Raw genomic sequence first — 115,147 nt, forward strand, 5'->3', positions numbered from 1 at the left:
ATGCATGTGTCGGTCAGACACAGTAGTACATAGGGGTCTCTCTCTTACACTAATTAAGTAATCAAATAATTGACCATCTATTTGTTAACTACATTGTAAAAGATGGATAATTGGTACAGAGGAAGAGGAAAATGATAGAGAGCAACCAGAGAGATTGTATTGATGGAATTCAAAGAATGTATTCAATTGAACTTAATGAAAATAATAGTTATACAATCCCTTATATAGCCATATATCCCTATTACAATAATACCCTTCTAACTATACTAACAAACTCCACTACTGAAATAGTGTCACGTGGCATTTCTGTTATTACTAAACATTTCTGTTATTACTATTTGGTTTGAAAACTGACATAATTTATATCTGATTATAAACAAGTATATGTCTATATATATGTACATATATTGTGTGTACATAATTCATTACTAATGACAAGCACAGAAACCGCCCCTTAGAGTGATGGCCTTTCACATGTATGAAATACAAAATCAGGAAGAGTGTAAGCTGGGCTGAGATGGGCCACCGCTGCTGCGGCAAACAGAAGGTGAAGAGAGGTCTATGGTCGCCTGAAGAAGATGAGAAGCTTAGCAAACACATTACCACCCATGGTCATGACAGCTGGAGTTCTGTCCCAAAACATGCAGGTATACATATACTTGATTAATTACATTTTTCAAGTTCATGAATTTGTGAGTGAGAAAGTTTCATTTTTAGCTCGGGGTCATGGCAGGCTTGCAGAGGTGTGGCAAGAGTTGCAGGTTGAGATGGATAAACTATTTGAGACCCGAACTCAAGAGGGGATCCTTTACTCCTGAAGAAGAACAGACTATCATTGATGTTCACAGAATTTTGGGCAACAAGTGAGGATTTAATTAACCTTTTTTTTTTTAATTTTTTGTCAAACAATACTTCGTTTCTTTAAAAATGTTAGATAAGAGTCACTTAGTACTATGGTCTAGTAGTATTTCTCTTCAATTGTAAGTGAGAAGTCTTAGGTTAGATTTTCGCCAAAAGGCGAATTTGAACCACATTATTACTAGCCCACCCCCCCCACAAATAATATTGTTAGATAAGAGTCACTTAGTACTACGGTCTAGTAGTATTCCTCTTCAATTGTAAGTGAAAAGTCGTAGGTTAGATTCTCGCCAAAAGACGAATTTGAACCACATTATTACTAGCTCACCCCCCCAACAGATAATATTATTAAACAAAAAATGTAAGATAAGAGGCCGTCGATTATGATCAGTAGTTGAATTACATCAATTATTATGCTCAGTTGTTAATTAATTAGTAGTAGCACCACCACACCATTAATTTCAACTCATATAGTCACTACTAGAAATTTTGACTTTACCGATAAAATGAATTTGTCGGCAAAAGTCAAAATTTGTCGGTAAAGACTCTTTCACGACGAAAAAATTTGTCGGCCATTTTGTCACGCAAAGCATGTCGTGCAAGACTCTAGCCGACAAAATTCAACATTTCGTCGGCTATGAAGTGGTTATTTCCCGACAAAACATATTTTGCCGGCATTCTTAAACCCCAACAAAAAATTCTGTCGGAAAAGGATTTTTAAGCCTACAAAATGCACCGTTTTGCCAACAAGATATGTTCGTCGGAAAAGATATTTTGTCGGCACTGCCTTACTCTATCGACAAAATTAGCTTTGTCGGGAAAGAATTTTAATTCATTAAAAAAAAAAAGCTTGAAAACACACAAAATAATTTCTAATAATGCTGCTTTGATTAGTAATATGTATATGTACAATGGTTATACAAAGTATTATATTATACAATAATCCTATTCTACTCCCATTCCTCAATTATCGGTTTAGCAGTAGCTTCGCAATAATATCCTACAAAAATAATACAAAATCGTAATTATTATGTATGACAACATAAGAAAGAGCATCCTTAAAACCGAAACAATCAAATTGTAGCTAGGAATCTTTCTATAAGTAATAACATTATGGAGCTGCACTGATTCACACAACATCATGAAAAAGATACATTCAATTGAAGATACTTTAACATAACAATCTGTTAGAAAATGGGGATGGGCTGCAATTAACACCATAGTTACACTAAACAATGAAAACTTAACCAATTTGTCAACAAGAAAGCATGTAATCCCGTAATCAAGCATATAGTCAGACTTGAATTTCACTTGCATCTTGGATGATAAAGCATGTACTCATGTAATCAAGCACATAGTAAAAGACATTTCAAACCTTGCAATCAACATCTCAGACCACCTGCCATTTGAGAGGTACTCTTTAATCCCTTAATAAGATGCAAATAAAAATGAATGAAAGAAGGTACAATAAGTTACGCAATAATAATTAAAAGATATTCAACTCTGGGATTAATTAGTAGCCCTCAAGAATACAAAGAAAATCCTCAAACATAAAAAATTTCTCACAACTTGATCAAATTGTATTAATGACGACAATTGTAACTTATTGGGGAATCAAAATTGCTTACACAATGCTCCTTGCTCATGTCTAGGATAGACATAATCAAACTATTCGTCCATGTACTTGGAATAAACACAAGGCAGAGAAAGCAAAACATACAATATATTCCTAGCACAATCAAACTTACCTGTACAAAGCTCCTTGCTCAGTGTGTTGTGCACAATAGGGGGACAAAATATACAATATATTCTTGTCATCAGCTGAATGGGAGAGTAACACAAGTTAGGAACCGATGAGAAAACATAACAGAGGGATAATTTATACGATATACTTGAGATAAAATTCACCATCACCAGCCTCATAAGCAAGTGCAACTACATTAACTTCAATCAGGCGCACCTGGAATAAAAATAACAAGACTAATTTAATAGTATTATTATTATAATTTCGATGAAGAGAAGACTAAGTTAATATAGACTTGCACATGTTACCACATCTACATATGAGTTGTGTAACAACTACATATGTTGGATTATTCAAAAGATTTGCAAACAACATGGAGTTTAGAATGGTTTAGAGAGATCCTGGCAAATAGCTAACATTGTACATGTTACCTGTCAATTTGAAGAAGGCATCACTTGCATAAACTAAAGGCATGTCTGGTAAGTGCAGATCAGTTCTGCAAGGCAACACAACCATATCAAAGCAAACAAAAAGTACAATCATCAGTAAGATTGTAAGAGATAAAATTAAGGCTGAACTGAGAAGGCCTACCCCTGATAAGCTGGATCTCTTCCCACAAACTAATATGGCCATTAACTCCGGACAAGATGTTATTAACTGCAGTTGCAGCTCTCGTCTTCTCTACATCACTTGCCTTGCAACATTCTTCAATGTCGGATCCTGCATGTTACATAGTAAACTAAGACTCAACCACAACAAAATTTTGGTCACAATCAAAACCAGAAACCACGATCAACATAGCTAGAACACCAAAAAGAATGTAATTTAATATTAACATCACAACCAATCATAGATAACAGGAAGCCACAATTGAAAAAGTTATATATTACAACATTACTTGGAACAAAAGAATTGAGATGTGGCATTACACGAATCTTTACTATCAGCATCATCTAGTGCAGATTCCAAAACCTTCGCCCTGTTCCTCAATCCCTTCCACAAAACATTCGCCCCTCTGTGTTCGGTCGAGTCACAAATAACATGTGGGGATTAGGAAGTGGATCAGCAATCAAAATTAATAATCCAAATTGTCGTATACACCAAGCCCTGCAACTTAAAAGGTTAAATTAAATTTTCCAACTTAAAACCCTATATTAAATTCTACAAATTGAACTGGCAGACATAGAATTAGAGAGGAGAATGAAGATAATCACTTGCAGAGATCACTGACCTTCGAGTTCTTGGCAGCTTTGATGGTTTTTTTTTTTATCCACCCTAATAAACATAACACACAATAGGCTCGCAACCTAATACAAATTCAAGCCCACAAATTCCATTTCAATTTTGACAAAACAAATCGAAAAAGAAAATTGAAAACCTTAAGAGAATTACAGAGACAACTGATGGGTTTATGCACCAGAACTAGAATTGAAGATGACAATTAGAAGGGAAAGAAAAAAAAAACCTTTTCGAGGGCTTTGAATTTGACGTCGGTTTCGATCTCCAGCGGAAGGAGGCAGTCGGTCGGTATGTGTATTTGCAGCGACCAGGGAGAGGGAGAGGGAGAAGGAGTGGGACGGAGAGACAACATCTTCGTGCTTGACTAAAGCGCTTAATTCTTTTCTTTCTTTTTTTCTAACTCCGCGCTTCTATTTTGAAACCGCGCTTCCAATTTGAAATCGCGCTTTTATTCCGCGCCTCATTTTTGGTTAATAGTTTTACCCTCAGCCGAGGAAATATTTTTTGTTGCCCCGAAATCGTCGTCTAGTATTCTAAGATAGCAGGGAAGGACAATTTACCCGTCAAAATTAAACTAGTCGGGACATTGCATTTATGCCGACAAAATGATGGTCGGTTAACATTCGAATTTTCTCAGCTAAAATTAATGCTATAAATTGGTTTTGGCTTGAATATTTAGTCGACAAATTAAAATTTTAGTCGGTAGAGGACTCTTGTGCCGATAAAATTTTACTCTGTCGGCTTAGAATTTGTCGGCAAAATAAGATTTTCTAGTAGTGAGTGTGAATTAAATGTGTTCTCTCTAACATTACTCTATTTCTTCATATGCCAAAAAGGCGAAAGAAAAGGTGGATTCATCGCAATTTGATGTTGTTTGGTTTGGTTGTCACAGATGAGCTCAGATTGCCAAGCATCTCCCCGGAAGAACAGACAATGAGGTGAAGAATTTCTGGAATTCATGAATTAAGAAAAAGCTCATGTAACAAGGTTTGGACCCAAAAACCCATAACTTGCTTCCTAATTCTCATCATCAGAGATCAGCTTCTAACAAGGTTGCAAGCAGTAGCCAATCACCACTACTGCAATTACATAGTCAACAGCAACCCATTCAAGTGCCTTTCACAGAAATAAATGCATCACCTATTAATGTGACATTACGTACTGATCAATATCATGATCTTGATCAAAACCCTAGTAATGCTTCTTGGACTAAAGTTGAGGATCCTACCTTCAATGACATCACCAGGTTACCTCATCAACCATCCACTGATCACAGCACACTGATCAATAATATTCCCTCTTCATGGTCGTCTTCCTCGGTGAACCTATCAGTGTTTGGTCTCTTGGAAAATTGTAACATCTGGCTTTCTGGTGCTGATCCCTTTGAAGCACCAAGAATACTATTGGGAGAGCAGTCAAAGGGAGAAGCAGTTCTACAGCAAGAAAATGAGACGCTCTTGGATCAGATGGAAATTAAGCGTATTGAGGATATGGATCATGCTTCAATATTTGAAAGTTCTAGTATTGATTTTAGCTTTGTCGAGTCTACACTTAAGTCGTGTGAAGAAATATCGCAGGATCTGAACTCTATGTGTAATTTTGCATGGAGATATTAGACTTGTTTTGCGTGCATACTTTATTGAACTTTTCTCTGTTGAGATTTAAGCTGCATACTAGCTTAATATCGAACTGCAGATGACAATCCTGCAGAAAGAAGTGAAGAGAATACTGAAATCGAAGAGATGAAGAACTTGCTATGTTTAGCAAGTAGCCGTTAGGTTCAAATGTGCAACGGCTAATTCCATTTTCTGTTTTTAGAATGCTTACAGCTGGTGTTCTTATCTTTTTAATTGTACTTTGCATTCCCATCTTCTTCCAAGTGGATGGATGATATCCTCCGATGACCATTAATGGCCGGAGAAGGTTTCTAGGTCCCTAGTGTGTAGGATCTGTTTTTGACCAGTTGTGAGTAATATAGTCCTTGTAATCTTTATGGTTTTTGATATGAAAAAGATACTGACTCTTGCTCTTCCTCTCTCTCTCTTGAAAGAAAAACTCAGTTTTTAGAAAAAGCTTCAACTTCTATCGAAGAATATCAACCAAAACACCATGCCTGATACCATTTCAAACATGGTATCAGAGCACTAGGTCTGATTCCAGAGAGGGGCGTAAAGCTGTGAGAGAGGTTCTTCTTGAAAAAAGGTCTCAGAAGGGATAAAGGTGGTTCCTTATTGGTTGATTCACTGATACTCACTAAGAAAATGGTGGGATCAGGTTCTTCCGGTGGAGATTTACGAACTCCACAGTTTGATGGTGCAAACTACGATTTTTGGGCTGTCAAGATGGAGACTATCCTCATAGCGCAGACCTATGGGATGTAGTAGAACTCGGAGTGCAACCGCAGCAGGTTTCCGTGGAGGAAGAAGCCTCTGGAGAGGAAGGAAGTGAGATTGAGCATGTTCCAGTGGAACCACCCACCATCTCCAGAGAAGACAGAATCAAAAACGCCAAGGCGTTGAGTATCATACAAGGAGCTATAACAGATGAGTTCTTTCCTCGTATCAGAAATGAGAATACTGCAAAATGGGCTTGGGACATTCCAAGAAGAGAGTTCAGAGGAGATAAAAAGGTAAGAGCTGTAAAACTTCAAGCAATTAGGGCTGATTTTGAGTATATGAGAATGACAGATAGTGAAAACCTAGATGACTATTTGGGTAGGTTTTTTGGAATTGTGAACAATTTGAAATCTCTTGGTGAAGATGTGACTGAACAAAGAATTGTGCAGAAACTATTGATGAGTCTAAGTAGGAGGTATAAATCCATTGTGTCCATTATTGAGGAAACTCGAGATCTGGATGCTATTAGAGTTGAAGAAGTCATTGCATCTGTCAAAGTATATGATAAAAGGGAAGACTTGCATGATGAAAGGGATAAATTGACAGGAACTGAGAGGGCTTTTAGTAGTCTCAGAATTGGAAATAATCAAGTCACTGGTACCTACAAGGGTTCACAAAGTAGGCCAAATCAAAAGTGGCAGGGACAAAACAAGAAAGGATCAAATTGGTCTCTAAGTGGGAACTGGAACAACAATTCTGGAGGAAATTGGAATAACAGATTCAATTCACAGAACAAGCAAGGAAGCAGTAGTCAAAGTTCTGTGAAACCACAGTGTCAAGTGTGTCAAAAATATCATTTTGGTGTGTGCAGATACAAAGGAAAACCCAAATGTGGAAAGTGCAATTGTTTTGGTCATATTGCAAAGGACTGTGATAGTCACAAGCAAGTTGCCCACTATGCAAGGGAAGAAGAAGTAACTACAGGAACCATGTTCTACGCTTGTCACTCATCAATTATGCAAGATAGAAGTGTGTGGTTTGTGGATAGTGCTTGCAGCAACCATATGACATCACAAGAGTCTGCTTTAATAAACCTTGACAGATCTGTGACCTGTAAAGTTAAAATGGGCACAGGTGATCTTGTACAAGCAACTGGAAAAGGCACTTTAGTGGTTGAAACTCAGCGTGGGAAAAGATATATAAATGAAGTGTTGCTGGTTCCAGGTTTGGATGAAAACTTACTGAGTGTAGGCCAAATGATAGAGCATGGTTACTATGTCCTATTTGGGGGTAATATGGCAGTAATCTTTGATGATAGCAGGCTTAACAATGTTGTAGCAAAAGTGATCATGGCAGGAAATCGATGTTTTCCTCTTTCACTAGAGTCTATAACCCCTGCAGCAAGAAAAGCATCTATGGTTGAAGATTCATGGTTATGGCATAGAAGGCTTGGACATCTGAACTTCACTAGCATGAAGAAGATGCAGCAGAAGGAAATGGTACTTGGACTACCTGTTTTGACAGAAATGAGAGATGTGTGTGAAGGTTGTGTGTCAGGCAAGCACCACAGAGAACCTTTTGACAAAGAAAAAACGTGGAGAGCAAGCTGTCCACTTGAATTGGTGCATACAGATTTGTGTGGACCTATGCAAAACGAATCCATTGGAGGGAATAGGTACTTCATCACATTCATTGATGATTTCTCAAGAATGTGTTGGGTATACTTTCTCAGAAACAAATCTGATACCTTCAATGTGTTCAAAAAATTCAAAGTTTTTGTTGAACTGCAAAATGGGTTCAGTTTGAAGAAGCTAAGAAGTGATAGAGGTGGTGAATACACCTCACATGAATTTATGGATTACTGTGCAAGCATGGGAATGGAGAGGCAACTGACAATTGCATATTCACCTCAGCAAAATGGAGTTGCTGAGAGAAGAAATATAACAGTTTGTGAAATGGCAAGATCCATGATGGCTGAGAAAGGAATCCCTGTGTCTTTCTGGGCAGAAGCTGTAAGTACAGCTGTGTACCTTCAAAATAGATGTTTTACAACATCTGTCCTAGATAAGACACCTTTTGAAGCATTCACAGGCAGGAAGCCTGGAATTAAGCACCTGAAGGTATTTGGGTGTATCTGCTATACTCATGTCTCATCACATCTGAGGCACAAATTTGATGAGAAATCCAGAAAAGGGGTTTTCATGGGATATGGAAGCTGTGAAAAGGGGTATAGAGTGTATGATCTGCAATCTAAGAAAATAGTACTCTCAAGAAGTGTAATTTTTAGTGAAAACCAGTCATGGAATTGGAAAAGTGATCAAGTAGAATCTATCTCAATACCTCTCAATCTTGAAGGAAATGACTCTACAGAAGAAGCTAGAGAGGAACAAACCGATGAAATCCAGTTTGACAATGTTGAAGGTTCTCATTCACACACTATTGTGGATGAGTTGGTTGAAGATAATGGTGGAAGTCACAGTCAAGGCTCCACACCTAGCTTCACCCCAGTAAAGTTGAGAACTCTGGAAGATATATATGCAAGGTGTCACATGTGCATTATAGAACCAGAGAACTATCAAGAAGCAGCAAGTGAAATAGCCTGGCAGGAGGCTATGAATGCAGAGTTGGAAATGATTGAAAAAACAATACCTGGGAGCTTGTTGATAGGCCTATAAATAAACCTGTTATAGGTGTGAAATGGGTGTTTAAAACTAAGCTAAATCTGGATGGAACAGTTCAAAAACACAAGGCCAGACTTGTGGCAAAAGGTTATGCACAGAAACCTGGGATAGACTACAATGAAACCTTTGCACCGGTGGCAATGTTAGATACAATTCGAACACTCATTGCTCTTGCAGCACAAAAGGGTTGGAAGTTGTTTCAGTTGGATGTTAAGTCAGCATTCCTAAATGGTGTGCTTGATGAAGAGGTGTATGTTGAGCAGCCTGAGGGTTTTGAGTTGGCAAATGCAGGTCACAAGGTCTATAAGTTAAGGAAGGCCTTATATGGACTTAAACAGGCACCTAGAGCCTGGTACAGTGAGATTGATGCATATCTCTCTTTGTGTAAGTTCAAAAGAAGCACAAGTGAAGCCACACTATATACAAGATCTGATGATGAAGGAGGGTTGATAATTGTGTCAATTTATGTTGATGACATTGTATATACTGGAAGTAGCGACAAGATGCTCAGTGAGTTCAAAAGGGAAATGATGGAGAGATATGAAATGTCTGATCTCGGCCTTCTACATCACTTCTTAGGTATGGGAATACTGCAAACTGATCAAGGTGTGTTTATACACCAAAGTAAGTATGCTAAGTCTTTACTTGTGAAATTTGGGCTCGAAGATTGCAAACCAGTTTCTATTCCTTTGCCCACTGGTGAAAAGCTAAAGAAAGTAGATGGGAGTGAATTAGCCGATGAAGGACTTTACAGAAAAATAGTGGGAAGTCTACTGTATTTAACAGCAACTAGACCTGATCTGATGTATGCTGCAAGTTTGTTATCAAGGTTTATGAATGGTCTGACTAAGAAGCATTTGGGAGTTGCAAGAAGAGTACTGAGATATGTGCAAGGGACCCTAAACTATGGCATTGAGTATGTGAAAGATAAGTCTGCAATCCTCATTGGATTCTGTGATGCAGATTGGGCAGGCAGTGAAGATGATAGCAGAAGCACCTCAGGTTATGCATTCAGCTTTGGCAGTGGGGCATTTTCTTGGGCTTCTGTGAAACAAAACACAGTTGCATTGTCAACTGCTGAAGCTGAGTATGTTTCAGCAGCTGAGGCAACTGCACAGTCAATTTGGTTGAGATTCGTTCTTGATGATTTTGGGGAAATGCAAACTGAGGCAACACCTTTATTTTGTGACAATATGTCAGCAATTTCTATGGTCAAAAATCCTGTATTTCATCAGAGAACTAGACACATAAACAGGCGGTATCATTTCATAAAGGAAGCTCTGCAAGAAGGGGTGATCAAGTTGCAGTTCTGCAGAAGTGAAGAACAACTTGCAGACATATTTACAAAAGCTTTGCCAAAAGATAGATTTAATCAGTTGAGATTGAGACTTGGAGTTAAGCCAGTAAGCAGCTTAGGAGAGGCTGTTGAGATTTAAGCTGCATACTAGCTTAATATCGAACTGCAAATGACAATCCTGCATAAAGAAGTGAAGAGAATACTGAAATCGAAGAGATGAAGAACTTGCTATGTTTAGCAAGTAGCTGTTAGGTTCAAATGTGCAACGGCTAGTTCCATTTTCTGTTTTTAGAATGCTTACAGCTGGTGTTCTTATCTTTTTAATTGTACTTTGCATTCCCATCTTCTTCCAAGTGGATGGATGATATCCTCCGATGACCATTAATGGCCGGAGAAGGTTTCTAGGTCCCTAGTGTGTAGGATCTGTTTTTGACCAGTTGTGAGTAATATAGTCCTTGTAATCTTTATGGTTTTTGATATGAAAAAGATACTGACTCTTGCTCTTCCTCTCTCTCTCTTGAAAGAAAAACTCAGTTTTTAGAAAAAGCTTCAACTTCTATCGAAGAATATCAACCAAAACACCATGCCTGATACCATTTCAAACATTCTCGCCAAAATTTCCAGATTTTACACGTTTTGAGGTATCTTGTGGCAAGGGAACCAACTTTTTGGCGACTCTTTGACCATTTCCCAGCGAAAACTTAACAGCAAGACAGCGAGAGTAACTGCCCAAAGCATATATTTCATGAGGAATTGGACCTTCAGTAGTTGTCTAATATTGTATCAGAACTACGGTTCTAAGAGAACCTGATTAGTTCAAATCCTCGACCATCATCATTGAGTTATTTCTCCAAGTCTCGTGGTTATCTGACTGGTTACTTAATTAAGTGCTATACTTTAAGTCTATAATCCATGTTTATATAGTAAACCATTTTCCAATGAGGGACACATACAATATATTTATTCCAATAATCATTTTCTTTCAAATAACACCGTCACAATATAATCTGCTTATCCATTTCCCTTCCCAAAATTGACCTAGCACGATTCAACACCAACATGCAAAAGGGGGGAGCCAATACAAGGAAAATTATAAACGAAAAAAAAAATGATTGTATGCCTTGGGAGTAATATAAAGTACTTCATTCTCTATTGTGAAGTACATTATATATAGCCTTATCATAATGATCTCATTTTCTGGCAATATAAATCCACCACTTCTGGTTATTTAGCCAATGGAACACTATATTTTATTTCTAGCTACCTTTGTGTCAATGAATTGAAGTATGAAAATATGAGTGTTAGTATGCAGTACTTAGTCTTGCATGGAGAGGGCCACAGAGTTGTCTTGAGATGAACATAAAGAGAAGATCTCTTCAAATGATCCATTCATGTAATCCTTGAACTTGTCGTACGACATGTACTTGTCGATGATTTCTGGCTTTGCTGTGTTTGTCTCTGCAGCTAAATTGATCTGCGGGAAGTCTTCAAGTTCTAAGGGTGGGTAAGGAAATTGATAGGTATTCAGTGAGCTCGCATTGGGCGGTATATATGTTTCCTGCATTATTTGGCAGACAATTACAATAAATTGGTATTAATCACATGAGTCTTAAACAAAGAAATCAAGATGCAAACTTAAACTCTGTTTTGGTTCATACACATGCACGCACACATTAACTAGACATGTATATGGAAAATAACATGACGAAGATTATTGTGAACAAATTATATACTGAATTTCATTGAAGCAATTACTGGAATTTTAATATATAAAATCATTTTTAAACAGTTTTTTTGTCTTTCAGAAAAGAGAAATAGGGAAGCGTTCAAATTGTTAGGGAGAGATGACTAAAACGAAAAGGCATTGGGGATAAAGAAAATGGAGAGGAGCACTAAGAGGAAAATTAGGAAGAAATATGTTTGAGTCAGTCAAAAGAAGTTATAGATGTTGATGAAGAAAGCCCATTTGAGTCAGTCTACTATAAAGATTTTTGAATGAAGCTTTAGCAAAAGGATATAACTCATTACTTGCAACTTTTGTTACTTTAAGATCAAAAGAAAACTCTAAGGCCTTGTTTTGTGGGCCACTTCCAACCAATCATAGGAGGTTTGTGCGTGTTTGAATGTGCCCATGATCATGGTTCATTTACGTAGCTTGATCTTAAAATTATATGTATGGGGTGTGAACATGAAGCCTTGGAGAGTATATGTAAAGCAGATTAGCTATATACAAAAGTAGAATATTTCCCAAAATGTGCCTTCGCAAAAGGAAGCAATGATATCATGAAGATTTAAAAAGACTTTAAAAGAGCATATTATTTTGTTATATATGTAGGGGTCTCTCTTACTAGACGGTCGCAAAACTATTAATTTGAATTATTAATCATGCAGTCATGTCTGTTTAAATATAATGTTTAAATTAATAGTTTGATAACATAACATATAGATTGTTATGTACCATTATCTATTATGAGTGCGTAAATGTATTGTCCTGAAGAAAATGAATTTGTAAATAGTACTTTGTACAAACCTGAAGTAGATCTGAGGAGCAGTGGACACCAAAAGAGTATAGATCAGCTGAACTGTTTGCTTCATCAGAAGCAAATGGAGCTTGTAAATCATCAGCTATGCCAGTTTCAGTAGGTGTGCCTTGAGTGAGATCTGAAGAAGAGGTGTCAGATAGAAATTTGGGATAATCATGGTTGGAATCATTCTCATCTTGATCAGTTTCAATCCCTCTTGAAGCTCCCTCATTAATGCCACTAGTGTCTTCCCCTAACAATTGTTCATTGGAGACCCATATTGAATCATTGTCTGCATTGTTAATCCCAATCGGCGTGTATTCTTTGTTACTCTTGGGCATTTGTATTGTTTTCTTGAACACTCGGCACAATGCGTAAGAATCCTGTGTAATTCAAAATAACCAACAAGTTAAACATGGCTGGCTAAACTTACATATATGCATATATGTAAGTGAAGAAAGTTGGAGTTCCACAAATCAACCAATAAGTTAAACATGGTATGCTAAAATTACATATATACATGTAAGTGAAGAAAGTTGGGGTTCCACCATAAAATCAATTGACAATATGGGGAGTAGTCCAAGCTCTTATAAGCCCTTGTAAGGTTTATTCTTTCACCGATGTGAAACTCTTTTATCTTCACATCCACACACTCCCCATCACGTGTGGTGAATTTTCAAGCCAAACACGCGGATAACATGCACGAACCTCACATGCACGCCTCCTCACGTGTGGCGAATTTTCAAGCTAAACACTTGGACAACACAAATTGGTTGACGTAGAGCATGTGTGGCCATTGGATTTCACACATAGACCAACCTACTCTAATACCATAAAGAAAGTTGAGGATCCACCATAAAAGTAATTGGCAATATGAATAGTAACTTAATTACTTATAAGCATAAGGTTCTTCCTTTCCTCGATATGTGATTCACTAGTAAGCATAACAAAGACTCTTCGGATCTCTTTCTCCGAAGCCTACAGATCAAGTGATTTGGACCCTTAAAATTTGATCCAACGACTAAAAACAGAGAAGTTAGCAAAAAAATTTAAAAGATATAATAATTTTTTGCCGTTATTTCAAATTTCAAGGACCCGGATCACTTGATTCATGGGATTTGGAGGAAGATATCCGAATATGATCTCTTTCTATAAATGAAAAGCAAGCACAGAAAGAAAAGGGGAAAATAGAGCAGAAATATGTGTGATGCTAAAGTCTAGAAAAAGATACTAGCAAGTACACCTAAAGTGTAGACTGAAGAGTCTTTAATCATCATGTTGATAAGCTAATTCCTTTTAAAGGACAAGAAAGAAATTAAAGAAAAAGTACAAAGAGTGACATTGAATTTTGCTTTTATTCGAGTCCATAGACATTACATATGTACGAATGATGGCGTAAATTGTGACCAGTATATAGATATAATGATATTATACAGGAAGATGTTCAGATTCAATTAATGTTTCTAGCTAACTGTTTTGTACACTAGTTAAAGTGCATACTGGGATGCGCTCTTTAATATATCAGTCAAGCACTGGATTCATATACTTAATTGGAAACCCTAATTACAATAATTCTTGTATGGTAGTTACGATAATGGTGTATAATTAACTTTCTTTAGATATCAGAAACTCTAATTTTTTTTTTTTTTTAAAGTCACCAAACCCTAATTATAAGGGTACAACTCTCTCTCTTGCGCGTCTTAAACACCAACAGTTGCACACTCTTTATGAAACAGTTTAAGTAAATTCTCTTCAGTGAATTCAAGCAGCTAGCCCTTATATTAAATCATTGTCATTAGATTTTCTAACTCCAAAAATGCTTATATTTACCAATTTTAAGCAAAAAGGAAAATGGAGGGAATTAGATGCATACTAAACCATACAACTAATGATCTACTACAAGTATATTGCGTACTTATATATACCTTTATAGATGATGACCCATTGCCACACACAGAATCGACCAGCCGGTACTCATGCATAACCCAGTTGGTTCTAATACCATGGGGGGCTCTACCTCTATAGTAAACCAATGTCTTCTTCATGCCGACAGCACGCCTCTGACTGTTCACCGCCCGGTCTTTCCCAGTCGCTTTCCAGTACCCAGCTCGAGTAGCCCTATTCGTTCTCGACCCGTTGGGGTACTTCCTATCCCTCGGGCTGTAGAAGTACCACTCCATGTCTTTGCTCGGAAGAAACGACTTATCTACAGTAAACAGAATATGTCAAACTTATGTACAGTAAGAGAAATTCTGTATTCCTATTGTAATGGATTAAAGAGTTAAGAGTGTGAATTTTAAAGTATTGGATTATTCTATATTTTTCTAAATGGTTGATAAAACCTCAACTTCTTTTATCATGTTTGCTTGAAATATTATTATTATACTAGAATTATATATTTACATGAGGCACAAAACAAAATCAAGTACATACCAGGTAAATCCCATGGCTCACATTTGTAGAGGTCGACCTCTGGGATAATTTCTAGCTCAATGGTGCGACCATTGATTTTTCGATCTAGATAGTAAGCAACAAGCTCTTCATCTGTTGGGTGGAATCTGAATCCAGGAGGAAGACTCATGGGTGCCATTGCAGTACTCTCTGAGAGTGTGAGAGAGATGAAGTTAAACACAGAGAGAGAGAGAGAGAGAGAGAGAGAGAGAGAGAGAGCGAGCGAGCAAAACTCTGGACTTGAACTAAACTGGCTTGCGCGACAATGGACTATATAGGCCACTGTTGGCATCAAAGCTACAGACATTTGCCCTTCGATTTCCAAAGTATTACTTATATTAATGTTGCCATGATTGATCAGATCCAAGAGAGAGTGGTTTTTTTGGTAGTTAAAGACTGGGAAGTGGGGTTGAAAAGAGAGGGAATATTAGGATGGTGATATTTGGATCTTGGCTTTTGAAGAGATTCTATGTAAGGTTTTGTGTGAAAACCCAGAGAGAGGGATAAGAAGCTTCCCTTCTTTTGTCTGCTCACAAACTAACAAAATACAGTGGCACTCTCAAAAGGCTGTCTGGGTCCACTAAACCGTCCATACCCTAAACACGCAATACCATGCCCTAATCCTCTATTTTAATAATCATTCTGCAATCGCAAACCCTATTATATACAGTACTCTATCTACTTTTATACATACAATATTTGATGTATTGTACTACCGAATACTTTAATCAACAACGTTCTCATTTTTCACAGCTTTTTTTTGGGTATTCTGCAATCCATTCTCATATTCTTTTCTTTGTATACCCAGGTATAGATTAGGTTTGCATTATGAACATTTTCTATTTTGTTAGGAAGACCAAATTTTAGATCATATTTTGTAAATTATATGATGTGGCAATTGATGATTAAGCTCATTTATTAATAATTTATATAAAAAAAATCTAACTATCAACTGTTACATCATGTGATCTATAAAAAATAATTTTAAATTTTGGTTTCTCTAACACCACCCTTGAGATTGTAGTAGCTGTTAGATAGTTGGATGACGTCTTCTGGAGACCATAAACGTAGGCCGTATGTAAGAGAAAAGGGGGAAGCTCCTCCTATTTTAAAACTGCTATTAATTATGACAAGCCTTTTATAGGTTTGTGCCATTCATGCTATGCAATCTTGTTTTAGAGATTTGTGGATAAAGCAATGCAATTAATATATTTGAATTACATGCAGTGAAGTTGATTGAATGAGGTCATCATGAAATCAATTCTCATCAACCACGGTTTCTGAATCAAAGAAACCACACTGAAGTTCATAAATAGCTTACTAGTTAAATTGCATGTACAAATTTGATTATAAAAATGCATTATGAATAACATGCTTATTACTTGAATAAAAAAAGAGTTCAATTTCACTCGTCAAGGATGAGGAGTGATTTCTGTTCAAAATACTTCTTGGTCGATTCACAAAATTTTTTGCTTATAATCGGAACTATTAATATTAAAAATTATTATGTAAAAATTATCTCTGCAAAAAATCAATAAAATATAAAATTGTTTAGTTATCAAATTGTATAAAAGAAAATGATAGAAATCTATAAAAGTATTACAAACTCAGCCGGCAATTCTAATACACATACAGAGCTTTCTAATGTTTTTCATTCTCATCATGCGGATTTGGTTTGCATCTTTGAACCTGTAGTTACTCTTGGTTCTATCTCTCTTGCTTTTTGGGATTCATTGGATTTATCTTTAACTGTTGTTAACCACAAGGGTGACTTTTTGCGTAATATGTGGATTGTACATTCTCCTACTTGTTGCTCTCATTATGTGATTTCTTCTACTACACAACATATTACTATTCAGACTTCTTTTGGTGGTGTTCTTTCTCATTTCACTATTGTCTATGCTGCCGACGTCGAAAATTATGGTGTGATTTTTTGGGTATTTGTTCTTATACTACTGTACCTTAGATGGCAATTGGCGACTTTAATGTTGTTCTTAGCGCTCATGAACAAGTGGGTGGTTGTTTGCCAGCTCGAACTTCTTATGTGGATTTATACAATATTGCTGGGTTTTATGAATTTACTCATATCGACACTGTTGGTGATTTTATACCTGGGGCTAAAGGTCGGGATGTTCATGCACTACTACAAAAGTGGTTTATTGTGTCGGTGGTTGGTGTCGGTTTTATATAATATAGTGGTGGATTAGACATTTCTAGCAGCCACTTTACATGGTGTCAGAATTACTGTCAGTTATAACCAACAAAAACTGTATATGTCGCTTATAACCGACATAGACTCTTAATGTTGCTTATAACCAACATAGTTTTTAATCTTTTTAAATGGTAGTGTCGTATAAAAAAAGAATTGTGTCGCTTTCAACCGACATAAAGTTAATGTCGGTTAAAAAGAAAATCGTGTCGTTTATACCCGACATTAATAATTATTTTTAAATATTTTAAAATTTCCTGTTGATTGTAGCCGGCAAGTTGGTGTTCTTTATATATCATTTCTCAATAATATCATAACCCTCTCTCATTTCTCTCAGCCTTCTCTGCCTTTAATATCAGAACCCTAGCTGCATCTCATTTCCCTATAATGGAGAACCCTAGCCGCACCTCATTACTCACTCTTCTCTGCAAAAATCCAAAATTAACGAGTCTGCCATGGAAATGTAGGCACATCTAAGCTCCAATCTTCCCACAAAGGTAAACATCGACCATACCATTGTTGAATATATGTCCATTTGATGATTTTTATACATAAATAAGACACAAACTAACACATGCTTGTTTGATTTGTGTATGAGTTTCTGGATCCACCGAAGAAATAATAGGAAAAGGCAGAATAACACTCCAACAACTCAGATCCGAAACAAAAAGGGTAAAAAATGTAACAACCCGTCCCTAAAATTACGGTTTTATAATTTTTTTTTAATATGTGATTTTATTATTTATTATTTATTATATTATTATTATTATTATTATAAACTTTGGTCCACTCACCCTTTTGTTTTGCATCCCTTTAAGGATTTAGATTCGAAGCACATGATCCCGGCGTCAGGGCATCTTTGCGTGGGTATTTTCAAGTCTTTACAGTGTAGGATCCACTCCTTTATTCATATATTTTATTGTAATTCTTCCATATATTCCTTGATTAGTTGTATGCTTGAAACATGTTCCACATCGACATATTTCTTTTTAATTATTTATTTTCTTCGTTTGCATGTTTAAAATGGCTTCGTCACCCTTGGGTGTCGGCCAATATGTGCCTACCCTGATATTTGGGGATATCGGGGTTGGGACGTGTCAAAAAATCTGTTGCTGATACATATACAGCGACTGCAAATACAACCCAAGAAAGATGCATAAGTCCAACAATCACGGTACTCGTCCCCAAACGTCTGATCTCAGCTAATCTACAAGAAAGGTAATAATCTTTTTTGGTTTCCCTTCACTGATGTGAGCTCGACATGCATTAAATCTATGAATGTGAACTCCTTATTTCTGGTTGTGAGCAGAACAATGGCTAATCTGGTTTCCGCAAGGGAAATGGCAAAGAGTGGCTTGGTTAAATCACAGTTCCAATCAAACAAAAGGTAAGAAAACTTGTTTGTACATGCTATAGGTTTGATCTTAAAAAATATGGTTATGTATCACGGCATGTCTCATATTTCTACCTTGTTTGTGTAGGACACTTGGACCTAGGGTATATCCGAGAAAAGGAAATGTTGAAGTTGTAGATCCAAAGGCAAACAAATTATCAGCTGACACATCTTCGGATATGAAAGGTATACACTCATCTATGCTGAGATTTTGCTAGATAGGCAACGTATGTGAATGGATATGGAATGCATGTATCATTTGAAGATACATGTGGACCATTTGGAACTTGACCTGCTCTAAGAACAAAAGAAAAATCCACCTTCAAACTAAATAAATGACATGTTTTTGTTTCTTTTTTTTCCGAGTGCATTAGTGATAGATTCACTGAAAACAGTCGTGTTTCCTCAATAACTCATGGAGCTGTTTACTTGTGGTAGGAATTTTTTTATTTTTTTATTATTAATAGTTTGTGGTGTAGCTTATGGGCGATAGTATAGTTGTTATTTTATTGATCGAATTGTTAGGTGGTGTCGGTTAGGGCCGACATCAAAAGTCTTTAATCCGACATTGCATGAGTTTATGTCGGATTTTTACCTATTAACCGACATAAATTATGTTTTCTTGTTGATTTTTGGACCGTTAGTTATAGGTAATTTTGTAGTAGTGATGGTCACATGGTGAGGCGCCTTGATCAATATCTATGTGTTGGCCTCACACTAGTTGTTCTTCTTTTCCAAAAGTAGCCTCTGATCATAATTGTCTTGTTTTTCGGCCTTGATTTTTTTACTTGGAGGCCTTCGTCCTTTCCTATTTCAATCCATGTGGACTTTGCATTCTGGTTTTATGGATGTGGTGGCTAGGTGTTAGTAGTCTACTATTACATATGGTTATCCCATTTTTGTTATGTTACAAAAACTTAAGGCTTAAATGTTGTCTTCGAGATTGGAATTATAATATTTTTTTGTGATTTTCTTCGAAATGCTTGCTAGGGAGAATCTGAGAATTATTCAAAATATTATTGCTTCCTATAGGCTTACTCAAGATAAGTTTGATGAAGAATTTGTAGCTAAGACAACTATTCTTAATTCTCTACGTGCGAAAGAATCTTTCTAGCGAGACCGAGCCCGAGTCAAATGGCTTACTAAGGGTGATTGTAATACTGCATTTTTCATGCTTATGCTCATGGTAGGTCTTCATCTTCGAGAATTGCTACTCTTTGGGATTGTGATAATGTGCTCTCTTCTTCGACTAATATTGTTGATTATGTGGCAAATTTTTATCAATCTTTATATTATTCCCCTTCAAGCCTTCTAGAACTGATGATGTTTATAGTGTAATTCCGCCTATGGTTAGTAAGGTAGAAACTCCAATCCTTTGTTCTTTATCTTCAGTTGGCGAAATTAATAGTGTAGTGTTTTCTATGGACAGTGTACTAAGACCAGATGGTTTTATCAGTCTTGTTAGGATATTGTTGGTTTGGATGTTATTGCTTTTGTTCACGACTTGTTTTAAGCGAGGTTGGTTATATCCCCATGGTAATTGTAACTTTGTGATGCTTATTCCGAAAGTTGAAGGGGTTGCCACTATTAGTCAATATCTTTCCATCACACTCGAGAAGTTTCCCTTAAAAAATAAAAAATCTATTTGTTATAGTTGATTTACTATACTACTTTAGTTTTAATTGAATTTTTACAGACATGATATATAAATAGTAATTTATAATATCAACTTCTTTTATCATAAACACAAAAGTGTTTTTAGGAGGAATTTCTCCTCCTCATTCTTTAAAGCCAAGCATTTTCCTAATAGAAAAAGAACATTCTTATTCAGTGAATAGTTATTCAATTTTTACATAAGTAATTTACAATAATAGTCAAGATTACAAATGTACATTGAGAATAACATTGTTATTTTTTTCTCAAGAGTTTTTACCAAAAAGTTTAGTTTTTACCAAAAAGTTTAGTTTTTACCAAAAAGTTTATTGTCCAATATTACATAATAATGATGAGGTCACAAAATTACGTTCTTACTACTGCAACAATGTTGATTGTTATGTCTTGGGCATTCTATTTATACTATTAACTTAGATTTAATGTGACAACATGATTGTGTGATAGCCTGTCCCGAAACATAATTTATTTTGTCCTCGTTAGTGTGGAATGACGATTTTACCCTAAGCGTTGCGTCGTAATTGAATAATTGGCTAAGGAAGGAAAGGTAGGGAGTTAAAAGAAGTGAACCAATCATTTTAGGTCCTAATTATTTGGACTCAATTAGAATGTAAGGAATTTAGATGGGGATCATTTGGACCACACACTCCCACGTTGACCTCTCTCTCTCTCCCTCTCGATTTTCTTCCCTTGTCCGTACAACCCGTACGGTCACCCTCTCAAACTACCTCATCACTCGTGGATCGAGTTAGATTAGATAATTTTTGGACTCCTTGCGAGCTCAGGAGTCTATCCATACCGTTGGTTGGATGTGAAGACCTCGAAAACCCTAGGAACTCGCGAGCTCCGGCAAAGTGCTCTGTAGCTTTGACGTGATCGCAAAGGTTTTACCCAGTTTAGGGACCTAAAAGGTATTTTTCTAACTTCTCTAGTACCTGGGAACCATTTTGGAGCAGTTTTGACATTAGAACACTTGGGTTCTTCGAGTTGCAGGTTTGGCCGATTTTTCAAAAAAATTTCCGACAAGTTTCCTTTGATTTTAGGACCTGTGAAAGGTAAGATCATGTTCTCATCGTTGAGAGCTTCACTTTGCTGAAAATTTAATGGAATTTGGTGTTGAATTGAAAGAGATATTGAAGTTTTTCAGTTTTCCAGTTTCCAGTAACACAGACGGCGACGGCGACGGAATTTGGTGACTCGCCGAAGAAGAAGATGAATATTCCTTCAAAGTTGACGGAATATTCTAACAGCGTCAGGTATATTTAACGGCATATTCTAGTATTTAACGGAATATTCCCTAACGCCGTTAGGGAATCAGTCAGTGTGCTAGGCACGTGCCTGCGTATGGGCCGCGCGTCTAGCTGTGCCTTGGCAGGCGCGTGAGTGGTTGAAATTTTTTTCTAAAAATATGAGGATGTTCCTGAGGTTGAGTAGGTTATGGTGGTATATTCAAATACCCCCAATTGAGCAATGTATGAGAAGTTATTACCTAGTTTTGATTATGTGCTTAAAAATAATGTTTAAATAATTGTTTCGCATATAGGTGAGACCTATCCTAAGGACGAGCACAGTCAAGTAAGGCTCGGGGTTACGACCCTTCCACATATCAGTGAGTGGGCTTTTGGGTTTCAGTATATATATATATATACACTTGGTATTTTTCCCAGAAAACTTAATTAAATGGTTTGATACTTTGAAATGCCATGTCAAATGCTCTCTATGTTTAATTGTGCATTATTATGGTTACATATATATTGTTGCTCAACGCTGTGGACGCTCAGGTAAGCTACATGTGAGTATATTGATGGTAGTGATGGTAATGAGTACATTACTGCTGAAATATATTTCAAGCTTATTATCCTGCACCCCAGTGTTAGTGCTCCGCCCGAGGACAGGGCCTAGCCTTCACGTGATCGTTCACCTCTCGTACCACACGCTCACCTTGGATCCAAGGCAAGTGTCAACCTGTCATACAGACCATTTTAGGTGGTTCCAACTCGTAGGTGACTTGCGATACTTCGCGCAGCCTTCACGTGACCGTAGCACTTGAGTGTACTTATTTACACCCAGCCTGTCATACAGACAACTTTAGGTGGTTCCGACTTGTGTGCAGAGAACTAGTTGATGAGTTATAGATCCAGCCGTACATGTCACGTTATGTGACTCCGGCTTGCATACTATTTCATATTCATTTACTTCACCTGGCTTGCTTATTTCTTACTGAGATTTGACATGGTATTTTCGGTGGATTTTCTATTTTGAATATGATTTTGGGGTATAATCGTATATGCTATTTTCTGGGAATTATACAGGTTTTACAGTGAGAGGTTACTATTTTTGATAGTGAAATGGTTTTGAAAAGCTTTGTTTTTGCCCACTCACATTTTCTGTTTTGCACCCCTCCAGGTTTTAGGTAAGAGTGCTCGTTGATGGCTCACGAGAAATTCACGGCAACTCTGACAGATTATCATAAATGTAGGACCGTCTTTGGTATTGTATAATTAGTAATTGTCCTGCTGGACTACACCTAGGATACCTACGCTCTAGTTATGTGTAGTCACACTTATTCTCGTCCTTCACCTTATCTTATTTAGTGCTCTAGTTGGTTTGGTTTTTATTTATTCGCATTTCATATAGTAATATTGCTTCCACACTCTGCACATGGCTACGTCACCCTCACGTGACGGCCAGCATGCCTCGATCTAGGTCGGGGTGTGTCCATTGCATTATAAAATCATGGTTAAATCAATATTATGGTATACCATTGATCCGAATCAACCAAAATTATCAACCTAATAAATAGGTTTAAACACATTTTTATGACCTTTTGTTTAACGATTTATTCACCAATTTAATCCATCCAATTCAGCTAATTTAGTCTACAAGTGTGTCTTTCGTAGCCAATGTATATCAATTGATGTTAAAGAATGCACATGAAGTCGATCGGAAAAACTAGAGATCGAATAGTGTAAAATACGTGGAACAAAAAGGACTAAGAAAATGGAAGTTCATTAGGTTTAAATCACACTTAACTGAAGAGAAATCGTATGTTAACTTGATCTAGATCACCGTGAATAAGAAATATCAAAGAGGACAAGATATAAAGTTGATAGATATACTTTAAATATAGTAGCTATATTCTCTTATAGGGACATCGTACGCTTTGCAGACAATTCTCGGTTGCCTTGAAGGACAAATAACAGAGCCTTCCCTAAAACTAAAGCTATGAACAATACATGTATTGGTACTTTTTGTATAACATACGATTGATGATGATGACGATGATCTACTTTTCCACGAAAGTGGATCGCAATGGATTGATTAATACAATATTTTAGCATGAAAATCAAATGGAAACATAAATATGCATTCAAATGGTATATGATTACGGCACAAATAATTTTATCCAAAGTATAATACTTGTCTAAAAATGGACCCCAATTCAATTCTGTCCATACGTACTTCGTACATGGCACTGGACAAATAAAAGTAGTAATGATATGAGTCGCAGCATCAAATGATACTTTTCAGTTTTGAAACATTTGCATTTCAACATGAACATACAAGTAATAATTAACAAAGAATTTGCTAAAAGAACACAAATTAAATCTCTCATAAACCTTGTTGTTGGAAATGGTTTAGAGGGACGATCGAGATCATCATCACTATAGCCTTTTGTTCCAAAAATACTATATTGCATTATTAAATCAAAACGTCACATGATAGTAAATTTAGTTTCATATAAATTGTTCTCTCTCATTCTCAAAATTAAGGATATGGGGGAGAAATAGGGGACAATGTTTTAATTTTATCAAAGAATGCCTCTGGAAGCGTCTCCAAAGTTGGAAAGGAAATCCTTGTCAAGGTGGTTGCTCAAGCAATCCCTCTCTACGCCATGAGTTGTTTTCTTTTACCTAAATATTTATGTGATGAACTTAATGGTCTTGTTGCACGGTTCTACATGCTTTCAACCTCGGGATGCTTGCCAAACAAGGTTGGAAGCTGTCAACTGAACCTGACTTCATTTTAGATGTTTTATTTGCAGATTGTAATTATGAGCAGTGACTGCTCCCTCTTTGTAATCTTTCCCTTATCAATATATCTCTCTGTCGCCTTTGATTAAAACTAAAAGGTATATCACAGTAATCTCAAGGAAAAATAAGTTGTTATGGTGCAAACATGACCACATAATTGAAGAACAAGTTATAGTACAAACAAGACCACATGATCACACTACAAATTGGATGAGATATTTAGTTTTTATAATTTTCTTTCATTTTCAGCTTTACAATGGATGAATTTGATGGGGCCATCGGATAATTCTGATCTTTTTTATTTTTCATCACAAAGGGAAAAGAACACTTTTAACATTCAACAGTTGATGACTTGATGAGGGACCCATGATCATCTGAACAAATCTACCTGGCACACCGTCACAGTCTTCTTTTTCTTTATAATGATTTTCCTTTTATTTTTCCTGCCATCCAAACTGCTTTTTCTTTACCAATTTGTGTTCTATATTGAACCTTTAGTCCCTTTCCTTAAAATATCATTTTCATTTGGGTAAAGACATACTAACATCTTTAATGATTACGATACAAATCTTTGACTGGTCTCTCTCTGTATAAGACTCTCATACAGATTAACTGAGTCGCGCATGATTAGAATCTTCACAAAGCAAGATTTACGAAGATGGATACTAAATTACTAGTCTAATTAGAATCCTTCTATCTACGCGGTAAAAGTTGAGGTTATGCTATAAAATTATTATGTAATATAAACAGTATATTAAGTACTTATAAGCACATGTAAGGTCTCTCATCTCAATAATATGAGATTCGTTCTCAACATGCCTCTTACATGTAAAGAATTTTCAAGCCTAACACATGAACAACGCAAATAGGTGACGTGGAGCACGTGTGGCTATTGAATTTTACACTGGAGACAACATGCTCTGATACCATGAACAAAGTTGGGATTCCATTATAAAACCAATTGACAATATGGGAATAACTCAATTACTTATAAGCACATGCAAAGTCTCAACATATGCAACCAAATTTTCTACATAAGTATTTGTACTACATTTGTGAATCAGATCTTTTACATGTACATATTAGAACTAACAATAGTACTATTTGGTTGTAGATTGCCCTGATGATTAGATCGAATCTTTCTCTAAGATTCATTGCGTCCCTGGTTCAAACCCTCCCATTTCCCCTACTATGTAAGCCATTGTGTGTTAGCTGGATGGTGGGTGCATGTGGAAAATATGTTAAGGTTACCAATCCATAACGCAACCTGTCATGAGGCATGTCCACATCCATACGGATATCCAATAATTCCATATCAATTACAATAGGAACGTGATTTTAATATTATGGTAGACATACATAGAGTATTAGTGGAGTGCGCGGGATCCCCTTTATAATATGATTATCCTATTTTCCGGGATGTGATTCAATAATCAAAACCATTCAGTTTTAAGATTTATTGTCAAGGATTATCCATTCAGTTTCAATTATCTGCAGATTTATTGAGCATCTAACGAACCGTGTTTTTCTGCTTAGATGACCAAACAGTTTTGAAAAAAAAAATTATATATATATATATATATATATATAAAGGGATTCCAAGAGTTGAAATGCAATATTGTACTCGCCTTAGAATTGATGTCTTAAACTCTCCCTCTATTTTGTATATATTCGACATGTTTTTAGCCATCAAAGTGATGAATGCTGTTCAAAGACCCTCAAGTGCAAAAGGATAAGGGAGTTTGATTGTAAGATACACCAGTTGATCAGAGACAGAAGTCGGCCATAGTATCCAACGATGTCAAAATTAATAACAGAAATGTTTAGTAATAATAGAAATGCCACATGGCATTATTTCAGTAGTGGAGTTTGTTACTATATAGTTAGAGGGATATTATTGTAATTAGATTATATGGCTATATAAGGGATTGTGTAGCTATCATTTCCTTAAGTTCATTTGTATACATTTTCTCTAATCAATCAATACAATCTCTCTTGTTTCTCTCTACCAATTCCTTCTCTTCTTCTGTAACAATTTCATCTTTTGCAATGTAGTTAACGAAAATTTTGGCTTTCGATGTAAGGCAAAATGTTAAACGCGATACATTTATTGACCCTATTCTTCACATAAATGTACAAAATATAGTCATATGAGAGATGTGATTATGTACTCATCAAACTAAGCTAGCTAGAATTAGGTCTGTGTTCAAAGCTTAAAGTGGCAGCTTTGGCTTCTTAGTACAACAGTAGTTCTATGGTTGAGAAGTGAACTTGTAGTCATGATGATTACAGAAAAACAGGCCTTTATATTTGTTTTTCTTTCTTTAAAGAGTTTTATGGCTTTTACAGCTCAACCACAACATCAAATGAGTTGTGCATAACCAATTGCATTTAGACAGAGATTAAGAGCGGGAGAGAGGGAGCTAGAGGATTTTAAGGTCTTTGCCGAAAGAATTACTTTTTGCAATCTTTACCAACCCAACCCTTCCCAATATTCATGCCTAAGATTAAGAGAACATACAGCAACCTTGAACGAGGAGCTTTTGATCATTTGCATAAAGAGATTCCAAACTCTTCTAGTCCCCCAATCCAATGATAAATCGCACTTGCTTCCAATAAAATAGAAAACCTTGATTCAAACTCTAACTCTCAGTCAATGTTAAATTTCTAAACCACGTTCCTAACATGTATTTTAGTCATTCAATATTAAACTCTCAGAGAGAGAGAGAGAGAGGTGAGTTTTAAATGGGGTTCTAAAGCCATGCAACCTTTCACACGATGATGATCTTATGCAAGGGTAAGAGATAAAGCAAAGCAAAGGAAAGCAAAGGGGGGATGGTGGTGGGGAAGTTGTGGGCGCTTTTGGAAGCCTGTAGAGAGAATAGAGAGAGAGAGAGAGAGAGAGGGCTGGCTTTGAACAATCACAAAAGATTCTCAAACATCGGCTCTATCGATCTCCGTTGATATCGATCATTTTAGTTTATGCAGAAAAGACAAATGTTTAATTAGATTCTTTTCCACCTACTCCACCAAGTCCGGGATCTAGACAGTTAAAATTTGATCCAACGGCTACAATTATTAAAACTTTTAAAGGAGCCCCTTGTAGCTTTTGAATCAAATTTCAACGACCCGAATCCCGGACTTGGTAGATTAAGTGGAAAGGGATCCTATCCCTTTCCTGAGATGTGGCTTTCATGTGGGATTTCTGGCCCTTCTGGAGGACTATGATGCCTCTTGTCCTAATGAGGGCATGTGTGTCATTTGGTAACAACACGAAAACAGCTTTATCAACGCCTCCTCCATCAACTTCATCAACTCTTCATTTGTATCATCAAGAGTATAGTTACACTGTTACACATATATGCAGATAATTAATTCTAACATATAACAAAAAATTTCACAAAATTAATTATTTTCAACATTTGTCACACTTACTAATAATTGATCCATCACTGCATTCTTCACATTCTCGAGCACATATTTCCAAGAACGCCAATCAGCAGTAGGACAATTATTCTGTATTGCTACACCAATCGCATGTGCAAACTCCACATATTGCCTCATATCATAGGGCCCAGAAGGCATGCTCTGCTTCTGGTTTTTATCCTCCATTCGAGCACGAACAGAATTGTAAACAATAAGGAGAGCAGAAGCGCATATTTATAGGAAGGTTAGGGACTTTGAGTGACGAAGCCTTTGTCGCGCAAACATCTGCACTAAATATAGTATTGATTCCTCTGATTCACATGCATTGAATGCTCTGACTCAAAAAACTAATTGTACTTTGCGCTACGAAGTCTTTGTCACGCAAGTGTTCGTGCACTGAATACTCTGACCCAAAAACTGAACGACCTTTGTGTGACGAAGCCTTTGTCGCCCAAGGTTTCTACAGGAAAAACTTCGTCGTGCATTTTTTTCCAGCCAACAAGAATTACCCGCCGCTTTCTTACTGACTTTACACGATGAGTATCTTTTTTCGTCGTGCAAACTGTATTGCGCGATAAAGGTGTACGTCACGCAAAGTAGCACCACTCTTGCGCGATGAAGCTGTTTTTTCATTGCACAAAACTCACTTGCGCGACGAATTTTGCTTTGTCACGCAAATAGTTTTTCCAACTAGTGACAGAGATTAAGAGCGGGAGGGAGGGAGCTAGAGGGTTTTAAGGTCTTTGCCGAAAGAATTACTTTTTGCAATCTTTACCAACCCAACCCTTCCCAATATTCATGCCTAAGATTAAGAGAACATACAGCAACCTTGGACGAGGAGCTTTTGATCATTTGCATAAAGAGATTCCAAACTCTTCTAGTCCCCCAATCCAATGATAAATCGCACTTGCTTCCAATATAATAGAAAACCTTGATTCAAGCTCTAACTCTCGGTCAATGTTAAATTTCTAAACCACGTTCCTAACATGTATTTTAGTCATTCAATATTAAACTCTCAGAGAGAGAGAGAGAGAGGTAAGTTTTAAATGGGGTTCTAAAGCCATGCAACCTTTCACACGATGATGATCTTATGCAAGGGTAAGAGATAAAGCAAAGCAAAGCAAAGGGAGGATGGTGGTGGGGAAGTTGTGGGAGCTTGTGGAAGACTGTAGAGAGAATGGAGAGAGAGAGAGAGGGCTGGCTTTGAACAATCACAAAAGATTCTCAAATATCGGCTATCGATCATTTTAGTTTGTGCAGAAAAGACAAATGTTTAATTAGATTCTTCTTTTTCCTTCCAGCAATGAGATGTGGCTTTCATGTGGGATTTCTGGCCCTTCTGGAGGACTATGATGCCTCCTGTCCTAATGAGGGCACGTGTGTCATTTGGTAACAGCATGAAAACATCTTTAGTGTTGTGACCATGCTTATCTAACAACTTGAAAGTTGGATCAACTCAATCTCAAACACAGAGACAAGCTTGTAGTGATTGGTTTTGCTAAAGAGTGACAACCACGTACAAGGTGTAAGACATTGATAAAATCACATGAAAGATAGTGCTTGAGATCGAAATTTGATTCCATGAAGTATGTTGGAGAACTTTTCTAATTGGCTCTCCCATAGAAATGTAGTTCCACATATAGTAAATGGTTGGATGGTGTTACATGCACAACATTTAAGGGTAGACATGGTTCAGATTGGTTCAGTTTTACTTCCACAACCACGGTCAAATCAATTGTATATAACATTTTGGTTGGATTTGGATTTGTACAAACAAAATCCCTAATAAAGCCAAACAAAATCAATGTTCATCGGTTTGGTTAGTCATTTGGACCTAAATGTAATAACTTTTTCTTTTGCATTTTTTCGATTTTGTTAGCCTGGTTACAATTCGGTTTACGGCAATTTAAGGGTGACAATAAGCTCGTGTTTAGGCTACTTTTTTCTAATAGAATAATATTATTTATGTCGTGGTTATGCGAGTTTGTACTATATAATTGTGCGAGTTTTGAGTCATGTTAAAAAGAAGACTCGTTGAACTACATATTTATGGAGTTTCGAATCATATTAACGCTTGGTGACCAAAATTGCCACCTGTATCGGTTACAAAAGCTCAAAATTATAACTAAACACATCATTAGGGTTTGATTCGTCTTTTGGGTCAATTGAATTTCTCTTTTGTCAAACCAAATCAGCCACTTAGTACTACGGTCTAGTGGTATTTCTCTTCACTTAGTGAGAGGTCTTAGGTTCGATTCTCACCAAAGGGGAATTTGAACCACATTATTGCAAGCTCATCCCCCTCTCCCATAGTTTAGATAATATCGTTTGTCAAAAAAAAATGAAAAGGGGTAGAAAACTTTGAGTTTTAATGATAAGGACAAAATAAAGAGCAAAGTGAATAGTATCAGAATTGATTTTTTAGTGTAAAAATGTGGTTTTTCGTTAAAGTGAACAGTACCGAGAGTTTTCGTTAAAATTTCCCTTAAAATACCAAACCAAACCAGATTTGCCACTACCCTAACAACCCACCTCAAACTAATGGGCCGTACAGGGTAGAGGTGTGACACCTCCAGTCCAACTAGGAGAGAAACGTATTAAGTCTTTAGTCCATGTAAAAAAGACACGTGTTAAGTCCAATGAAAGCCCAATTCAACCTGAACAGAAGGAAGAAGGAACCAAAAACCAGAGAAGGCAGAAGAGACGGAGCGACGAGCTGGAAGTCGAGAATGTCGATACTGTGGGAGAAGAGCGGGACATGGAGGTGGATAGTGAACAAGACCCGTGACTCGAAGCCCTTCTTCTTGGCCTTCGCCACCGTCTGCGGCGTCGTTCCGGGCGTTATTGGCTACTTCGTTATGCAGACGACCAACTCCGGAAACCAACAACTCGAGGCCGAGCTCCGCCGCAACGCCCGACCTGAATCCATGGTGCGATTCTGTTCAACCCAGTTGGTTTTCTGACATTATATTTGATTTTACGAAATGGGTTTTGCTTGTAATTACGCAAAGATTGTTAATTTATGGAGAATTAGACGAACCCCTTTTCGAATAGCGAAGAACTTAGGTGATCAAATTGATGATTAGATGATGTGGAAGTGACATTGATTTGTGTGGATTTTTTTGTTTGATGCAAATTCAAAGCTGCAATCTTGACTTGTTGGTGAAGTTGTAATATGTTCTATGAAGTGACCTGAAAAGTTATGATTTGTTGAAGTCTGTGTGTAAGCTTCCAACTTTAGATAGAGGAAATACATCCAGCTAAATGATTTTCACTCACTAGTATAGAACACATGTGTATATGTATGTGCCATAATGTCGACTTATTTGCGTCGTTTGATGGTATGGAACCAACTCAACCGAGTAATCACGCTTCTTCGATATGTATATAACGAGTTTGTTTTGCTAAGAATGTACATCACTGAACTAAATTTTTAAAGCCTTGCCTTTCCTACTTTATTGTTTACATTTTCATGTTTATATTCGTTGTAATCTTGAACGGATAATTGCTCATGTATAACTCCTCTAAGATGTCGTGGTTCCAACATTTACCTTTCCTGTGTGTTTATAATTCATCAGAAACAGTGAATAAATGAAATCAAATCTTGTTGAGGAACCATCACTTGTTCGTGTCTCACCCATTACATAGGCAGTTTAACTCATCCAGTACTGATCCCTGTCGGATCAGAAACAGTGATCAAATCTCATGTAACGTATCATCAAATTGTTGATATTAAGTTTTATAACTTATTGTCATTGAAAACTAAATTCCTTGTTTAGTTCAAATGGATTTCAATTTCGGGTTGTTTCTTGAAGCAGTTTCGTACTCTGAATCAACACAAATGCTGATAGTTTTTTGCTTGAAATTGTGAATCAGAGGATGGGGCAAGTGAATAAAGAAAGATTGGCAGAATTCCTTGGGGAGTTGCAGCGGAAAGAGAACACAAATGACCGCTATGTTGCTGCACTGAAAGGAGAGACATTGACTAGGAATCCATATGTGAGAATTCAACCAATTCCAAAGCCAAGCAACACCGAAGCTGAGAAGGAACAGAAGTAGATGGAGGTTCTGTTGTCAAGGGTATCTGTATGTTTCTTCAGAACAACTACATGGATGGGTTTTGGCGTTTTTTATGTTATGATTATGCAGAACTATGCGAGCTGTGTCTTATTTTTTTTATGAATATTTAAGTGCAGTAAGAACTCACTGAGAAAAAAGGCATGCAAGAACGGAATACGATAGTTTCTCATGTACATGTTGTTCTAGAGCATTTTCCAATATCTGGAATGCCACACTATCTAATATGAAGGTAGGAAGAAGTTCCTACCGATATATCAATCCTACGTTGATTGACATATAAATTTTCTACTGTCAAATTTGACATATTAGAAAAGGTTTCGATTAATTTTTTAATTATTTTATTGTGTTAGAAGAATTTGTGGGTTAGAAGATAAAATACATGTGGGTTTGAAGAAGAGAAAATCTGACATTACTACGTCAGCCATCAAATTGGACATTTATCTTTTGACATCTCAATTGGAGATGCTCTAAAGAGCCAAACAATGTCCAGAGTAGATTGATAGAAACTCTCACGGAACCTTAATTTTTGAACTAAATATTAGAATTGCTAATTTAGGGTTTGGGACTACAAAGCAATGAAGCAGAACTCATTCCCTTTTGCATTCCAATAACAATTTGTAAGCTTGTATTACCATGGACAGGTAGACTGCTGCAATGGTGGTATCTGGGTAAACTCCTGTACCTTCTATGATGATGCAGCTGTTGAAAGCCCAAATTAATGGGCTAGCTAGGCAATCAAAGATTTTAATTTCATGGGAGGAACCCTTCAGATTGTTGGGGTTTGTCATTGGTGGCAGAACATACAGAACACTTCATTGCAGAGACTCTTATCACTATACCTACTTGCTACGGCACTGTAGAAGCACCAGATCAATCAAAAAACTCCATGCCCAGATAATTACTGTTGTGAGCAAAACCCATTTGTTGTTGCAAAGCTAGTTGGCAAGTATGTTGAGTGCAGTGAATCAAGCATGGAAGCTGCACGGAAGGTGTTTGATAAATTGCTTGAGAGAGACGTTTTTGTGCGGAACATGGTTATTCAGGGTTATGCAAATGTGGGTCCTTTGGTTGAAGCCCTCAATATGTATGATAGAATTCGGTTCAGTGGTGTACCTGCAAACCGGTACACGTACCCTTTTATGCTCAAGGCTTGCGGTGCAATGAGAGATGGAAAACGAGGTCGGATTGTTCATGGACATGTCGTGAAATGTGGACTCGACTCGGATTTGTTTGTTGGGAATGCTCTTATTGCCTTGTATTCCAAGTGTGAGGAGATTGAGACATCTAGAAGAGTGTTCGATGAATTACCTGAGAAAGATTCTGTTAGTTGGAATTCCATGATTCCGGGGTACACGGCAAGTGGGAATCCTCGTGAAGCTCTCATGGTTTTTCGTTCCATGCTGCAAGATCATGCCACATGCTTGCCTGACCATGCCACTCTTGTTTGCATTCCTCCTGCTTGTTTTGAAGCATCGGCTATTGAAGTTGAACTTTGGATTCATTCTTACATTATATAGTCAAGTATGAAAGCCGATGCTGTTTTAGGCAGCGCTCTCATTACAACGTACGCAAATTGTGGTCGTGTAACCACTGCCAGAGTTATTTTTTATCAAATCAGCGAGAAAACTGTGATCCTGTGGAGTCCTGTGGAATGCGATTATCCGGTGTTATGGAATGCACGGGCATGTAGATGAGGCACTCCAAGTGTTTTCGCAGTTTGTAGAGTCTGGCTTACGCCCGGATGGTACTGTATTTTTGTGTTTATTGTCCACTTGTAGTCACTCAGGGATGATCACAAAAGGCTTGGAACTTTTCGAGAAAATAGGAGATTATGGAGTAACGAAAAGCTAGAAACACTACGCCTGTGTAGTTGACCTTCTGGGAAGAGCTGGGTTACTTGGTCGAGCTTATTAGAAGCATGCCCATGGAGGCAGGGAAAGATGAATATGGTGCCTTGCTTGGAGCCTGTAGAATACATAATAACATAGAACTCGCTGAAGAAGCTGCGGAAAAGTTGTTTGCTTTGGACCCCGAAAATGCTGGGAGGTACATTCTTCTAGCCATCATGTATGAAGATGTGCGCAGATGGGCGGATGCTGGTAGAGTGAGGAAGCTACTGAGAGACAACAACGTCAAGAAGTCAAGGTGGATTGTATCACACATTTGGAGCGGACGATGAATCTCACCGGCATACAGACCAGATTTTCAACACAATGCAGAGATTGGATACGATAATGGAAGAAGAAACAGTGACGGTTTAATGTGATTGTCGTGCCTCAATAGAGTTATACGATTTGAATTCGACAGTCACTGTTAGAGCAATTGTTTCTGGATTATTGACCTAATGCATGTTGTTCTACAAAGTTTACACTTTTCTTTTTCGTATTAACTTGATTTTTTTTGCATATTGAACGAATTAGAACTCCATCAAAGTTCTCGCTAATTGGCGAACGCTGACAGAAGAAGCACAACTCACCAGTTGTAGTGATTTTAAGCAACCAAACATCTTACAGATGATTAAAAGTAGAAGCAGCATTACACATTAGAGTTAGAAAGCAGGACTGTACAATCTGGCGCAATTCGATACCTGGGTGTCGCTGACAGAAGGCAGACAATCTCAAAAAGTTATATGCACAATCTGATATACACACGAATCCCTTTGTGCGGTTATCCAGTGAAAACCCTGAGACGGCTGCGAATTGGCTGGCGGCAAATTGGACAGTCGGACAATCTCGGTGCACAGTCTCTGCACGACTGCAATGAAATAATTGTTAATGGCAATTGGCATGCAAGACAGGAAAGAACAGAGAGAAAGGGTTCCGCTACTGCAGCTCACCATGTGTCCGCAACCAAAGGCAATGTCCTTTACATTAGTTAGGCAGACTGGACAGAGCTGCATTCAAATTGAAACGAAGAAAGTATATCAGTTATTTGAATTTGTAAGAAGCTCAAATACATTTCGCTTCGGTCATCTATATATAGCAATTGTAAAAATTACAAAAAAATAAAAAAAACTATACCATCTCGCTTCGTTCATCCCCTGCAGGTGCTGAAAGACCACTTGGTTCGCGAGTTGGTGCACGATGGGTGTAAGGAACTGGTGGAGGGCGTGGAACGATTCTCTTCTTTTTCCCTGTCGTACGTCTTTTTTCCAGGTACAATAAAACTTATATTAGTAAGCATACGCATGCTAGAGTCTAATCCAATCAAAATGATGTTTATGCTAACCATACCCAAGTATACCGAACTCAACAGCTGCCTTATACTGGATTGGGATTTCCATGAGGGCAGCCAGAGCAAATGCAGCTTCTTTCTCGGATGAAGTTGTGTGTTTAGACATAATTTCGGTGAAGTTAACGAACTATAAACGAAAATAAACTAGTTAGAGGATTAATGTCTGCTTAAAATCTCTCCATTGGCAATAAACTTAGTGCTATATAGCTTATCGTACCTGAAAATTATCAAATTCGCGTGAAGGGAGCTTGTCATCGAACTTCCTCATGTCTTCCCAAGGACCATCCCCGACTCCAACAAGAACAATCGAGAGCGGATAGAAACTGCTCACATAAGTTTTCGAAGTAAATCTTTTAGGTTCAACTCAATATTCCTGCTGTAATAATGCACTCAGTGCCTGGTAAATCGACACATTTAGCGCCTTTCGAGATTTGCTTAGGTTTAGCTATGACAACTGCATTGCATAGACATACTTAAAACAAAAGAAATGATAGTTGCAGGTTCTACCTTGCATCTGCAATTGATCTGATCGTCTTCTCCTCCTGTGGACTCAATTCATTGTCGCTAGTATCGATACTTCTAGTGACCTTTACAATTAAGAAACTCGTACTTAGTCGAGAGAGAGAGAGAGAGAGAGAGAGAGAGAGAGAGAGAGAGCATCAGATATTAAACCTGGCCATCTGCAATGATAACTAAAACATGGAATTGCCCTCCACTTTTCTCCACAATATCCATTGCAGCTTCAACTACAGGTCCATAAGATGTTGGCCCTTCAAACACAATATATGCCTATAAATCTCTGACTCAAGTGATAATCCAAACTATAATACATGAAAAACACAAGATATAAGATTACACCAACCCGAAAGATGCAAATTTGGAACTATTTTTTTGTAGCAGGCCAAGACTTCTTCGAAACCATGGCAGGGCGAATGATCATTGTGAAAGCTAAACACCTCTTGATCATGAGTGGTAGCTAAAAAGTGGGGAGGGAGGTAAAGTCAATCCAGCGATCAAAACACGAAACGAAACAAAAAAGGTCCAGAGCTTCAAACTTTGGAAGGATTAAGGCCCCTACCATCACCAAAGCCGAAACAAGGAATGAGGTTGTCTTCATCAAATGGAGATAAAGTTTTTCCAATTATGGAGATAGCTTTCTCGTATGGATTAGGTTCATCGCCAATGGCGTGCAGGCTCCGGTTTCTGAATGAAACTTTGCCTGCAGTAACAACAACAACAAATCATCGGCTCCAAAGATGTCCAAACACAAAATGCATGTAAGTCTATGTATACGAAACAGTAGTGCAGTTTTTATTTTCGTCCGCTAACCTGTCCACTCGTTGCTCTTGGTGAAGTCAATTCCGACGATGAGATTAGATGACTCTAAACCTTCTTTTCTCAAGGCATCTGTAACCTGAAAAAAGGAAGCAATTGATTTTCTGCAATGTTAAAGGAGATGTTCATATTTTTTTTTTCTTTCAAATTTCTATTCAGAGTTTCTGTGAGTTGTTCCAAAACATGTGAAGCGATGAGCCGAGTATCATCAGTTGTTACACATCATGCAACGAGACAGATAGACGCATCGTTGTGTATTAACTGGAGCTTCAACAAATTTACTCGATGATGATTGAGATTAATTGGGAAATGATTATATACCCTCATTTGGTTACTATTATCTAATTTTGTCTATTGATTCTCGTTTACTTATTCAATCAAAAAAATTTAGATACACAAGACTGTGCAGAGAAAGAAAATAAGTATGCAAAAATCACTTTCCGAAAAAACCCTCGCGTTTCACAACCTTACTTTAATCATCATACTTATAAGAATAAACAGTAGGGTTGTGGGACAAGAAAGTAAAAGCAAGTCCCACTCCCTTTGCTTGTAGTCTGTGTGCTGGCATTGCACATTGGATAATCTTCCACTATGCCCTTAAAAATACAGTAATGCTTTCAAAGAGACGCGTTGACACGTCACTAATGCAAAACCCTTTTTATATAGAGAAAGAAAGATGCGTGCAACATGCATGATTAATAATTGACAATCGTGATGGTTGCTTGGCCCATGATTAATAAAGAAACAGAAATTAACCATTCAGTAAGGGTACTTTTTTGCGCAGCACGCTCAAGTGGTGGCAATACTCATTATCTTGTTTATCATCGTTTGATCAATTTCAATTTTAAGATTTGTGCTTATTCACTATTCAAATCTCAAAATTTAAACTCATCTAATAATTATAAATAAGATGACGAGCATCACCAGAGTGCGGTGAGAAAAAAAAATCCCCTCAATAATGTATTTTTGTGATGGTTTCGAATTGGATATGACTAAAAAGCAGTTAAAAATACTATCCAAGTCAATACTAGGGAGGACTGAGACTAGACTAAAAGAGTGGATATCTATTTACAATTGTACGTGGTACTAATACATTGTGGTGTTATTAATTTACGTGTTCAATTAAATTGACGGGATGAAAGTTACGACCAATAATAAGTCATTTGCAGTAGGTCCTACTATTTGATAAGGAAACCATAAAAATAAATAAAATAAAAAAATTATTATTATTTTAGTAGAGCCCATGTTGTTACGTATGTTTAAAATAAGTGCGAATATTATATCAACACAAAAAAGGGAACACTTTAAGCTCATCCAATAACATATTCCAAGTCATGTTGAGATAAGAAACTTTCAATAATGCTATCATGTCTTTGAGATCATCGATTGGTTTGGATCTTAGTCATTTGAATTGCTCTAGATGGGTCCAAGCCAACCACCCTATAATGGTGTAGGCAATGGAGCTAATCAACTAGTTTTCAGTGTTTAGTGGTAATCCTACTCTCAATTTTAGTCTAAACCCTACTCTTAATATGTAGCGAATTATCATGAAAACTGTTCTGGAGCCAGCAAAGGCGGAACCAGGATTTTAGTCTAGAACGGATTCAAAAGTCTTAATCTGAAACACTTGATCTTACAAAAATCACTCTACCTTGTGATCAGCAATCGATCACCATCGCTTGGGTCTAGTATGGTGTCATCCTCATCATCCCCTTCCTTAAGCCTAAACCCAAGCCTCTCTAACTTTCTTCCTCTCTCCTACCACTAATCTCCAGACCTCAGTCCTCATCAAAGTTCACAACATATGAGCTACAACCTCAAATCGAGCCTAACAAACGAAATTAAAGTAAAAACATTGGAATGGGACTCCGAGCCTACGAAAATCATAACCATAACAATAAACTTTTCCGCATGAAAAAAAGTCAGGATGGGTCTGATACTTCATGGCTCCGCCTCTAACTTGAAATCAACTAATAAAAAAATGGTATATACTGAACTTGATTAGTTGGTTAAAGCAGTGTACATGTTTTGGTGCATTCTTATATCAAATTTGAATTTAATATAAAAGTAATATAGGATCAGATAATGATTCTCTTAACCTCGAGTCGTATATTTCAAAGTTTTGAGAAACAAACTGAGGAGAGAAATTATTGGTTAATTTTGACTAGAGATTTTTTTTTGTTTTTAAAGAGAGGGACAATAGGTGTCAAGTTACGGTTACCCACTCATTTTGGACTTGGAGAGTTGAGGTGGAATTTCATCTATTTACGGTCAAGCAGACTTAACAGCTCAGCTTGGAGCATCGAACTAAAGATCTCCCATGTGTTTTCTGTTTATTAAGAAGTCGAGTCCGCGCTCTTATTGCTGACCACTGTTTATTCAATTATTTGAAAATTTTCCGTTGAAAAGTGTATAGTAACCTTAGAATTTTGGACAACGCCAAAGGATAGTCCTAGGAGAAGACCCAAAAAAAAAAATCCAATCCAAAACAAAACCAAACCAAACCTATGATAACTAAAAGGAGATAAACAATCCTCCGATTAAAACAGAGATTCCCAAAGAGTTAAGAAATTCCCTAATTTTTATGTGAAATTAACGAAAATTTTTCATATGTTTTCTGCTTAATTTCAGACAAAATTGCAAAAATAATTAATTTGTTAGAGAGAGAAGAGAGAGAAACCTGTTGAAGGGATGTGAAGTTATCAGGGATATAAGCGTACTTCTGCTTCTGGGTAGAGAGCTGCTTCTCCGTACCACTCTGTGCTTTGCTAGGTCTCGTATCATTTATGTTCGGTTTCCCGAACATCCCGGGATCATACGACGGCGTTCTACCAGTGACACTGTGGTTTCTGCCGGCGTTGCCACCGGAGATACTTCTAGAAACCGCAGGGCTGTTCTGCTTGCTCTTGAAAAGTGACAAGAGGTTCCCCATGGCAACATCTACTCCTCCCTTGTTGTTCAACGCAAGGCCGGTAAATATGAGAGAAAACAGAGGACAAAAGAGAGAATTAAATAGGGTGGTGAGAGTGAAAAACTATGGACTCCGTCTGCTTTGGATTCAGAAGAAGAAAAGGAAGAAATGTCAGGGAAGTGAGGTTAGGAATATATGCTTTATTTTGTTGCCGCCTACGAACAAAGCAGAAGACTTTTAGAGGAGGAATAAAAGAGTTCTCTTCTTTTGTAAAAGAACGTTAGGTGACTGCCACACTGCATCGTGATGAAATTAAAATACATCATTTTCATGTATAAATTAATTTTGTAATGCAATACTGTATAATGAACAGTAGATATAGAAGAATATAAAAGAAAGTATGTATTAAAGAAATGAAGTTTTTAACAAGGAAAAAAAGAAGGTAGATAAAAAGATACACTATTCTCCATACCAGAAAATAAGTTGGATATTTTAAAAATTTGTACTTAATTAAGTTATGCATATGTAGAATTTTTTTTGAATATATATGTAACTCACTATAGGCTCGAAAAACAAATAAAAGATGTGTACGACGAGATGTCCAGCAACAAGAAGAAGGAAAATGATTGAATGAGAAACTCTCGAGACTCTTGAAAAATCTTTTTCATTTTTCGGTTATGTATGGAAAGATAGAAATAAAATGACTACAATTATATATATAGATTTTTTTTTTAATTCAAATTTGCACTTCACACATGTTTTTTTGTTTTTTCAGGAGTGTTCAGTGGGCTAAATAATTTAGCAACTATTACACTATTTGGCTTTTTACATATAAGGTGTCAAGCCTTTTGACACGACGATGTGATATTATTTCACTGTATAAATGTCATAGTTTGAAGATTTTTTGTATAAAATTTCTTTCGATTTGGAGATCATTAATCATTTGTATGAAATATAAAAATAAAAATAAAAACCAAATTGTCAGTTAATAATGAGAATATTGTTACCATAGTTGTTTATTTGTTCGATACATATGAATGATTAAATGATCTCAATATTAAATGAAATTTCTATAAATAATATTTATATGATGATAAAGAGCAACAATTTGAATTATGATATTTGGAAAATAAAATAGAGTTACATTGTAATAGAACAAGAAATAACTCTTTACTTACAAGAAGCGGAATAATTTACAATAATTTATAAATGATAGAACATATGAAACGAAGGAAAATTGAACCGTTACTAATACGCATGTTGTTTGCTTGGATGCTCCAACATCCATTTTGCCTTTTCATATTCTTATCCAAATACTTTTGGGAAATTCCAATTAGTGTCTCTTACAATATTCTCCTTCGTTGGTCATTTAAAAAAGCAATTGGATCCTCTCCCGAGCTCGGTGTATGAATCCTCCTGAGCAGCTCATCTGGACCGTTCAAATTTGATCCAACGACTCTAAACAATGAGCTCCTCTAAAAATTATAATAATTACAGCCGTTGGATCAAGTTTGAACGGCCCGAATGAGCTGCTCATGAGGATCCCCATTCTGAGCTCAAGAAATGATCCGGATCCTATAAAAAAATGAAGTTAAAGGAATGCGTCATACAAGATTTCATCCATTGTTCTAGTGAAATCGCAGTCTCGTTGTACAACGTTTCTAAAAGGACAATCTCAAACCTTCTTAATTATTTTATTTAAAATATGAACTTTTTGTTTTTCTTTGTTACTAGGAATGAGGAAGTCGAAGGCGAGATTCTTATGACTTGTTTGATAATCATTTTGTTTTTTGTATGTAGTTTTGTTCTTTAGATATATGAAACGTATATGAGAGAGAAAGAAAAATGAATAATATAAGGCTCGTTTGGAAATGCTTTTAAAATATATAAAAGTGTTTTTAATGAAAATATTTTTGAAATCAATCTTTAGTTAAAATGCATATGAATATTGAAGAAAAACACACTTAAAAGTGATTCTTGCAAGAAGCACATAACTGATGCTTCTTGTAGGATGCACTTCAAGTACTTTTGAAATAAAAAAAATATTTTCTCTAAAAACGTTTTCAATAATTTTTAATTCACTTCCAAACGAGCTCATATATATAATTTTTTTATTATAGAAAAAGTGCGATTAATTTAAAGAGAAACCTCATTAACACCTAAGGTCTCGAGAGCCATACAAAAGAGCATTTTTAGCCTTGGGAGGAACACACCCAACCTATAGATATAGATTATTACAATTATGCTCAAGGAAAGTAACGACATATGTTGTAAAGTTTGCTTTCCTAAAGATGTGGTTCTACTCTACCGAACGGAGCGAGGAAGCAAGCCATTTTATGTCCTCAAAAATGGTTTTAATTCTCAACGAAGTTGTACACTTTCCTTAAAAGCTATCAACAACAATCTTCGAGTCTCCTTCCACTATAAATTTCATGATACGATGTGGGTTGGCTAAACTCAAAGCATCCCGAAATGCCAGTGCTTCCACCATAGTGATAGTGTTAGGCGCCTAGATGACGAGAGCCAGCAAGAGAAAGGTGCCCCTGATGATTCCTAGTGATAAAATTATGTAACTGAATTGCCCTCCACTGAACTATTAAAGTTGAATTTATAAAAACCTTCTGCATGAGGTATCCATCTGACGTGTTAACAACATTTTTCGTTTGATATGTTTCTGTTTCAAGATCCTTACCAGCTGTAGCAGCCGTCATTATATAACAAGTCGGATCAAATTTAATTTTTCTAAACACAAAGTTGTTCCTGGCATTTGACATTTGCCAACACAAAATAAGAATTTTACTAAGATCAGAAATATCATATTTATCTCTAGGCGTTTAAAAATTAAGAAAGAGCGCCTAGATCTGCTGAGGCGCCTGCCTAGATCGCCTAGACACCCTCCTAACCCACCCAAATTTGCCTAGGTCACGACTCACTTATACAGAAAATAGATAACATTTATTTTACATTTTATTTTTTACAATAAATTATAAGAGACTTGTTACATACTTAAATGAATACACATTATATCCTTGTTCCTTATGTTTTCAATATGTTCCAATACTTCATAATATATATATGTCATTCTATTTTGTAATTTATGATGAATTTATATATATATATTTTTAGTATAAGCAAATACTTATTTACACGAAATATAATAGATTTACTTAAATATGCCTAGTCCACCTAGGCCCTGTCTAGCTGCCTAAGCGCTAAGCCATAACCCAGCGTCCGACTAGCGCCAAACGTCTTTTAAAACCTTGCCATTATTACATAGAGGGCAAAGAGTCTAACCATTAAAGTTGTGTTGACTTATTCTCTTGTTAGTAGAAAATTCATTTCATCTAGAGTTTCAAAGTCTTAAATTCTTTTGTTTAAAATAGGACCATTTGAACTTGGTACCAGGCGGATTACCCTACAATAAAAACTTTGAAACCAACTATATTGACTAGTCAGATGAACTAGTCAACTGAGTACATGTTGTTAGATAGCCACAAGCATATAAACTAAGTAAACTGATATTGCTAAAGCAAGACAAGTGATCTCCAGTTATTGTTTTAGCCTTGGTTCTTGAGTTAAGTTTACTTAGTTAACAAAGTGTCAATACTAGCACACTCTACAAAGTTTATCTCTAACAATGATTATTTGGATATAAAGGTAATTTTGCAAAGTATTGAACATGACGAAGTTTTTGGCCGGAAAAACCCACATTTGGGTTAAAAAACCAAGCTCTCCATTGAGTGCAATCTACTAGTGTAAACAAGGTTCATACAAAGACCACACAAGCTCAATTCCTATATTCCTATCTATGGAGCAGCTTTACCTTTGTGCAACCTTACTTTACACAAGATGAACTCCTTCGGTCTTCATGAAGTGGCAGCTCCTTCTGAACTCTTCACCTTGTGGCACCGATATCAACACGGTCAATGAAATGATATGATGTTATGATGTGCTCATGAAATGAGGATTCAATGACTAGTCCGGTTCTCCAGTCAAGTAGTTAAAGAATAACCTAACATGAATCCAAATGCTTAGTCTAAGAAAGATATGAAAATTTGAAGATTAGACCTAGAACTTAATGCAAAACCATGAACACAATGCAACCCTAATATGCAATGATTGGGTATTTGTGCATAAGATGGTTTTGTGGCTAGAGTTTCGGTTTTGAAACTTAAGAAGTAGCTCTAGGCTAAAGCACTATTTTTCTTGAACTATCAATAACCTAGCCAAGAGACAAATGAAACCTTGAAAACCCTTTTAATGGAAAAAATGGATGTTTCAGACAAAAAGGTACAAGGAGACACGTGTCACAAGCCAAAGAAATATTTTCAGATTAAGGGTGAGAAATCCATGCACAGGAAAATGTGTCAGATAGCCCATGTGGGCTATCTTAATTTTCATGCCTAGATAGCTGGATATCAGAAGGAGTTATGACGAGACAATTCCACTAAACAAAAGAAACCGAAAAAAAACAAGCTTGACATGCATATGCAAATGAATGAATCAAACCTTTTTTTGTAGTGAAGATGACTGGAGCCTTGACAATTTAATTCCAGCAGAAATCCCATATCAGCATTGTCCCCTAACTCTAAATTATGAGTATGTATGGTAACATTTACATTTTTTTACAACGAAAGCCAAACAATAAACCTAATACTTAACACCAGCTGATATCTTCGTCATGACAGTCCACCTTTCTAGGGGCTGAGAAGATTCACATAGGCATTTCAGCCTTTCCCTTGTCATCATCGTGCGATTCACCAGTGCTAGGTAGGGAAGGGCAAAATACCCGCGGTTATGGGTAATCGCGGTTAACCGCCTATTTAAACTTTACGGTTACGGTTATAGTTAACCGTTTAGATAAATAAACAGTTATGGGTATAACCATTTACCCCTGAAATTTAAATGGGTGGTTATGGGTATTAACCGTGGTTATAAACGGGTAACCGCTTACCCATTTATTTTATATATGTAAAATTAACACAAACCATGTTCTTGGTTCAATAATCTTTAGCACACAATAAATTAGCAAGGAATTCATCGGTCATTCTCTCAATAACACTGTTGTAGGAATGATGATATCCGCAAGGAATTCGTCAAATTAATTTAAATTCATTGCGGGTAACCATGAAATTGACTGAAATGTCTTCGAAACAATTTTTGTAACCCAATAATATTTAGCAAATATTATATTACCTTCATTGGTAACAGTTAAAAATATCGTCCGTAAACTATTATTTCAATTATTGGAATGGTATAAGGACTTAAAAAATTAAAATACGGAAATGTATGATGAATGTACCTATAACGGTGTTTAATTGTCAAAAAAAAAGAAAATTATGACAATTTTTTTTTAATTTTCAAGTTGTTAAAAAACATGATGGGTGAAAAAGGGGTAATGATAAAAAAAAGAAAAGATAAATGGGTTAAAAATGGTAAATGAGTATTAAACGGTTACGGTTAAATAGGTATACGGATATGAGAATGGTTAAACATTTATAAACGGTTATGGGTATGAGTATAACCGTTTAGGCAATTACCCAATGGGTAAACGGTTATACGGGTATGAGCATAAATGATTATAGGTAAATAACTGCAGTTACCCGTCCGCTACACCCGTTGCCCATCCCTAGTGCTAGGACTTGAACCATTTGGTGCTTGGTTAAAAAGAAATAGAAAATGGAGAAGGTCACGTGCCTTGTGCACGTGCCAGGCTGAGCCAATACGGGAGATGGAGCGAAATCTCAAACGTCACACTGATCTCATAAATCACAGTCCACCGAGGCAAAAACGCAAACACAGAAAAAAAGTGGGAAACCCCAAGACTCCCAAACCCTCTCTTCGCGCCTTAACCTCTCTCTTTCTCCCCTTCTCTCTCTCAATCAAATCCAAACCATTCCCCAAACAATTGAGCCGTTTGAGAGCAAAGGGAGGAGGAGGGGGGCGGCAATACTGATCCACCATGATGCAGCAGCATCAACCTCCGCCAGTCCCACTGCAATCGCAGACCGCCGGAACCCCAGCCGGAGTGCAGGTCCGCTGCGCCGGCTGCGGCAAGATCCTGACTTTGGACGCAGGGGTCACCGAATTCGCCTGCGACGCCTGCCAATTGCCCCAAATGTTGCCGCCCGAGCTGATGACCCGAGCCCAGGCATATGCCCAGGCCCGCGCTCCGCCTCCGCCCCATGTTGCGCCTCACGGCGTTGATCCTTCGAAGATCCAGCTTCCCTGCGCTAATTGCAAGGCCATCCTCAACGTGCCTCATGGCCTCGCGAGGTTCCGGTGCCCTCAGTGCCAAGTTGACCTGGCTGTCGATGTCTCGAAGCTCCAGCAGTTCTTCCCGCCCCGTCTGCCCCTGCCTCCTCCACCCGAGGAGGTCAATGAGGTAACTGTTTGGTTGCTGAGAATTTTCGGGAATGTAGAAGTATGGATTACAAATGCACTATGAGCTAGAAGTATTTTGCTTTGTTAACATAATCCTTTTATAGATATGGTTTCTTGGTAGTTAGAACAAGTAAAAGGCTTAGGACTTGGGTGAATACTGTGGATTATTTTTTGCGAGATACTCCGAGTCTCCGAAAAATGTATGTTAGAAAGTTTCACTTTTGTGTAGTTCCATTACTTCCTACGATGAATATTTCAGTTTCTAGCTAGTATGGACTCGTGTGGAATTGCTTTTAAAAACGCTGAAAGAGCGTTTGGTAAAAATGTTATTGGAACCAATCCTTAGTAAAAGTGCAAGTGAATCCTGGAAGAACACTTATGTGCTTTCTGGTGCTTCTTGCAAGAAGCACGTCAAGTTATTTTGGAACCCTTTTAACATTTTCTTTAAAAGCGCTTTCAGTCGTTTAAAAGTTCCAAATGAGCCCTATATATTGGAGGTTTCAACTAGGGGATTTGTATTTCGGGATGTTGTTCTTGTTTGTAATACTTTGATTCCTGTTTTGGTATGACTGACTGTTTGACCACTATCAATTTTTAACTGTCCACTAATGTGTTCAAAGCCTCTGCCTTTCCATCATGTTTGGTTTTCCATTGGAGTTTAAAGTAATTTAACGGCATGAAAGGGAAACTTTTTGGGTGGGGTGGGGGGTGAAACTTCCACCAGGTCACTTAAATTAAAGAAGATTTATTTCAGTTCAGAGACACTGTGCAGCATTCAAACTGGCAAAGCCTAGGGACTCAAACATAAAATCCGTTTGTGTTTCCAGTAAAGTATAACTTATTTTCAGAACTGACCAAAGCTTAATTGTGATCACCAAAAGCTGCATATCTTTTGGACCGATTATGTTTTATATAGGATCACAACTGTAGCATTGTGGTGTTGCACTCCTTGGAGTCCATTTATGAAAATATATGTCAGTGAGGAGCATCTATCTTAAGTCTGCAAAGCAAATTCATGTTTCTGGTCTTGGCTTTGTTTATTCTACGAAGTTAAAAAATGAGCACTCTTATAGAATGTTATCTTTTGAAATGATATTATCAGATACATGTAGGCTTATACTTTCCTGGCTGCATCAAACATGTCAGGTCGCCATCGAAGTAGAGCGAGAAGAGGATGAAGGTGGCAAGGCAGGCGAAACATTTACAGACTATGTGAGTATTTTTGTTTGCCATTAACAAGTACGATGTGATTTATGTTCATAACTGCTGAGGCCTCATGGTTACAAGTTCTATCTTGGAGTTTTCTTTCTATTTGACAATGTCAGTGTCTTGACTTTTATTTAAACCACTTGAACCGGCATCTCAGATACATTTTATGTTACTTTTATGTAGCGCCCTCCAAAACTATCCATTGGCCCTCCTCATCCAGATCCTGTTGTGGAAACATCGTCCTTGGCTGCTGTGCAGCCACCTGAGCCCACTTATGATCTGAAAATCAAGGATGATTTGGAAAATTTAAAGGCTTTGTCATGCTTACAGATTGAGACATTGGTCTATGCTTGTCAGGTTGCGGTCCTGTTCTCGTGACGCTTTATTACTTGTAAATTGTCTGCTCCATTGTAAAGTTGTGTTTGCTTCCTTGACAGAGACACCTGCAGCATCTTCCAAGTGGTGAGAGGGCAGGATTCTTTGTTGGGGATGGAGCTGGTGTGGGGAAAGGTCGAACAATAGCAGGGTTAATATGGGAGAATTGGCACCGTGGGATGAGGAAAGCAGTGTAAGTTTTTGGTTGCAGTTTGTTGGCAGATTTTAAGAGTCATTTGCATAAAAGGATAAAACAGTGCCCCCCACGATCGAAAAGGATGACATGGAAAAAATAATCTCTGCGGCCTTATTTTAAGCTCCCATCAATTGGAGTTGTTGCTTAGTTTTAATTATAACTGTTACTGTCAGCCAATTACTGATTGATAGTTACATTTGAGGATCACTTATAGAAATGTCTTCTTATTACATATTACACTTGGGAAGTTAAAACACTAGCAGCAGAAGTAAATGCACAATGTCCGAAAAAAAGATATCATATTAGTTACTGTGTGTTCAGTGACAAAAAAAAAAAAAAAGAAAAAAAAAAGAAAAAAAAGAAGAAGTACCACATTAAAACGTGGCCTGTTTGTACTAAGTTTTGCTCCTTGGGACTGGTAAAAAATTTCAAACACATGGGTTTCTTTATCAAACAATCTCACTTGTGGGAGTTTCAGTAATTTTCTTTACGTTAATATTGGTAAAAAGCACTTCGTAACTGGCTTTTGTTTTGTTGGTTGGAATTGCAATACTGAATATTTTCGAGGCCGGAACTGTGCTTTTCAACTCTTTGTTTAATGCTTTCTCCTCTCTGCGTTGATTCTAAAACAGGTGGGTTTCTGTTGGTTCAGACTTGAAGTTTGATGCGAGAAGAGACTTAGATGATGTAGGTGCAACTTGCATTGAAGGTAAATGTGCTTGGTCTAGTTTTCTTGTGTGTGTGTGCGCGCGCGCACTTTTTTAAACGTGCTTGGTCTAATTCTATTTGTATATTTAGAAGTACAATTTCGTATACCGGGACGAATTGTGAAAATCATTCATGTAAAATTGCATATATAAAGTTCTTCCTCATCTGTGTAGTACATGAAGTTATTGCACGGTGTGTTGCTGTGTTAATGGTTTTGTTTTGCGGTGTCATAATTTGATTCAAGCTTAATGACATTTGAAAATTATGTGAGGATGATTTAATTGTTGAAAGAAGCTTAGAACTGCTAGGGAAAAATGGTACAGATGCATTTGGCCCAAAGTTGTGGGTCATTCATGTAAAATTGCATATATAAACTTCTTCCTCATCTGTGTAGTACATGAAGTTATTGCACGGTGTGTTGCTGTGTTAATGGTTTTGTTTTGCGGTGTCATAATTTGATTCAAGCTTAATGACATTTGAAAATTATGTGAGGATGATTTAATTGTGGAAAGAAGCTTAGAACTGCTAGGGAAAAATGGTACAGATGCATTTGGCCCAAAGTTGTGGGTCACTGGTAAGTTAGTGGTGATGGTAATTCTATAGAATGCTACTCAAACTATGCTTTAAGTCCTGGATTTCCCTTATTCTAGAAAATGATACTTGATGCTTTTATTCAAAATGTGAAGGATCGTTACCTTTTCTAAAACTCTTTGATTTGGCATGCATTTGGATATCTCATTGTTTGGTTAAAGGGTTGTGGCATGAGATGACAACACGTGCCAAAAATAGAACAGGAAGACAGTTCAAAACAGATTAAATTTTCAGATAGGGTAGGGCATCGGGACTCTGCTTAGGTTTTAGCTGCAGGTTGCTGATTTTTTGAATTTAAAAAAAAAATCTCCAATTGGGATTGAGCCTTTCTTCCATCATGGGGGACTCTATGATTCTGAACAATATCACAATAGATATAATCTTGTTTGCAGTACACGCCTTGAACAAGCTGCCTTATTCCAAACTTGATTCGAAGTCTGTTGGCGTCAAGGAGGGCGTTGTTTTTCTGACATACAGCAGCCTCATTGCATCCTCTGAGAAAGGTCGTTCACGTATGGGGCAGCTTGTGCAGTGGTGTGGACCAGGATTTAATGGTCTTGTTGTATTTGATGAGGTAGTATATTTTTGTTTTAAATGGTTTGCTGAAGATTTTTAACATATGGTTTAATTGATGGAATGAAATATTCCATGGTGTCAATATGTTCTGCTTTTCATGCTAAAGGTCAATGGCTTCATTGTAGTGCCACAAGGCCAAAAATCTGGTGCCTGAATCTGGAAGTCAGCCAACACGTACTGGTGAAGCAGTTCTTGAAATTCAGGTTTGTCCTATCAGATTTTTGAAAGCACATATATTGCCTTCTGTTCTTTATCTATAGCTTTCTGTTCTTTATTTATGTTACTTTTCAAAGTTTAGATCAATGATTTCATTTTGGGTAATTTAATAGGCATATTTAAGATACTTGAGTTTGCAGAATCTGCATCTTGTATTTTACTTTGTAAAATCTGATACAACTCCTCTTCTGACACATTATGCGCCTGACTGCAATAGCTATGGTTCCTCTATACAATAATAAATATACCTTTGCAGTAAAAGGGCCAGAATAGCATTAAGTTAGTGCCTGACTGCAATAACTATGGTTCCTCTATACAATAATAAATATACCTTTGCAGTAAAAGGGCCAGAATAGCATTAAGTTAGTGTATTAAGTTATTGACCCATAATGTTTTTCTTTCTATTGTCACAGGCTAAGCTTCCTGAAGCTCGTGTTATTTATTGTTCAGCAACTGGTGCATCCGAACCACGAAATTTGGGTTACATGGTACGCCTTGGTCTTTGGGGCCCTGGAACATCTTTTTCTGATTTCCGTGAATTTCTAGGTGGGTTTTTCACGGAATACCCATACATTTGTTTGTCTTATTTATAAACTTTTACTCACTTCTTATAGAAGGGGGATCATTTTTTCTAACAGCACAGCGTGTGTAGGTGCTCTTGAGAAAGGAGGCGTTGGAGCACTCGAACTTGTTGCCATGGATATGAAAGCAAGGTAACAACCCTGAGAATAATTACATGTAAAATATACTTTAGGAGCAAAAGCGATGGAATAAGGATCTAAATTGGGGACTCAATTCTGTGACTTACATTCCAGCTCTTAAATCATATATAGATCACGTAGTGTTCATCTCAGCTGGAATGTATATGGGTCAGGATTGGGGAACACACCTTTTTGACACACTTTATTAGGACCCACTCTGTAACTTTTTTCAATGATTCGAACCATTTGTATGTCAATTCACCATTCATAGATCATCCTTGCAAAAAATTAGACGAGTCCAATATCATTAAGACACTCATTTGTAGTGAAGAAAATGTATGAATGTGGTTCTACAAAGAAACACTATTAAAATGACTGCCATTTAATCCAATGGTCATATGGTTTGAATTTGAGTGATTTTTGGTATACATGATCTTTGAGGAAAGACATGAAAGATAGACAGTTAGATTGTTGAAATTCATTATGGATGGGCCCTACAAAATGCCAGTCCTCAACGCCCTTATCATAATGCCATCATTGTTATGATGTAAAAATGCGTGTTTTGATATTTTAGGGGGATGTACGTATGCCGTACTCTTAGCTACAAAGGGGCAGAGTTTGAAGTTGTTGAAGCACCGCTAGAAGCTGAAATGATGGTATACAATACATGTCTTATTGTGGCTCTGATGTTGAGGGGGAAAGTTTTCTCTCTGATTACTTGAAATTTAAATTATATGCACAGTTTTTTATTCTTTTATGTTACTTTGTTGTCTTCTTAGGACATGTACGGAAAAGCAGCTGAATTTTGGACAGAACTGCGACAGGATATACTAACTGCATCTGAATTTCTTGCTAATGAAAAGCCTGTTTCTAGTCAAGTGTGGCGATTATATTGGGCCAGCCATCAGGTATTAGTCTATGTTCCTGGATGTTTGTTGTTTTAAAATTACAGTTTTCTAAACTTTTCACAATATGCTTTCAGATTTTTTTTTAATAACTTTTTTATTATGCTTTTGTGCATATCTTGCAGCGTTTCTTTAGACACATGTGCATGTCAGCTAAGGTGCCGGCTGCTGTAAGACTAGCTAAGCAAGCATTGATGGATGGCAAGTGTGTGGTTATTGGCCTTCAGAGTACTGGAGAGGCACGAACTGAGGAGGCTGTGACCAAATATGTAAGCGAATTGGTTATTTTTGTTGTACTTGGCTTTTGATTTGTGCATTATTTAGTTTTGTGTTCCTTGCTTAAGCAGGGTCTTGAACTTGATGATTTTATTTCCGGACCTCGAGAACTTTTACTGAAATTTGTTGAGGAAAATTATCCCTTGCCTGAAAAGCCTGAACCTCTCGAAGGTATATATGCGATTTACTATTGTTTGCAATAATTTATTTTAATGTAACTACCAATTTACTTTCTAGAGTTATACTAGGAGAAGATAGTGTGAAGGAGCTGCAGCGGAAGAGGCACTCAGCAACTCCTGGTGTTTCAATGAAAGGGAGAGTGAGGAAAGTTGCAAAATGGAAACCTGCAAGTGATGATGAAAGTGATGAAGAATCTGAAAGTGAGTTCCTAGAAATTGGCTTATCTCTAATGCTTGAATTTGGGCCCTTAATATTAGTTGTCTTTGGTATCTTGCTGTTCTTCAGAATAAGTTTGCAAGCATGTTTTGTTTGGATTCTCATTGTCACCTTGAAGGAAATACTTCTGTGGTTCTTATTGATGCATCACTTTTAGCCTGTTTGCAGAGTGCACCTACTGAAGCATTCAGCTTAACTGTTCATATATTTTTATTTAGAATCTTTTCCTTTTAGGGCACATCAATTATAGCGGATTGTATTTTATGTAGTTGAAAAATGATGCAACTAGTCAAGTACCTTTCCTTATTCCCAAGCTTTCTTTGATTAATGCAGCTGAGTCTGCTCAGGAATCTACTGAATCTGACGATGAGTTTCAAATTTGTGAAATTTGCCAATCTGAGGAGGTAATTCCATTTGGCATGTTAAGATGGTTGTTCTTGCAATATGTTACTTATCCATGAGATGCTGCAGGAAAGAAAGAAACTGCTTCATTGTTCCTGTTGTGGGCAACTGGTCCATGCTGCATGTCTTATCCCACCTGTGACAGATGAAGTATCAGTAGACTGGTCATGCCATTCATGCAAGGAAAAAACAGATGAATTTTTGAAAAGAAGACAAGAGTATATAGCTGTACTTACGAAAAGGTTAGTTTAATTTGATTCTTTTTTCCCACAAGAGTTTCATATATAATAACTTAATTTTTCATGACATGTTGATGTCTTATTTATAACTTTATAACCACATCAATGAGATTTTCATAACCTTTTAGGTATGAAGAAGCTTTGGCTCGTAAGTTAAACATATTGGAGATAGTTCGTTCTTTGGATCTTCCGAACAATCCTTTGGATGATATCATTGATCAGGTAGTGGCGATGTTCTTTCTCTCTCTGTCTCATGTAATTTTGAAAATACTAAATCACATATTCATTGTTAAATTGCATCCACCTTCGTAGAGCCTCCATGCTTGTTCTTTTTTTCCCTAAAATCTAACTGGAAAAGCCTTGCCTATAATTTGTTAGATACTGTAGGCTGTTATGCCATGTTGTAGTCTAATTCTATCTTCATTTTGTAGAAGTGTTAGATTCTGAAATCCTTAAGAGTTAGTAGGTCCAAAGTCCAAACTGAACAAGTCTTTTCCATAAGTTTGACCATACTTATGGAAGGGAAGGTTTTGGTCATAAATTTATGTATAGTAATACAGCCATCTCTTATTGTATATCTATGGTGTATGTCTGTGGCATAATGTTGCCTAGACATTGACATCATAAAGGATATCAAAGAAATGAGCTATCTTTTCCAGGACAGATTTCTTGCCACTGCAAAGAGAGAAGGGGATGATTCTGTCAACTGAGACATGAGGAGTGTCTTATTCTTCAGTCTTCATAACAGTGACATAAGTTATGTAGGCATAATGGAGAGGGTACTCAGAATTAAATCCAGTTCTCAACTTGGGATAGGTTTATTTTTTCTGACCTCCGAATCTTTTTAAGGCTCAAAAATTGGATCCTGCGCCAGCTTTGCTTTTTAAGAAATCCTCAATGGTTGACCACGTTAGGAAATAGATAGGTGAAACAATATCCATGAGCTCATTCAAAGTCCTACTGGATTAAGCATACTCTTCATAAGCATCATAATGAAAAAATAATAAATGTATCCGTTTTAATCTCAAGGGCTTGTATGTTTCCTTTACTAATGGTGCTTATAGGTCATTAAACTTGCTCCATAATAGAGAACCCCTGACTGGATTTACCCTTTTGGTTTTGTTCACACCGATTTGTACCATTCTTACTGGTCCTGCTATTCAAACTGGGTTGCTTGTGTCACACTGATTCAAAGGAAATGCTAATTTCCATTCTGCATATTTAATTGTTTATAACAATACTATGTAGGTATCTTACACTTGATATGAAAACATTCCGGCCAGCATGAGCAGGCATGACAATGTATATGCATGTAACTCTTAATTCAAAGACTTAAAATAGGTGGTTAAAGGGTCCTACCATAAAAAAAAGATGGTAGGCAAAAGAGGCCATTGATCGAAAGGTAGCTTGTTTATTTCCATTTTCAGTCTATACTTGACAATCAGTCTTGTTCCGTTTACAAAGCTCTAACATGATCCCATCTAAGAGTCACTTTGCCAAGACTGTCTGCTTCATTCCAGATTCTAAACTAATGTTCATATTCTACAGCACTATACAGAATATCTCAACTTTATCTGTTTATTGAGCAGAATTTTTTTCTTATTTTTCTCTTGGGGTGGGTGTCAGCTTGGAGGCCCTGATAAAGTAGCAGAAATGACTGGAAGGCGAGGTATGCTTGTGAGGGCATCTGGTGGAAAAGGTGTTACCTATCAGGCACGGAACACGTGAGTTATGGTATTTTTTTCACTCTTACTTATTTGAAGTCATTTTTAAATTGGCTAAACTGTATTTTGGTTTAGGAAGGAAATTTCCATGGAGATGGTAAACATGCATGAGAAGCAGCTTTTCATGGACGGCAAGAAGTTGGTTGCCATCATTTCTGAAGCTGGATCTGCTGGTGTGTCTTTGCAGGCAGATAGAAGAGCTACAAATCAGGTATGCCTATATTTTCTATAACTTATCTTCTCAACAGTAGCTGACTTACAGCGGAGTGAAACTGGATAGTATCTTTTCATCACCTCTCCCTCATCAAATTACAAGCATTCTAAAATTTAACAACAGAGACGAAGGGTACATCTTACTCTGGAACTTCCTTGGAGTGCTGATCGAGCAATTCAACAGTTTGGAAGAACTCATCGGTCAAATCAAGCCTCCGCTCCTGAATACAGGTAGATAGACACTATATGTAAAAATTGTTTCTTTTATTTGGCTCACCAGTGTTATGCTGGTTGCTAAATTAGTGTTGACTAGTTTTCTCTTGACCTTTAATTTGGAAATGACTTCTAGAAAAGTTGTGACCTATCTACCTTTTACTGTTAGAAGCAAGGGCTTGTCCACTGTGCCAGTACACTTTGATGTATCAGAGTGACTAGTTGAAGGAATCAGATCCTGATATCCTTTATTAGTTTTTTAGTGAAACCAAGTATCCTTAATTACTGAATCCTCTATCTGACATACGATAGGTTTTGGTTGAATCTTTGGTCAATCCAACTCAAGGGCCGGCTTTACATCCAATTGAGTTTTGTCTCTTAATCAATAAAATTGAGATTACATAAGAAAATTTTCTATTTATTCGTTTGTCGTTTTCTGATCAGTGTGATTACTAATTAGTTATTAAATGCACGCTATTACAGATATGAGAATCATGCATGGTTAGTTGTTTTTTCCAGTTGATGAGCTGGTTTCATCCTTTATTTCTTTTGCAGGCTTATTTTTACTAACCTTGGTGGAGAGCGTCGATTTGCATCCATCGTAGCAAAGAGATTAGAATCTCTTGGAGCACTAACACAGGGTGACCGCAGGTTACTTGAATTTCATCTATGTAGATTTGGTAGTTGTTATTATTGTGGTATAAGAACGTGTATTGGATTTTTATTCTCCATCCTGTGAGTGATTTGCTTGTCTCATTATTTGGTTTGATGTAATGCAGGGCAGGGCTATCATTGAGTGCCTATAACTACGATAGTGCTTATGGAAAGAAGGCCTTGATGTTGATGTATAGAGGAATCATGGAGCAGGTTTGTATGAACGTCTTCTGAAAAATAATCTCTCTCCATAATGTATGAATACAAGTAAAAATTAAATTGTGATGGAAAATAACTTGAAGTCAATTTTCAGGATTCTCTGCCTGTTGTGCCGCTAGGATGTTCATCAGAAAAACCGGAAACAATCCAAGATTTTATTGAGAAGGCTAAAGCTGCTCTTGTTCTTGTAGGAATAGTTAGGGATGGTAATGGTTTTGAACTATTGTGTTGTACTATGCTGGATAGAATATTTAATGGCTCCATTTTATTCCCCACATGTGTTCTAAATTATGTGTTAGTACAGTTAATTGATTTAAAAAATTTATTTTCCGTAATAGAATGTCACAGAGAATTTGCTTTTAACTATATTTTATTTTCTTGGTGGTGACCTACTCTTCTTATATATGATGTAGCTCATGGGAAAGATCATGGCAGGCTCGCTGGCCGTATAATTGAATCAGATATGCATGATGTTGGACGTTTCCTCAATCGGATTTTAGGAGTACCGCCTGATATACAGAATAGGTCTGTGATTGACATGTCAATTAAAATATAGTTTACTTATAGTAGTTAAAGTTGGGTTTCATATGCTGATATCATTATAATACACAGGCTGTTTGAGTGTTTCGTTAGCATTTTGGATCATATTGTCCATAATGCACGCATTGAAGGGAATCTGGACTCTGGGATTGTTGATATGAAAGCTAATGTTATAGAGCTACAAGGAACTCCAAAGGTCAAGCATTGCTTAATTGTTGCTTGTTTGATTTACATTTTATATTTATATTGACTTCCAATTTGTTGCAGACTGTTTACGTAGATCAAATGTCTGGAGCTTCGACAGTGCTTTTTACATTTACCCTGGATCGTGGGGTCACGTGGGAGGTACTTTTGTTTTCAAGTGACTAGTTGAGTGGTGGCTTATTACTATGTCTATGCCAATTCACATACTAAACTATGTTTATCTTTCGTAGTCTGCGAGTGCCATGCTTGAAGAGAAACAAAAGGATGGACTTGGTTCTGCCAATGATGGATTCTATGAATCTAGGAGGGAATGGTTGGGAAGACGTCATGTCATGTTAGCCTTTGAGAGGTACTGCATCTGAAGTTTGTTATGCATATTCATGTATTGTTCTGCTGATTTTTTCTCAAGTGAAGTTGTTTATGTTCTATTAGAATGAAGATCCTCTCCGGATCCTCTTTGTGAGGATCCTGGGGATCCTCAAATCGTATTCGTTCATCGTACATCGTGTGGTCAGAAGTTATTTTAAATATAATATTTTTATTTAAAATTAAACATAAACAGTACTTGACGAAAATTGGCCGCACGATGTACGATAAACAGACACGATTTGAGGATTCCCAGGATCCTCACAAAGAGGATCCGGAGAGGATCCTCGTTCATTTTATTATTAATTTATTATAATATTATTTTTCTTCTGAGTTTTTCTTCAGCATTATTATAATGTACTTTCCCTTCATGGTTCTTGTGCTTCAATTAGTGTATCTTTCTACTTCATTTTCTGGTTTCATTGTTTTACCCTAAATATGTTTCAGTTCTACTTCCGGATTGAACAAGATAGTCCGCCCTGCGGTGGGAGAGTCAGTAAGGTACCAAATTTATGCTTTATGTGCTTCATTCATCTTTGTTCTAAAATAAATATATTTCACTTTCACCTACTGCTTTTCCCCTATCCAGAGAAATGCCTCTGTCAGAGCTAAAAAGCAAATACAGAAAAACATCAACATTAGAGAAGGCTCGTCGTGGCTGGGAAGATGAATATGAAGTTTCGTCCAAACAGGTCGATATTGATAAACTTTAAAAATGGCTGCATTATTTTTGGTGCAAATAGTTTACTGTTATTAAATGACTTTGTTGCTATTATGTATATTGTGATGCTGAAAATCTGTATTTCCTATGTATTCAAATCGACTATTATTCAATCAAAATGGAAAAAACGGCACTCATTTATCAAATCATCGTGTATAATATGTTTACCTTGATGGCCATTTTGACCTTTGATTAACCATGCACCGCATGTCTGGCTCATTCTTTCTTGGAAGACTTGGATATTGTTTCCGTGTCAAACAGCAACTCATATCTGCTAGTATATTTAGCAGCAGTTCATAGTGCAAACCGACTAGTTGAAAATTCCTTAGGTGTTTATACATCTCATTTGCTGATTGTAATAATCTTGTGACTTCACCATTACTTGCAGTGCATGCATGGACGCAATTGTAAGCTTGGCAACTTCTGTACTGTTGGCAGAAGACTGCAGGAAGTAAATGTATTAGGTGGCCTAATTCTTCCTGTCTGGGGCACTATTGAGAAGGCTCTTTCTAAGCAGGTAACTTGTTTTCATCTGCTAGTTAATGTGACCTGGTGATCTCAGCGACATAAATTTAACAAATCACGGACTGCCTTTTCTTCATTGTGGACAACTATGAAATGCTCTCTTACCAAGTGTCAGTGTTTGTTCCTGAATAATTTATATTCAGTAAAAGTGCAAATATGCATTTCTAACTACTGATAACTCGTGTGACAATATCTCCAGCAACGGCAAAGCCACAAGCGGCTACGTGTTGTGCGTATAGAAACCACTACTGATAACAGCAGAATCGTCGGTCTCTCTGTACCAAATGCAGCAGTGGAATCCGTACTTCAAGGTCTCTCCATTTCTCTTGTTAATTTTCTATTTTCCTCTGCTTAGCGCCCTTGACCGGTAAAAAATTTCAAAGCCACTCCAATTCAAACTCTTTTAACGATGAGCATTTACTTAAGATAACTTCTTGAGGTGCCTGGCTAACTTAGCCTAGTTCTTATGCAAGCGAAACTCGTAAATGGCTAAAGATATGAAGTTCATGAACTCGTTCGATCTCTTTAGAAGTTTACTTGACTGAGGATGCTCTGATAATGTTTCAGATTTTGCATGGGTTCAAGAAATTGACGACTGAGATGACGCAGTAGTCTGGTTGTAAATTTTGCCGAGTTGCTATGCTCCTCTACGCCGCGATAATCTTGGAAGCACATGAATAGTTCCAGAACGAAGGCAGAAGCCAAATACCCAAGAAATAGAAAAAGCGAAGATGATTTTTCTGCACATCGTAATGACCCCGTGCAGTCATTGATTCTGATTTTATTTGTTTCTCGACCTCCGTTGCCGGTCAGTTTTTTTTTTGCCCTATTTATTTTGTATATCACCGACGACGTTTTACGGCATTGGAGGTTAGATTTAGTAGGCTCTCTTGGTCATTAGTTTTGCCGCAATCAATTTGTATCACTATCATACAGTTAATTCAAATGGTAGAGGAAATAGAAAATTCCCCTTTTTGTTCAACGTCATACATTTTGTGAATGAAATTTGTACCCAAAAAAAAAAATCCTTCATGTTCAAAGACATTAAGATACTTATTAGATGAAAAAGAACAAAACAAAATCATTAAAATTCAAATGGACAAAATCGAAAATCCGATAAAAGCAGCAAAAATATCAAAGAGCCGTGACGTCTCAGTCTAACAATGCAACACATTATTCAACCGAGGTCATATGTCGGTGAATCAATTTTATGAAAGCCTTTTCCGAAAGAACAGTTCAAAGTGCCTCGCTGAAATTATTTATCAGTATGTATAAATATTTATAAACTCTAAGATCAGCACACGAAGGGAGCAGCGACGTGATGGTCATGGCAATAGAGGCCGGGTCGCTGAGTGAAACCCTGTCTCTTCAGAGCCTGCCTCGCCTTGAGAACAAGCTCTTGGTTCGAAACGGAACCGTCTTGCTCTGAGAGTATCTTCTGAATCGCATTACTAAGAGCGCCATAGCTTTCAGCTGCATTTCCGGGAGGAGTGGCATCCGCGGACGTTTGGTCTGTCTGGCAACCGCTGATGAGAATCCCGCCATCAGGAATGGCGCGATGATTTGCTCCGGCATAAACCTCTTGCTTGCTGCCTACTTCTGTCTCTAAAGCAGGCTTTGCGTACTCATCGTTTTCTTGAAGCTTCAGTTCAAGAAACCCTTGAGCCAAGCTTCCAATCTTCCCCAATAACCCGCTGCCTCCGCCCTCCTGGTTTTGGAGTTTGCTCATGATCACCTTCATGAACTTCTTCACCTTGGGGCTGGCATCCTCTCCGAAAACGTCGAAAAGTGTTGGCCTCAGCTTCCCAACGTCAATGTCATCCTTGCCTGTTTTCTGCTTGAGTATCTCTATGAGTGTTGAGAGTGGTAGAGACCGGCCTTTGACACGGACCCTGACCCCGTCTTCAGTTTCGATCTCTCTGTCTTCCGTCTTCTCTTCTTCTTCCTTATGTCGACCGTGGCGCAATGCAGATGGGATGTGAATCCCACGAGATTCCAGTGCATCTTCAGCCCTGTCCTTCAGAAAATTCTTGAATCCACCACCACCGGAGCTGGACTCGCGCCCTTGCCCCTTGGTGCTCTCTCCTATCTGCTCCTTCGCTTCATCAATGAGGCCCCCGCTGTGGCACGAATCTGAGACAATTGTCAGTCGGCAACCTGCTGGCAGCTGATCTACAAACTCCCTGAAGTCATCATCTGTTACAAGTACCATCCAAAACAATTGTTATACCCGCCCCTTACCAAGCAAAGCAATCAGATTCATGTTCATATACGACCAAATTCAGATTATAACCCTTTTTTTGGTAACAAAAAGTTTAGGGGGAGATTGGCTACTCTCGCCACTAGTACCAAGGCATACCCACAATCTCAAGTCAAAGAGATTTACGCGTGACACTTAACTGGTAGTTGTCACGAGTATAGATTTACGTAGGAATTTATAGATTGTGCACCAACGAGAACTGCTTGCAGCGTGAATTGAACTTAGATTGGGGGTTAACCTCAAGCATGCCCATACCAACTGAACCAACCTTCGTTAGCATTATGCTTATATTTTATATAAGCATTCTGAGTTTGTATTAGTAGGAACAGTAGATAGAAATGACTTAATCTTATACTTTAACACAATGTAAAAGCAGAAAAGCAGACTTTACCCAAAAAAAGAGAGAGCAGAAAAGCAGATCAAGAACCCAAACACATTATATCAAGAATTACAACCAAACGTATTTAACTCATTTAAAAATTTTGGATCATCAAGCAGATCTTAATTTTTCTGAAATATGAAATTTGATAGACATGTCATCAATGTTTGATTGATATGTTCGTTAACATTTGACCGATTTGTTCATCCACGTTTGATCGATATGTCGTCCATCTTGATTTTGATAAGTTCGGCCATTGGAATTATAAAAAAAACAGATACAAATCAAAACAATAATCGGTTCAAGTGAAACTCAAAAATCAAAACTGAGACGGAAAAGAATTTAGAAAAGAAATGAGCGAGTCAAACCAGTGATGAGGTTCATGTCAGTGGGGACGATGCACTCGTCATATCCCGTATCATCATCATCCCCCGTCTCGGCGGGAAGGCGGGTCCCGTGGCCACTGTAGTGAACAAACAGGACGTCGCGGGGATTGGCGGATCGGATGAGGTTGGTGATGGCCCGGCGGATGTTTTTTCCGGTGGGCTGAGTGTAGGAGTCGTCGGTGTCGATCAGAATTTGGATGTCGTCCTCGGAGAAGCCGTAGCGGTCGACGAGGCATCTGTGCATTCGCCTGACGTCGTTTATGCAGCCTTTGAGCTCCGCCTTCGTTCCTTGGTAGTTGCATCCTATCAGCACTGCCTTCTTCACCATTTCTGAAGATTTCCGATCACTCTCACTCTGTTTTTTGTTTTGTTTTTGTGAAAGAAAGAGAATTGCGTTGTGATGCTCTGTTTTTTATTGCCTTAAAAATTAGAGTTTTATTATTTATTTATTGCGGAATTACAATAATATTTTATATACAAATCTTTTTGTCTAATTAATATACAAGTTGAATTAGTTTTTAAAATTGGTTTTGGTTTGGGTTGGTGCCGGCAAAGAAGAACAAGATAAGGACTTGGATGCACGTCCTGGCTTTTAATTGCATACCAGTTGCTGCATGATATATTTTTACCATATTGGCACAAGTTAAATTTAGAGTTCTCTTGAAAATATTTGTAGCATTTTCTCAACTTCCCCACAAAACATTATCAAATTTATGGTATCATTTGTTGAGAGATATCAATTTTACATTGAAAAAAGTGACGTTGTATGTGTTTATAAGTAATAGGGTTGTTCTCCATATTACTAATTGGTTTTATGGTAGAACCTCAACTTTCTTCATACTATCAGAGCAGATTATCTTATGTGTAAAGTCCAATGGCCACACTTGCTCCACTTCACCCGATTTGTATTGTCCCCTTGCTAGGCTCAACTTGAGAATATCAATCTCACATTGAAAAAAGAAGGGACTTTGTATGTGCGTATAAGTAATTCGACTACTTCCTCGTACAACAACATAACCATGCTATGTTATGTTATTTTCTTACTTCAAGTATCTTTTTGCTAAGTGGTTTAAAACATTATCATACACTTGATGTCGTGTGTTCGTGCACTCGCTCCATCATCAATATCTGAGGGGAAAACCATAAATTTTTCATAAATTGGGTAATATTTTGTTATGCGGACGATAAAAGTTAAGCCAAATGCTATTTGGACTCCATATCAATAATCTTGAAAAATGATAAGATGTAATGTCGCACAGGGAGAATTTATGTTACAAAAACAAAGGATGTCCCGCCCATCATGACTGGGTAACAAACAAACAAACAAACGCACAACACAAAGACCAGAAAAAATAGGGGAAAAAAACATAATCATGTCCTCGACATCATTTTTTAGCATTGACAAAATTGCAGTTCACTCGGATTTCACCTTCATTAGGTCTTGTGAGAACTTGCACATTTCCAAGCTTCACCATTGACACCGAAAACTGGCTTTCGAAAAGTGACGGCTGAGACGCCAATGCAGTAACAAAAGGACCGGTTCTCTTGTCCGACTTGAGCAGCTGATCAGTTGACAACAATCCCAACTTCTTGTTGAGATTCGAGTAGTACATTGGATCGAATGTCTTTGGAGTTATGGCGTCGAGATAAACCAAGTCCAAGTCATTTTTGCATTTCTTCTTCAAGAAGTTATTCAAGTACATAGAGTTAAGTGAAGGGTCAGGCTTTCTGGTTCCATTGAAATTTGAGAGCCTGTGCTTGAAGGCGTGGCAAGAACTTCTGCCCATGGTGTGTGCCCCTGAGAGTGTGACCAAATCAAGCATGTTCAAGCCGCGCGCTTGGAAAAAATTGATCAATTGAGTGATGTTCTCCTGTCCCTGAGGAACCATGTCAGCTTCCTTGAGGATTGAAATTTTACCATCTTTGCGTCCGAAGGGGACTTCCCAAAATGGACCACCAGCTATGATTGTGGCATCTCTGGTTGCGGCAGTGAGAATGTCAGCACATGAGACGGTTTTAGGACACTGCCTCTCAAGCTCCGCTTTGATGTCGTCAATTACTTCAAAACCTCTGAGTGTCCTGCTGGCAAAAGCCCTCCTCTCGTTCGCTTGATGGTTAAGGAGAATTGATGCATCGCATCCCTGCAGTGCAATGTTCATTACGATCATATAATACATGTCATTTACTATATTCTCTAAGCCTTTCTTGTATACATTAACTGTTAGAATTTCATCTAGATCTTGTACTTTTGTATATGGTAAGTGACATTTTACATTGTATGAAAATTTAACGGTTATAATAGGACCGGTTAAGGGTTCAATTCATTCTAATGCAAGTAACAAAAAAGAAAAGTAAGGTCAATGCAAACGAATGCTTACTCTCACAACACAGTCATGGAAGTGTAAGCGAATGATGCTAGCAGCCAAAGTGAAATCTTTCTGAATCCAATCTCCGACTTTTTGTTGAATGATTCCCTCAGCTTGCGGACATGTTTTAACATAGTGATTGAATGACAGAAGATCCTCAGCGCGAACAGCTTTGGCCTGAGGTTTTTTTACATTGAGAGATGCTGCCGTTACAGGTAACTTAGTCGATGATACAACATCGATCATGAACAGCTCCAACAGAACAAGAACAACAGACAGTGTAGAACTGCACAACTTCATGTTTATGAAAACTTGTTTTTGGTATTTGGTATTATTGTGCGTGCTTAACTTTAACCTAAATCAGCCTTGACTTTATATACATCTCTAAAAACTGAGTTGACATGTTCGTGGGGTTTTGTAAATACGTGAGAAGCACTATTGCGTCTTAACGCACACAAAATAGTAACATGCAAACATGTAGCTTTTGGAAGTCTCATTTTTTAAAATTTTTTGTACAGATTGATACTGTTTATAATTCGGGTCATCAGCTGAGAGAGACCAACCCACCCCACTAGGGGAAGGTCCTAGCGGAGAAAATCCCACCCCAGGGATACCGAGAGCTGCATCACAAATTACACCTGGATCCCAAATTAATTAATATATATTAGCTCTTTAAGATTCCTAAGTCTTTAACATTTGTATTTACTTAATTATTATTTTTGTGGTTAACTTGTATATATTTATTTGAACTTTGACAAACCATCCAATATTTAAAGTTTCTCAACCTCTAAAACAAGAGATTTTCAATGTGACCGGAACACAGGGTAGTATACCACGTGTCACTATATAAATGGTGGAATATGTGTGTTAAAAAGTTAATAACTTAAAAATTATAATTTTTCACCATTTATATAAAAACACGCAGTGTTCCGGTCATAATGAAAAATTTCTTCTCTAAAACAAGGGAACTTTAACGAAAAGCTCCCGGTACTGTTCACTTTAACGAAAAAACACATTTTTACACTAAAAAGTCAATCTTAGTACTATTCACTTTACCCTTTATTTTGTCTTTATCATTAAAACTCAAAGTTTTCAAGTCCTTTTCATTAGTTTTCCTCTAAAACAATTGGAGGGTTGAGTAATCAAGCGTGTTGAAGTAATCAAGCATTTTGATATTAGTCCAAAACGCATAAATCCCTTTTATCCTGTTAAACATTCTAAGCAGGTTGCATAGGGGGCTTTTAGCCCTCCCACTTCTCATACATTCTCATCCCCTCATATTTTGTGCGGTAACGGTTAAGCCACGTCAATATTTTATATTGATTTTTTTATAGAGATAATAAGACAAAAAATAATAGTAATATAAAATGCCAAGAAGTGTCCCATAATTGAAACCCTAATCCTAAAAAATCCCCTTTATCTCGAAGGCAGCCTATTTTTTTTTTCTTTTAATTTGGGAATTAACTACTCAAACATCTCTGGAGGGGTTTGAACATTGCTCGAAGCGTGTCGAGAGTGCTCATAGTCGGGGTTTAGGCATTGCTCGAGGCATGTCGAGAGGGAGGCAGATTGTCTGCCCTCTTGTTATGGTGCCCTTCCCATCCTCTCCTATTTGTGCGGTCACGGTTAAGCCACGTCAACATTTTATATTTATATTGCTTTTTGTCTTATTATCTCTATAAAAAAATCAATATAAAATGTTGACGTGACTTAACCATGACCGTACAAATAGGAATGGATGGGAAGGGCACCATAACAGGAGGGCAGACAATCTACCTCCTGCCGAGAGTGCTCATAAACTACTTAAGACTATGTTTCAAAATCTTGAACAGTGGCCAAAAATCTTTAATGTGTTAACAAAAATGTTAGTTTCCTATATTTTCCAAGCTTCAGCATCAGGACCTAAATAAGTTCCTCTCTGCATGCTTACTTCTTTGAGTGAAACATAGAGAGCCCATTCACAAATTTTCACTACATGTAACTAAGAATTGCCAAAATATCCAGCTAGCTAGCTAGTGCCAAGAGAATATACATTGCCAAATTTATATATATGTTGAAATGCTGATACATTATACTAAGAGTTACCATATATTATATATTTTTGGCTTAGACAATTAGATTTTTTTTTTTATCCAAATTGGATTAAATGTCCTAGTAGTGATGACCCCGTACAAAAAATTAGATTTAAATTTTCGTGGTGGAGTCCGTATTGAAAGTCAAGAGTGGGTATTCTATATGCAGCATCAGTCATATGCAGTATCAGTATGCGCAGTGTAGCATCAGTCATATGCAGTATCAGTATGCGCAGTGCAACATCAGTCATCCCATATCGTCTAATAAAAGTCAAGAGTGGGTATCCGGAGCTATTGGTTAGGTTGATGATTAGGGTGTAGTTGTCACCTTACTTCTAGTTAGATCTTGTATCTTCTTTCCCATACTTTTAGGGTGGTTAGAAGCTTTTTGCCTTACCTTCTTTTTGCTCCCTGTTTTATGGAGTTGCTGTGTAGGAGTGATTCAAGGGTGATCAGTGTGTTAATCACACCTTGCCCTATATATCTTGTATTCTTGTGTTGTTGTTTCTCTATGAAGATATATACAAACAAACACTGAAAACTCAACAGTCCGTTCTGTTTCAAACCAAAATTAATATTTTTGCTAATAATCCGCTAACCCATTCAACCTTCATAACCAAAAGAGATGTGAGAATGTGAACGGAGAGTTTAAATCCTCCAACTGTAGCATCGGAACTTTCAAACTATGTTTGCTTGTTTAATGTTGAACAATTTGTTTTCTTGATGGAAATCACCTGATTTATAGAATTGGAACTTTGAATCTTTGATGCTTGCTGATCCATTTGAATTGCGTAGTGGGTTGTGTTTGAAGAACTCTTCAATTTTTAAAAAATTTGTGTTGCAGGTACAAAGTTGTTAGAGCTTCATCCGGGAGGAATCACACTGTATTCGCTACTTAGGATGGACATTCTTTCGCCTTTGGCTGGAATAAGTATGGACGGATGGGTTCAGGTTCAGTAAAAAATGGTAGGTTCTACTTTGTCAAGTTAGTTTGATGAAATTTTAGGAGCTTGCTATGAGAATCTGATAGCAAGTTATTGTCTGGATTACCTAATTGAATCATGCTTAACTGTATAAACTGATCAATATTCTTAAGTTTTCGTGGTGTTCTACTATCTAGGGCCCATTTCAAATTTTTATATTTCGTAGTGGGTCGTGTTACATACTGCTAACAGCTATCTGGAAAAGAAAAAAAAGGGGTTGAGATTGGGGTGGGGTGAGAATGTTAATTAACGGAGAATTGGACCTAAATGTTAATTTTGAGCTTATTATAACGGACTTGATTAAATCTTAATTTTTATCATTTGATTATCCTATCATCACGAGAACTATTAATCCAATTTAATCTTTTTTTTGTCGGATTGCTTAATTGAGGTTGACATCAGACTCACTCCAATGGAATTAAAATCACAATGTTGCAAAGGTCACACCATTAATATTAAATCTGCACTCAAACCTGAAATCAACAGGCTTTTACAAAGTATTATCAATTAACATAACGAGCAACACAAATTCACACCATACAAATTAATCATTTAAACACAAATTACAACCACCAAAGAAATAAGCAAAATCAGTTCAATTATGTTTGAGTAATACTAGGGAGACTAAATTTGTACACTAAGTTTTATAAACTAATTGACATGGAAGTTTATGATTTGATTATTACTTAAACGTTGATAAACGTGCTCATTTCTTATTGGTGACACATCATTTAGTTTGCAATTTTAGTCTATAAATTTAGTCTCTCTAGCATTACGCATTATGTTTTCTAATTAAGCTTTGCAGCACACAAAACGTCCAAGTCCTTCGGAACCATGTCCTTCATCATCCCCAGAGATCTCAACCTTCTTATGTTTGTGTTTTTTTCTTCAATTCCTCCTCCTAGGCACTGTAATTACCAACACCCCGTCACGCATTGAAGCCTTAATCTCATCGACCTTGGCTTTGTCAGGCAACCTAAAATTCCTCGAGAAGCTTCCACTTGTCCTTTCCTTACAGTGCCACGTCTCATGCTTGGGGTCTTCCGTTTCAGGCTCCAGTTTTCTCTCTGCAGTAACACGAAGCGCTTTGTTTTCTTGCAGCTCAAGCTTCACGTCCTCTTTTGCAAGGCCTGGAAGATCTATTTCAAAGATGTGAGCATTTGACGTCTCCTTCCAGTCCATGTATGTGGTGTTGTTGGATATTTCTGAATCGAAAACTCTGAAGGGTGCCAAAAAGTTGGGCTGATCTAAGAGAGATTGCAATAAAATGGACATTTTCAGATTTGAGTTTTTGTTGTTTTTATGGTTTGGGTTTAGGGTTTGGGATGATAAAGCTATTAACTTGAGTTCTTGTTTTAATTACGGATGGTGTTTTTTTTTTTTTCAGATTTCGCAAGTGATGATTTTGGTGCGTTGTTTGATATGAGTATTTATTCTGGGAGGGAAGAGGAGACGGTGATTTTCTTGGAGTTTCTGGAGTTGGATAGTCTTTGGCTTCTAGGGAAATGATGTTCTTGATGTCGATGGACTTTGTTGGGCACATTCCATTTATATTTTTCGAGATAATGGATAGGGGATAGAAGTCAATATTACAGAACTCTCTAGGAAAACCTGGAAATTGATTCCTAGAAGTACTGTTCAAGCTCAAAAGCGTAGTTTGAATATGCTTTTCTATAAAGCATTTATTTGTTGTTAGAAGCACATGAAATTTTTATCAAGAATTCATAAAATATCTGACAACCACATAGACACTATTAACTTCGTATGCTAAAACATTATCCCAAGCACTTTCGATTATCTAAATCTAAAAATACTTCCAGATCCAACATGAAAATCTAAATTTGTATACTCAAGTGTACGAATAAATCATTTTAGTCACTTCAACAAAAAAAACTAGTCTTTAATTACAATGCCAATGAGAAATGGTCCCATCAAGTGTGTATTAAATATAGTTTACCATCGATATTGTCTCCAAACTCAAACATACGTCCAACACGTGGGGTGAGATAGCCGCAATGAACTCATCAACGTGTGGAATTTTTTCTAAAAAGCATAGGTTCTATTAGTATTTAGCCACCAACTTCTAAGTCGTAGATTATTTTGGTATTTTCGGATGCATGATTATGTTCATCTACATTTATAGTTTGTATTGAACCACACAACCTGAACACTGTTATAATCCTTCATGATTTTACAACCAGATCGAAGATGATCATCCTCTCAAGTATTGTGTATGTGGACGTTTCGACGTTCCTCTTCTATCCTAAGGAGTTTCTTTGAGGCCTCCACATCATACCAAATTAAGATCAGCCCATGCACAGCCTTAAAATGAGCTCAGTTAGAAACATTATTTAGGGGCATGTGTGGGCTTTTCCTGCAGAGTTCCCAACCTAATAATATTATTCAATTAAAAATTGAACACGACCAATTTATCCTATTTTGTTTTTTGGACGAACCAATTTATTCTATTTGATTCCTAAATCACGTCCAACAAAAAAAATTTCCTAAATCATAACTTCAGACCAAAACGAAATGGAAAATCCTAAACCATGATCAGAAACGCATATGATACATGAAAAAACAAAATGGTACTTAGAAAACTTCCTGATCATGCTCACTTATGCAAGTTAATTTTTTGTATTGGCCAATTGTTTATTTATGTGGCAATACACCAATTTTACTACAATGATCAAATTGGTGTATCAGCACATGATTAAAAAAAATGACATTTTGAATTAGTACTTAATCATCATCTCTAACCAATAATGCAGATGTATAATTGTAACAAAAATAAATAAAAAATGTACCAAATATAAATGTGTTTTACGTACACAGGTACATATATATTGATAGAATTGTACCTCAGTTTCATATATATTTTTTTCTTTGATCATCAAGTGTGCCAATAAAAACAAGGTAAACTAATTATATCCTTTTTGTTCCCATGGGTTCATGTCCACTAGTGCCCTTGCATGCACGCACAAGTCTTCAGTGCAAAACTAAATATTCCCCCACCATTTGGTCCATACAATAATGCAAATTATATATAAAAAAAAAAATCTCGTGCAGGGTTTTGGCTGTGAAATGGAATGTTTTCTTTTCCAATAGTTCAAACACAAGTCATCATCTCTGCCATGAATATGATCCTTTTCTGTGCAAGCGAATGTGTCAGAAAGTGCTTCACATTCTCCCTTTTCTGCAAATGCATATATGCTTATTACGTGATATCGTTTAAGCTTCATCGTGCTGACGATGAATACTATAAAAAAGCAAACCCTAGACTGTCACACACCCTTATCGAGAAGAAATTTTTCAGTAGGGAAATGTCAGAGAAATCAACTATTAAGATTAAATTTGTAATAGGTTATTAATGGTTGAATTATTACTTAATGTTGATTAATATGTTTATTTTTATTAGTGACGCATTATATGGGCTTTATAATTGCGTTTTCAAAATTTCCTAAATCTCTAATTTTTTAGCAAAATTTCAAATAATTTTGATTTTGCTTCAATTCATTCGTGTGCTTCAATAATATGCTTAAGTTAAATAAAACTCACAAGGCAAATAGCTTTTGTTTCAAAGTTAACTGGAGCACTGTGCTCTCTCGCCTACATCTAAATTCAAATCTTCCTCTCCATATTTCAAAGTAATTCCGTAGCCAAGTTTGACATAACGAAATGATTAATTTAATTAAATGAAACCCATATATAAAGCATATAGTCGAAGAGCAAGAGTGTAGAGAAGCATTATTTGAGAATACAAACTAAAATGGAGGTAGATCAGCAAGTTCTTCACATGAATGGAGGAGTTGGGAAAACAAGCTATGCAACCAACTCTCTACTTCAAAGAGCTGCGATTTCAATGGTGAAGCCCATTAAGGCAAGCATAGAGCAGCTTTGTAGCAAACTCTCCTCTGACTGTTTGAAAATAGCAGACTTCGGTTGGGATGCTCTTCCGGACCCAACACCCTTCTGGTGGTATCAGATATCATACACAACATCCATGCCACTTCCGAAAACTGAACCGTCCATCTCCTTCACTCCAAGCCTTCTTGAATGATCTTCCCGGAAACGTTTTCAACACTCTGTTCAGGTCATTGCCAGGGTTCTAAAAGAAACTTGAGGAAGAACAGTTAGGGCCATGTTTCATTACTGCAATGCCTGGTTCTTTCTATGGCAGGCTCTTTCCAAACAATTCTCTCCACTTTGTTCACTCTAGTTATGGCCTTCTGTGGATCTCTCAGGCTTTGGAGGTTTGATAACCAAGGAAGGAGAGGGACTAAACAAGAAGAACATATACATAGCGAAAACAAGCCCACCTGCTGTGTATAAGCAGTACTTGGAGCAATTCAAAAAGGACTTCAGAGTGTTTTTGAGATCACAAGCAGAAGAGCTGGTTCCCGGACGAAGTATGGTCATCACAACATTGGGGAGCACAAAGAGCCATGATCCACTTAGCATTTGGGAAGTTGTCGGACTCAAACTCAATAATATGGTTTTAGAGGGTTTGATTGAGGAGGAAAAATTGGACACATTCAATATGCCATTGTATTTTCCTACAACAAAGGAGGCTGAAGATGTCATCGAGGAGGAAGGATTTTTTACTTTGCAAAGCCTTGAAGTTTTCAAAAATGATTGGGACTCCTATATAAAGCATGCTGACAGTGGCCTCGATAAAAAGGCAAGGGCTGCCGTACTTGCCACTGAGATAAGGGCTGTGGTAGAGCCTCTTCTGGCAACCCAATTCGGAGAAGTGGCTATGGACGATTTGTTTCGCAGGTTTGAAGAAGATGTCCTTGATCACATGGAAATGGAGAATTGACAGTTCATTGACCTGGTTATCTCGTTGACAAAGAAGCGTTGAATAAGGTGAATATGCAAGAAATGAGAACAAGATTTAGGTTACATTGTTCTTTTTATTTTGTACTTCATTATAAGAAATAAATTTGCTTACTGTTAACTATTGCAGAAGATCAGCAACTTTTCAGTAAAACGAGGAAGATGAACTGAAGAAAAAGAGACATATAGAAGAAGATGACCATTTCATCCGCGAGGTGGTTATTGCTTCTCTTATTCTAGTTTGGTTTGTTGGCTCAACGTTTCAAATTGCAGATGCATTTACAAACAAAATAATAAAAATAAATAAATAAATATAAAGCATATAGTCTTTTACGTCAAAATAATGTGGCTACCAAATTAAATCCGGTCTTTATCATCTCAACAAAATGTGGTTACCATATGCTCGTGGGGAAAAGAAAACTAATGAAACTAGATTCATCAATTCGACTTCGATGAATTAACACAATATTGAATGGAAAACGAACAATCCAAATTGGATGGTTCAAAAGGGAAGGCTCTAGGAAATAACTAAAAAAAGAAGAAGAATACAAAGATGAAGTAGAAGTAGAACACACGGCTTGGGTTGTATAATGGAAGTTGTCTGTTGCATGATTTTGCTTTGTTTTTGTCTGAAGAAGATAACTAATTAGTGCTTAAATGTCGGTTTTGTATCACATGGGGTGTCTCACTGCTGGTGTGATATTATTCCTGAAACATATTGAGGTTTTGGTAGGCACATATATGCAGTTAAAACTTAAAATAGACAGTTTAACGTATTGTTGTAAGATGCAAAGGAGAGTCGAGAAAGGTTTGAGGTTGTTGGCATTCCTTAACTTAAAAAGTATTTACTATTGAATGATTAGAATCTTATTTGTTATAACAAGCAATTTTTCTCGTTGGCATATATCAAAATGCAATTTGGTGTAAAAAAGGATAAGTTATTATCCAAAATAATAATAATTTTATCTGTCAAACTATGATTTGTTTGCCAAAATAAAAATAATTCAATAAATTATCAAATCAATCATAATCAATTATGCAGGAAATTCTTGTGGTGGGAGAGGTGTGTTTTGTAGATAAACATTAGACAAGGGTTTGGTCCACGCCAACAAAATTTCCAAATACAAATTAGAATGTTAAACGAGAGGAATAGGAAAAGTTAGATGCTTGCTATCTGTTCTTTAAGGATAGGGTTCGTAACTTAATTATAACACCCCATGTTGGTAGTTATTCTTTTTCCATGTGACATGTTTTTGTGTACCCAATTAGACTTGACCACTAGCCTAATGTGGTTAAAGAGTTTAATGTGATTTGGTGATTAGTACTTAATAGTAGATTTGTGTAGAAAATACACAGATCCATGCATTTGTCAAAACTCGAGATGCTACTATCTTAATATTTTAAATCAATCATATATTGTGTTTAACTTTATCACATAACAATGCATTATTAGCTTGCATATCATATCCCAAGGCAAGACATTCCCATTAGGCCAAGAACAAGTTCATTCTAATTCTAACGTCAAAATTGCTTCTACAGGATCCTGACTTTTGGGACTATACACTCACTTGGAAGCAAGGTTTCTTATGCTCCTGCAGGCCATGTGAGTCTGTGACTTTGTGAAAGTGTGAAAGGATAAAAAGGCTCAAGCCACAAAGTAAATTAAGGGTCCACAAACCATCAATGAGGATCAACAAGTCTTATGGTAGTTTGAGTACAAATCTCAATTGCTCATGACTTCACAAAACACATGTACTAGAGATGACACATGTCATCCTCTCAATGTACACAAGGTGCACAGATCCCCAATAGGACAGTTTATATGCACTTTGATGACACCATATCTTAGAGGCCATGATTTATATTGGCTTCAATAACTGCTTGAGCTGGCATCACATCCAGCAAATATTAGAGGAGAAATGTGTCAAATAACTCAATTTAATGAGTCATCTAACTCTTTTTTTTTTTTTTAATGTGAAAAGTTTAAGCATTATGAGTTGAGTGAATGGTCGAATGTATGTTTATTGGGTTGAATAAATTAATGGTCGAACATAAATGTAAATTGGTTTGAAATGATCAAATAGTTTAACATTAGCTAGGTTCAACAATAAAAAAAAGTTGATCACTGATCAAACGAAGTCATTTAATGTAATTCCCTAATTAAATGACTAATATGGTTGAAATATGCAGGTTCAATATGTTTACATAACGTTTATGTGTAAAACGCTATGGTTATTCCTTTCTTCCTATATATACAATATTTTGCTACTTCATCCCTTATTGCAGATGTTCAAAAGCCCATATTCCAGACTGTAAGAAACAAAAACAAGCAGGAAAAAGGAACCAAAAGAGATCAAAGAAAGAAAAGGGACCAATATGCCAGTTTGTCTTGGAAAAGTATGTGTGAGAATCCTATTGATTACATAAATATATCAGTTAATTAACGTGTGTAAGTTCAGAAAGGTCTTGTATGGACTTCTAATATCTTTCATTTGATTAGTTCAACTACTAAATCCTAACCACTGTTCAACCTCAATAACTTTATAGCTTGTGCTTACTCAAAAGGGCAATTATGATTATTAAAATAATCAAGTTTCTCTACTTTACTTTGAACAGTGTTTGGCTCCTTACACGTAAAGTGACCTACATTACCTTGAACACTATTTGATTTCTTACATGTAAGGAGGATATACTTACATGTAAGGGATTATTCATTCTTACATGTACATTACAGTTGTAAGAAAAAAATTTGAACGTGTATTAATTGTAATTTATCTACAATAAATAATGACTCATTACACATAAGTAATCGAGTATTTCACATTCGCTTCACCTCACCAAAAAAAATTTGAGAGAGAGAATGAGAGATTCCCTCCAGCTAAAAAGAGGGTATCAATAATTGGTCTTTTACTTGCATTGTTACCTTCCTTATCCACCACTCAAGCTTTAAGCTCTGGCATATCAGAAGAATATATCCAAACATCTTCTGTAAAGTTGGAAGAGGAGGGAAGTCCTAAGTGAAAAAAAAATGGTGGCTTCAGCACATAATCCCATAATCCTCCCACCCAACAAATCCCCATTTTAATTTCAATTTGATTCTCTCCCTATGCAAGAACAACATAAACAAATTATATTATTAACAATAATTAACAGCAAATAATCCCAAATTGCCAAGTAAGTAGGCAGGCCCCAACCTCCCCATGTTACACAACCTCCCCTTTACCTGTCCCCACTTCCTCTCCATTTATAAAATCCCCATTCCCTCCCTTTCCCCTTCCTTCACTCCCACACCACCTCCTCCATTGATCTCTTCCCTTCTGCACATTCTTGAGCTATTTTTCCTAAAAACCCTAGTTTTTGGCCTTCTTCTCTATTAATTGCTAAACCTACCCAGCAGCCAACACACATAGAGATTTGCATACCCAAACACAAAATATATACATATAACATAAGAAATATGTGCAGCTCAAAGGCCAAGGTGACCTTAGGGATTGAAGTCGCACCCATTGTGGCTGGAATCAATGGCAGGCCAGTCCTTCAGCCTAATTGCAACCGGGTTCCTAGCCTAGACCGGCGTGGTTCGATTAAGAAAATATCGACACCATCACCACCTCCACTACCATTGCCAACTTCTTCTGCAAGTATTACTAGTCCTAGAACTACCAACAAGGCAGCTTCATCTTTGTTAACACCTCCCATTTCTCCCAAGTCAAAGTCCCCAAGGCCACCAGCAATCAAGAGAGGAAATGACCCTAATGGCCTTAATTCGAGTTCCGAAAAAGTTGTCACACCAGGAGGAACCACAAGAGCTAAGATTTTGGAGAGGAAGAAGTCCAAGAGTTTCAAGCGCGCTAGCGTTGGTGTTGATGTTGATGCTGCTGATCATAATCATGGAGGTTTTGGTAATGGTGGATTCTCTGCTTCTAATATCGAGGCCTCGTTGAGTTATTCCTCTTCCTTGATCACCGAGGCACCTGGCAGCATTGCTGCTGGCAGGAGGGAACAGATGGCGCTTCAGCATGCACAACGGAAGATGAAGATTGCCCATTACGGCAGGTCAAAGTCTGCCAACCTTGAAAGGGTTGTTCCTGTTGATGCTTCTGGTAATGTAGAAGCCAAGGCAGCTGAAGAAGAGAAAAGGTGCAGCTTTATCACGGCTAATTCAGGTAATTTATAATCCTTAAATTATTATTGGACTCAATCTGTGAAATGAAAATGATAAATAATGTTCCTAATTAACTGATTATTAATTGTTTTATTTTAATTTTATCTTTATCCTCAGATCCCATCTATGTTGCTTACCATGATGAAGAATGGGGAGTTCCTGTCCATGATGACAAGTAAGTCCAATTGTTCCTCTGATAATAACTGATCAAGAAAAAATAGGATGAATATCAGACTGATAAGTAGTCATTATTTTCCTTTTTACTCATTTGGATTCAATTTATTCATGTTGCAGGATGTTGTTCGAACTGCTTGTGTTAACTGGAGCTCAAGTTGGCTCAGATTGGACTTCCATTTTGAAAAAACGTCAAGATTTCAGGTGAGTCCTTGTTGTCATGCAATTTGTTACCAACAAAAATTAACGGGCGTATACAACGTTGTTCTCACAATAATTGACCATGTAACAAGTTATGATGAATGCAGAACTGATGATGTAGTCATTTGTCTTTTTTTTTTTACTATCATGCTTCTTCTCATTAGGTAGATGGGATCAAACAGTATGTTTCTGAAAAACTGCCTTTTTATTATATATGTTCCACCTCTGCAGGGATGCATTTTCAGGATTTGATGCAGAAACTGTGGCAAATTTAAGTGACAAACAGATGATGTCAATTGCTTCAGAATATGGCATTGAAATCAGCAGGATCCGAGGGGTTGTAGACAACTCTAACAGAATTCTTGAGGTAAAAATACTAAGCATCAAAATCTGCAATTTCTTGCTTTTTGTCCTCTTAACAAATCTTTTCCATCTAATCTGTCCCCTTCTTTTAAGGACCATTTTTTTTTCCTGATCAATGATCACGCCTTCTTTTTAAGGACATGTTAAAGAACATTTTCATTCGTTTAAGAAAACCCATGAAAATAATGTAATGTTATAAAGAGAATATTGACTTGACCATCATTTACATCTTAATCTTTAATTCTTTTTGAGTTAAAGCATAATCTATGATTCTTTTCTTCCATTGTTTGGTGAAAAGCTTGACTGGTGCGGTATTCCAGCTGTTGTGCATGATGTTTGCAATATATAACTACAATAAAGAATTATTATTGACGTTTTAAATAATTATATGTAATCATCTTTCAGTGTAGGGTATTAGTTTGGAACGTTAGTAACAACTTTTTCTACAAATATTATATAATATATATCTCCTTTTCTTTTAACACTTGGAAAAGCTAATATGGCTTAGTTTAGTAGTAGTAGTACTTAAGTGTTGTATTTATACTAATGAACTCAATTTTTTTTAAAAATACTTGCAGATTAAGAAGGAATTTGGATCATTTGACAAGTACATCTGGGGATTTGTCAATGAAAAGCCCATCTCACCACAATATAAATTAGGCTACAAAATCCCAGTGAAGACATCCAAATCAGAGTCGATCAGCAGAGACATGGTTAGGAGGGGATTTAGGTTTGTGGGTCCAACAGTTGTTCATTCATTCATGCAAGCCTCAGGCCTCACGAACGACCATCTGATCACTTGCCACAGCCACCTCCGATGCACCTTATTGGCTGCCTGCCGTCCCACATTGGAAGATATTCTGTAGAATTATTGACATCAAAGAGAGAAAAAGAAGAAGAAAATCATGGACAAAATTATAAACCCTAATGCGTTCGATGATTAATATGTTAGAGAAGTGTGTGCATATAGTTTGCTAACTATATCGAAGAAAAAAAAAATAGTAGTTACTTGTGATGGTTGTGAATTGTGTCTACAATGTAGATTAGAGGAAAGGTTTGTGATTAAATATGTGAGATTTTAGTTAGGGTGTCGAAAGTGCATCAACAGTCAAGATTCACGATTAGTATCGAGAATCCATCATTAATGGTTCAGATTCGCATGCTTAGACAACTGATTTTAGTATTCATAATTTCTTTTAATTAATGGGTTTGAAGTAGGCAGAAGTGATTGATAATTGGAGATAAAAGAAAGGTTTGGGATGGAGGGTGGTGGTGTAGTGGGAGCTGAAGGAGGAGACATCATGTGCATATGCATTTGGGAGGCAAGGCATGTGTTGGATGTGTCAGTTTTTTGCTTTTTATTTCCATGTGACCCATCAAACTTTGAATGATTTGAATTCCTTTAACAGGCTGTGTGGGATACTACCATCATGTGTATCTCTCAATTGCTCTGGTAATTGAGTTATTAGTGTATTTTTCTAACTCCTTTTTTTTGCTTTGGGGGAATATTATACCCCATTGTATTCTTGGATTTGATGTGTGAGGTTTTGAGTGCTTTTTTTTTTTTTGAATCGATTGGGATGTACTTCTGTTCTGATTGCTGACTAGTGACTAATAATATATACACCTTTTTAAAATAGTTTTTTTTTTTCAAATAGAAAAAGATTAGGCAAGATCATCACTTTATCAACGGTCTTGTGCGAGACACCTACCTTTCTTTGAAAGGGAGGACGATTACATCCAGAAACTCTCTGCCTTCCTGCCCACCAAAGGGGAGAGGACTTTTTAAAAATGTTTATTTACTAAATAAGTTAGGTATCTTCTTCTTTGTGTTAATTTTCGAAAAGGTTTGCTTGACATTTTGAAGGGCACTCTGGACATGGGATGGCTTGAATAAGAATGGGTGTTCAAGTGCAATAATTGAGAGGATAGGAAGTGGTATTTATGTTTGGACAAAGTAGAGGGCTTCACATGATTAGTGTTGACAATGGAATTATACAATGGACCTTAATATTTTGTATTCTTACTTTTATTATTTGAAGTTAGACTAGTAAGAGTGAGAAAAATGGTTTGAATGCAAATTGAAATGAGTTAGAGAAGAATACTCTATTCACCAAGGCAATTTAGAACTTGTAAATTTTGTATTTAAGTGAAAAATTATGTTATTCATAGTATGTGCTAAATGTTCAAGTGAATCAACGTAGACCTTCTCTATTTCTAATGAAACTTGTAAAATATGGAAAAAAAAAAGTGAAGGAAGGAGGACAAGCAATTTGTAAGCAAAAACCACCATGCGTAATGCGTACTGAAGTTTTGGTTAAAGGAAAAAATATAAAAGAAAGTAACTAAATTCTTATTTCTTTAAAAGAGTATCTCCAACGAACCTGTTAAAATAAAAATACTTCCAGAGTCATTATTTATTGGTTGCAAAGAAAAGGAGCATGCTATTCTCAAAGTTTAACCTATGCGGGGTGCAAAACCCCTAGGTTATGTTTGGTAGGCTGGTTGGAATAGGTTGTGACCAATTCAAATGGACTTGAGTCCAATTCTTTGTTTGTGTGTCAAAATATGAAATAAACATGATTAAACATAATGAGTTATGAATCTATAATAAAATGAGTTATATAATCTATCCTTATACATGAATTATAAGTCATATCTTACAAATATATGCCAACCTGATTTTATCTAAGGCCTAATCATATCCAGCCCACCAAACAAGCCTCTAAGTCTTGCTAATTTTCTTATGGCAGAGGTAGAAACTCTTTCCACTTAAATAATAAAGGGAATATTTTTACTCATCACCCTCAAGTGATGGTGATGCTCACCACTCTCAAGTGATGATGATGCTCACCACCTTATTTATCACTGTTGGATAAATATAAATTTTGAGATCTATGTAGTGAATAGACACAAATTTTAAAATTTAAATCTATCCAATAATAATATGTAGGGTAGTGAGCATTACCATAATTTGAAGGAGTTGCGCAAAAAAGCACTCAATAAAAAGAGCCACATGCCAATTTACCATGCGCTTAGGGCCACGTTTTAGAATTTGGCACGAGTGTGCTTATGCAAGAATGCAAGTGCAAGTGAAACCAAGGTTTGATATGCCTAGCTAGTCGAGGAGTGTTATAATTTTTTTTAAAATTCTGATTAAGTACACATAAAATATCATATCTCATTTAGAATCTTGATTAAACACTATAATTTTTTAAATAATTTAAAATTTTAATTGAAATTAATAGAATGACAACAAAAATTGTAATTACGCATATCTTTTTTTCTTCCTCTAACCTGAGACTTCTCATACACATATAGAGAAGAATATTATTAAACCGTAATACTAAATGACTTAATTACGCATATATTGAAAACAAAAAAACAAAATAAAAGACAAAGACCACATGTATGAGTGAAAACAAACTCCATGTTGGGCCTTCTAGCCCAGGTTATATTCTTGCCCAGGCAAGAAGGAGCCAGGCCAGATCCCGAGTTGTAATAACAGATTTTGCAGGGCTGAACAGGATTAACAAAAAGCCCGGATCTTCTTCTCCAATAACCGAACCAGCCCAGGGCCGGTCCGCCGGAGGGGCCTGTAGGAAAAAATCTGAACCGCCCATATTTCCAGGACTCTCTACTCTCTCTCTCTCTCTCCCCTTCAAATTAATTCCATCGTCACTTTCCCTCTCTCTCCCAATCTCTCCTCCCATTTGTCCCCTTCTCTCCATTTTCCTATGAACTCTGATCGATCCTTCCAAAAGTAGGGCACACCACAAAACCAAACTCCCACCTGATACACCGAAACGATGCCGCTTTTCGTCTCCGACGAGGACTTCTCCCGCCACGGCAACGACGCCGTTTGGGTGGCGGACAAGGCCGACGCCTATATTCGGGACCTGCAGAGGGAGCTAGAGACCGTCAAGGCCCAGAACGACGCTGCTTCCATCACGGCCGAGCAGACCTGCTCCCTCCTCGAGCAGAAGTATCTCTCCATCTCCGAAGAATTCTCCAAGCTCGAGTCTCAATACGCCCAGCTTCAGTCCTCCCTCGACAGCCGCCTCTCTGAGGTCGCCGAGCTCCAGTCCCAGAAGCACCAGCTCCATCTCCAATCCGTACGAAGCTCGATTTTGCTTTCAGTTGTTTTTTCTATTCTGTTGCTTTCTGTTTTAGGGTTTGCATGACCAAATGATCGCGTTTTTTAATGCTTTTGAGTAGGTTACTATAGTTATAGCCCACAATTCTATGCTTGTTGGGTTTTCGTTTTCGGTTTTTGTACTTATGAATATATTTTGATCTTGGTGTATTGATGTGTTTGGTCGTGCGTTCCTGTGTGTGCAGATTGGGAAGGATGGGGAGATAGAGAGGATTAAGGCGGAGGTGTCGGAATTGCACAAATCGAAGAGGCAGTTGATAGAGTTGGTGGAGCAGAAGGACTTGGAGATTAGTGAAAAGAATGCCACCATCAAGTCTTATATCGACAGGATTGTAAGCTTTCTTGCATTTTCCCATTTAGCATTTACAAGGTGAAAGCTGAAACCATATCTGCCATACATTTAGTGACATTTTCACATCCTTTTTATTGATTCTGAAGGTATTAACTTCTGACAATGCCGCTCAAAGGGAGGCTCGTTTGAGCGAAGCCGAGGCAGAATTAGCACGCACCAAGGCTGCATGTACTCGTCTATCACAGGTCAATCCTAAGTAAAATTTATTTATGGTTCACGTAAAAAAATTGAATCTTATTTTTAGTTCGCCATTCCACTATCTCTTATGCTGCTACATTTTAGTTAGATAGTTGCTCATCATTGGAAAATAATGTTAAAGGTGGTGGCTAAGTTGGTCAAGACTAAGTAGTAGGTCCCTTCTATCTTTCGATATCTTCTGAAGCATATATGTGTTTACCATGGAAAATCTTATAATTTACAGGAGAAAGAACTTATTGAAAGGCATAATGTCTGGCTTAATGACGAGTTAACAGAGAAAGTTGACAGTCTCATTCGGCTTCGTAGAACGCATGCTGATGTTGAGGCAGATTTGTCTTCTAAACTTGCAGATGTAAGTGTATTTCTGACTATGACATTAGATTCTCTATGTTTTATATGGGCATATATAAAGCATAATGTTGAGGCAGATTTGTTTCATACAGACAGGGCATATGTCTTAGTAAGCATGCCTATACACATACATTTTTGTATTTACTTCTTTGTGAATGTACTTGATTTTTAATATCTTTAGGTTGAGAGACAATTCAATGATTGCTCTAGCTCTTTAAAATGGAACAAGCAAAGAGTGAGTGAATTAGAAGCCAAGCTAACGTCTTTACAGGAGGTGGGGATACATTCCATTTGGTGTTCTAAAATATGTTTCATGTGACTCTTTAGTTATGTCTGAACTGATTTGTTCATACTTATTTCACACTTGTAGGAGCTACACTCATCTAAAGATGCTGCTGCAGCCAATGAAGAGCGATTAACTGCTGAACTCTCAACAGTGAGTTCCTTGAAATGTCTTTTATATTAAAATTTATTTTATTTAGCCATATGTTCGACTTGGTGCGATGGCAAGTGCCTTCGCCCATGAGCGGTAGGTCTCGGGTTCGAGACTTGGGAGCAGCCTCTCCATAAATGGGGGTAAGGCTAGCCGACATTCACCTCTCCCAGACCCTGCGTAAAGCGGGAGCCTTGTACACTGGGTACGACCTTTTAGCCATATGTTCGACTGGAGACGATGTGAATTGAGTTTTATATGTTATTAGTTAATAAAGCATTGGTAACTTGTTTTCTTCTTTGATAATGTGGAAGACTAGTTACTTGTATGACAATAGTTGGCTTTTGTAATGACTTATTTTGTTATATTTAATGTGAAAATTTGTTTTTGTTTTTGCAGTTAAATAAGCTTGTTGAACTATACAAAGAAAGTTCTGAGGAATGGTCCAAAAAGGCAGGAGAGCTTGAAGGTGTGATCAAGGCTTTGGAGGTGATAATTTCTCGGTTAATCTTGTCAGTCTTTATTTTATTTTTTATTTGGAGTTTCTGTACTATAATTTTCTGTGTGCTATCATGCAGACACATTTGATTCAAGTGAAAAATGATTACAAGGAAAAACTTGAAAGGGTAGAGGCTGCAAGAAATCAATTTGAGAAGGTAGATGCGTTTCTTCCCCTATTCCCATTGATGCAAGGGTTTAATATTTTTAAATTTTCATGAGCATAGTTATTCTGCAATTTTTTTGGGTATGATGATATGATTCGAAGTATGCCATAATTTACTTTGTTGTTCTATTTCTGAGAATATATATTTTATTTATCTACTGGTGATGTGATATTGCTCGTGATTGTTTTTTTCCCCTTGTTATAATGTCGTTGGCCCTGTTTATTTTCTCTGGACGTCCAGACAAAAAGGTGTCTTAAGTTTCATTATGGTGTTTAGTTTTTCCCTTAGTAAAGGCAGTGTGTAACAATGTTTCTCTGTTATTTTTGGCCCTTTCGGGTTGTGATGAGTATAGGAAGCAGCAGATCTGAAAGCGAAACTTGAAAAATGTGAAGCAGAAATCGAAGCTAGCAGGAAATCAAATGAGCTTAATCTTCTTCCACTCAGTAGTTTTAGCACGGAAGCGTACGTCCAACTTTATAGTGGTCGAAGAATTTTTGGTTTGGAGCTCTTATAAGACACTACTAATACGCAGGCATCTGTTCTGTCTTATTTGATTTTTATGTTGCAGATGGATGAATTCATTTGAATCCCCCGACATTATAGAGGCTGATCGAGCAGTTGTCCCAAAGATTCCTGCTGGTGTTTCAGGAACAGCATTAGCAGCTTCACTTCTGCGGGATGGCTGGAGTGTAAGTAGTTATTTCAATATATTGCAAGTCATATTTTGTCATCTCTTCAGTTTATTGTTTGTAGTTTATTTCTTGACCTTTCTACTTAATGCCTCCCCTCCTTACATAGCTTGCAAAAATGTATGCGAAGTACCAAGAGGCTGTTGATGCCTTTCGTCATGAGCAGTTGGGAAGGAAGGAATCTGAGGCAGTCTTGCAACGGGTATGATCTACATTGTGATTTATAATACGTCCTTCTCTTCAGGAATGGATAATACTCATTATGGTGCCTGTGTTTGTTGAACTTGCATAAAGTTGTGGGACTTGTGTTGCATATAGACTTTGATTTCTCAATAAAAGCTTATGATCAAATTATTAATATGTCCCCTCTTTAGGAATGGACAATACTCAACATAGTGCCTGTTTTTGTTGAACTTGCATAAAATTGTGGGACGTGTATGCACACAATTTTTTCTTTCCTGATAGAACCTTTTATCAAATTATTAACCCAATTTTTTATGTGTTAGGCTGATTTACTTCTGTGTTGACTCCGATTATTGCAGGTTCTATTTGAATTGGAGGAGAAAGCGGAAGTCATTTTAGATGAAAGAGGTATATTCTTATATATATACATATTGTATAGGAGGTATATTCTTATATTGGTAGCAGTCATGTTTTACTATTGCTATCAATGATCATCTTTCGTGAATAAGGATGGAGTGAATTAATCTTACTCAGCATCAGGAATTGAGACATTATATTCTATTGTTTGACAGTTTGTGTTTGAGAAGTCTATTGCATGCTAGGATGAGGAGCAAAAATGTAAATTATAGAAATGTTTTATGTGGTATATGAATAGGCGTTCCCCTGGATTACTAAAAGTCCAACTAGTGATGCTTTATTAGCTCTGAACAGCCATTATAAAGAACAGAGCACATTTGTTGCCTCCCTGAGCAGGTTTGTACATCTCAATTGTGATCCCAATTTCAGTTGCAACAACACCATTTGCCGTCTTCAGGTCCTTCACAGTTGGGCTATACAAAAAAGAGTTGGACTTCTGGTTTACGAGTTTGGCACCTCATCTAGTTGTTCTGGACAATTTCGACTGCTGCATAATGTGTTCATATACATATCCACGTTTAAGCTAACAAGAGCACAAAAAAAGATCTATTATTTTTACTTCCGATTGATCATATGATTGAACCATGTGTTTATTATTAAAAAAACAAATTACAACATACTATTTGTTGTACTGAAATTATTGTTGTCATCTATGCAGTTGAACATGAGAGAATGGTTGAGGCATATTCTATGATCAACCAGAAATTGCAGAACTCGATTTCTGAACAGGCATACTTGGAGAAGACCATCCAGGACTTAAAGGTCTTTGACATTATCCTGATTTTTGAGATACTTCATTTTTCTCTGCCATATCTACTTACGCATTTCTTTTCCAGGCTGAGGTAAGGAAGCATGAGCGTGACTACACATTTGCACGAAAAGAGATTGCTGATCTCCAGCGAGAGGTAATAGAAAAGCGCAGACTGATAATAAGATGCATTTTTGTTTGATTGACTATAAATCTTGTCTTTGGCTTGTCTATAAAGTGGCAACGTTATATAACCTTCATCTGTTCAACATACCAGTAGTAAAAATACTCCGTACAGATCATCATCCACATGTTACTAACTAATCAGACCTTTTAAGTGGATCATGGTAAAACATTACTCACGAACATTAACTTGTATCACACCGTATCCATATCCGTATCTATGCTTCGTAGGTTTCACAAGATAATTCACTATATTAATCAAATACCCATTGTTGTATTTCAAGATGATGTGCTATTATTTGTCTCTAGAATTATATCATTTTGGTTAAGAAAAGTCTAGTGCGACTCATTTAAAGTCTTTCTGATTATGTCTTCTTTTACATTCTGAATTTGTTTTTAGAATTGTAAGAACATTCAATTATTTTCGTTAGTAAAAAATATCATGTTAAAATTTATCAAATTCGTAGTAGTTAATATAAATAATATTCAATCAATGGATGTACACGATTTATGCATGATATAATTTTACAATGTAAGTTTGGGAATTTCATTACACTTAATAATACATGTCTTACACATGCATCAATATGCTATTGTACTAAATCCAGTGCTTGTATACATTTTGCCTGACTACACTGCATGATGTTTTACAATATAACCTGTTGCCATAGTTTGTGGTGTCCTATTATCTTTCAATGTCTATTAGAAAATACACTCCTGCTAATTGCAAAATGTTCAAGCTTTATTGGTCACGATGAGTTTAAATTTTGTGCTTTTTTGTTTTATTCCATTATTTAATTATCTTGTGTTCTATGGTAACCTGTAGGTGACAATCCTTCTGAAGGAATGCCGTGATATACAGCTTCGTGGGATATCATCTGGTCATGATAGTCATGACTATGGTACTGTTGCTGCTGTTGAGATGAACACTGAATCTGATGCTGAGAGAGTCATATCTGAACATCTTGTAAGCTTGATGCTCATTTTCTTTAATTTGACACTTAAAACATATGGTTTTTTTTTTTTTTTTTTTTTTTTTGGTGTATGGCTGATTTTTTCTAATTTCTTTTGGGTATAACAATGCAAACAGTTGACCTTCAAGGACATAAATGGACTAGTTGATCAGAATATGCAGCTCAGGAGCCTTGTTCGCAATCTTTCTGACCGGCTTGAAAATAGGGAAATGGAGTTCAAGGTTGGTCTGAGTTTCAATGTTTGTCAGTATGGAGCTTGTTTGTTTAGCTTAGTAGTTAGTACTACCACGTTGGCTTGTGAAAACTATTTGATGAGTTGGTGTGAATCTTGAACTACAGGATAATTTTGAAATGGAGATAAAGAAACACAATGATGAAGCTGCCTCTAGAGTTGCGGCAGTGTTACAAAGAGCTGAAGAGCAAGGGCGCATGATTGAATCCCTTCACGCCTCTGTAAGCTCTTCTTAAGCCTTCTGAGGAGCAAGGGCGCACATATTTGTCATTTTTACTATTTTTTTATTTATTTTTTACTTTTTGTGATGGAAATCACATACTGATAATGAAAGGATTGGCCTACCTCTTGCATCTTCATAATTTCTACCTAGGTTGCAATGTACAAAAGGCTATATGAAGAGGAGCATAAACTTCATTCGTCTGGTCCTCGTATAGAAGAGGCTGCTCCAGGTCTGCCTCTCGCAAACTATATATTTTTTAAAAAAGTCTGAAAATCAAAGGAAGTACAATTCATAAATATGCTCTCTCTCTCTACATATGTATACTCACATATAGACCTCTAAAAAGGCTGTGATGATCTTCAGATTCGCTAGTAGATGGAGTAGTATTGTAAATTGAGACATATTTTGCTTCAATGCAAAAAGGTACTGTGGTACAACTTACTTATTGTTTTTTGCAGAAGAAAGGAGAACTGACGTAAAGCTTCTCCTTGAGAGTTCTCAGGTATTGTGATCATTGGACATTATCTAAGGAAGTGCATGTTTGGTAGTGTTGTTACTTGGTAATTTGTACTGCTATAAAATATGATAGAAAATATAAACTAATGTAGGAAGCTACACAAAAGGCCCAAGACCGGGCTGCAGAACGAGTGAAATGTCTGGAGGAAGATCTGGCAAAGACCAGGTAAACAAATTTGTAACTGTCCTTCCTCTGAGATGTTTTATTGTAAACTTAATTATGCTTTTCATACGTGCACGTCTCTTGGTATTTATCTAGACTTATGACCTCTTGTCAAATTTTTCAATAGTTACTATTGTCATAATCGTGCTGCCTACTATTATTTTGACCTGTTACAATAGTATAGTGTGAGTTTCTGCAATGCAGTTTTGCTCTCTTTTTTGGTTAGTTTGTTTATAAGCTCTGTCAACCTCATGTATTTAGTTGCCTGTTCAATAATACTTGGTGTTTTTTGGTCAGGAGTGAGATCATATCTTTACGGTCAGAGCGTGACAAGTTGGCTTTGGAAGCAAATTTTTCTCGAGAGAGACTTGAGAGCTTTATGAAGGAATTTGAGCATCAGGTGATCTTTTTGTTAGAATCTGTTGCCAAATATTTCTCTCTGTGCATGGTTCGTTTTTATATTTCTATGTATATATATATTTTTTTTTAAGTTAATATTGGTGCAGTGTGATATGACTAATCTCTGTTCAAGTGTTAATTTATGTTTTCTTGTTGGTAATGCATAAATTATCAGAGAAATGAAACAAATGGTGTTTTAGCAAGGAACATTGAGTTCTCTCAGTTGATAGTTGACTACCAACGAAAGCTGCGTGAAAGTTCTGAATCTGTTCAAACCGCTGAGGAGCGTACTAGGAAGTTGACTATGGAGGTGACGCTTATTATCTTAGTTTACAAAGCAGTCACATTTGAAGGTTCTCACTTTACATCTTGTTTCAATACAGGTGTCTGTTTTGAAGCATGAAAAGGAAATGTTGGAACATGCTGAGAAGCGAGCTTGTGACGAAGTTCGTAGTTTGACGGAAAGGGTCCATAGACTGCAGGCTAGCTTGGACACTATTCAGAGTGCCGAGGAAATTCGTGAGGTAGCTCATTGCACTTTTGTTCATCTGAAGTTAATTTTTATTGGATGTTTATGTTCGTCCCTCACATCTCATTTATGTATTTGATTTGATTTTATATTGTGCAACTACAGGAGGCAAGAGCTGCTGAGAGGAGAAGACAAGAAGAGTATACGAAACAAATAGAGGTATGTACTCATAATGCTCCACCTTTGGTTTCACCTCTAACTTCATTTGTATACGTGACACTTCAGATTTTTTTTTCTTCCTGGTTGATGGGGTGGTTGTCTATGGGTTTTTTCTCTCTGGGTTACACTGTTAATTTGATCCATGTGGAAGCGTTCCAATTGAAACCATACTTATGTTAAGGTCTGTTATTTAAGGGTGTAAATATTACAAAGTATGATTACATTTTCAGAGGGAGTGGGCTGATGTCAAGAAAGATCTACAAGAAGAGCGAAACAATGCCCGCACTCTCACACTTGACCGTGAGCAGTCCATACAAAACGCCATGAGACAAGTTGAAGAAATGGGAAAAGAGTTGGCTAATGCTTTGCATGCTTTTGCATCTGCTGAGACTAGAGCTGCTGTAGCTGAGGTCTTTTTCCCCTTCATTTTCATATTCTCTATATACGCTCCCCTATATGTTTGTAAGCACAATTTCAATTAGCAAGCACAATTTCAATTAGCTCACAGAGTACGCTCATGTATCATTGTTATCCTGTTTAATCTCTATGATTTACAAGTTAAGATTTGAAGTTTTTGTTGATAACACAGGCTAAACTGACCGATCTGGACAGAAGGAGTAAATCCTCAGATGTGAAGGTATATTTTCTAATAAGCAGTATTCTTTACATGTTTGAAGTTCTTTTGTGATATATGTCATATTCTTAAACATTTTTCGATTTTCCTTAATACGTACTGACTGATATGGTTTTCCCCTGCATCTCTTTACGTATGATGCAGGTTGTTGATGTCGATGGTGGGAGTGTATCTTCCTCCTTGACAAGTGATGAGGTAAGTTCTGCTGTTTACCTGCCGATTTCTTGAATGTTGCCTACTTTTTCTTTGTTAATTGATTCTTCCGGGGTTGCCATTTGTAATATAATGCTTCTGCTTTTTCCTTTGGTACTGATATTGATATTTCAAATTTCCATAGATCCAATCTATGCATTTGTTTATTTTCATTTTGTTGACGGTGGTTGTTTTCGATTTGGGAGCATGTACCATTCTTTTATATTGAGTTTGAATCAGTTGATCCTGACATTGACTTGGTTGATTAGGCTTTGGTGGCATTGCGTGCTGCAAAGGAAGAGATTGAAAAATTGAGAGAGGAAGTGCAAGCTAACAAGGATCACATGCTACAGGTACTTAGTATTCCTTGACTTGCTTAATATCTTAAAGCCTACATAAACTTATGATTTATCTCTATTTTAATTTCACAGTATAAGAGCATAGCTCAGGTAAACGAAGACGCATTGAGACAGATGGAATCTGCCCATGAAAACTTCAAGATTGAGGTACTAGTGTGTGTATATGATTTTGGATGAATTAGTACTTCAACGTCTGTCAGTTGATACTGAATTATGATCCCAAATACTTTACAGGCTGAAAAACTGAAGAAATCGCTTGAAACCGAACTTCTTTCTCTAAGAGAGAGAGTATCTGAACTTGAACACGAGTGTAATTTGAAGTCTCAAGAAGTTGCTTCAGCAGCTGCAGGGAAGGAAGAAGCTCTTTCTTCCACTTTATCAGAAATTACAAGTCTAAAGGAAGAAACCTCAAATAAAACGTGGGTTTCTCTTATTTTTCATTATGTCATGAATTTGATTATTCCATTTGGCATCTCATCTCTGTTTTGTTTGCAGTTCCCAAATTGTGTCACTGGAGATTCAGATATCTGCTTTGAAAGAAGACTTGGAGAAAGAACATCAGCGATGGCGTTCTGCTCAGGCCAATTATGAAAGACAGGTTAATCTGCATGTGTTTTTATGCTTTTTCTTGTATAATAAGGTTTGAGTGATTGTTGCTGTTCAATTAGAAAAATGGTTTATAAACTTATCCAAACTGGGACAATTGATGCTCATTGATTCAACTGGTCAAACAGGCCTGTCCTATCAAGGTTTGAAATGTTGGGGTTTTCTTGGCAGCAGCTTCTTAAAGTCTTTTACTCTATTATGGGGTTGTGGTTTGATAGTGGTTTTTTAGGTAGATTTTTCTCGTTTACTTTCATTGCTTGTGGGAATTAAATTTTAAGGCTGTGATTGAGTCCAATCAGCTGAATATTTCTTTGAATATGTAAATAATTGTTGTTTCAGAAGTTGTACATGCACTTATAAATTAGTCGTCAAAGGCTCTAATACCCGGATTTATCCCAATAAGGGATGTCAATCAAACAATGATTTCTAGAACCTTTCCTTCAGCAGCTGTTCAGCACTTGAGATTGTCATGCTTTACATATATTTCACCCTCATATACATTTTATTCACTGATGGCTAAGGAATGATTCTTTATCTCGTTCAGGTTATCCTCCAGTCGGAGACAATACAGGAGTTGACTAAGACATCTCAGGCTTTGGCTACGCTTCAGGAAGAAGCTTCAGAGTTGCGTAAATTGGCTGATGCACTCAAAAGTGAAAATGTAACTTTATTCTTTCGTGGGAATTGTCGGTTTGCTGCAAGTCTTGTTTGGTTGTGTTATGCAAGCTGATTTTGTTTTATTTTACTTACAGAATGAACTCAAGTCTAAGTGGGAATTTGAGAAGGGAATGTTAGAAGAATCCAAAAATGTTGCCGAGAAGAAGTACAATGAAATCAATGAACAGGTTATTGAAGTGCATATTTACTCTGCTTTTGTTATGATTTGCAGACTGTCCTCTTTTCTAGTCAGTTTTATGTCAATATGTTGAGGTCGAGTAAATTGCTGTTAATAATCTGTACGAGTCAAGTAGTTGAAACCAGGTCCGGTCTTTGATAACCAGTTTTAGGACTTGATACGGAAGATGAAATTTTGTGACTGAACTTTGCATTTTAGCTGAATTTCTGTGCCATATTTGATATTTTCATTTTTCATATTCCCTTGTCTTCTTCTGAAGCTCCAACTTTATACGCAGAACAAAATACTGCACAGTCAACTTGAGGCTTTGCACATTCAAATGACTGAAAGAGATCGTGGTTCAGTTGGAACTTCTGCAAGCACTGCTTCAGATACTTCTGGTGATGCTGGTTTACAAAATGTGATAAGTTATCTTCGACGGACAAAAGAAATTGTAAGTTCTTTTTGCTGCTATCAATATCCTCTCTTAACAGGCAGAGACATGCATAGTAAATTTGATATTATTATTGTTTTCAACTTGACAGGCAGAGACAGAGATTTCCTTATTGAAACAAGAAAAACTTCGATTACAGTCACAAGTGAGTTTTGTAAAAGGCGTTTTCTTATCCACCATTATTTGTTATTTTATACAAATGGAAAAATGAGGTTGTGATTAAACTTTTAACTCTTGACATGAAAAAAGCCTTGTAAATGTTGCCTTGTTGTCGTAGAAATTTTCAGGAGGTCTCTTTGTTTTTATTCCAATCATGTGATGGTACTATGTGTTCTTGCATTTAGCCTGAGGATGTTTGTCTGTTGTGATTTTTGTATTTCTTATGTGTTATCATGGTTATTCATTGGTCCTTGGTTGAATTCATGCACTCATTTTATATTTGCTTTTGTAGCTTGAGAGTGCCCTCAAGGCTTCAGAAACAGCCAAGTCATCACTTCATGCTGAGCGCACGAATTCAAGATCATTGTTCACGGAGGAGGAAATGAAATCCTTGCAACTACAGGTTAGTTTCATTTCATCGTGTAGTATTGTTCTCAAAGTCCAGATGTATATTATGCTTCTTAGCTGTTATCCTATATCTCTTTGCATTATTTTGTTGTAATGTAGTGATTCTCAAACCACATGTGCAGTGTCAGTATATTCCACACAAGTGTTTGACCATTGTTTTATTTGACATTGAACTCTCTATTCTGTGTTTCTGTGGACATTGCACAGCAGACTATTTTGAGATTATATCCCAATACCTACTATCTCCCCCTTCTAACTTTATGCTGTCATGATGAAATGTCTTTGCAGGTTAGAGAAATTAACTTACTTCGTGAAAGCAATATCCAACTCAGAGAAGAAAACAAGCACAATTTTGAGGAATGCCAGGTATTTGAATATTTTGACTGCTGAAAGTCCTTATTTGAGGATTCTCTCTGTTTAGATAATTGTTTTTCATCCATGCAAATGTGACTCATCATATTTTTTTATTTTGTTTCAGAAATTGCGTGAAATATCACAAAAAGCTAATGCTGAGACTGAGAACCTAGAGAGATTGCTACAGGAGAGACAGATAGAGTTGGAAGCCTGTAAGAAAGAAATTGAAATGCAAAAGTCAGAGAAAGAACAGTCAGAACAGAGGGTTCGTGAGGTATTGATCTTGGAACTGCTTTCTGTCTCTCTTTTGCACTTACATCTAGTAATTGCAAAATTATATGTTAACGGTCCATGATGGGGGATTCTCTCTCTCTCTAGGATTTTGTCTTATTCTGAGAACTATACACTCTATAAACTTTCCCTGCACACTTCAACCTAATATAAACATAGAAATACGTAGTAATAGTCCAGAGAGCTAGATTTCAATAATTGTATATCTATGCCTGGTAGCTGAAAGAGTCATTTGGACCTTAATAACATTAGAAAAGTTGTACAGTCTGCCGATTTTGTGGCAGTACCTGCTGCAGATATATGTAGGCATGTGCTTATTAAATAAACATATCCAATATTCTAATGTACTCTCTTTCTTGAAGCTACTTGAAAGATATAGAAACATTGATGTTCAAGATTATGATCGCACAAAGGAGGATGTTCGTCAGTTGCAGGTAGGCTGACACCTTTATAAGCAATGTTAATTGCTTTAAGCTTGTTTTGCTCCTGTTAGTTATTATAGCTTCGCCACTTATACTGACATTTTATCGTTGATATGTGTGAATCCTTGTCCACTTAAAAAAGATGTTGAAAAGCATTACAAATTACGGGTGTATTTTAACCTATTCTTGATGTTTTATCAAATGGTTATGTAACTTATGTTAATGCATGTGATAAACTTCCAACTTGTTTGTCCCTTTTTTGGTTTACTTTTTTATTATGATTATCTGTACATTAATTATGTGAGTAGGGCAACAAACTATGGTGTGCGTCCATTTGTATCTTACTTTGTTTCAGTTCCCTTCAAATATTTATATGATTTCTTGTTCGTACTTTTATCATTGTTATTGTATACATCTTTATTTTATTTTCGTCATTTATGTCCTTAGAAAAAATTGGAGGAGAAGGATTCTCAAATAGTAGAAGTCAAGAAACTTCTTTCAGAAAAGTTGGAGACTGTATCACGTCTGGAGCGAGATATTGCTAACTCCAGATTGGAACTGACTGAGATGGAGAAGAGAATGAGTGACGCTTTGCAAGTTGAGGTACACCTTAGTTTCTGTATTCTATGACCAGATTTGGAGAAGTTCTTGCCATTGGATTTCTTATACAATGCTGATGTATACCCTTCCCATGGCTTCCTTGCACAGGCAAGTCTAAAATCAGATATCGAGAAGCAAAGGAAGATGACTGCTCAGTATAAGGTTTTTAAAAGTTTCATGTCCTTTATAAGGAACAATTGTTACCTGAAATTAATTGCACATATTATATGTAATCCTCTCTTGACTAGTTTTTGACATTTGGAGTTGTGCTTATAAGGTGAAAGCTTTTCTTATTTTTTGGTTGATGATTAACATTCATGAATTCTGCAGAGGAGACTTGAAATGTTCTCAAGAGAAAAAGAGACCCTTTCAAAAGAAAAGGAGACACTATCAAAGGAAAAGGAGGAACTGAGCAAGGAGAATCAAGCTCTTTCTAGACAGCTGGAGGAACTCAAATTAGGTAAGTTTAAACCATCCATCAGTCCTTTTCCACTCATTTGTGATATATATTATAATCCACTCATCTATCTGTTTCTGTTATTTGACTGTATCTTACAGCGAAACGAGCATCAGGGGATACTACCGGGGAGCAGGCAATTAGGGAAGAGAAAGACCAGAAAATTCAGGTTGAACTTAATAAACATTTTTGCTTTTCTGTATCTCTTTGACCTCTTTAGCAAGTTGTGACTTATTTACTATGATCGCCAGCTTCTGGAAAAGCATTTGGAGAGGCAGAGAGAGGAGCTGAGAAAGGAGAAGGACGAAAACCGTATGGAGAAAGCAATGCGCAAGAAGATGGAGAAGGCTGTAACGGATTCCTATACTAATGTTGACCAGGTTTTCTATCTGTCCGTTGTAGTAAATTCTATATCAGTTAAAGCATTCTACCAGTATATCCTAGGGTTTACTTCTGGAATTCAGCTGGACATGTTCTTAGTACTTTAATCTCAATGTGGATATAAGCTGTGTTACGAAGTGATGCATGTGATGTTTTTTGCTTTAGGACAAGACGAAGTTCATGAATGAACTAGAGAAGCATAAGCAGGCTCTGAAGCAACTTTCAGATGAGCTGGAAAAGCTAAAACATGCAAAAGACAGTCTCCCTGAGGTATGATTTTTATTTATCAAACCGGAAAGCAGATTCCTTTCACTCCCCTTATGAGTACCTATATTCTAACTTGTTTTACGTACTTTGTTCATCATATTTCAAAACCATGTTTTATACTTGCTATTTCACCTCGGTTTGTTTTAATAATATATTCCATGTATCTCAGGGCACCTCAATTGTTCAACTGCTATCGGGAACCATACTGGATGGCCTTGCTGCTGCCTACAGCTTAGCTGTTGAAAATTTCGAAAAGACAGCACATTCAGTTCACAATGAGTTTGGAGCTCACGGTGTTCTGGCAAACACTACTCCAGTTGCAGATGCTTCATTAGTGGCTACCTCTGGTACTTTTGTTGAGCAATTCTTTTTATACTGAGGATTGGTGTACTTCATTTTTTATTTCCATCGTTTATTTTGTAAATGCTGCTAGTTCTTTATTCATGTGTAAATTCGTTAACCTTTGTGTGCCATGCAGGTACTGCTCAAGCACCCACTGTTGTGCCTTCAATGAGTCCTGCGAAGGGCTTAGTATCCAAAGCGACTGAAGAAAGCGCAAAGAGAATCACTTTGCCCAAAACCAATGTCGAAACTCGCAAACCAGGAAGGAGATTGGTTAGGCCCCGTCTTGTAAGACCTGAAGAACCACAAGGTGATGTAGAGATGTCAGAGATGGAAGGCACCCGCAATGGGGGCAAACAAGTGCCAACGAATGAAGTGGAAGTTCAAGGCAATGCTACTTTGACACAACCGCTGCTTCGGAAACGTCTGGCTTCTTCATCTACTTCTGAGTCCCGTGAGGAAACAAATAATCAAGGGGAAATTTGTCCTGATGTGGCAGCACCTGTGTCAAAGAAGTCCAAAGGTTCAGATTCTCCACAGGGGAGTGAAGGGCAGCCATCTACTAGTTCGGAGAATCTTGGGAGTGTTCCAGTCAAAGATGAACCTTTAGACGTCGCTGTTGATTTGCCGCAAGGTTTAAATGAGGAAGCTGCTGTTGATGTTGAGAAAGAAGAAACTGAGACTGCTGGGGAGAAGGTTGAAGAGCCAAATGAAAGACAGTTTGATGGTTCGAGTCAAGTTGAATCACAACCTGAGAAGGATAGTGATTTAGTGGAGAATGTGGATGGATCAGATGGAAAAGATATGCCATCACACGATGGAGCCAAAGATCAGGTTGAGCTGGAGCAACAGTCCAGTGATTTTGGAGGAGACCGAGAAGAGGGAGAGCTGGTCCCTGATATTTCTGAGCTTGAAGGTGGTGGTGATACGATGGCCAGTCCTGAAATAGGGGAAGTTCAACCTGAACCTGTAACAACTCCCGAGGCTTCCCCAGCTAGGGGCGATGATTATGGTGTTGCTGCTGGTTCTGTTGTGGATATCAGTGAGGTTAATTATCCAGAGATTCTTAATGATGACATTGATGCGACTGAAGAAACCGCTGATGGTTCCGATAAGTCAATTGACGGTAATGACCAAACTGTGATGGAGACTGATCAGGCTGCCGAAGCTACCTCAGTAATCGTGGATACCACTTCAACAGGTACCACATCGGAAGTTAGCGTTTCAAAACAAACTAGTCCCAGTCTTGCGGCAGAAGAGGTGAGACAGGTGTCTCCAGTGACTAATCCGTCAACTACCATAAATATAACAGAACGAGCCGTGGCGAATGCACGCCGAAGACAACAGGCAAGAGGGCTTTCTACATCACCAAGCCCAGGTCGTGGTGGACCAGCTGGAAGACAAGGTGGGAGACCTGGACGTGCCCCTCCTGGACGCGGACGCGGACGTGGACGATCTCGTGGGTCAACATCTGGCGATCAAGGGTGAGACCAAAATTCATAAGAAAGTTGCACTTTATCCCCCATACTGCCATTGAAAGAGCACAAAGGGATGGTGTCGCAATTTTTTCGATGTTCGAAAATCGGATATGGATTTTGGAAACATGTTAGTTGGAGGATAAGTGGTTTGATGCTCAGTGAGTAGTATGTAAATCCATTTTTGCTTCCTTGACGATGGAGCGAGCACCTGCCTACTGTTTTGCATAGTGTACTTTCTTGTTCCGGGAAGGACACGAACGCCACCTGTTTCGCTCGTTATATTAACGTTTACCAAGTTTCGTTTGGACTATCATAGTTCTGCCTTCTGTGTTGGAGTTCTGCCAGGGTTTCCGGAAATGGTTGTCTCAAACTTTCCGGCTACCTCATCGCTTCACCGGACTGGATTGAGTCGATCAACATTTTTGCGATGAAAAAAGCGCGTAAATTATTTGTTTGTGATATTAGGTATGGTCACAAAGTATACGAGATAAAAAAGCGCGTAAATTATTTTTTTAATCCGTTTACATTTACATTTACCCGAAGAAAATGAGAAACTACAACAATAATAACAATATCTTATTCCACTAAGTAGCGTCGTCTGTATGAATTCTCTAAGGCCATTGCGCTCAGCTGTATGAATACTTTCATAAATAAACTATCATTTTTTTTTCTTCCTTTTTTTTCTTTTTTACAATTACAATTACAATTGTGAATTTCAGGAGAACTAAGTGAGAGGTGGGAACACAAAACAAAGAACCAAATACACTTTTATGCTGAAGACAAAAGCTATATGTATGCAGGCAGAGGAAGGGCAGAGAACTTGGATTCCACAGGCATATGAATCGTTAGGTGCTTCCAAAACCAGCATTTCGTACCTCGGTTTCTTTCGACGGAAACTTGAAAGGGAAACAGCGACACCTCTTCATTCTCATGCCTTTGAATTTCATCTGCAAATTTACATATTTTAACTGCTGCTCGAAAACCGTCGACTCCAGTTTCTGGTTTATAATCTGTCATATGCCCATATCTCTGCATCCTTTCCTTTGCCTTTCACCTTAGGCCCCTACTCAGCACTGACACTTAACTCACTCATTTTCTGCTGCAACATAAATAAAAATTCCTGGTTAACATTCCACGGCGAAAACAAATTACAAGCAAACCGAAAGAAGAAATTTAACTCTCCCGCTTTGTCCTTCTACACTCCTCCCCTTGTTTATGTCTATATATATTTTTCTTTAATTATCGAATCCAACGCCTAAAGAAACGAGAGGAATGCAGGGGAAAAAAGAAGAGAGTGCAGAAATCAATTCCCGTAAAATATAGTAATTATTATCCTATCTGAAAGAATAGAATAAAGTCATCCCTATTTCAAAAACTTGAATGGCACAACACTCTCCACTTTGTTACTAGCTTTATTCTTGCTTTATTCTTGATCCTTTATGCATATATGCAAGAACTTTACTTAAACATGCCAATGGTATTAGAAAACTAGAAAAGATTTTCGTTGATCGAAAAGAATTGAGAGAAAGGAAGAGTCACGGCATACCTGCAGTTCGTAGTAGGGTGTAGATTGTGTGATCCTCTTCTCCTGCATCATTTTCTGGCGGGTTTCGTAGAAATCAAAGTCATCCAGTATTGATGTCTTTGACATATAATTTTTAAAAATGTTCAGCATTTCGATACCCTGAAGAAGTTTCACCTGCAAAATACAAAAGTAATCTCAGATTTATGCTTGATCACACTGAATGAAAAATACAATAAAATCAAACTTCTTGTTGGTTATGCACACCTCTTGAGTGTCTCTACTATTGGTCACGGGCTTGTTCTCGTTGTTCTCAAGTATTATATGTCGTAACTGTGGGTTTGGGATGTCTTTTATGATATGCCACTTGACCGGAAAATAACCATTCCACTTATCCTGCTGCCAGAAATCCATGTTCTTATTGAAGTCGACACGACCAATCATCTCAGCTACTCCACAAAACTGACCACTAGCATTAACCTGAAACACATCATAAAACAGACGGAAGCAAAGATGGCATTAGTAAATCATTTTAGAGACCAAAGGTCCAAAAGTCTGCAGTAGGAAACTCCTGCGTAAAAATATAAGGTCTAAGTCTCCAGCATACCGAAAAGAAGAGGAAGACGGGACACTTGTAGCCCTTCTGTGCCACCTTCTCTTGTGCATCTTGATATGCACTATCCAACCTCTTATTTCCATTGGGAGTACTAGCCCACACATTGTATTTGATGCTTTTATGAATATCATCTTCACTGTAAGATTTGATGACAAAGAAAAGTGCTTGCTTGTATTTGGTTGGAAAGTCCGGGAGGTTATATTGATCCTTCCTGATGACAGAGGCTATGCCATCAGAATTTTCATTCTCCTTGTCAGCTCCGGGCACCAATGCACCTTTAGGATTGGTTGTTCTGGGGCCATGGTTCTTCTCATTAAATAGATTAATATCCTTAACGCCATTAGCCTTACTTCTTGGTTTCAACTTGTCAGAGCCACCCCAGCCCCTTGCATTTGGTTTTAAAGTCGGAGAATTGTTTGGATAGAGCAGTCCGCCTGTCCCTTGGTTATAGACCGGAACCTTTGATACCGGAAAGTAACCTTTCGCTAGTGCCTCTGTTTGAAGACTTGGGGGACGCAGCGAGGCCTAAGATCATTGAAAAAATCATCAAAATTGCCCAAGATAAGAGAATATAACGCCACCGGCACAAAGAAAAAGTACTCTACCTTGTTTGCTGGTTTTGACTGATTTCGCGCACCATAACCTGATGAAACATCCAACGGCTTGGGAGATTTAGAGAGTGGAGCACGAGTGTGACTAGGGGAAGAGAAATTAGGTTTATAGGGCGGTGTTTCTAAGACTGCTTTGTGGGGACTTCCGACTGTTCCATCTCCAACAACAGGAGATGGATCCCACAAGTAGGGTGATTGGACGAACTCCCCATAAGGAAGAAGAGAAGGGTTATATCCGGGGGAAATAGGAGCTTGGTACACGGGACTCAGGGAGGGATACATCTGTTGACCAACATATTGCCCATCACTACCGATTGGAGAAATGGGCATGTATGGCGAGTAGGGATCATAACCAGGCTGAAATCCTGGCATCAAGTAGACAAAAGATCCATTATCTGCTTGCATGACCTAAATGGAGCAAATAGTGACTATAAGATCAGTTTGTTACAAATTGCACACAGCAGAAGTAATCTAAATGCAATTTGAAATCAACAGCCATATGAATCCAGACACATAACAATGTCTTTCGTGCGCAATTGTGAATTAGATAATGGAACTTACTGGATATTGCATCTCCATCCCTGTTCCACCAACATAGTATCCATTGTTTTCCATTTCATAACCTGCGCATGTGGTAATGATAAGATGTTAAAAGTAGCCTAAGAACACGAATTATGGACCGTAGTTATGAGAAGCTGCTGCAAACCTGGATAGGTGTATCCGTAATATGCAGTTGGCGGATAAGAAGTCAGGGATTCATAATCTGCATCTGCATCTGCATCACTTTTTTTTACACTGGCGTTTGTATCTCCCACGGTCGATATACATGATGCTGTATCAGATGGGCTCCCATCCTTGCTGTGAGCCTAAAGATACACACACACACAAACAAGCAAATTCACAAGTTAGATTTTCATGGATCACAAAGCAAGCAGACATCAAAACTACGAATCACGCATCGAAACGACGAAATCTAAATATTCAACATGGTAACTCAATATATGGTACAAAGCCAAGCTTTAGGCCTAAAAACCAAATAATTATTGCAACAAAACAAGGAAAATAATTTTCACCCTCCTCTTCATCCCCTTGCACTTCCCCTCTTGTTTCTAGCCACATTGATTGAATAAATCGACGGGACAGAAACAAGCAGGAAGAACAGGAGGAGAAAAAGGGAGTGTGAAAGTAAATTATGGCATACAATACCAGATTGGAATTGAAGAATTCTGTGGATTGGACATGCGGGTTTGAATCTTTCTCTTCTTCCTCCTCTTTTCTAAGAGCTGATCATACAAAATCAGGATCAAAGAGTTAAGCTCAAACAATCACAGAAACAAAAAATTCAGAAAAATAAAAATAAAAAACAAAAACAAAAATTCAGTAAATTACATACAGTTGTGATGAAATTGAGGTGCAGCAGCGGCAGCCATGGCCTCTTTCCAAAGGCAAAAGAAAATCCTTTGAATCAATCAAATAAAATTAAACTAAAAATAAAAAAACAAAGATATTTTTGGGGTGTGTTTGTTATGGAGGAGAATCCTATATTTTCTCAAACAATATTAAAATCTGTCTCTCTGTCTATCTATATCTATCAAAAACATCTAACGTTGTAACAACACAACAAATCCGGATAAAAATTAGCGCTCTGTAATCTCTGCTGCCCAAAACTCCAACAATCCTACTCTTCTGCTGCTGCTTTTACTCCTTAATATCCACTTTTTCTTTCTCTTGGATTTTTTGTTTTTTTCCCAAAACAAAACCAAATTCCAATCAAACCCCAACAACAATCACCAAATCAAAAACACAGAAAACACATAAAGTTTTTGAATTGGAAAGAAGAAGAGAGAGAGAGAGAGAGAGAGAAATGGTTTTACTTGAGAACAACAAGAACAAGAAATAGCTTCACACAGCTAACGGCAGACAGAGACAGAGTAAAGTCAACAACAGCAATAACAACAATTTATGGCAAATGGACGGTGATGAGGCCTCCACGTCCTCTCCTTTATTCTTGTTAAATATGGAAATTAATTAATTAAATATTTATGATATATTATTGTTTCTGCAATTATGCAGACATATTATTCTGGTTCTACTTTCGACTTCTGTTTACTGTTTTTTTTGCCTATTTGTGGAATCTTTCTATTTTTTATCACCACCATCATCCTTTTATGGGTTAAAGTTTTTAACTTTTACATCAACCATGCGGCTGCTGCCTTTTTTAATTATTTTTAGTAATTTTTATATATTTGCAGTGCATACACGTAGCTTTCATGTGCGTCATCACCAGCCCATGCTGGCACCCAAAAATCCAATTATTTCAAAATCTCCATTCATTTATTTATTTATTTTTTCTTTTCGTGGTGGAATGAATACCATTCAACATATTATGGCCTCTATAAAACCAATGCTAGTTCACGTCTCTTCCACCGCGCACCGCCTCTCTATGGTCTCTACATTCCTCAGTCTCCATTTTTTTTATTTCATCCAGTTTTTAAATATCTTAAAATTCTCTTTTAATTGTTCCTTAAGATTGTACCTAGGAAATAAACTCCATAAAACAAACATGATGCACTGAATTGTGCATCAAAAACCTTAGCAAATATAGATTGGTAATTAACGGTGATACTAATTAAGAGCGCTATAGAGCGTTTCGGAGATATGCTCAAAATATCGGTGTATACTTTTTTTTTTTTTTTGAGCAAATGATATTATCTACACTAGGGGGTGGAGGAGTGGGTTAAGTCTCACAATAGACTACCAATGATGTAGTTCAAATTCATCTTTGACGAGAATCGAACTTTAAGGCCTCTTACTTACAAGTAAAGAATAATACCACTAAACCGTAGTACTAAGTGACAATACCGATGTATACTTACAACATCTTTCCCGTTTAAAAATACAAAAAAGGAAAAAGGCATAATAAACATGATACGTTGAACTGCGCATAAGTGCGGGACGCTCTTTTTCTCTTCCTCCAGGTTGAAATTCCTGGTAAGTTTTTATCGAAGCCCATTGTTGTGCATTCTATCCTCTTTTATGTACGTTTATTCCCTCTCTTTCATCAATGAATATCGTACATCTTCTCAACAACAACAAAATCACTTATGCGTAAAACATATCGTAATTAATGGTGATATTGTGAGCGTTCTAGGGCGTCTCGAAAATCATTTATACACGAAGATGACGCTTTACCGTAGTGGCGGAAAGCAATTTTTCCATGTACTCTAGTGCAGCTTCAGTCTCCACCGATTTCTCTCCCCCTATCATTTAACAATTTTAACCTATTAACGCTATCGTTTGTCAAAAAAAATGTAGGATTAATCAAATAACATTATAATTGATCATTAATCGAATAAAGAGACATGAACCTAGTTTTCTTAAAGTTAATGATGATCCTGATGTTATGATTTTAATCATATGTGACTGTGAAGCTTGACACACGTATGATCATTAAGTTGGACCAAAACTGAATTTTACATCACTTTAAGAGGTAAAAGTTCTTTATTGAAAATTTGAACCATTTTTAAAAGGTCTTAGTAGATAGGACTAAAGAGGGAAAGACCATGAATTTGCATGGACCATGATTAATTAGTAGTAAGTTGTGCCTAAACTGTATTAGACTCAAATCACATCGTTAAGCAAATAAAGTATCAATAAACCCAACATTCATCAAGCATTACCCTCCTTATTTAATCAAATTTATACAAAATGCAAAGATCCACTTATCCCGGTTGAGATGCCTTCCTATAACAGGCGCATTATCATTGGCCTTTATGCTCCTTTTCATCTGCTAAACCACACTAATTTGATGCCATCTATGATACTTCGGCAAAAGCTAATCGCTTATTTTTCACATCATGTTGTATACCAACGTGAAAGTTTTATACAATACGAGATGCATCGATGTTTAGGTTAACTGTTAAAATTTAGCATGCAAATCAAGTTATCTAATACATCATACATCAGTGCATTGTAGAATTTCGTATCACATAATGTGAAAACGTAACTTTACTTGCTCTAAAAACAAATTTATCATGACATGTAAATTATAATCTAATACAGTTCATGATAATTGTGTTGACAAAATGAAAAATGATCATTGTGGAAACTGCAAATTAGGTTAAAATATGCACACTTAAAATATGTGTGTGTCTTCACTTGTAAGTGAGAGGTTTTATGTTCGATTCTCGTCAAAGACGAGTTTGAACCATATTATTGTTAGCTCATTGTGAGACAAAACTCACTCTCTCTCCTTTAGGATAGAAAATATCGTTTGATCAAATATATATATATATCTTTATATCGAACGATCTTACCTAGAAAATAGCAATAATAGCAAATGAGAAAGAAATATAATAAAAATAAAGTCATCGATCGATCAAGATTTTAAAATGCATCAAGCAGGTGTAAGTGCAGAATCACTGCAAGGATTTGGATTTTTTTTTTTTTTATAGACTTTTAAAGATACTATGGTGGAACTTGGACTTTGATATGATTCACCTATAAATGTGCCACCATACTCAATGATTTGGCTTGGCTTTTGTTTTTTTCAACAATTGTGGACGCAGGAAATTTTTTAAAATCAAAATGAGCTTGAATAGTTCAATAATTTAGTTTGATCGTCAGCATAAAAATAAAATAGTTTAAACAATAGAAAAAGAAGTATCAATATTTTGGGTAGGGTGTTGGAAAATTCTGAACAGCAAGAGTATAGAACTAAAAGGACCAACCAGAAGAGGGCATGTAAAAGTTTTCTTTGTGGGTAAGGGTTCCTTCCTATCCATCCATCCATCCATCCAATTCCAACCATTTAAAACTATTGACATCGGCCAACCCCAATTTATTATACGAACCCAATATTTTAGGAGAGCCTGGAGTGCCACGATTGGCTTGCACGTGTTTGCTTCACTAACACTTGAAATATTGAATCTGGATTGTATACATTTTACACCATTAAAAATATGGTTTCACAGAATTTGGATAAGACTTTGGAAAAATGAAGGCACAAGGAAAACACAAACTGTTTGGCTAAGAAGTAGATCCATCTAGCCGGAGCTTGTAATCCAAATAATTATTAAGAACATTCATTTATGCGTCACGAGTTTTGTTGCACTATTATCATTTTCGATATTGTTTAGAAAAAAATGCACACTTGAGTCAGTTGATCTAAATTAATGAATTTAACCTCAAGAAAAGAAGACAATTCTATAAATAAGCACTGTGATATTAATTAAATTAAGCACCCGAAACCGGCAAGAGCTCCTATACGTTGAATATGGTGGTGGTTTTGATTTGATTATAAATAATAGAAAAGTAGAGATATGTTGTAGCCTAAAATTTAGAGAGAAAGAAGAAGGGAGAGACGGCATAGAGAAGAGAAGGGTTTGTGAAATTATGTGTGATATTCATCAAGCATTGTGTATTTATTTATAGTAATAGGAGAGAGAATAACTTACTCTCTAAGTAAAACAAAATCTAATGGGAAAGATCTTATAGATTCCGAATGATTCCTAACTTAACTTAAGATTTATACCACACTACATTAAATATTAGTTACAACACTTCCCCTTGAGTGCTTAAATACTCAAGTAGTAGTCCTATCAAATCTTTAGCCATAAAGTTGAAGTAGTTGATAAAGTTGTCTCGTAGGCACTAATGGAGAGCGCGTGAGTCTCATATAGGGATTTGCATGTAGGATTAAGTCTCACCAAATTTGGTTATGGTAAAACCCAATGGGGTTAATTCATAGTCTTAAGGAAAACAAATGTGAGTTAATGCAACATGTCGATACTTAACATCTTCAAGATGTAGGTAGTAGACAACATACAAAAGGGTATGACCATCCCGATGTGGGTGCTTTGTCAAAACCTTGTCAAATTATTAGAACCTCAGTGATTATATACTTCAAGATATTCTCCCTAAGTTCACCCTGAGAAGTACAAGTGTCGCAAATGAGAAGATCTACACATACCAATTCATCGAACAAGCTTTTGGAAGATTGACTTTGACAACGACTTTGCGAAGAGGTCGGCAATGTTGTCTTAGGACTAGATCTATTTGACTTTAATCTTCTTATGTTCATGTTGATGTGAGAAGTACACAATATGCTTGGTGTTGACTTTGTTAATGTATCATTGCTTGATTTGGTCGATATATGCAACGTTTTCTTCACAGGTCGTCGTATGACTCAACGATGGATGAAAAATTGTAAGTACTTTATGGCAATAAGCTCGAAGACGTTGTAACTAGGGTTTGTTTAGTGGACCTCCAAGATATTGCGGTGTTCCTCACTGTAAAGATATAACCCGTTTGGAGACGTGCCTTGTTCCAAAATCACTTTCATCAAAAGTGTTTTTAGTTATTTTAAAAGTATTTCTAAACAAACTCTTATTTTACGTATATTGTCCTAATCAAATGGTTAGGTATTATCATATATTAAGATTTTTCTCTATTTAGTTTTTAAGCTGAAAAATTGAAATTAAGGGCCCAAGAGTTTTACAAGCCAGAGAATCCACTTTTAGAGTATTAAGTTTAGGCCCAATGCTCGACGGCTCAGCCCATCTCTTTTCTCAAGCTGAATTTTAGTTCCTGGTTTTATAACTTCACATGATGCATTCATAGTGACATTATTTGATCTTTCATCATCCTTTTGTTTGTGTAACAGCACCAAACAAAGTTTGCAATTTGCAGGCACAAACCATGAAACTCTGAGACAACATTTAGAGCAATTCCAACCCTTTATTTGATGTTCTCTCATATTGTTAGGCATAAAATGTTACGGATATCATATTATTGAACTGTATTTGTGTAGTATTTGAAATAACAAGTGATGTTTACATGTTATATTGATTAAGTGATGTCTACACCATTTAGAGCAATTCCTAACACTTTCCGCAATCTCTTCTTAAATTTGACCGATGCACACAACAAGCATTTAATGAGATAAACTTACTAATCATTATAACTTGGAGCATTTTTGCTCACCACCATAAACTATGGTGTATGCTCACCATACACATAATCAATTGACACGTGTCATTTCACTTAACTCTAGTTAACTTTCACATTAAATGTTAATTTTTCAACTTTGAAAAAAATTAACCAAGATTAAGTGAAATGACACTTGTCAACTGATTAGGTGTAGTAAGTTTATCTCATTAAATGTTTGTTGTATGCATCAGTCAAATTTAAGAAGAGGTTGCGGAAAGTGTTAGGAAAACCCTAAATTTGCGGTTTGCAAGAATACATTCTCACTCCGTTATTCTTTTTATAAGCAATATTCAATTTTAAACTAATTTAAAATTTCAGATTAAAATTCGGAAAAGAACGCATTCCCCCTAGACCCATTCCAATAGAGGAGCTTCAAATACATACACCTACCAATGTGATAGGAATCCAATAAAATTCCAAACTTGCTCATTGGACAAATTTTTTTGTGTGTTCGAAATATGAGGTGATACACAATTTATTATTATACAAGTTATGAGATACTTGTGTTAAAAAATTAACTTGAAAAATAAAACTTCCTCCATTTATATAATGATACGTGGTGTAAAGTGTATCACCCATGTTCCGAGCACAATACAAAGTTTCTTTTCACATTGGTACTTCTTCTGGGGGTACGTATGTATGGATGCCAATGTGCTAGTCGCTATCCTTCTGGAGGAGTTCAAGTTTGTATGATCATCTTAATTACCTGCTCCCACGTCCAAATCACGACTCTGCTCAGAAAGCCAAGTAGTCTATGCATGAGATAAAGAAGACGACAACAAAGTTCCTGCGGATTTTATAAATTAATGTGAAAAAAATATAAAGCAATTTGGAGATTGAAAGGCAGATTCTGTCCTCCCACTTTCCCTGTGCCTTCCTATTTGTGTGGTCACGGTTAAATCACGTTAACATTTTATATTACTATTCATTTTTTTCTTATTATCTCTATAAAAAAATAATATAAAATGTTAACGTAGCTTAACTGTAACCATACAAAATAGGAAGGCACGAAAAGTGAGCGGGCAGAGAATCTGCCTCTTGGAGATTGACCTCACTCAATGCACATGGGTTAGACAGACGTTTACATCTTATATAGTTAGATTGATGGCTTGGTACTTGTTCTTATTAGAGTGATGGCCAAGTTATCCACAAAATGATAAAAGTAGTGAGAGATGAGAGTTGTTAGGGTAACGGGAGATGCGCCTTCATTTAAGTAAATTTACATGATGCCCTTCCAAACGAGAAAAACTTGTATGGGGCTTGGCTTGCCATTGGACTTTGCTGAGTGGCACTACAATCCACTTAAAACTCGCCACGTGGCAAGTCTTAAATATAATCTTTTATCATTATTTTATATTTAAAATTTTTAAAATTATTTTTTTAAATAATTAATATATTATATATATTAATGTTATGTTTCCTTTTTTATTTCTTTCCCCCTATTTTTTTTCTTCCCAAATCCCCCCACACTTGTTGTTTTGCCGTAGGTCTTAGGACTCCCTCCCCTTTCTTTCCTTTCCAGTTTCGTTTCTTTCTTTCTTTAAAAAAAAAAAAAGTTATGCACCCACTCCAATTTTATCATGGAAAGCAATCAATAATCTGTAAGTTTCTTTTCTTTCTTTATACAATAAAACTCTGATCAAAACATTAGCTGTTAAAAAAACTTTTATCATATTATAAATATAAAAAACCAAAAACCCGAACCCGAACCCAAAAACCACCCAATTAAAAGAAAAGAAAATAACCCTAATACAGCTATATATGTGGGTTATTAATGTCACATGATCAAAGCAACTATTGTATAAAGAAAGAAAAGAAACTTACAAATTCTTGGTTGCTTTCCATGATAAAATTGGAGTGGGGTCATAATTTTTTTTTTTTTTTAAAGAAAGAAAGCCATCAATCTTCATCTACCACTAAGAACTATTCCATCAACCGCCATAGCAAAAAACAACTAAATCGGCAGACCTCAACTGTGCTGTGTAAAAATCAAAATGGTATTAGGAGCTTTATTCATCAATTTAGAATTAAACAAACTCATTTAAATGAAATTTTGAATTAGTTTGAACAATTAGGTACTGACTGACTAATCCAAGGATAACCACATCTTCTATATCAACTGATGCTACTTAGATACCATCTGATTAGGGCTAATGCTTATCTATGTAACTCTCCTAATCAGTTTTGTCAGTAATTTCTGCTCTCCGAGCTTTAGATATTGTTGGAATCCAGTAACACAACTATACAAAATAAGTCTAACAGGATTTGAGAGAGATATTTAGAAAGATTTAGAAGATGAAATCAGAGAGAGAGCACACACATAGAGCATAACCTTTCAGCTTCTATCAGTATATTTCATACTGGGCATAACAACCCGAAGAGACATTTTTAACTGATGACAAAGAAGAGAGAGAGAGACATAACCTCAATTCAATCTCAACCAACCATTACAACCTATCTTAAGATCAAAACACTTGTCAAATGATAAGCCCTATGAGACTTGATCAACACACCACAATTTTACACAATAGCTCAGCCTATGAGCTGAGACATGACACACATAACAATCTTGTAATGTGTACTAATCAGCTCAACAACTTACATACTAACATTCCCCTTTAAGTTGTGAACTGATTTCACTCCAAGTAGATTTCTCAAGTAAGTGAACTGCTCCCTTGCCAATGCTTTTGTAAAGATATCTGCTAGTTGCTCATTTGTAGGACAGTGAATCAAATCAATTACTCCTTGCTGTAATGCTTCCTTTATGAAGTGATATCTTCGGTTTATATGCTTAGTCTTCTAATGAAAGATGAGATTCTTGGTGATGGCAATGGCAGATGTATTGTCACAATTCATTGGTGTTGCAACAGTTTGCATTTCACCAAAATCCTCTAGAACAAATCTCAACCAAGTAGCATGTGCTGTTGCTTCAGAAGCACTGATATACTCTGCTTCGGCTGTGGATAATGCAACACATTGTTGCTTGACTGAAGACCAAGAGAAAATCCCATTTCCAAAAGTAAAAGCATACCCGGATGTGCTTTTCATGTCATCCTCTGAGCCACTCCAGTCACTATCACAGTATCCCATTAAGAGTGTTCCTTCACCTTTCTTGTATTCCAAACCAAAATCAAGAGTTCCTTGAACATATCTCAATACTCTCTTTGCTGTTCCATAGTGCTTGTTAGTGGGACAATGCATAAACTGAGCTAAGAGACAAGCAGCATACATTATATCAGGTCTAGTTGCTGTGAGATACAGCAGACTACCTACAATCTGTCTATACTGAGCTTCATCTGCATTTCCACTTCCATCTTCTCTTCTCAGTTTATCACTTGGAACCAAAGGAGTACTCACTGATTTGCAATTCTGTAGTCCGAACTTCTTCAGAAGAGATAAGGCATAATTCCTCTTATGAATGAAGATACATTTCTCAGTTTGGATTACCCCCATACCAAGGAAATGGTGTAAGAGACCAAGATCTGTCATCTCATACTTATACATCATCTCAGCTTTGAAAACATCCATTAACTCTTGACAATTTCCAGTATATATAATATCATCAACATAGATGGATACTATGATCAATTCTGTGTCTCCCTTGTACTTGGTGTACAGAGTTGCCTCACTGATGCTTTTCTTAAATCCACAAAGCATAAGGTATGAATCTATTTCACCATACCAGGCCCTAGGTGCCTGTTTTAGACCATACAAAGCTTTATGTAATCTGTAAACCTTTTCTTCCTCTCCTTGCACTACAAACCCATCTGGCTGTTCAACATATACTTCCCCTTCTAATACTCCATTCAGAAAAGCTGATTTCACATCTAGTTGAAATAACTTCCATTTATTCTTTGCTGCCAGTGCAATTAGAGTTCTAACTGTGTCTAATCTTGCAACAGGTGCAAAAGTCTCATTAAAATCAATTCCGGGCTTTTGTGCATAGCCTTTTGCAACAAGTCTAGCCTTGTTCTTTTGAACTGTTCCATCCAAATTCAGCTTTGTTTTATACACCCATTTCACCCCAATCACAGGCTTATCTGAGGGTCTTCTCACCAACTTCCATGTCTGATTTTTTTCGATCATATTCATTTCATCCTTCATTGCCTTTTTCCAAGCTTCATCCTGTGCAGCTTCATCAAAGGATTCAGGTTCAACAATACATAAGTGACATCTCTCATAGATCTCACTCAAGTTCCTATACCTCAGTGGAGTATCATCATACTGAGCAGAGACCTATGAGCTACTTGATTCACCAATAGCAGTAGCTGGAGAACTTCCAGCTTGAATTTGAGACCCATCAGATCCTTCTTGTTCATGAGATTCAGACATCTCATTAATTTTATCCAACTCTGAAGACTCAACTGCAGATAAAGGAATACAGACTTCCTTGACTTTGTGTTTCTCCCAGTCCCATCTACCATGTTCATCAAAAATTACATCTCTAGATAACAAGACCTTTTGAGTTAAAGGATTCAGTACCCTATACCCCTTTTCACAGGTACCATATCCAATGAAAACACCCATGACACTTGTTTCTTCTAATTTGTGTCTTAGATTCCCTGGAATAAGAGAATAGCAAACTGAACCAAACACCTTCAAGTGTTTAACCCCAGGTTTTCTTCCACTGAATTTCTCAAAAGGTGTAGTATTCTTCACTGCTTTTGTAGGACTCCTGTTAAGCAGATACACATATGTGTTTACTGCTTCACACCAGAGATTGTTGGGAAGTTCTTTCTCAAAGATCATGCACTTTGCCATCTCTACAATTGTCCTGTTTTTCCTTTCTGCTACTCCATTTTGCTGTGGAGAGTATGCAATTGTGAGCTGTCTTTCTATCCCCAAATCTTCACAAAATTTTCCAAACTCATTTGAATTGAACTCTCCTCCTCTATCTGTTCTTAGCTTCTTTACATAATATCCACTTTGAAGCTCAACCATGGCTTTAAATTTCTTAAACACATAGAAAGCCTCTGATTTGTTTTTCAAAAAATATACTCAGCACATTCTTGAAAAATCATCTATGAAGGTAATAAAGTATCGATTGCCACTCAAACTTGATGTTTGCATAGGACCACACACATCCGAGTGTATTAGTTCAAGTGGTTCCTTTGCTCTCCACATTGATTCTTTGGGAAATGGTTCCCTGTGATTTTTCCCCAGTGCACAACTTTGACATACAGTTTCACTGTCTTGGATTTCAGGTAGCCCCAAAACCATCTCTTGACTCTGTAACAGTTTGAGACTTCTGAAATTTAGATGACCGAACCTCTTGTGCCAAATTCTAACACACTCCTGCACATTTGTCCTCAATGCAAGCTCCTTGTTTGTGTTGAGGATTAAGGGAAAACATCTATTTCCTCTCTGTTTCACACTGACCACCAGGTTTTGTAAGGATCTATCATCGAACACATCCACTTTATAATCTCCAAATAAAAGAAAGTAACCGTGCTCAGTCATTTGTCCCACACTTAACAAATTTTCTGTAAGACCAGGTACAAGCATAACTTCTTTTATATATCTTCGACCGTTACAGTTTCAATGATCAATGTTCCCTTCCCTTCAACTTCAACCAAAACTCCAGTGCCAACTTGGACTTTTGCTTTCACTTTCCTGTCAATATCAACAAGTAGATCTCCTCTGGATGTCATATGGTTACTACATCCACTATCTATATACCATTCATCACTTATCTTCCTCACTTCTCCAGAATGATTTGCATAAAACAAATTTCCAGTTTCTTCAACCTGATTAGCAAAGTTCACATGCTGCACAGTCTTGTTCATATTACAATACCTTGCAATATGCCCAATTTTGTTACACTTGTGACACTTGACTTTGTTTTTAACCCAACACTCTCCATAGTGAAGTTTATCACAGAATTTACACTTATCTCCAGTATTGTTTGCCTCATTCTTCACAGTGAATCCACCCTTATTGCTCCAATCACCCTTGTTACTCCATTGTTTCTCTTTTGGCTTAAAATTCTTGTGATATTTGTTACTGTTTGGCTGACCATTGAATTTATTAGACCTCGGGACAAATTTCAAACTGGCAAATGCTTTCTCCATACTGCTCTCTCCATGTCTATCCAACCTTTGTTCATAACCTTTTAAGATAGCTACAACATCCTGTGCATCTATGGTGTCTAAATCCTTAGTATTCTCTATCACTGCTGCAATACTATCATAGGACTTAGGTAAACTGATTAACAATTTCTGAACAACTCTCTGATTACTCAGATCTTCACCATAGCTCTTCATTTGATTAATCAGATCAAACAACTTAGCAATATACACAGAAAGAGATTCACTATCATTCATGCGAGTATATTCAAAATCTCGCCTAAGACCTTGAAGTTTCACAGATCTTACTTGTTTATCACCAACGAACTCTTGTTTCAGAATGTCCCACGCAGCCTTCGCACTTTCCTGAGTTGCAATCCTCAGGAAAATTTGGTCTGAAACTGCTCCTTGAATAATACCTAGTGCCCTAGCATCCTTAACTACATTCTCACGCAGCAGCTTCCTCTCCGCCTCTGTGAGTTCCTCCTCATTCGCCGGAGCTCTGTACCCACTCTCGACCATATTCCACAGTTCATACGAGCGAAAGATGGTCTTCATTTTGATTTGCCAGAAATCAAAATTCTCACCATTGAAAATTGGTGCCCGGAGTTCTCATCCTCCAGATCCAGCCATATTAGATACTCGAATCACTGCAATAAGCTTTTGCTGTGAATCCGAGCTCACCCACTCGTAGAAACAACGCCCAGAAGTTTAGATCGAACTCGGCTCTGAGGCCATGTTGGAATCCAGTAACACAACTATACAAAATAAGTCTAACAGGATTTGAGAGAGATATTTAGAAAGATTTAGAAGATGAAATCAGAGAGAGAGCACACACACAGAGCATAACCTTTCAGCTTCTATCAGTATATTTCATACTGGGCATAACAACCCGAAGAGACATTTTTAACTGATGACAAAGAAGAGAGAGAGAGAGACATAACCTCAATTCAATCTCAACCAACCATTACAACCTATCTTAAGATCAAAACACTTGTCAAAAGATAAGCCCTATGAGACTTGATCAACACACCACAATTTTACACAATAGCTCAGCCTATGAGCTGAGACATGACACACATAACAATCTTGTAATGTGTACTAATCAGCTCAACAACTTACATACTAACATATATGACAATAATATTACATAGGAGTTTGGACAGATACTATGCCACTGGGGACACAAGAAGTAACGAAACTGGGATAGAAAGAAAGGGGAGGGAGTCCTAAGACCTATGGCAAAACAAAGTGTGGGGAGGATTTGGGAAGAAAAAAAATAGGGGGAAAGAAATAAAAAAGGAAACATAACATTAATATATATAATATATTAATTAGTTAAAAAAATAATTATAAAAAAATTTTAAATATAAAAGAAGGATAAAATATTATATTTAAGACTTGCCATGTGGCGAGTTTTAAGTGGATTGTAGTGCCACTCAGCAAAATCCAGTGGCAAGCCAAGCCCCATACAAGTTTTTCTCCTTCCAAACCCTCTCATCGATCATTACTTTTCGATCTAAACTTTACATTAGCATACCTATCTCTTAATTTCATGTGAAACAATCTGATAAATGTGAATAGTGCTTAATCTGAATCACATCCGATGACTTAAATATATTGTCTAACAATAACATACTAAATTTACAAAAGAATTAATACGATAGAACAATTTAACGTTTAGCATGGTATTGTTTCCCAAAAAGAATTTTATGTTCATTAGATTTAAAGAAATAAAGTGTTTTACCATTACAACTTCAATTCACATTATTGGTCAAAAATTAAATTTTGAGATAATAGATGTTACATTTTAATGTGTAGAATGTAAAAGAATTCAACAACTATTCTGTTTTAGATATTTTAAGTGTGGTAGATCGCATATCACATGTTATTACCATCCACATTTTATAATAAGAATCATCATCAACAAATATGATACTTTATTAAAAAAAAAAAGACAGTGTATATTCATAAATAAACAGGAAAATTAGAAGGTCCTACATATTTTCTATAGTTAGATTAAACATTCATCCCTTTTAAAGATTTGATTAAGGTACTTCAATCAATTGCCACCTCAATAATTTTCTATTTATTTAATTTCCATGTCATTAATTTAAATGCATTTATATAGAGGTATAAGGTAGCTTAGCAACTAATTGTCTATAATATAGGAATTTAATTTCCTCAATCCCCTTCTGCGCATTAAATGACATTTTTAATAAAATAAAATAAAAAATTAATTAACTAATTCCTCATTTCCTTATTATTAGTATTTAAAGAAAATACTCTTTCTATTAAAATTGTATGAATAAAATTTCTTCAATACATATTTTTTTTCATGTATAGATATATAAAAAATATACTTAAAACTTATGGTACATTTGAGAACAAAAGTATCGACTTTTGGTACGTTTAGATTTCAAATGTACCAAAAATTCAAATGTACCCATTGTTATGTAACCTTTTTGGTACGATTAGATTTCAAATATACAGAGAAACCAAATGTACCATAAAACCAAATGTGCCAATTGTCAAGTAATCATGTTGGTACGTTTAGATTCCCATTGTACCAAAAGACCAAATGAACAAAAAAATCTCAAATTTACCACAAAATCAAATGTCTCTATCAGATAACCCTTTTGGTACATTTACATTCCAAATGTACCAAGAAATACAAAAAATCAAATCCACTATAAAACTAAATGTGTCCATATTATAGGTAACTAGACGTAGCTATATTATCAAACAAATCTTTACTATGTGTTGGGTCTTCTAAATAATAAAATTTGACAATTTTTTTTTATAAATATTCTACTATATTCACACAAAAAAAAGTAAATATTATAACAAAAAAAATGCATAGAGATGGATAATAAATGCATAAATATAGGGATAATAGAAAAAGCAAAAAAAAAAAAAAAAACGAAATGCCCAGAAGATGGATAATAAATGCATAAATATAGGGATAATAGAGATACTAGGAACTAAAATTAATAACCAAAATTTTAGGAAAATGTTTGATCAAATTTTCAAAAGGAGTGTATGTTTAGTCTAAAAAATTATAAAACGAGGCGTCTATATCAAAATGCCCCTAAATAAACATACTTATTTTAACTACAAAAGGATTTCTTAGGTTGGCGCAATAGATGATCCAAACTCAAAACTTGAATTAATTGCACACATGATCTAGACAATTATGCTTTCTGGACTATTGATTAGTTGCTTAACGCAATAGATTTGTCTTTAAACTGTTATAGATCAAAGAACACCTTGACAAGTAAATCTCAACCAACCAATCAATCTTTTATAACGACAAAGTTTGATTGGTGACTAATGACATTAATCCTCCCATTAGAAGCGTGCACGTCAGGA

At 36.7% G+C, this 115,147-nt stretch overlaps 9 protein-coding genes and 4 pseudogenes across 12 annotated transcripts; 7 read left to right on the forward strand and 6 right to left on the reverse strand.

Moving 5' to 3' along the window:
- Positions 1 to 447: 447 nt before the first annotated feature.
- Positions 448 to 5,696, forward strand: LOC114827318 (transcription repressor MYB6-like; annotated as a pseudogene).
- A 5,390-nt stretch (positions 5,697 to 11,086) lies between these two features.
- Positions 11,087 to 15,986, reverse strand: LOC103445932 (NAC domain-containing protein 71-like). The gene is made up of 4 exons (XM_008384986.4): positions 15,111 to 15,986; positions 14,603 to 14,883; positions 12,686 to 13,060; positions 11,087 to 11,713 (listed from the first exon to the last, which is right to left on the reverse strand). The coding sequence occupies exons 1-4, from the start codon at positions 15,433 to 15,435 to the stop codon at positions 11,471 to 11,473; spliced, it is 1,224 nt and encodes a 407-aa protein (XP_008383208.3). The 5' UTR covers positions 15,436 to 15,986; the 3' UTR covers positions 11,087 to 11,470.
- A 14,497-nt stretch (positions 15,987 to 30,483) lies between these two features.
- Positions 30,484 to 32,222, forward strand: LOC103445933 (uncharacterized). The gene is made up of 2 exons (XM_008384987.4): positions 30,484 to 30,791; positions 31,738 to 32,222. Exons 1-2 carry the CDS (start codon positions 30,501 to 30,503, stop codon positions 31,918 to 31,920), a joined length of 474 nt encoding a protein of 157 aa, XP_008383209.2. The 5' UTR covers positions 30,484 to 30,500; the 3' UTR covers positions 31,921 to 32,222.
- Positions 32,223 to 32,499: 277 nt separating this feature from the next.
- Positions 32,500 to 34,304, forward strand: LOC139187709 (pentatricopeptide repeat-containing protein CRR2, chloroplastic-like; annotated as a pseudogene).
- Positions 34,305 to 34,395: 91 nt separating this feature from the next.
- LOC103445935 (E3 ubiquitin-protein ligase RGLG4-like) lies at positions 34,396 to 39,729 on the reverse strand. Its single transcript, XM_008384988.4, has 11 exons — positions 39,191 to 39,729; positions 36,505 to 36,589; positions 36,254 to 36,394; positions 36,038 to 36,151; positions 35,848 to 35,945; positions 35,683 to 35,762; positions 35,393 to 35,498; positions 35,175 to 35,302; positions 34,962 to 35,085; positions 34,778 to 34,834; positions 34,396 to 34,695 (listed from the first exon to the last, which is right to left on the reverse strand). The coding sequence occupies exons 1-11, from the start codon at positions 39,440 to 39,442 to the stop codon at positions 34,609 to 34,611; spliced, it is 1,272 nt and encodes a 423-aa protein (XP_008383210.1). The 5' UTR covers positions 39,443 to 39,729; the 3' UTR covers positions 34,396 to 34,608.
- Positions 39,730 to 45,211: 5,482 nt separating this feature from the next.
- On the forward strand, positions 45,212 to 58,956 carry LOC103445937 (protein FORGETTER 1-like). Of its 2 annotated transcripts, none has more exons than XM_008384991.4 (32): positions 45,212 to 45,806; positions 46,952 to 47,017; positions 47,198 to 47,371; positions 47,452 to 47,582; positions 48,218 to 48,294; positions 49,277 to 49,458; positions 49,586 to 49,663; positions 50,090 to 50,222; positions 50,329 to 50,389; positions 50,952 to 51,033; positions 51,157 to 51,285; positions 51,408 to 51,551; positions 51,630 to 51,729; positions 51,807 to 51,938; positions 52,288 to 52,358; positions 52,426 to 52,598; positions 52,724 to 52,817; positions 54,222 to 54,319; positions 54,395 to 54,530; positions 54,657 to 54,763; positions 55,301 to 55,396; positions 55,525 to 55,612; positions 55,713 to 55,824; positions 56,032 to 56,143; positions 56,231 to 56,354; positions 56,426 to 56,503; positions 56,593 to 56,711; positions 57,176 to 57,229; positions 57,318 to 57,420; positions 57,838 to 57,966; positions 58,174 to 58,285; positions 58,542 to 58,956. In XM_008384991.4, the coding sequence occupies exons 1-32, from the start codon at positions 45,384 to 45,386 to the stop codon at positions 58,571 to 58,573; spliced, it is 3,750 nt and encodes a 1,249-aa protein (XP_008383213.1). In that variant the 5' UTR covers positions 45,212 to 45,383; the 3' UTR covers positions 58,574 to 58,956. The 2 variants fall into 2 exon arrangements, with proteins under 2 accessions (XP_008383213.1, XP_017190650.1); XM_017335161.3 differs by having other exon boundaries at positions 51,813 to 51,938.
- Positions 58,957 to 59,070: 114 nt separating this feature from the next.
- Positions 59,071 to 61,586, reverse strand: LOC103445936 (metacaspase-4-like). Its single transcript, XM_008384990.4, has 2 exons — positions 60,982 to 61,586; positions 59,071 to 60,170 (listed from the first exon to the last, which is right to left on the reverse strand). The coding sequence occupies exons 1-2, from the start codon at positions 61,325 to 61,327 to the stop codon at positions 59,269 to 59,271; spliced, it is 1,248 nt and encodes a 415-aa protein (XP_008383212.1). The 5' UTR covers positions 61,328 to 61,586; the 3' UTR covers positions 59,071 to 59,268.
- Positions 61,587 to 62,216: 630 nt separating this feature from the next.
- Positions 62,217 to 63,723, reverse strand: LOC103445938 (peroxidase 7-like). The gene is made up of 2 exons (XM_008384992.4): positions 63,378 to 63,723; positions 62,217 to 63,140 (listed from the first exon to the last, which is right to left on the reverse strand). The coding sequence occupies exons 1-2, from the start codon at positions 63,663 to 63,665 to the stop codon at positions 62,385 to 62,387; spliced, it is 1,044 nt and encodes a 347-aa protein (XP_008383214.2). The 5' UTR covers positions 63,666 to 63,723; the 3' UTR covers positions 62,217 to 62,384.
- Positions 63,724 to 67,212: 3,489 nt separating this feature from the next.
- On the reverse strand, positions 67,213 to 67,920 carry LOC103445939 (18.1 kDa class I heat shock protein-like; annotated as a pseudogene).
- Positions 67,921 to 70,028: 2,108 nt separating this feature from the next.
- Positions 70,029 to 71,498, forward strand: LOC114827714 (salicylate carboxymethyltransferase-like; annotated as a pseudogene).
- A 2,757-nt stretch (positions 71,499 to 74,255) lies between these two features.
- Positions 74,256 to 77,799, forward strand: LOC103445940 (uncharacterized). The gene is made up of 5 exons (XM_008384994.4): positions 74,256 to 75,425; positions 75,542 to 75,599; positions 75,719 to 75,802; positions 76,031 to 76,166; positions 76,741 to 77,799. Exons 1-5 carry the CDS (start codon positions 74,717 to 74,719, stop codon positions 77,026 to 77,028), a joined length of 1,275 nt encoding a protein of 424 aa, XP_008383216.1. The 5' UTR covers positions 74,256 to 74,716; the 3' UTR covers positions 77,029 to 77,799.
- Positions 77,800 to 79,801: 2,002 nt separating this feature from the next.
- On the forward strand, positions 79,802 to 96,284 carry LOC103446019 (nuclear-pore anchor-like). 2 transcript variants are annotated; one of them, XM_017335053.3, is made up of 47 exons: positions 79,802 to 80,277; positions 80,504 to 80,650; positions 80,757 to 80,855; positions 81,092 to 81,220; positions 81,401 to 81,493; positions 81,590 to 81,655; positions 82,052 to 82,141; positions 82,231 to 82,308; positions 82,670 to 82,779; positions 82,886 to 83,006; positions 83,116 to 83,208; positions 83,549 to 83,597; positions 84,265 to 84,368; positions 84,443 to 84,511; positions 85,364 to 85,504; positions 85,628 to 85,732; positions 85,851 to 85,964; positions 86,117 to 86,195; positions 86,425 to 86,468; positions 86,575 to 86,648; positions 86,943 to 87,045; positions 87,220 to 87,354; positions 87,428 to 87,568; positions 87,679 to 87,732; positions 87,963 to 88,142; positions 88,322 to 88,369; positions 88,511 to 88,561; positions 88,828 to 88,911; positions 88,990 to 89,064; positions 89,152 to 89,336; positions 89,413 to 89,515; positions 90,068 to 90,184; positions 90,276 to 90,368; positions 90,657 to 90,812; positions 90,904 to 90,957; positions 91,264 to 91,374; positions 91,668 to 91,745; positions 91,858 to 92,007; positions 92,387 to 92,458; positions 92,894 to 93,049; positions 93,155 to 93,208; positions 93,377 to 93,506; positions 93,605 to 93,672; positions 93,755 to 93,883; positions 94,050 to 94,154; positions 94,321 to 94,498; positions 94,630 to 96,284. In XM_017335053.3, exons 1-47 carry the CDS (start codon positions 79,972 to 79,974, stop codon positions 95,979 to 95,981), a joined length of 6,273 nt encoding a protein of 2,090 aa, XP_017190542.2. In that variant the 5' UTR covers positions 79,802 to 79,971; the 3' UTR covers positions 95,982 to 96,284. The 2 variants fall into 2 exon arrangements, with proteins under 2 accessions (XP_017190542.2, XP_028965917.1); XM_029110084.2 differs by having other exon boundaries at positions 79,811 to 80,277; positions 86,428 to 86,468.
- A 240-nt stretch (positions 96,285 to 96,524) lies between these two features.
- Positions 96,525 to 100,681, reverse strand: LOC103445941 (YTH domain-containing protein ECT4-like). Of its 2 annotated transcripts, none has more exons than XM_008384996.4 (9): positions 100,114 to 100,681; positions 99,927 to 100,003; positions 99,427 to 99,586; positions 99,282 to 99,343; positions 98,715 to 99,128; positions 98,101 to 98,634; positions 97,761 to 97,973; positions 97,518 to 97,670; positions 96,525 to 97,067 (listed from the first exon to the last, which is right to left on the reverse strand). In XM_008384996.4, exons 1-9 carry the CDS (start codon positions 100,148 to 100,150, stop codon positions 97,035 to 97,037), a joined length of 1,683 nt encoding a protein of 560 aa, XP_008383218.2. In that variant the 5' UTR covers positions 100,151 to 100,681; the 3' UTR covers positions 96,525 to 97,034. The 2 variants fall into 2 exon arrangements, with proteins under 2 accessions (XP_008383218.2, XP_008383217.2); XM_008384995.4 differs by having other exon boundaries at positions 96,525 to 97,070; positions 100,114 to 100,680.
- Between the last annotated feature and the right edge of the window lie 14,466 nt (positions 100,682 to 115,147).

Source organism: Malus domestica, chromosome 10 (genome assembly GCF_042453785.1).
Source record: "Malus domestica chromosome 10, GDT2T_hap1".
Lineage (NCBI taxonomy): Eukaryota > Viridiplantae > Streptophyta > Magnoliopsida > Rosales > Rosaceae > Malus > Malus domestica.

Coding starts and splice junctions, on each gene's coding strand:
- LOC103446019 (XM_017335053.3), top strand. CDS start 79,972: ATGCCGCTTTTCGTCTCCGACGAGGACTTCTCCCGCCACGGCAACGAC. Junction 93,050..93,154: donor GTGACGCTTTGCAAGTTGAG/GTACACCTTAGT, acceptor TTCCTTGCACAG/GCAAGTCTAAAATCAGATAT. Junction 94,155..94,320: donor CAAAAGACAGTCTCCCTGAG/GTATGATTTTTA, acceptor CATGTATCTCAG/GGCACCTCAATTGTTCAACT.
- LOC103445932 (XM_008384986.4), bottom strand. CDS start 15,435: ATGTCTGTAGCTTTGATGCCAACAGTGGCCTATATAGTCCATTGTCGC. Junction 13,061..14,602: donor ATGGGTCATCATCTATAAAG/GTATATATAAGT, acceptor TGAATTACACAG/GATTCTTACGCATTGTGCCG. Junction 11,714..12,685: donor GCTCCTCAGATCTACTTCAG/GTTTGTACAAAG, acceptor CAAATAATGCAG/GAAACATATATACCGCCCAA.
- LOC103445938 (XM_008384992.4), bottom strand. CDS start 63,665: ATGAAGTTGTGCAGTTCTACACTGTCTGTTGTTCTTGTTCTGTTGGAG. Junction 63,141..63,377: donor TCCATGACTGTGTTGTGAGA/GTAAGCATTCGT, acceptor ATTGCACTGCAG/GGATGCGATGCATCAATTCT.
- LOC103445937 (XM_008384991.4), top strand. CDS start 45,384: ATGATGCAGCAGCATCAACCTCCGCCAGTCCCACTGCAATCGCAGACC. Junction 51,034..51,156: donor CGCTAGAAGCTGAAATGATG/GTATACAATACA, acceptor TTGTCTTCTTAG/GACATGTACGGAAAAGCAGC. Junction 55,613..55,712: donor ATAGAGGAATCATGGAGCAG/GTTTGTATGAAC, acceptor GTCAATTTTCAG/GATTCTCTGCCTGTTGTGCC.
- LOC103445941 (XM_008384995.4), bottom strand. CDS start 100,150: ATGGCTGCCGCTGCTGCACCTCAATTTCATCACAACT. Junction 97,974..98,100: donor CCGTCTTCCTCTTCTTTTCG/GTATGCTGGAGA, acceptor GATGTGTTTCAG/GTTAATGCTAGTGGTCAGTT. Junction 97,671..97,760: donor ATAGTAGAGACACTCAAGAG/GTGTGCATAACC, acceptor TGTATTTTGCAG/GTGAAACTTCTTCAGGGTAT.
- LOC103445933 (XM_008384987.4), top strand. CDS start 30,501: ATGAAAGCCCAATTCAACCTGAACAGAAGGAAGAAGGAACCAAAAACC. Junction 30,792..31,737: donor ACGCCCGACCTGAATCCATG/GTGCGATTCTGT, acceptor ATTGTGAATCAG/AGGATGGGGCAAGTGAATAA.
- LOC103445935 (XM_008384988.4), bottom strand. CDS start 39,442: ATGGGGAACCTCTTGTCACTTTTCAAGAGCAAGCAGAACAGCCCTGCG. Junction 36,395..36,504: donor CAAGAGCAACGAGTGGACAG/GTTAGCGGACGA, acceptor TTGTTACTGCAG/GCAAAGTTTCATTCAGAAAC. Junction 34,696..34,777: donor CCTTTGGTTGCGGACACATG/GTGAGCTGCAGT, acceptor ATTTCATTGCAG/TCGTGCAGAGACTGTGCACC.
- LOC103445940 (XM_008384994.4), top strand. CDS start 74,717: ATGTGCAGCTCAAAGGCCAAGGTGACCTTAGGGATTGAAGTCGCACCC. Junction 75,426..75,541: donor CTTTATCACGGCTAATTCAG/GTAATTTATAAT, acceptor CTTTATCCTCAG/ATCCCATCTATGTTGCTTAC. Junction 75,803..76,030: donor AAAAAACGTCAAGATTTCAG/GTGAGTCCTTGT, acceptor CCACCTCTGCAG/GGATGCATTTTCAGGATTTG.
- LOC103445936 (XM_008384990.4), bottom strand. CDS start 61,327: ATGGTGAAGAAGGCAGTGCTGATAGGATGCAACTACCAAGGAACGAAG. Junction 60,171..60,981: donor TGACATGAACCTCATCACTG/GTTTGACTCGCT, acceptor TACTTGTAACAG/ATGATGACTTCAGGGAGTTT.